This window comes from Coenobita brevimanus, chromosome 71, assembly GCF_032717465.1.
Source record: "Coenobita brevimanus isolate Jiangsu-jjx chromosome 71, ASM3271746v2, whole genome shotgun sequence".
Classification (NCBI taxonomy): Eukaryota; Metazoa; Arthropoda; class Malacostraca; order Decapoda; family Coenobitidae; genus Coenobita; species Coenobita brevimanus.
This window is the reverse complement of record NC_137024.1, coordinates 40,796,261-40,907,794: the sequence shown is the minus strand read 5'-3', so window position 1 is coordinate 40,907,794 and position 111,534 is coordinate 40,796,261. Positions and strand designations below refer to the sequence as shown.

Genomic DNA, 111,534 nt, shown 5'->3' with positions numbered 1-111,534 from the left:
CCAAACCTAAGTCAGCTAATTCCATCACTGTGCAGGGAGGTGTGGCTTGTGTGTGACGTCAGTTGGCTTAAGTAACAGAAAATGTATAAAAGGCAGACTCAATCATTTATAACAAGGGAAAACGAAGCAGGGGAAGAAGTGCTTCCCTCACCCCTACACCTTCCATTACGTCCCCACACCTTCCCTCACACATTTCAGTCCTTTCCCTCACTGCACCGAACCGGAAAAAAAAAAAAAAAAGTCATGTTCTGAGTAGTGGAGCAAACACCTATCGTCCATCATGGTCAGGAGTCAACTGAGCTGGTGTTTCGTCACTTTCGTGCCAGAGCGAGTCGACGTCACTCCGATGCTCCGCCCCCTGCCCGAGCTTGGAGCCGTTTTAGAAGGAAGTGAACCAACTTGGTGTTAGTAGACATTCAAACTTTCCAGTATGTGTTCAGCCTTGCACGCCAAATGATTCACGTAAATATCTATATATCTATTGAAATACCAGCACCGGGAAAACCAGCACCAAGGGAGGTGCGGAAAGGGACCGAGCCAAACTAAATACAACTAAATAAGGTGGTATTTCAGTTCAGTTCATTTCCTCCCGTAAGTACAGTATGGCTTTTTTTTTTTTTTTTTTTGAGAGATTAATTGGTCATCTTATTTTCCGTTAATAGCCTACATGGAGTGGAAGGTTTCATTTACCAGAAAACTGGATGAGAACTCCGCAGAGCACCCAATCCAAACCTAAGTCTGCTAATACCAAGTCGGTTCACTTTCCATCAGGGCGCAGGGAGGCGTGGCTTGTGTGTGACGTCAGTTGGCTTAAGTAACAGAAAATGTATAAAAGGCAGACTCAAACATTTATAACAAGGGAAAACGAAGCAGGGGAAGTGCTTCCCACACACCCCTACACCTTCCATCACACCCCCACACCTTCCCTCACACATTTCAGTCCCTTCCCTCACTGCACCGAACCGAAAAAAAAAGTCATGTTCTAAGTAGTGGAGCAAACATCCACCCTCCATCATGGTCAGGAGTCAACTGAGCTGGTGTTTCGTCACTTTCGTGCCAGAGCTAGTCGACGTCACTCTGATGCTCTGCCCCCTGTGCGAGCTTGGAGCCGTTTTAGAGGAAAGTGAACCGACTTGGTATTAGTAGACTTAGATCCAAACTTTCCAGTATGTGCTCAGCCTTGCATGCCAAATGATTCACATAAATATCTATTAAAATACCAGCACCAAGGGAGGTGCGGAAAGGGCCCGAGCCAAACGGGCATACGTCCCCTGTCACCAGATGCCCCTCTTCCCCTCAACGGAGCCTGAGGGAAGTACGTCACCCCGCCACACTACTCTCTGGCCAGACCAGCACCCGCCAGGATCGGGGTGGGACTTATTCCTTAACAGCCCCGGGTAGAATCACGACAACAGCCACTGTACTCATCGGGGAGAGGGCGGCCACTGTACTACTCTCATCTATCAACCCATGCAGGACTGCGGCAGCATCCACTGTACCCGCCGGGGAGGGAACAGCCACTGTCCTTCCTTCACCTGCTGTCCCAGGGCAAGGCAGAACCACGGCGGTGTCCACTGTACCCGTCGGGGAGGGAACGGCCACTGTCCTTCCCTCTTCTGTCACCCCCACAGGGAGTAGAACTGCGGCAGCATCCACTGTACCTGTTGGGGAGGGAACAGCCACTGTCCTTCCCTCGTCTGCTATCCCCACCGGGAGCAGGACCTCGGCGATGTCCACTGTACTCGCTGGGGAGGGGACGGCCACTGTCCTCCCAGGCACAAGCAGAACTGCAGCGCCGCCCACTGTGCCCGTCAGGGAGGGAACAGCCACTGTCCTTCCCTCATCTGCCACCTCCACAGGGAGCAGGACAGCAGAGATATCCACTGTACTCGCTGGGGAGAGGATGGCCACTGTCCTCCTCTCACCCGCTGTCCCATAGTCCAGTGGAACTGTGGCGGTGCCCACTGTGCCTGTTGGGGAGGGAACGGCCACTGTCCTTCCCTCGTCCGCTACCCCTGCGACGCCCCTCAAGGGTAACATCCCTTGCTCGCCTCACCTCTCCAGAAGCCGAGTGGGATGCCCCTCTCACTCTGCCCACAGAGCTAGCCCCCTAGCGGAGTTGCAGCTGGAGAGGATCTGAAGCAGCCCCACAGTGAGCCTGGGGATATGCTCACTGCAGCCAGTGCCCCTATGTCACCCCTCACTGCCAGACTCCCAGAGAAAGAGATGCCACAGGCAGCCCCTAACAGCCTCTTAATCCAAGGCGAAGCCGCAGTCCCCAGCCACCCAGAGGCACCCCCAGGTCTCCCAGATGAGACCTTCCCAGCCCAACCGACAAACAGTCCTCCTCCAAGAGCAGATACAGGAAAGCACGCCTGCTCACTTTATTCAACCCCAGTCCTGAGGGCTGACGCAACCATCGAGGCCCCACCAAGGAAAGGCCTCCCTCTACACCGCCCAGCAGCCCACACCGGATGACCCGGCCCCTGACGGGGGTCCCATGCCTCTTGTGAGAGAACATGCCTGATGGAACCCCTCCCACACCTGGACGACACCTGCAGCTGCCCAGTCACCTGTAGCCCAACTCGGGTCCCGTGTATTATTAGCGTGTCTAGTCTGTACGTTGTATTGCGTCCAGCACTGTATATCAATGTGGTAGTATACGTGTAAGATTGGTTGCCTTGAGTTTTCATGTCCTGTTCCTCTAGTTGCATGCTCTAGACCCGGACTCGAAGGGAACCCAAGATCAGTCGCTCGTGCTCAGAGAGCAAGGAGTTGAGCTCTGAGCTCGTAGCATAACACTCTCTATAAACAGATGCCTCAGTCCCGTAAGGGATGGCCACAAACAAATCGCCTCCATGTCGCCCTGTCCCCTGCCATTTTGCTGCCCTCCTCCCAGCTCACACACCCTCTCTCATATACTTCATCCCACCATCTCTTCCCCGGTCTCCCCTTCCCTCACCCCCCACTCACATACATTCCTCGTTAGTCTCTTGCTGCCCATCCTCTCCACATGGCCAACCCCTAACGCTTTCTATCATATCTACACCACAACACTCCTTCGCTTACTTATTTGTCAGTCTGCCTCTTGATGTAACTCCAGTCCAGATGCTTCTATCAGGTAACTTATTTCCACTGCTCTCACTCTTGATGTGTCCTCCCAACAGACTCCAAGCTTCGCTTCCATGAGTTAAAGTTGGTAGCACAATACTATCATGCAGCAACTTTTTTACTGCCATGCTCACTTCCCTGTTTCTTATCACTTTTCAAAGAACCAGCAACCTTTCTTCCATGTTGTACTCATTCAAGCACATGCTTCTCCAAACTTCCATCCTTATTCTTCCCACTACCCAAGATGTACTTAAATGCACATACATTATCCATTTCCTTACTATCCAGCCTAACTGTGCATTCAGTGACTTCATTTCTCTCGAAGACACTACATGCGCATTGTTATGCAGCGTAGTCTGGTCTCCAACTTGTCGGGTCCTGGTACGGTGCAACCTTGGGTTCTTTGTTCTCGACTGGGTCAGAGTACACAGACAAGGAAGGGAAGTCCAAACACCGACTGGTCAAAGGCACACGTATATATTAACAATAACAAATTATACACTACAGTCTGTGACCAAACCTAAATGATACAGAATATTAATGACACAGAAGACTATACCTTACTAAAATGCCCGCCGTGCCCGCCGCAGGACCTCCCACCACACCACCCCCCACACCACCACCGAGCCGCCACCCCACCACCACCCCGGGAGGACACACCGATGAGGTTAGTGACCCCGGGCAAGAGGGTCATCAGGGCATCACGGCCCTGAGCCCCTATTCCCCGCAAGTGCCCCAACCCCAGGTGATCAGGGGAACCGAACTACTGTGCGGGCGGGGTAGTGATCGTCAGACCAGGGGTGGGACTGAAAAGAATTCAGTCCCAGGTAACACCGTATTGACGGTCTTGTTACACCCTCTAGGGCAGGAGGCCCAAGGGCAGGAGGCCCAAGGCTACGGCCTAAAGAAAGAGAAAGTGACAGACATAGGCTACGGCCTAACAGAGTGTGCAAAGGGGAAGGTGACCCCAGGCTCCGGCCTTAACACACTGAGGAGAGAGAGTTGCCTGTGTGCATCCCTCTCCAGTTGCTCTTCGGCTACGGCCAGAATACGGTCCAGGGTAGAGAGACCCTGCTACCGTACGTGTAGCGCTACCCAATTACGGAAGCGGCGTCCCGGGGTCGGTACCTTGCCGCAACGGACGGGCGAACCAGTTCACCCGTTAGTCGTCTTCCGTACGGGCAGACACTCGGCTCCGGCCGGGGCACGTACCAGGGTGGAGAATTCCCTGCAGGTAGGATCTGTCCGTATTGGAGAGAGTGTGGCTTCTGAGCCCCTCACTCCGGCTTGTCCCTTACTGCGGGAGGACCACCACGCCGGCGGTACCTTGCCACGGCGAAAGGGCGACCTCGATCACCCTATAGGTGTCCCCCGTACGCTGGGCAAGTTCACGGCTACAGCCAAGGTGCACAATAGGTGAAGGAGAGCCCCGGCTCAGGCCTATAGACACACTCAAAGACCACGAAGAGCGTGAGTCTCCCTTTAGCCTCTTTCCCTTCGGGGAGCCCTTCGTCGCCATCCGGGCTTATAGGCCCGGAGGAGGCACTAGAGTGGTGGCAAGGCCCGATAACGGACCTACTGCCCACACCCGGGAGTTCTTTGACCCTGCCGGAGCCCTGCAGGAGACGCTGCCGCAGGCCAGCCCTGACGGCGCCTCTCCCCCTGAGCACCTGCAGTCCCAGGACGCCCAGGACCGCCGCCGCAGTCTACAACGAAGGCGATCCAGGCTCCCTCACTCCCCGGAGGCAGAGGAAGCAGGCCCGACTGCTCCGGCTGTTCGGCCCTAGTCCCGAGGGCCACCGATCAGGTCGAGGCCCCCAGACCACAGGGCCTCCCTGCACCCCACCGGCGCGGCCCTAATATAGGAGCCGCCCCTCAGGTCGAGGCCCCAGACAGGTGAGCCTCCCTGACAGTAAGTGAAACAGTGATCTATCAAACCCAGGAAACAAGGGTAAGACGGTGACAGTGACAGTGATCCAGAGTACAGTGACAGTGCTTACACGGAAAATATATTAAACAGTGGCCTAACAGAAACTCGTGCCATCGGGGTAAGAAGTGTATATTGATAAATAATTCAGTCCCTCCCCGCATCAAGGAACCAGGGAGTTTTCTGTGAGTCTAGAGGTAGGTGCGCGGGCGAGTCGAAAGATAAGTGTACGTGTCCCCGTGACCAGGTGACAGTGTCTAGTGTCGCTATCCGCACCCTACCTCTATTATGGTAATATCCTCGAAACAGACTCCCAGTCTCAGTGATCTTAAAGTGAACAGCCCCAGTTTATTATTATCTTGAAGTGACATAATAATTCCATACAATTAATTCAAATGAACAACCCCAGTTGCATAATTACCCTCCAGGTGACATTAAAGGATACCCGCGATCTCCCTGTGCCATAGTGTTAATATATATATGATCATTCTGTGAAGCCGAGTGTAATCCTGTATCTCTGTTCCTCTATATGCTAAATATCATTGTATGTACACTGTTATGAGTAGGACCTAAGTAATAGATGTGATACGATATACTGCCTATTTTTATGTCCTGTTCCTTTGTTAGTGCATTACATCCGGTCTAGCAAAAGGACCCCGTTCCAGTAGCTCGTGTTTTTACGACGAGAAGTCGCCTTAAAAACACAGCATTACACTTACACTAAATATCTCCACCTAGTTCATACAGAGTTTCGAACAACACACACAGAGATATGCCTCTACTTATACAGAATAATCCCACATAGCAATACATATACAGTATATCTCGTACAATATACCAGGTGTGTCCCGTTCCCGTATGTATAACACGCCCAATATAGTCTTCTTCAATATACACAGCGCATGACAGGGATGGAAGTATATTCTCATTTCAGTACACATTCTCGTGACAGACGGCACCTTATGCTAGTTAAATAGTTAATAACACATCCGCATGACATGGACAAGATCCCAGCTACCTTATGTTACGCCCGCGACACGGGACGGAAAAATATACCACTTATTACCTACTCGCTTGACAGGGACGGAGGGGACTATTGTCACACAGTATCTATACGTAGGCCAGTCACAGAGAGTATACCCTGAATGTATGCACTCGGGGTGTACAGAATAAGACTAACCAGGGGGGATATATGGTAATTACAGGGGAAGGGTCATGACACTGATTCTTGGAGGGAGTTCGTCTGGTATTGCACTGGGGGGGAAGGTCACACTGGGGAACAGCCGGGGCCTCTAACCTTGTACCAATATTAACAGTCAACGTGGGTTTCCCCTGGGATAGCTATTTCACTTGTCCAAGCAAGAGGGGGGGGGGAGGCAGTAGCACTGGGGACACTAGGGAGGGTCTGTTTCACTTGGGATTGTATCTTTACATTACCAGGGGACAAAACAATAACCTCAGAGTCTTTCTACTCACGGGTACAGGCGGAGAGGGGTGCTAGGGCACGCTGGGGAGGAGGGCCCTATAGTGGCAGCCGCAGATGGTGGCCCGGCGTAGGAGGCGGGCCGTCAGGAATGCAACCTCGGTGTAGGTCGTCATCGGGATCGTCATGGGTCCTACAGGAACTGCTGGGCCGGGTGGTGGGTGGCCCCTTCTCTGTAGGGGCCCTGGGTGAAGTGCGGCCCTCGGGGCTGGGGCTGATTTGGGCCAGGAGGCGCGCAGCACGGCGCCGGCCCTTTGTCATGGTTGGAATCCTGGGGGCAGACCTGGCTAGGCCTGGGCCGAGGGTCGGCTGCAGGTTGGGCAGTGCCCTTGTGGGGCCGCAGTCCCATCCAGCAGGGGCGGCCATCAGGGGCTGGCTGCAGCCACCTATGCCAGGAGGAGTCTTGCAGCTACAATGGGCAGTGGAGGTGCTCCGCCTGCTCTGGGGACTATGGCCTCTCCTGGGGGAGAAAGTCATCAGGGGTGGTCTGCGGCCGCTCTCTTTGGGGGAGTCCGGCAGCGTCTGTCGGTGTGGAGGGTGGAGCCGCAGCGACAGGGCACCTGGCCTCGGGACCATCTCACTCTGGCTGGTCTGTGACTGGGTACCTGCGGGGGAGCAGTTACCACTCTCCGGGGGAGAGGGGCGGGGAGAGGGGTGCCTCGCTCCGCCACAGGAGGGGCAGGCTGAGCAAGAGGCGTCACCCTCAGTAGGAACTCTGAGGGTCGCAGAGGGGGAGTGACCAGTGGCCTGCTCCCTGGCTTGGTGGGCCTGACGATCCCTGCCGGAACTCCGGACTGGAACGTGAAAGAGACCCAGTGAGTGCTCCTTCAGCCAGACAGACCCAGTGGGCACTGCCTAAGTTACTACTAGGCACAAAGGTGGAAGGAGGTCCTGGGTAGGCTCCTTCAGGTGCCGCTGACCCTGGGGACGGTGGGAAGGGGAGGCCCAGTGGGCTCTCCTGGCTACTGCCACAGCTCCGGTGGAGTCTGTCCTTCTGCCGTCGGGACTGGGGCATCTGTCCCGGGGACGACAGAAGGGGGAGGCCCGGTGGGCTTTCCTGGCTAACGCCGCAGCTCCAGTGGAGTCTGTCCTCCGGCCGTCATGGCTGGGGCAGCTTGGGAGATGACCGGTGGTCTGTCCCGCATAGGTAGCACTGGTGAAGTCTACCCCTGGGCCTGCCTCCCTCCTAAGGAGATCCAGCGAAGGTCATCTATGAGATGTGCCAATGTGCTGGCCCCTGAAGGTGGGTGGCAGAGGGTGGAGAACCGGTGGTCACTCCACCCTCAGTAGATCCGGTGGATGCTACTGTGCTACTGCTCCCTTGGGGTATAGCAAGACTGGAGACTCCAGTGGAGTCCTCTCCTCTTGTGAAGGCCGATACGGTGGATACAGCATCTGAGGGCTTGCTTGGGACTTCAGGGTTGTAAGTCCCACCCCGATTCTGGTGAGTGCTTCTTCCACCGGAGTGTAGTGCACTCAGACTGCTTACTGCCCTGTGGTCTGGTTGCGAGGAAGAGGGGCATCGGGTCATTGGGGAGATATGTCGCTCCTGCTCAGAAGGCTCAGCAGGTGAAAGAGCCTCCCCGTCATCTCCTTGTGGGGTGGGGGTCACCTTCCTGTACCCTCCTCCTGGGGTGGTGGTGTCTGGCTCGCTCCACTGAGCAGGTATTTCATGCATTACAAGGTATAATACCTAAGGGACTATAGTTTTACTGATGCAACCAAGTTGAACAAGTACAGTAGAGGCCCGCGGGGACCGTTACCCACTGGTCCGTTGGTAGTGGTCCTCGAGTAGCCTATACCTAAAACCTGGGGTGGTGTCATATTGTGCAAAATTTCGTGATAGATTTCTAAATACTGACAGGTAGATAGTTACAAATACAGACAGATATAGATATAGCTAGTTATTGATGTATAACATACCTGGTCTAGGTGAAGGTCTATCACTATGATTTCGTGTTCCTAGGTAAACTACTGGCATTGCCCCCCTCGATTGTTCCCCCCCCTCATGGGAGGTGAAGTCCCACCTTGTCTAAAACTTGGTCTAGGTGGAAGTCTACCACTGGAAAAAAAAAAAAAAAAAATCCTAGACATAAAGCTAAGGCTGTGTATACTGGCACTGACCTGGAGTTCTGGGGGCTTTCCCCTTGTGGGAGGTGGCCCTTGGGTGTTCCAACCCACATGATACCTGGTTCTGGTGAAGGTCCACCACTATACAAATTTCATTTGCCTAGGCATTCCTGGTTGTTAGAAAACACATTCTTTGTGAACCTCTTCTTTCTCTTCCATCCTGGAGATGTGCTTTGCCAACTCTGTGGGGTGGGGAAAAAAGTGCAGTGTTTCCATGCATACCATCAATCCAATTCCATCCTTTAATCATTTCCTTTGCTAGGCTCAGCCTCCCTACCTCACTTATTCATTTATTTGCCATCCACACTTAGAACAGAAAAGATACTTGTCGCTTCCCAATGCTTAAAGAAAAAAAAAATAAAAAATCCTGTTTTTAAAGGGAACTTCTTGAACCGGGCATTTGGGAGATGCTCAAAGACTAGTTTGATTCTCTCTGCACATGAGCATTTGAAACCAATGCTTGAATGTAGTAGCAGCAATCCTTCAAGGAAGACCAAAAATAAGTCAGGCAGCCCTATTTAGGAGTACAGTACATAGAATGCACAGGTAACAGAAGGCCTAGTGGCCCATGACGAGGTTTTCTGTTGGAGAAAATACAAATTCTACTGAAATGCCCATTCTCACAGGAAGCCAAGGGAGGGATGTCACAACACCCACTCCAGGAAGGACCCACGGCCCCACACCCACCCCAGGAGGAGACCACGGGGAGGCGCATAAGGAGAGCGCAAGGCCCGAGCGAGATGGGCATAGGTGCCCCACGACCCTGGATCCTTCTTCCCCTCAACATGGCCACCAGCAGGAACGCAGTCCTGACCAACTGCATCAAAGCTGGGCCAGCCCTTGCTAGGATCGGGGTGGGAGACGTCTTAGCACAGTTCCAAGCAGCACCGCGGTGATGGCCATTGTACGCACCGGGGAAGGGACGGTCACTGTACGCACCGGGGAAGGGACGGCCACTGTACGCCCTTCTGCTGTTACCCCCTGCAGCCCCCCGGGTGACGGCCACAGTATGCACCAGGCAGGAAGTGACAGCCACTGCACGCACCGGAAAGGAAGGGACAGCCACTGTACATCCTTCATCTGCCACCTCCTTAGGGAGCAGCCCTGTGGTTACAGCCACTGTACGCACTTTGGCTGTTGTCTTTAGGGCCAGTGGACCCACGGTGATGGCCACTGTACACACCGTGCAGGAAGGGACGGCCACTGTACGCCCTTCGTCCACAGCCCTGATCGAGACTACCCCTGTGGAGGAAGTCCCTGTCTCGGCCCACCACCCATCCAAAGGCTGCGTGGGACACTTCTCTCTCTCTCCTCACAGGTGCAGTCCCCCAGAGGAGTTGCAGCTAGAGGAGTCGTGGCGAGGGCCCATTACGAGCCCGGGGATCCATGCCCTGCAGCCCACCTCTGGATGATGCCCTCCGCTGGTGGACTCCACGAGGAAGGGATGCTGCAGGTAGCTCCTGACGGCAGTCTGACCCTGTGAAGACCTCAGCCCCCAGACACCCAGGGGCACCCTTAGTACTCCTGGGCGTGACCTCCCTAGCCCCACTCGCAGACAGCACTTCTCCAGGAGCAGGCGGAGGCAAGCACGCATGTTGGCCATGTTCAGCCCCAGTCCAAAGGGCCACCTTCCTGGTCGAGGCCCCGCCAGGAAAGGGCCTCCCTCCACGCCGACCAGCAGCTTCGTCCAGACGACATCATCCCTGGCAGTAGTCCTGTGCCTCCTAAGTGAAGGTACACCTGAAGGGTACTACATGTACCGCCCCCTGCCTATCGGCTCGCACTCGCAAAGCTCATAGGACCTAACCTGGGGTTCTCTTCTTTATTAAATTTTGAAAATGCCAAGTTTCGTCCTATATTGAGGACACTGGGCACAAATGGGTTAAGAATTGTTTTATAACATACATATTCCAGATAAGAAAACTGCAAGCCATCACAAAAGAATCTAAATACTCCTTACAGTAAAGCTCAGTTTTTAACTGAAGTATATTCAAAATTTCTGACAGGATTAACAGGACTGAGCTGTTCTTTCCTTGAAGATTAATTATCCTGATATCATTTGTGCTAGCACTTCTTTTGTTTCCCTGAATAATTATAATCTTTATTTTACCATCATTTAAATTTTCTCCAGGCTATCTATATCTTAATATCACACCCCAGAGATTTCATTAGCTCCCTAGTATCTTTATACAGTGTACAGTACAGTAATTTCATAATTTGTTATTTCCACATCACGCTATGTATCATCTGAATTGCATTGATAGGTAACACTATGGGATCCAAGCAGATTTGAGACTACTGGTGTAGACTGTGGAAAGAAGTGAGCTCAAACCTGATTCCTGAAGCACTCCAAACTGCAAAGAAACTGGATCTAACATGGCTTCTTCAACCACCACAGCTGAGACCAAATAGTGGTGAAGAAGTGAAAGTGCATAATCAAGGTTGCTAAAAGATGAGAGATTAAGCAGCAGTTGACGATCAACTGTACACACATCAAAGGCAGCAGCGAGATCCAAAAAGACTAAGCGTGAAGATTTTCCAGTGAAGATATGTAATAGTCATTATCATCTTTACATAAGTCAGTTTCAATTCAGTGATACTTCCATAAACAAATTGAACCAGTGGAATTACCCATTAAGAAGTAACTGCTGTAGAATATCATGCTCTATGATCTATAGAAATCATAAATTTGACCTGGATGATAATTAGACATCTTTAGCATTCCAACTATATTCTTTCTATAGGCACACAGTAAAGCTTGATTTAAGAATCCATAAAATTACCCTCTGCAAAACCTGTATTAATATTTTTCAAATAAAAGCTGCAGTATATATATAAGCAAATCATGTCCTGGACACATTTACAAGACCTAGAATTTTTTTAAATTGACATTTTTCACCTCTACAGAATGAAATGATGAGTGTATTATTAGTAATACAGATTGATGTTTACAGGTGAGAGCAAAGTCCTCGCAAGTCTCGTCAAATAGTGGCATTTTCTTTTTTGAGAAGCACATACCTCAGCAGCCACAGGGACAGTCACTGGATGGTTTGAACCATATGAGAGCCCAATTCTTTAAGATTTGTTTTGATAGGTTTCATCACACCTAGGAGGTGCATGTGGCATGTGACACGCACCAAGTGCAGCATGTCGAAAATCTGTCTGGCAGTTTGTCGTAAAGGCATGAAACTTGGTAGGCAGATAACCATCATTATACTCTACGCATCCTCGGGGTGTAAGGTGACATTTCAATGCTTTCGGATTTAAATGACCACTCATACCTCGCCAACAAAGGGGCGTTTTACCAGTGTAATTTGGCTGAAATCTCTTTATATGCAACAACGTCATTAAGGACATTTCTTATACAAAATATTTTTGAAAAATTAACCCTATCTGATGATCACCCTATCTCTTACCCCCAACCCATGCCTACATCAATCTGCCTCTCACATCTATCCCTTCAACCCTCTCACATCTACCCTCCAGGTTCCCAGTCACATCATTCTGGTGACTACAACCCTCTCACTTCACTGTTGTACTGGGGAAATTTCATCATCTAAATGGTTTCCTGTACACCAGGAAACTATTTACTACGCTGGGTGGTAACCACATAACCAAATTTTGGCGCCTGGTGGTTTAGTGGGTAAATATTGTGCTCCAGTCGGATTAAGCCGGTGAAGGTTCATATCCAAGGGGTGGTTGGGGTTTATTGCTCACATAATGCCACTCAGGGATGAGTGAGGTTGGTCACTCTCATCTTAAATGTCAGGACCAACTGCCTAGCCCCGGGCTGCTATGCTCCTCATGGGACAACGTAGGATTGGATGATGGATGGATGGATGGATGAATTTCCTGACCAATAAGCAAATACATCATGCCTCCTCACTCACCATGCTTACACCAACACTGCTGATGCTCACACAACTCACAGGACAGCTGCTATATTCCCAGGTGTGGTGCTGTAAATGACTTCTAGAGTTGGATGTTGTTGACAAGCCTGTCATGATCCCTAACAGTGTGATGCCTGTAGCATGTGAGAGATATTCATGGGCACACATCTGCATAAAAAAAAAAAAAAAAAAGAAAGTTTCCCTTGTATAGCGTTATATTACTTTTTCTCTTGTTTGTATATACATCTTTACTGCACCTGTCGGAAATACCAAGTTGCGTCTCTGAATTTATTGTCAGTCTTTTTTGTTTCCTCCCTTTTCACTCAGACCTTGTATCGGCTTGGCTGGTCTTGTAGCCTAATGAGCATATGCCAAAGGTTACACAGTTTATTTAGTGTTCTCTACCAGTACCTTGCTCGTAACCCATTTTTCACTGACCGTATATATTAACCTTAGCCTACCATGCCTCCTCCTACCTTCCACATACCGGCTTCATCACCTTTTCTACTTCCATTCTCTTCATGTGACCACACGATTTAAGCACATTCGCTTTCATCCTGTATCTACAGTATCGAAGCACATTATCATTCACCCTATATCAACAGTATATAAGCACATTCTATTTTGCCCTATATCAACAGTATCTAAGCACATTCTCTATCACCCAATACCAACAGTATCTAAGCACATTCTCTTTCACCCTATATCAACAGTGGCTACCTAAGCACATTCTCTTTCACCCTGTATTAAGAGTACCATAATTCCTTAGAAGGATAACTTCTCTTTCATATTCATAATTTGTTGTTTATTAGCTAGTTTTTATTACCTCACACCACTTTAGGGTGGGAAAGGAGATCTAGATGATTCTTTACTAATATCTTTAAACATTCTTACTCTCAGTGTATCCTCACCTTTTTTCATTAGCTCCTTGCATCCATTCCAACCACTTCACTTTTTTCTTGCACTGCTTTTTGAACATTCATATCCTATGAAGCTGTTCCTTTCATAATAGAGCTGGTACCCTTGCAATATCACATACTCATTTGCATTCCAAACAAAGTACTCTTTGTATGCACTCCATCAACCTTCTGATCCATTTCCTCACAGTTCTCATATGCTCTGCCATTGTTTTTCTGCACATTCATAATTTTCTTTCAGTGCTCCACTGACCTGTTATCCTTTATGCTCCTAGCAGTTTCAACTTATGTATCAGAACCCTATGATCATATAAACCTCTGCAATGTCTTCTTTCAACTCTTGAATCAGTAACACTCCCAGACATCCATCTTGTTGGAATCAAAAATCAGTTTGCTTCCTTTAACTTCTCATGTGTCTCTGTGCCATGTACGGTACTGTGTATTCACTACTTGAATTGTGAATAATGGATGCATTACTATCTCCTGACATCTCACAATCAGTATCCATTGCTGTTTTCACCTTGTACTTCAGAACAACCCACTACATCAATTACAGGACCACTACCAACTCTTCTCTTCAGATCTCCATCACAAACACTGTAATCCCCTTGGCATATGCTTGGTCACTTATATGCAGCTGCTATCAATATACATACCACACCTTCTGACTCATCAACTTTGCTTCCTCTCATCTTTGTGTCACATCACCTTCCTTCATAGGGGTGCTGGTGATGCATGGGTTAACACATCTGACTTGCAACTGGAAAAACTTGAATTTGATTCTTGGGCCAGCCTAACTCGTGGACAAAATTTCTTTGTCATCATGACCTTGTTCACTAAGCAGTACAGCAGGAGACCTGGATATAACATCGACCACTGCAGGGAAGGACTGGAATACAGTAAAACCTCAATATAACGAACTTCAGTTAGAGAAAGAACAGAGGAATTAGTTGGAGAAGAACAGGGAGGCTTTAGGAAGGGAAGAGGTTGTGTAGATCAGATATTCATTCTTAGATCTTTAGTGGAAAAGTTTCTAGAGAAGGGAAAGAAGTTGTATGCGGCTTTCATGGATTTGGAGAAAGCATATGACAGGGTGGATAGACAAGGATTGTGGAAAGTATTAAGAATATATGGAGTAGATGGGAAGTTGTTGAATGCTGTGAAGAGTATGTATGATGGTGCTAAGGCTGCAGTGTGTGTGGATGGTGAACCGAGTGAATTTTTCTCTTTGAAGGTTGGGTTGAAACAGGGATGTGTCATGTCTCCATGGTTGTTCAATCTGTACATGGATGGGGTAATAAAACAGGTACAAGGTAGGGTAGTGGATGTTGGAGTGGCCCTGGTGAGAGAGGGTAGTGTTTGGAAACTCCCTGTACTGTTGTTTGCAGATGATACTGTGTTGTTGAGTGAAGATGAAGGAGAGCTGCAAGGCTTGGTGGATGAGTTTGGGAGAGTGTGTAAGAAACGGAATCTAAAGCTGAATGTAGGGAAGAGTAAAGTGATGGTCTTTGAGAGAGGTGAAGTCAGTGAATGTACAGCGAGGTTGGATGGTGAGGAATTGGAAAATGTGAGTATGTTTAAGTACTTGGGTAATGTGATGAGTAAGGATGGAGGTTTGGAGGGTGAAGTGCTTGAAAGGGTACAGCAGGGAAGAAAGGTTGCTGGTTCCTTGAAAGCAGTGTAAGAAGCAGGGAAGTGAGCGTGGAAGTGAAAAAGTTACTACATGACAGTACTGTGATACCAACTCTAACTTATGGAAGTGAAGCTTGGACGTTGCTGGAAGGACACAAGTCAAGAGTGAGAGCAGTGGAAATGAGTTATTTAAGAGGAGCCTGTGGACTCACATGGAGAGACAGGCTGACAAATGATGATATAAAGGAGCGTTGTGGTGTGGATGTGGATGTGATAGGAAGCATTAGGAGGAATACACTGAGGTGGTTTGGCCATGTGGAGAGGATGGAGGGTGAAAGACTGACGAAGAGAGTGTATGTGAGTGAGGTGGAGGGGAGGAGAGGGAGGGGGAGGCCGAGGATGAGATGGAGGGATGAGGTGGAGAGGTATTTAAGAGAGGGGGGTGTGAGTTGGGAGCAGGGCAGTGAAATAGCGGGGGACAGGGCGACGTGGAGGCAATTTGTTTGTGGCCACCCCGAACGGGATTGAGGCGTCTGGAATAGTTAGAGAATAAATCGGAATTCGCTTTTATCAGAACTGAGGAGTCAGCCTGACTAAATTCATATTCTGTATATCAGAAAAAATCCAAACTGCTCAACCACTTCAGCTGTGTTCACCACGATAAGGTGAATAAAAGACACGTTTATCAGTGTACAGTACAGTACTGTATTATTATATATATTATACCATTTGATTACTGTACTGAATGTATAATACAGTACAGTACTGTACTGCAATGGTAGTAAAAACAGTTTAAAAAATGTTCATGCGATCCGTACTAATGTCTGATATATCGAAGAAAGTCCGGGTTAGCAGGGGAAGCCCAGATGTTGCCTTTATTAGAATCTCACTTTTTTTCGAATGGCTTGGGCCCCAGTTAGTCCGGTATAGTAAGGTTTTACTCTACAGTATAGCAAAAAATTATTTTCTGCTTTACTATCATATAGCTGACTCAATAACCTTTCTTACTCTTCTTCCTTCCTTAAACACTTCAGCTACCCATACTTCTGATTCTTTTACAATGGTAAACAAAACTTAAATGAATCTTAAATTCTCTTTATTGTAATCTAATTCTTGTAGTAGAAATTTTTGTTTGAAAGATCAAAATACTGCCTCTGAAATAATAAAATATACTGCATTTAGTTTGAGAGTCAATACCTGTGGCATACTTTGTCGTCAAAAAACATACACATTACCGTTCCTCCTGTCTCCTTCGTCAACTCTATATGCCTGCATCTCTCTACACACAAACACTTACAACACTACCATAAAATAAACTATGTTAGTGACAAGTTAAGTAAACAATACACGGCACTATAAAACTGTTCAACTGATACATCAAAATTCACACATAGTTATGCACAACAACTGATTATTAACCTACTGAAATTTCTTACCAATATTATCACTACAAAAGCATCACCAGTGCTATTTTAAAGCTTTAAATATTTTTGACATTGCACCGGACATTCATATATTAATATATACTGTATCCATCCATCCGACATTGCACCGGACATTACATATATTAATATATACTGTATCCATCCATCATCCAATCTATATTACAATTACAAATTGTTTGATAATACAGACTGTCTGGACATGCTATGCCTCACCCTACCCTGGGGTGGGAAAGGAGGTCCGGATGATGATGATGATGATGATAACGACTAAAAAATGGTAGTATCTAGTCAAAACTGATGATGGCAATATCTCCCTGCATGTGATTTTGTGTCTTGTTAGGATGTACCCAAACAAGTCAACAAGGCATTTCAAAGAGGTCACTTCAGTTACTGGAAGCAATGCCAAGGAAACAACTATACTTTAAGTATAAAGGACTTACTTTTGTACCTGTATACAGTAATGCACAATTTGTGTTGAGGGAACAGGTGGTGACACCATAAGTTTAGAAAAAAATATAATGCAAGACACACTCCACTGGGTGGAGCTGGGCCAAGGCTACAAATTGCACATAATGCATTCTGATGTTTTTTCCTTTATAATTTTAATCCTAATACTGTGATGTATTTCACACATCCCATGCACTTTCAAAAAGCAATTCAGTTATGTGAACTTCCACTAATCTAGCCAGTGATCAAACTAATTGTACACTCGGAATTTCTCAAATTATTAAATCAGTATTTTCCCACTTCACTGTTTTCGGTAATCCAAGCCACTATAGTATTCTTGTTACTGAGTGCAATTTTTTAAATCAGTCCCTCAATTTTTTTATATCAATCCCTAAAAACTCTGCAAGTACTACAACCCAGCCTGCCACAAACAATAAAAACACATTAAGGCAGGAGTGTCTTGGAGTGTCCATTAGTCGTCTTGTTAAGTGGGGAAGAAGAGTCTGTTGTCGAGAGCTGTGCACTTCCTTTGTCAGCATCTTCAACATAATCATCAAAGGATGAAGACTTGTCCTGGCGACACTGTTTTATGCGCTGGGTAATGTAGGCCACAGTGAGGGGGATTGGTGTCATGGTTGCCACAGCAACAGGGATGACCATAGTAATGTCTCCTAATGGAGCATACTCCTTCAGGGCCAACTGGAGGAGGGAAGAACAAATTACATCAAAGAGGAGTTTAACCTTCGAAGATGCTAATCAAAACCTAGTGCTGTACCTCAAGGATACTTTTACTATACCAGCTTTAAACACACTAATCACTCAAAATATAGCAGTGTGGTAATCTCAGCATGACATTACCCAGTACCACCCTTCTGGGCCACAACTGGCTGGATCACCTAAACCCACTAGGCCATCAGGCATCCTCCTGGTTATGAGGTTACATCAAAATGTAATTAAAATGGTTTTCTGGGCTCAAAGAAACCAATGACTTGTCACTACACATAGAGCCACCTGAAGGTAGTACGACATCAGGTAGGTGGATAGTCATGTAAACTAGGGGGTGGTAGGTGGGGACACTCACCATCCACTCACTTGATGTAGTGCTGCTTTGGGTGTCTGCCCTGTCCTCTTGTCCTTCCCTCCTCTTCTTTTGTTCTTTCCTTCATTCTTTCCACTTCCTTTTGCCTACGGGTGACTTTACACTCCCGTGTCTGTCTTTCCTTCATTCTTTCCCCTTCCCTGTGCCTATGGGTGACTACACTGAGCGACATGCCTGTACACCATGAAACCATTTACTATGCTGGGTGGTAACCATTTAACCAAATTATAGGACCTGATGGTTAAGTAGGTAATTAAGGCGCTCCAATCGGATTGGGCCTGTATAGGTTAATATTCAAGGGATGGTTGGGGTTTATTGCTTGCATAATGCCACTCAGGGATGAGTGTGGCTGGTCACTCTCATCTTAAATGTCAGGACCAACTTGCCTAACCTCGGGCTCCTCTACTCCTCATGGGGCAGCATAGGATTGGATAATGGATGGATGGAAGGATGAAAGTGGGAATACAAATTTGTTATATTATGGGAAGAAACTAAATTAAATACAGTACAAACATAACTTTTCAATTCTACAGTTTTAAGAAACTGATCTTTAGGAGGTCAAGTGCAAAAGCAGTGTTTCAAAAGCTTTCTGCATTAGATAATATGGACCCAGTTCAAGGATCAGCCCACTCTGACTAAGGAAGCTGAGAGGCTCTTCTCTCTTCTCCAAGGGTCTGCCCTGCATTAGATAATATGGGCCCATTTCAAGGATCAGCCCACTCTGACTAGGGAAGCTGAGAGGCTTTTCTCTCTTCTCCAAGGGTCTGCCCTGCATTAGACAATATGGGCCCAGTTCAAGGATCAGCCCACTCTGACTAAGGAAGCTGAGAGGCTCTTCTCTCTTCTCCAAGGGTCTGCCCTGCATTAGATAATATGGGCCCAGTTCAAGGATCAGCCCACTCTGCTTAAGGAAGCTGAGAGGCTCTTCTCTCTTCTCCAAGGGTCTGCCTTTGTCAACAAGGATTTCCAAATCTTGTGATGGGCATCAATAACAGCCTGAGACAGTTTACCACAAGATAAGTACTTTTCACATCTTTCTCCACACTGACTTATAACAAAGGCCTTTATCAAGAAGTCTTTATACACATAACAAGTGATAAATACAAGACTAGTTAGGATATAGCAGGAGACAGTTGAGAAATCTCAAGACAGTCTTGAAAGTACCCTATTATGAATGACCTACTAACCATCACCATCATCTAATCCTGTGTTGCACCGTGAGGAGCATAGGAGCCAGGGGCTGGGCAAGTTGGTTCTAACATTTAAGATGAGAGTGACCAGCCTCACTCACCACTGAGTGGCATTACATGTGCAACAAACCCCAACCACCATTTGGATATAAACTGACACAGGCTTAATCCGGTTGCGGCACCTTAACCCCTAAATACCACAATTCGATCTGGCTATCTGCCACTGGAGCCACAATTTGGGGGTGTTTTTTTGACACTCACCAAGGGGAAAATCATTATGTTCTGGCTAAAGAGGAAGAATTTACACACCTGACAGCACAATTGGCACCCCCCTAGGCCTAATGGTTACTGCGCAATTTAGGGTCAAAGTTGGAAAAAAAAAAAAAAAAAAAAAAAAAAAAAAAAAGTTACCCCCCAAAATTTTCGAAAGCCCCATAGTTTTGATAACTAATTATTTCTATTACTGAAATAGGTCATTGCAATATCATATGTCACACCAAGCCCAAGAACAGGTGTTTTGGGGTGTGGGGAGATTACTTGCTTTTGGGGAGATAAAGTACCCTGTGGGGAGAAGGTTGTAAATATGGAGGTTGGATAAAATCATCTTTTCTCATCAAAGTAGAGCACTTTAGTTTGTTCTTGACCAACTACTACGAAAAAAGATGTGTATGTACGTGTGGGGAGATAAAATTTGATCGGGGAGAAGGCCCACAATGAGTACATTGAATCTTGGGAGATCATTTACGGTAACAACCAATTTGGCTAGTCGAAACAAACAAAATCTATGTGATTTTGCATATCAACCATGCAAGCAGGTGCGGGGAGATAATTCACGTATGAGGAGTAATCCTACAGTGCCTCATAGTGCTTCAGAAACCTTCAGAAACAAGGGCCTGAGACAATAGATGTATCGAGGTGGAGGGGTGGTGGTAGGGGGCTGGGGCTGGGTGGTGGTGGGGGGGCTGGGGCTCAGATGCCTGTGGTTGCACATGTTTGCATGTATAGAATAGTATACAGAGAAGCATTTATTATGTTCAGGTACGAAAAGGCACAGGAAAAAAAAACATCAAGGCAATACATATAAGGCATGTGTACATGCGTTGGGGGTGGAGGGAGTGGGGGAGGGGAGGCATGGGGGGGGGAGAGCAAGCCAAGCTGCGTGCTCACTATCACACAATGGTTTATTGGGGGTAGAAGGGTAGTATGGGGCTGAAAGGAGGGAGGGGGTAGAGTAGGTAGAGGTATACAAGGTAGGGGGGGAAGGTGGGGGGGGCTGGAGGGGGATGGAATGGGCCTCGAGGTTGGGGGAGGGTTAAACTTTGACTAACAATCCTATTGGGGCGTACAGAGGGGTGGGAGGGTCTTCAGAGAGGGTTATTACGTGACAGATGACGAAACATTCAGGCAATGGATGGGCCGAGAGGGGGGGTGATCCCCCTGCCCCCAGAGTGGCCAGATCATCCAACCCGAGGCTGGAGAGGTTAGTTCTCATTGGCTTCAAGAGATATACATCACAATTGGGGCAGAGCAATGTGCAGGCAGTTTTTTACAAGGCGCGCTATATTGATGTGATTTGGCTGAGAGGGATGAAGTGGTCAACAGGTACACTGACATGCTTCAGTATTTAGGGGTTAATTACCCATTACACCACCAGGTGCCATTGTTTGGTTATATAGTTACCACCTGGCATAGTAAATGGTTTCCTGGTGAACAGGAAACCATTTGGCTTGTCACTCAGTGTAGAGTTACCCGTAGACAAAAGGAAAAAGAAAGAAGGATATAAGAGGAAGGAAGGAAGGGAGGAAAGGGTAGCCCCCTAAGAAACACTATATCTATACAATCTTAAAATTATAAATACATCAAGCCTGGGCAACTTGACCTACAGAAATAATGCCCTTGTTTATAATTTAGCTTTCTAATAAGAGAGCAAATTATAAATACAATCTGGCCAGTCACACTAAACTATGAAATTAATGTCTGTTGTTTCTAAATTTAGCTTTAATTAGAAATGGAGGGGAAAAATCTCCCCAGCTAACCTTCAGTATGCCAATAGAGAGTCCGGTGTTCTGGATGCCAGTCTCAATACTGATGGCAATGATCTCTTCAATGGGTCGACGAGCCAGTATTGCTACTGCACCACCAAACATGAATCCCAGCCATGGGAGTAGTATGCCCGACAAAGCAACCTGCAACAAGTCAATTTTAATGTTTATAATCATTAACCCAATCTGATAACTTATTTCTTATTAACCCACTGCGTGTCAGCCGACTTGGGACATTCACAGCACCCCAATGCCAGCCAATTTTGCCCCCCCCCCCCTAGATATGTTAGGAATGATGAGAAAACATGGAGAACAACCATACAAGAGCTCACAGAAGCCTAAAAGGTCGATTTTGTGGTCAATTCTCTCAGCAAGTGGCTGAAATGTTCAGAGTAATGCCCGTAGACTTCGTCGGCCGCCACCAACACCCAGCAAGATGAGATAATCTTCGTTTTCTTCATAGGTAAGTATCCCAAATAACCCAGGGACACTCTTGGAAGGTATATAGATGACATGGGAACTGTCCCCAAGCATAATTATTTGTGGAGGCACATTACAACATTCGAGGGAGAGTCAATTTTCCAATAATGTTCGTATCATTGGATTTTCTAGTTTTCACATAAGTGCTTGCCCATACATATATATTTTACATCTGCATCTTTTTCTTGGCAAAACGAATTATTCTTCCACATTGTACTCAATATGTGTGTGTTTTCTCGAACACACAAGGCACATTACACAAGTTATACAGGCAGGTCCCGATCTTAAGAGCTTTTTTTTTTTTTTTTTTTTTTTTTTTTTTGGTGTGTGTCTGACACTGGCCATAGGCTTTACAGCCTGCTCCCAAGGCCCAGTAGTCCTCCTACATACCATACACCTCTACATGTCACCACTTCAGCGCTAACACCCACCGTCCATACTGAATACATGCTAGGGCTGTCTCATACAGGACTGGTGTACTGGTATTAGCGGGGGCATTTTTACGACACGTCAGCGGGTCTTCTGGTAGATCAGTAAAGTCTACCTATCTATCTATTGCCAGACGCCTCAATCCCGTTCGGGGTGGCCACAAACAAATCGCCTCCAAGTCGCCCTCTCCCCCGCCATTTCACTGCCCTGCTCCCAACTCACACCCCCCTCTCTCATTCACCTTTCCACACCATCCCTCCATCTCATCCTCGGCCTCCTCCTCCCTCTTCCCCCCCTCCACCTCACTCACATACACTCTCTTCGTCAGTCTTTCACCCTCCATCCTCTCCACATGGCCAAACCACCTCAGTGTGTTCCTCCTAACGCTTCCTATCACATCCACATCTATACCACAACGCTCCTTTATATCCTCATTTGTCAGTCTGTCTCTCCATGTGACTCCACAGGCTCCTCTTAAATAACTCATTTCCACTGCTCTCACTCTTGACTTGTGTCCTTCCAACAATGTCTAAGCTTCACTTCCATACATTAAGAGTTGGTATCACAATACTGTCATGTAGTAACTTTTTCACTTCCATGCTCACTTCCCTGTTTCTTATCACTACTTTCAAAGAATCAGCAACCTTTCTTCCCTGCTGTACCCTTTCAAGCACTTCACCCTCCAAACCTCCATCCTTACTCATCACACTACCCAAGTACTTAAATGTACTCACATTTTCCAATTCCTCACCATTCAACCTCGCTGTACATTCACTGACTTCACCTCTCTCAAAGACCATCACTTTACTCTTCCCTACATTCACCTTTAGATTCCGTTTCTTACACACTCTCCCAAACTCATCCACCAAGCCTTGCAGCTCTCCTTCGTCTTCACTCAACAACACAGTATCATCTGCACACAACAGTACAGGGGGTTTCCAAACACTATCCTCTCTCACCAGGGTCACTCCAACATCCACTACCCTACCTTGTACCTCTTTTATTACCCCATCCATGTACAGATTGAACAACCATGGAGACATGACACATCCCTGTTTCAACCTAACTTTCAAAGAGAAAAATTAACTTAGTTCACCATCCACATGCACTGCAGCCTTCGCACCATCATACATACTCTTCACAGCATTCAACAACTTCCCATCTACTCCATATATTCTTAACACTTTCCACAATCCTTGTCTATCCACCCTGTCATATGCTTTCTCCAAATCCATGAAAGCCGCATACAACTTCTTTCCCTTCTCTAGAAACTTTTCCACTAAAGATCTAAGAATGAATATCTGATTTATACAACCTCTTCCCTTTCTAGAGCCTCCCTGTTCTTCTCCAACTAATTTCTCTGATCTTTCTCTAACTCTGTCAATAAGTATCCTACCAAACACTTTTCCTATTACACTAAGAAGACAAATGCCCCTATGATTACCACACACTTCTTTTTCCCCTTTTCCTTTGGACAAGGGAATAATTATACCTGACTTCCAATCCTTCGGGACTCTACCTTCCTCCCAGGCCAATCTGCACATCTTCCACATCCATTCTACTACACTCTCTCCCCCATGCTTCAGCATTTCACCACACACTCCATCAATTCCTGGGGCTTTCCCCAATTTAACTTTCTTCATTGCTTCCACAACTTCTATTCTACTGATTTCTTCCTGTCTTCTCACCTTCCTCCTTCTCCCAGCCATTCCCCAGCCACTTATACTCGCATTACTTCCATCCTCTATGCTCAACAATTCCTTAAAGTGTTCTCTCCATCTGCTCACTTTTTCTCCCATCTCCACTAGTAATCTACCATTTTTATCTTTCACTCCCCTGCTAACTTCACATCCACCCTGTCTTACTCTTTTCACCTCTTTCCAGAACATTTTCTTACAGTCCCTCCACTTTACACTCAAATTCCTTCCAAATTCCTCATCCACTCTCTTCTTACTCTCTCTTACTAACCTTTTCACCTCTCTCTTTCTTTCTACATATAACTCTCTCTTCTGCCTCTCAACTTCTTCCACGCCCCTATTTCTCATCCATTCATTGTATGCATTCTTCTTTTGTGCCACAGCCTGTCTCACCTCTTCAGTCCACCACGCTGTTCCTTGCACCTCCCTCCATCTTCTCTTCCTTCCACACACCACATCACATGCTGCACATATTTCTTCTGTAAATATCCTACACACACCTTCCACGTCTCCCATCTGCTCCAATTCATATTTGCCCAATCGTTCCTCCACTTCTCTCTTATACTCTGCCTTTTTCTCATCCTCTTGTAACCTTTCCACTCTCCTTGTAACTACTCCTTCCTCTCGTCTTTCCCTTCTTCTATTCCTCCATCTTACTTGAATCCTAATTCTGGCCACCACCAAGTAGTGGTCAGAAAGCCCACTCCCCCAGCCTCTATAACCTCTTGCATCCATTACACATCTTTGCATCCTTTCATCCACACACACACATAATCAATCATTGCCTTCCTTTCATTCAGTTCACCACCCACACTTCTCATCACTTGCCATGTATACTTGTGGATCATTTTATGCCTGAAGAGGGTATTGGCTATCACCAACCCCCTCCCAGCACAAATGTCCACTAATGCACTCCCATTCTCATCTATCTCAGCAGGCACACCCCACTCACCAACTATTCCATCCACCTTCACATTCCCAACTTTACCATTCATATCACCGATCAAAAACACTCTCTCATTCCTTCCAAACTTTTCCATGCACACTTCTACATTTGTCCAGAACTCTTCTCTCACTCTTCTAGCACGATCTTGCGTTGGCGCATACACACACACAATTGCCCACATTTGTAATCTAACTTTCAACTTTACCCACACAATCCTTGACCCAACTGATCCATACTGTCTTATGCTCTTCTTCCATCTTTTACTCACAACTATACATACTCCTTCCTTTGCCGTCTCATTCTCACCTACTCCTGCACATATACCCCGTCCATACTCCCATTCTGTCACACTTTCTCCCCTCCATTTTGTTTCAGTTATTCCACATACATCCACTGTTCCCTGCCCCAGCGGGGATTTGAACCTGGGTCCGGTAGGACTGCAGGCCACCTCTCTACCGACTGAGCAATTGGGAGCAAGGCCTCCAAACAACCTTCCCCAAACCACCAAAACTGACTTTCTGATCATTTTAAGCTGAAATAAGGGGTTAATACAAGAGGGAAACAGACATGAAATATGAAAACACAATTAATAGAAGCACAATAACGTAAATTATAGGTAAAATAAGAATGGGGTGAACAACCAGCCAAGTAACCTCCACTGACCACCAACACCTGTGACAGACAATTTTAAGCAGGAATAAAGGGTTAATACACATGAAATACAAAAAAACAGCATTAGAAAATGGACAGCTGCAGCGCGACCCTCGTCTCAATTCTCGTAAGGTGGGATTTGGGGAATTTTACTTGCTCATTAACCCCTTAAACGCGGATCGTCTCGTTTGCGACGCTCGGCAAAAAGGACATAACGGCGGAACGTCGCATTTGCGATTCTAGTAAATTTTGAATAACCGCGGGCAAGCAGGCTCCAGCTGGTATTGTCTATCAGTACCACCACCCTTTAGCTACAATTAGCATACTTTACCTTTGTACTACTGACCTCAGCTGTTGCCAAGTATCACGTTTTTTCCCCCAGTCCCCCCCCCCCAAGGCCCGGCCAGCCTGGCTGTGATACATGGCAGCTCTCTGAGTGCTCAGAACTGTAAATCTGCGCTCTCCTCTCACAAGCAGTTTATGCTAATAGGAAACGCTTGTTTCCCCAGTTGTAACACTAGCTTTTTTTCTCACGGTTTGCCCCTGTTTAGCGTCAGTTTACCGCAGGCTTTCAAAGTGACATTATGGCGAGTTCTAGCTCTTCCGAGTCAGTGCAAGCGGCCGACAGGAACGAGAATAAAGTGGCGGGCGTAAGGCAGAATAAAAAGCGTGCCGTGGTGATCTTTTGGGAAGTAATATGATTGAAAATAATGCAGTATACATGTTTTTAGCTGTGAAAATGGAAATGTTTGTTGAGTGACGGGAAGACCGCCTCCGCACTGCATGTCGGCCGTACGCTCCGTTGATTTTAGCTTTATTTTCAGTGCTTATTGTACAAATACGGATTCCAAACTACCTTTACGTTGTAGTATAAAGTTTACTGTGACAGAATGAGGCTGTGGTAGAGGGGAAACCGGGTTGCTGGAGGTGTGAAAGTGAAGATTTGGTTACCCAACTTTGCAAGTCTCCACAAGTCCTTGGGTAGTCCACGAAGGCTCAACACTTGTCTCTGGAGAAAGCTGAATGTAAGTACTATCTGCCATACCAAGTATAATGTTCTAGGGTTAATCTCTGATTTTTGGCTAATATTTTCCTACAGGTACTCAGACCGCGATACAACCCCGCCACTCGGGTAGGGGGGGGTCGACTGTTCACGGCCACGTTTAAGGGGTTAAACAGGCGGCGGTGCAAATTTCAAGACCTCGTATTAGCGAATTCTCGTTAACCAGGACTTGACTGTATATGAAGTACTCACACTGCACTTATTATTATGAAATCACCTACACTAATGCCAACGGCCATACCACATTGAGTACACCGCTTCCCGTCCGATCAGCGAAATTAAGCAACGTTGGATCTGGTTAGTACTTGGATGGGTGACTGCCTGGGAACACCAGATGCTGTTGGCATAACGTTCTCCCTACGTGTCAAGTGGGGTTGGTGGAGGATTAGTGCCCCTCCCTATAAAACAATTAACTCTAAGCCCTTGGCCACCCCATTTGGGATACATGGCGTCTGACAATGGATGAAAAAAAAAAAAAAACTACACTAATTTATAAATACATTACAGTTACTTACTAAGTAATTTACACTAATTTATATATACATAACAGTAACACTCATAGGCGTCTTTTTTCACACATAGCACAGGTTTCTAACACTCAGACATGGAGGAGCGTGTGATATTCCTCAAAGCATGGAATTAGGCACAACCCCACGTCACACTCCACACACTGGTACCTGGTGTCCTTCCACTGGGTCCGCCATGCTGTGCTGTGCTGACAGATGTGGCACCTGTGATAGGGACTCTTTTTTGTGCCTTGTGCAGTGATAAGTTTAGGGATGTGGCGTTCGGTGAAGCGCAGGGGATTATCACCACAGTGTGGATGTTGGTGAGGCCCACGATCACGTCCATGGGTGCCAATCAGCTCCCTACACAGCTCTCTGATGAACTCCTTGAAGGTCTCGCTGGTTCCCATGGTGCTGGCATGGAGGAGGTGGGCGTTCAGTATTGTTATATCCAAAGGATGGAAGAAAAGGATATTGTACCACTTCATCGTGGGCCTGGCACAGTCCACACTTGAAATCATGGCAACAGACTGGTCCACTTGCTGCATGTTGATATGACAATCAATTACTGCCTCCGCCTTCCAACTGTGAACCCATTTCTTGCCGCGGTAGTCCACGATCTCAGTGAGGTACATCAGGGGGCGGTGAACTGTAGTTAACTGATTCACCTCTTGGTTGTGGTGCCAGGTGGTGGCGAGGATATTGTTCGCCCGGTAAAACTCCACCTCCTTCCGTTGCAGCTTCTGGCCCACCTGTACCATGTGCCGCCAAGTTTTCTTTACTGTCCCGCAGATACCTGTCTCCTGCTGGTGCAAGTACCGAGCAAGAATCGGGCTTGTGTATCAGTTGTTTAGGTACAGAACGTGCCCACGATGAAGGTATTTCTCCACCATCGTCTTCACCATGGCCCCTGACAGTCCGACTGTTCTACTTTTCATAATGTCCGTCAGTGCACCTGTGTACAGGACTATGTCCTGCACATACCCGGTCTTGCAGTCACACATGATGAAAATCTCGAACCCAAAGCAGTGTCTTGCTTGGGATATTTTGCCTGAAGGCGATGTTTCCCATTCATTACACGAGACTCTCGTCTATGACCAGGTCTCTGTAGGGATAGAAAGAGGCAGAGAACTGCACCATCAAGTGATGAAATACAAGCCTAATTCTCCTCATCCTGTCAGTGTTCCCAATGTTGCTGGGGTCCTCATTGTAGAAAAAATGAAGGTGGCTCAGCATGTACTGGAACCTACTCCGCCCCATAACTCTTCTGATGCAGGACATCGACATAACGGGGTTGACAGTCCAGTGCAATAGCCAATTATTTTTCTTCATTACTCCCACCAGAAGAACCAAGGCCAAAAAGAGGTACAATTCATCACTCATTATGTCTGCATCGAAGAGTCGGCTGTGGAGTTTCTGTGGGGTTGTGCCATGGCAGAAGGTGTCGGAGAGGAGAACGATTCTCAATATTAACTCCCTCGTACAAAAAATTCTTGAAAAAATCAGTTCTCCTTGAGGTGGGTCAGCTCCAGCACAGTACAACCTGCCATATCACCGCCTGTGAAGAGATGAATGATGGGAACGAAATTGTTCCCATCTTCCCACTCCCACATGACTTCATCACCTCCTTCGGTTTCACCCTGGTCACCGATGTGGTCGCCTCCATTGCCGTCATCAGGATGGGGAGGAAATTCGGTGGTTGGCTGGGGAGAAGGTTGGGTAACAGAACTTGCCTGCTCACCTTCCCCATGACTCGCACTTTTCTTCCCCCTGCCTTTTCCCTTCACTTTTACTTTATCTTTTGCTCCTTTTCCCGTCATTTGTGGCTGTGGGGAGGAAGCATGGGGAGGGTGTGGAGAGACAGCTCGGGGAGGTTCAGGTGTGGTGGAGGTTCTGGGTTGGGGAAAGGCAGCTGAGCATGGGGCTGGAGGTGGCAGGCATTGTCACACACCACGTGAATAGAACAAGGCACTGCTCACCTTGTGCTTTTTACAGTTCTTCCCCATTCCTCTGGGTTTTCTTGGGCAATCCTACCCACAAAGGGAGCTGATGTTCACCTGAGGGGTCGGCCTCGCATTCCTATCACTGGAGGAATCGTCCATGGAGCAAGAGCGGCATGGCGAGGTGGGAAATGGTGGTGCAAGTGAGATACTGCCATGAAGACAGCCATATACCTCGCCTTTCTTGGGAATCGAATCTCGTCCTGATTCCAATTCAGGTTGGATGTACTCTCAATCAGCAACATCATCATCAATGGGAGAATCACTTTCTCCATCACGGGATGTTCAGAAGCTCGTCAATCTCGTGATGGGGAATACCGCGATGCGCCATGGTGCTCACTCACTCACTCACAAAGAGGGACTAAGTTGGCGAGGCCCTGCGTGGGAGGAGGGACGCGGAGATAGCTCATAATGGGTATTAGGCCTAGACAGGCACGGGAGTATCCTAAGCAAATATCTCACGCCAAAACTGAATTTCTGAATTTTGGCAAATATTTCAAAACAATAACATATTATATGTTAATGGCATTTTGTACACATGCAGGGTCAGACATATATATATACATCGCTGGCACAAGACAGGTTAAAATCTTGCTATGATATCGTAATCTGTTTCTTACAGCAGACCCTCACCATAACAGACTACAGTATTGGGGGGGAAACCTGATTCAATAAGGCCAACAGTCCATTACATCTTATGGTCCCCACCCCCGGGGTGGGATTTCAGGCACTTGTCTGAAAATAAATGAGTCGGATAGCATACTCTAGTACTGAAAATGAAAACTACAGTATATCCATGTTACTCTAACCTGGCCCACTGTTTTGCTGCTTATTTCACATATCTGTCATAGCACTTGTTCACGACTGATACAGTATTACTATACAGTATAGTACTCTGTTATAACTCTGCGATCATGATAGGGAGATGGCAAGTTCAGGCCAGGTTGGTAAAAAAAAAAAAAAAAAAAAAAAAAAAAAAAAAAAAAAAGGGGGGGGGGGAGATACATGTATTGCAACTCACTGCACCCCATTTAATGAATACTGTTAGAGCCAAAAAAAAGTTTGGTTGCTTTTGCAGTGTTCGTTAAATCTGATATCCACTATAACGAGGTCCATTACAGTGACAGTCTACAGTAATAATCTTGCTATGATACGACAACATTATTTGCTAAATGACAGATTTTCAAAGGATTATACATAAACATCAATAACTTCTTCAGAACAAAAGATCTTTTCAAGGATTAATAAAATAACTTAGAGGTAGAGAGACTGAAAAAGTTAACCTCTTCACTAAGGGTCTCATCGAAGCTGTAAGAAACCCATAAGCTGCCCGATTCAATCCAAAGATGCCATCATCATGAAGAAGTTATTGCACAGCCTTCCAAGAGGAAGCCAATACATACTGCATTTGTATTTACAAAAAATGTAAAATTGTGATTGTACCGTACAGTCACAAACTGGTATATGATCGTCTGGTATGCGACTGATTGCTATAATGATCAACAGAACTCCAGTTTCAGGTTAATAATAGCAAAAACCATGAACATGATTTTTGCAACAGCCACAAAGGATGATCCCACAGGGATGCATAGCACCAGTGCAAGTCAACAGTCATATACTTGACACAAGATGGCCACCCTGCATCCATGCTCGCTGAAACATCATTGCTATTACAAAATAACCATACAAGTGCATGACAAATAGTAAAGCATACAACATTAAGTGGAGAGAGAATTTTTTTTTGTGAAATACTGAAACCTGTTACTTGGAATAACATCACACTGCTTTCCCATCACCTCAGGACATCACTTTCCTGCTGCCTCATCACAATGCTCTCCACCTACCACACCACTAAGCTCTCTCTTTGCATCATCGCTTTACCCCCCCATCGTTCATCACCTCCTCTTGATGACCTGGAATGATCACCCAGGCCTTCCAGCTGTCCCCCAACCTCAAGGGGGACCCTTGGTAATTTTTTTTTTTTTTTTTTTTTTATGTGTCCGACTTCTGGGCATAGGCTTCACAGCCTGCTCTCAAGGCCCAGTAGTCCTCCTACATACCATACACCTCTCTACATGTCACCACTTCGGCGCTAACACCCACCGTCCATATTGAATACATGCTAGGGCTGTCTCATACAGGACTGGTGTATTGGTATTAGCGGGGGTACTTTTATGACATGTCGGCGGGTTATCTGGTAGATAAGGAAAGTCTGCTTTTATGAAATTCAAATCCTTAAACTGTTCCCTGCCCCAGCCGGGATTCGAACCTGGGTCCATCAGGACTGCAGGCCGCCTCTCTACCGATTCAGCCACCGCCTCCCCCAAATGACCTGGACTGGCCTATAACATATGGTATTTACAGTATTTCAGGTGGGTGGCAAATATATATACTGTACAGATAGTCCTCAATTTACGACCAATTCACACTGACGACGAAGGTCCCATAGAACCTTCACAAGTACAATACTTTCGAGTTGCAACCAACAGAAGTCGCAGTCGTAAGCAACAAGCCAGCCAGCATTCCCAAGGCTCGCCCACATAACAAACTGACTGCCGTATGAATACCATAATGGTACTGAATATCAAATATATACAGTATTACTTTACAGCTACAATAAAGGGCTGTGATATCGATATATGAATGTGCTATTTATTGTTGTATGTTACTGTTTCTCTTTAGCTACTGCAAAAATACATATATCACACTGTATGACAGTTTCCTACCAAGGACAAACTCATTTTATCTTGAACCCAAGCCTACAGCCTGTTTACTTTTGCGATGCTAAAGGACCACGTGGACCTTGATTGTGATGTGTGCAGTTTAATGATAGTCATGGTTGGTTTTTTCATTTGCTTAGTTTTTGAAAGCTCCAACATGCTTGCATGTGTTGGCCCCTTGGTCACTTAATGGCGGTTCTCCATGCTGCTCAACCTCAGGCATCTTCCCTATTCAGTCCCTATCTCTGAGGTCACACTCAATGACCTCGTCCCAGGTCTTTTTCGGTCTACCTCTCACAACCTTATCCCCAACATGAACACTTCTCACTTTCTGCACCCAATTATCATCCCACCTCCTCTCCACATCCCAAAACCATCTCCGTCTACCTCTCCTCATCACAACACCAATACACTCCAGTCCCATCTTACCCCTCAACTCTTCCATCGTAAACCTAGCCCTCCCCAGGCCTCGCATTCAGGGATGCAATGCACATCCACCTAATCATTGTCATTTCTGTATGTTTGGGCCTGTGACCTGTGAATATCCTCTTCCTTTACTGCCCAGGTTTCACTACCATACAGCATGCAGCATGACACTCCTAACACATGCTGCATACAAAGATGCCTTAGCATGAAGGGAGACCCCTCTCACTGTCAGGAGAGGCAACAACTCCCAGAACTTCTTTCAACCACTCCTCACTCTAGCCACAGGGCTAGCTCCAGCCCCATCTCCAGCACATGACATGTCTCCCAAATAACTCTTTCCACACACTTGAGAGAATCACCAGCAAGTTCAATCCTTTCAAACCTGACAATCTCCACCTGCTCTCCCAGACACACCAGACACATAAAATCAGCATTATCTTGCAGTCTATCTCAAATACCACTGCATCTTTTATGCACCCACTTATCACAGACACTGCACAAGATGGAATTACTTCCAATGCCCTTGTGACAAATTGCACATGGCCACTCTCCCTCTCCTTTGAATGTACTGCCTCCAGCCCTAGATACACATCAATTATGTTTGATCTGCATTTACTCTTAAGCCCTTGTGCCCTATACCATCTCTCCATTTTCTAAATTTTGTGGTATTACACACGAACACACACACACATACAGTATGCTGTATATATATATATATATATCACACACACATACAGCATACTGTACACATATATATATGTATATATATATATATATATATATATATATATATATACTGTATATAAAACCAAGAAAACCATGCAAAAAAAACACCGAAAACCAAAAAACACCCGACGTATACACCACCGTATGAACAGTACCCTTCCTAATTTTGGCACTGATTTCAAGTCAATCTGTCACATTTAGACATCAAAACACACATAGGAATAGCCAAAATAATGTTAAGCACCAAGAAAACCATGGGAAAAAAAAAAAAAAAAAAAAAAAAAAAAAAAAAAAATATACAAGACTGTATGTACAGTACCCCTCCTAATTTTGGCACGGTTATCAGGTCAATCTCCCATGTTTAGACATCAAAACACACAAAGGAATATCTAAAGTAAAGCTAAACACCAAGAAAAAAAAAAAAAAAAAAAAAAAAAAAAAAAAAAAAAGGGGAAAACCAAAAAAACACCCGACCTATGCATGACTGCATGTACAGTACCCCTCCTAATTTTGGCACTGTTCTCATGTCAATCTGCCATATTTAGACATCAAAACAAACACAAAAATATCCAATGTAAAAAAACACACACACACACACACGACTTATACACGACTGTATGTACAGTACCCCCTCCTAATTTTGGGACTGTTATCAGGTCAGTGTGCCACTTTTAAACATCAAAACAGACACAGGATTATCCATATTAATGCTAAACATCACGAAAACAATGCATAAACAATAAAAGTCTACAAAAAAAACTGATGACAGTTTGAAAATCTGTTGTCTGTGATGAGTGCTTCTGGAGTTTAAATAAAAATTCCACGACCAAATATCCCACCATAAATCGGTTATATTGGTATAAATTGTATACCATCATCTTTGCTAGTGTTTAAACTATAAGATAAGCTGATAAAAACACATAAATTGACAAGAGTACAATACTCAAGCAACGATATAGTGTTCACAGGTAAAACTTACCTTCATATAACTTCCAACCATCCTAGTTCAAAATTCTGCCACCATGTTACATGAGTTAAGTATATGTCTAGATGTAGAATTTCATGACCATTCTCGTGGTCACCTCAGAATTTTCATATGACCAACAGTAGTCGAATAAATTGCAAAAAACTTTGAACACTCACAAGTCAATGCTATCACCACGGAAGAGGGTAAGAACTGAGGGAGTGAGGGGGGAGCTGGGAGGGTATGGAGGAGGGGAGGGAGAGGCAAGGCTGTGGCCAGGATTCTCCCCTTTCTGTCAACAGGCGGATGGGCATCTTTGTCATGCATTTACTCGTGGCTTGTAGTCTGTTAGACTCCAAGTGGCCATGTGGAAACACAACGCACCGTGACCGGGGAACTTTTGACCTTCAGCAAAGAGGCAGACCGCCACTGTCGCCGAACATGTACTTGTGGCTTGTGGTCTGTGTTCGATGGAGATGGCAGCTCAGAAAGACTTAGCCCCTGTGGCCGCACAATATCAGACATTCGGTGGGGAATGTGCACAGACATTTTGACACCGCTTGCAGGTTACAGTCGTATTATTCGGGTGCTGGAGGTTCGTTGAGAGTGATAGGATGGGCACATGATTTTGACCAATCAGTACAGGGGCAGAAGGACATTTCAGCTCTGGTTGTGGGTTACAGACTTCTTCCCACTCATGGCTCGAGCCCAGCGGCCGCGATACGGAATGTTTGGACATGTCGGCTGGCCAGCCAAAGTTCCCGGGCACTTTTGCATCCGGATAATAGTAAGTAAATTCGGATATTGGTTTAACAGGGCCAAGGTCCAGTGTCCGGATACTGAACAAATTTCGATAACTGAGGGATCACTGTAAATATACAGTAATCCCTGTAATAACTGGACGCCCAATTTCCGGACACCCCAACGTCCGGACATTTTGGGCCCAGGCCTTTGGAACCCAAAAATAGCCAAAAAATGTAAAAAAGAAAAAATCATTCAAAATTTTTTCGACCATTCTTTGAACTTGGCGCGTGATGCCAAACAGCTGTGTTTTTGCGCGTAGTAGAGCGGCCCCCTCCTCCCCTCCCCAGTTCCTGCCTAACTACCGTCGTGACTAGAAGTTCGTTGCAATGGCTGCTGCATGTGCTTGTTTTTAGTGAATAAACATGTGAATAAACTGCAATACCTCGCTGCTAGACCACATGGGAATTTACAGAGTTGTGCAGTGTAAAGAAATTAGAATTCAGAGTGCAAAGGATTAGGTGCAGACAACAACATTGGCCTGCTGCAACTGACGTGGCGCAAGTAAGAACAGAATGTGCAGTGTTAAACAGTTATACACAATGCAAAGGATTAAGTGCGGCACAACACTGGATTACTGTACGTGCTTCAAGAGCATTTTCACCACTGCCAGAGCCTTAGAGGAGGCGGGTTAATCTTTGTAACGGCCACGGATGCGTTGTAAGTACCCTGTACACTGCCAAATATTTTCCATACTCACTTCTAATTCCTCATTCTCTGGTTCCTTTTCATTTACTTCATGCTTTCTGTTCCTTATTTGTGTGAATAGGGTCTTAAATAGGTGCTATGCATGTCTGGTAGGGAGTTATATAGGTGGTTTTCTGACTTGGCTGGGTTAGGGTCCAAAAGTACCTTTCCAGGAGACATTTTCCCAATTTCCAGACAAACCCAATTTCCGGACATGCCTTTGGCTCTATTAGATCAGATATTAGAGGGATTACTATATACAGTTTTTTCTTCCATAAAGTCACGGTGAGTGGTGACGCTGCTGGGGCCGATGTGAAGGAAGCTGAGACATTCTTGAAGTAAATGAATAAAATTATTCAGGCGGAAGGATATTTGCCTGATTTAATGGATGGATACAAATTATTAGCTTTAAAAGTATTTGGACATCTGTAACTTCACAAAGTGTACTGTACCTCTGACTTCAGACAGTACTGTATTGTATATACACTTTCAACTTCAGACCAAACAGACTTACAGTGGATCTGTCAGAACACAACCCCATCGTACATCAAAGACTAACTGTACATATTTTTAAAAATCTCCAGTGTATCCCCACTGAGCCTATGTTAACCTGTTAAACTGCCAACTGTGGCATTAAGATTTGAGGGGACCTCTGTGGTGAAGGGGAGGTGGGGGAATGTAATTTAATTTGGGTGCAACGGATATCTAATGTTATGGTGCCATAACATCAACCATGGCACTAATCTGGAGGAAAAAAAAAAAAAAAATCATTTCATTGGAAACCAATTTTAGGGTTATAAGATGAAAATATTTTTCTATGATAAGGTAAACCAGATGCCCTTAATTTACTTACAAACGAACAACTGGCCAGAATTCATGCCAAAACAAAGTGCAAAAACTATGATTTATGGCTCAACTTCCATGATTTATGTAGCAGTAGAACACTGGGCATTCTGGAATGTAACTCGCAGTTCTCAGGTTAAGATGACATTCATTTATGATTCACCAGTATAAATGCGACTGGTTCTTACTTGACATAACCCAACCATAAACTGATTTATCTATCTATCTATTGCCAGAGGCGGTGGCTCAATCGATAGAGAGTTGGCCTGCAGTCCTAACGGACCCGGGTTCAAATCCCGCTGGTGCAGGGAACAGTTTAAGGATTTGTATTTCATAAAATCAGACTTTACTGTTCTACCAGAAGACCCGCCGACATGTCGTAAAAATACCCTCGTTAATACCAATACACAAGTCCTGTGTGAGACAGCCCTAGCATGTATTCAGTATGGAAGGTGGGTTTTAGCGCTGAAGTGGTGACATGTAGAGGTGTGCGGTACGTAGGAGGACTACTGGGCCTTGAAAGCAGGCTGTGAAGCCTATGCCCAAAGTTGGTCACACACACACACACACACACACACACACACACACACACACACACACAAAAGACACCATAATCCCATAAGGGGTGGCCACTTGACTTTGAGTTATTTGTTTTACGGGGAGGGACACTAACCCTCTACCAACCCACTTGTTGACACATAGGGAGCAAGTATGGGTTGGTTATATGGTTACCATCCAGCATTGTAAATGGTTTCTTGGCTTACAGGAAACCATTTGGCTTGTCACTCAATGTAAAGCCACCTGTAAAGGAAAGAAGAGCAATAAGAAGCGACAGGAAAGATGGGAGATATAGGAAGAGAGGAGGGCAGGCACAGAAAATGAATGATAAAGGCTATGGAAGAAGCAGGCAGCACTACATCAAGTGAGTGGATGATGGTTGCCACCACCTACAGTACCCTTGCGTCCAGCATGGTAATATTGTCATGCATGGGTCACGTGTTGGACCAAAAACGTGTTGGACTAACAATAGAGCTTATGGGGAAAAATGAATTATGTCAGCAACCCTAGGAAAAGTCACCCTTAACACCTACCATATACCTATACATATATTAGTACTATTGTAATTATAATAAATGGTACTGTGCTATGAATGATAACTAACCTTTTAGGATAGTGTTGGTGGGCTTGCTGGGAATGGAAGGTGGTATCCAAGGCTGTAGGTAGTCCTACTGGGTCCCCGGAGGATGGCTGCTGGCGTCACTAGCGGGTAATGGCTGTTGATCCTCCTCAACCTCCCTCATAAATCCTTCGAAATCACACTCAGAATCACTATCTTCGTCCACAGCCATGGAAGGTCCTGCTTCTGCCTGTCCTAGCACTCTAATCCTCAGCAAAGTGCATGCTTCTCACACTGTTGCCAGAGCCCCGTCTTGTGACTGTGGAAAGTGATCACTGTCGCTGACTCGGTAGAGAATAAGGAGAAGCAACTTTGTTTATAAACTGGTACGCACGCTGATGAGAAGGGTTTCAAAACGATTGATATTTATTCTAAAATATTAATATGTATTCAGTGTCAGGCTAAATGTTCAATGCTGTAGTACGATATATTCTCTGTCGAGTCGACTGGGTTTTGGTCACACTGTTTTGCCCGTCGTATCCTCGGCAGGAATCCATCCAGATGAATTCCAAATGCCCGTGGTATCATCGGCAATTTTACCACGTTACCATTCCGATTTACCATCGTATCCTCGGCAAACCTGGTATGAAGTGCCGTATGATAGCCTTCGGCTGCCAGGATCTTGTCTTAGTTTTTTATTACGATCCTCACGTTGGCGTCATTCATGTCGCAGGCCTTGGCAATGTCAACTTTCCTCTCCCCTTTCTTCTTCCTCTCGATGCTTTCTAGCTTGGTGGCCTAAGGGAGGTGCCGACGCTTCTTGGGGTTCTCAGAAGGCTTCCTAGGCATCGTGAGCAGGGTAAAATGCAGTAACAAGGGCAGAAAATGCAGCAAGAAAAGAGCACCTTCCAGTGCAATTATGCGACTGAGTGGCGCTGTGGCGGGAGAAATTTAAACAAAACATCACGTGACACCAGAAGCGTTTTTAATTAGGTGGCATCACGATCACGTCACGATAGTGGGCGGGGAAGGCTACTTGATCAGAAGTTTTCACTGGCTATCATCATCATGGGAATGTCCAGTATGACCGTGTTGGACCGGAGGTGATCGTGCTATAGTGAACTCTGCGGATTTTGCCCACTTCTCGGAGCTCTGTGCGTGTTATGCTAACACACTCGTGTTGCAGTAATTAAATCGTATTAAATAATACTAATTAATTGCTCTCCGTGTTGGACCCGAATCGTGCTGGACTAATGTGTGTTGGACGTGAGGGTACCATACCACCAAAACCGATTCATGATTCGTGACTGCATATATTCTCTGAGAATGTTGAAGTTAATGTATTTATTTGTTGTTGTTGTTGTGGCGGCAGCAGTGGTGGTGGTGGTGGTTTGTGTGTGTGTGTGTGTGTGTGTGTGTGTGTGTGTGTGTGTGTGTGTGTGTGTGTGTGTGTGTGTGTGTGTGTGTGTGTGTGTGTGTGTGTGTTTACCTAACTGTACAGTATTTACCTAATTGTGATATACAGGAAATGAGCTATGCTCATGGAGTCCCGTCTCTGTTTCTCAATAAGTCAAATTTAGCTTTAAACTTGTTTAAGTTTTTAGACTGGACGATCTCTTTGTCCAGGCTATTCCACAGGTCTATACATCTATAAGGAAAACTATATTTATTGATATCCTACAAGCAGCTTGGTTTCTTCAGTTTCATTCTGTGTCCTCTTGTTGCTCTCTTATCCCATAAAAACAACTTCTTTGACAATTTTATCTCCTCCCACCATGGTCCTGAACACTGCAATCATGACGCCTCTCTTTCTCCTTTCTTCTAAGGAAGGCATATCCAGGTTTTCCGGCCTCTCTATGTATGACAGATCTGCCAGACTAGGGACCATTTTGGCTGCTGTTCTTTGTATTCTCTCAATCTTGTCTATATCTTTCTTTTTGTTGTTGGGACCACACTACTGCTGCATATTCTAACCTGGGGTGAATAATGGCCACTATCAATTTTTTCATCATCTCCTCATCTATATAATGAAAAGCTACTCTTATATTAGTCAGGAGTTTAAACGTCTCTCTAATGCCTTGTTAATGTGTTTTTCAGGTGACAAACTGTCCTGGACCAGCACTCCCAAATCTTTCTCTTCTCTCGCTTTTGTGATTGGTTCATTACCTACAAAAAATTCAGTGATGGCCTCTTGGTACTTTTACCCATTTCCAATATTTTACATTTCTTTGCATTAAATTTCATTTCCCACATCTGGCTCCAATCATGTATCCTATCCAGATCCTCCTCTCTCTGTGTGTGTGTGTGTGTGTGTGTGTGTTTTTCTGCCAGTACAGAAAACCGTGCTATCTTCTTACCTTCCAGCTGAAGAAAGCAAAGATGTATAAGTTTGCATAGACACCAAAGGTCATAATGAAGATGATGAAAATGATGGAGATGGGCTTGAGAAGGCGCTTGAGGACTACAGCAATTCTAGGTGACTTCCACTTTATCAGCAGACCAATACCGAGTGGCACCACCAGCCCCACCACCAGCATGGCAATGTTGCGGTATGGCAGCCGGGAGTAGTGACCATCTGGCAGTTAATGAAGGAACAGCTTGGTTTACATAGAGGCTAGTTATGCTGCAGATGAAATGTTAACTCTATAGTATCATGACATCCTTTTAGGCATATTCCTGCTATTACTTAAAGCTTTATTCAGCTTAACAGAGTCCAACAATAGCAGTGGGGTTAAAGTAGGCTATATCTGTTCCCCTGTTCTCTCCAATTTGAAAGATTTATCTTATGAATAAAAGAATCTGGAAATAAAAAGAAAATAATATGCTGTCATTATACAGTAACAAAGGAACTAACAAATAATGCACAATGAACCATCCAAGGGAAAAAGCAAACAGAGCTACTCTAAAAAATATACATTGTATATCATCACTAATAAATGGATAGTAATTGGGGGTGCTCACCGTCCACTCAGTCAATGTAGTGCTGCTCTCAGGTGCCTGCCCTTTCCTTTCTTCTTTCCTTACTTCCTCTAATGTCTATCTATCTTTTATTCCTTTCTCTTCCTTCTGTCTAAGGTGACTCTACACTAACTGACAAGCTAAGTGGTTTCCTGTACATCAGGAAACCATTTATTATGTTGGATGGTAACCATATAAACAAATTTTGGTGCCTGGTGGTTTAGTGGGTAATTAAGGTGCTACAAATAGACTGAGCCAGTGCAGGTTTATATCCTTGGGGTGGTTGGGGTTTATTTCTTACATAATGCCACTCAGGGATAAGTGTGGCTGGTCACTCTCATCTTAACTGTCTGGACCAACTTGCCTAGCCCCGGGCTCCTACGCTTCTCAAGAGGGCAATGGTGGATTAGATGATGAAGAAATGAATGAATTAATAAAAACTACAACTCTCCTACATATTTTCCACATTTTCAAACCATTCCAACCTACATGTATATATCTTTTTGTTTACTCCTTAATTAAGGTATTCCTGTCATCATGACATGACTCTACCGTACTAATCTTAGAAGTCAATAAGAATAAAACAAACAAGCATGTACAACACCACTAAAAATTATATGAATGAGACAAATCAAACCAGAGGGGTTACAATAACCTTTGCTGAACCAGTGAAGTCTTTCCTAAGTTGACTAAAATCATCCAAAGATGGCAAGTGTAAAAACTACTTCAATGGAATGAAGGAGTTTAGACTGCCAGTACTAATGTGTTCCACTAATTCTGCACACACTGTTTTTCCTGGTAAAGGGATTGCAATGATGATTATGAACCCAATTTATTTGTACATCAATCCTGGACAGTTTTGTTGGATAATCTTTACCCTACTTCTTTTATTCTGTAAATTACTAAGCCCACAACTCTTCTGTTTACAAATACTTTCATTTACTGTGCTATTAGTTTGTAGTTCATTAAAATACAATGAATCAAAGAAGTAGCCTGATTTACAGGTGCTTGTTGTGAGACCATCACATGAACAACACTAACTCTTATAAGCATTTATGTGTGAACTTTTTAACTCTGCTGCCAAATCAACACTTTCAAAGCTTTTATGTGTTACTAGGTTTTTTCCAATAGTATTAAGACAAATTAAGGTCAATTAGGCATCAATACCTGTACTGTGACAGTACAGTATTTAAAATTTCACTTATCAAAACCATGAAATTAGAATATTATATATACCCAGATTTTGATAAATGACTGGCCGGCATTCCAGTGAGCAGCCTATCCCCCACTGTCTACCAATCATTCATCAAAATTCTAAGGATATAATATGTTACTGTAATTCTGAAGTTTTCATAAGTTACATTTTAAATAGTTACTGTCATAACACTGACATATCATTTACCTTATAATACTGTACTGGAGAAAATAAGAAACTCATACAAGTTATGCCCAAAAGTGTTGGTTTGGCTGCAGGGTTAAAATGTTCATGCATATCTGGGCAACGTGATAAGCTTTCTAAGACCTCATCTTTACATATTAATCTATACACCCACTCTTATACTGTATAAATTTAATTTTGTCTGGACCAATTTGCCTAGCTCCAGGCTCCTACACTCCTCTTCGGGCAACATAGGATTGGATGATGGAAGGATGGATGGATGAATTTTTCTAGTCAGAAATGGTTACTGTAACCCTTATAAAGAAAATTACTTGATATATATCATTACTAAAGAACAAGTTTGGACACAGCTGCAACAGCCAATCAGCTGCCTGCTTCCAACAGCTTAAAGCTCTTCCACTCTCGGTGAAGATTAAACAGACTTTTGGCTTTAGATGTGGTAATGGCACAAAGGATGTAGAGAAGAACACACTGCCCACCTCTCATCTTATTCTTTATCTGTAATATCCATTCTATATGCACTCCCCATGCAGGTCTCCCAAATCATACTGTAATCCCATCATTTTGATGGCATATTTTTCTACTTTCATCCTGTTAATTACAGCTGACCTTGTTCAGCTCAGGACAGACCTTTTGAACTGGGAAGGTTAAGTATAACCTCATCACCTCCTTCACTACATAGATGCACTCCTAAACTGAACAAACTCATTTGAAGGTGGCAATAACGAAACACAAAATATGTCACTGGATCAAAAGGGTTACAGTAACTTTTATATATATTATAATCACTTAAAAACTCTCAGTCTGAGAGGTCTTTCCTAAGCTGAATACTGTACTGTAATACCATTTGGCACAAACAAGATGAACCCATCAAGTATGACAGCATATTTTATTTTATTCCTGCTACCAACAGATTACTTTATTCAACTTGGCATAGACCTCTACGTGTGATGGGGTTAATAAAGACTATATCAACCTCCTCCAGTTTTTAAATTTTCTCCAAAGCTGAAAAAAAAAAGTCAGATGGTTGCTTATAGAAACAGAGAGAGAGAGAGAGAGAGAGAGAAAGAGAATCACCAGACAACAGGATTGAAAAGATTAGTTGTGATTACAAGGAAAGAGTTAATGTTCAGCATAAAATGCTCAAGATGACACTCCAGTATAGTGATCACCAACAATTACTAAGAAATACTGTTTCCTTTCCAAGATGCAATCCTACAGATTTTGTTAGTTACATCTCTTTTTGACTATTTCTTCCTATCCCAGATCTAAAGCATAGTGAATGCTAACCCTGGAATATTGTGCGTGCAAGGGCATACACCCAGAGAGGTAGAGCTGCAAAGGCCCCAACAGTGGAGACAAAGGTCATTGTAACAGACAGGTCAAGTGAGCCTCCCAGCAAATAAGTCCACATGTTGGATCCTCCACCACCTGGAGAACAACCCGTCAGGAACAGTCCTAGCCACATCTCAGGGGTGTCATGGAACAATCCATAACCTATACCATACGACACCTGTAAGAAGTCACATGTCAAATCATAAAAGTACTAATCTGGAAGAGCAATGCGTTATGAGAAAAACAATGATTTACGATAACATAATAATCTAAAAAAAATAAATGCATGTACCACATAAGCTCAAAAGTATTTAACACTTATCCTCCAGGTAGTGTACAACATTGTATATCTGCTCAGTGAAACACTGAAACACTTCACCTGTTTTCAAGCTAACAACTACATGAAAATACATCAGACACAGGGACAGTGCACATATATGTATTTACTACTTAATGTACATTATACACATGAATGCACATAAAAAATTATGAATGGAATTACTGGGCTTTGAATGCAAAGGGACTGGAAGTTAATACCACACTAGTAATACAATTGTCATGCTTTGTTGGTATTAGGAGAGAAATGTCGTGGTAAAAGGTGCATGGCCTTGTGCAGTGCATAAAAACGGAGCTGGGAGTAATACTATTCTGTATACTACTTACAAATGGGTTCATTGATGTTGTGGTGTTGGAAGTAGACTGCAAAATGTGAAAAATATTCAGTGTGCAGTATGCAAGGGTGTTCAGGCTGTTGATGATAGAAAAGGCAGTGCTGGTTTGCATGATGGCTGCTTGGAATACGTGGAGAGTTATGCTACATGGGAGACATATGGGTACACTACTGAGTGCAGGAAGGGGAGCAAAGGCAAGTTCTACTGACAGAATGCGAAGTTGATGGAAGTTCAAGGAATTGTTACCTCGCCTGATTATGAAGGGGCTCTCTTTCTGTGCAAAAGGGCAAGGTGCTTTGCAAAACATGTTAGAAGTGTGATGCAGTATACTAGTGAGGCTTGGTCTGCAGAAAAAGAGGTTACACGCAGACTGCACAGCATTGAAATGAAAATGTTGAGCTGAATGAGTAGGGCATCACTTAAATACTGTATAGAGTTGAGACTAGCGTGCTACAAGAGATTTGGCAAAAGAGATTCTAGAGGCCTGATGCAAACCGGTAGGTAAAAATGGTTTAGACATGCTGACAGAAATGGGGAGGGTGATTAGCCAAGGAAGGTCCCACTAATGATTGTGGAGGGAAGAATGCCCAGGGGCAGACCATGGAAGATTTGGGATGGAGTCCTTTGTGGGGACTTTTGGAATAAGGGTTTGTGAAGGGAAATGGCTCAAGAACATAAGACTGTATAGGGAGATCTGGATTGAGGTGAAAAGACCTACATATGCCAGCATGGTTCATGGTCTTAAATGTAACATAACAAGTGGCTGGAGTTGAAGCATGAAGAGTTCTGATGCAAGAAATAAGGAATATACCGAAAATATGAAATGTGTATTCAGTGAAGAAAAAGAAAATTTTTTCATTCATTCATCATCCAATAAAATGAATAAAGATAAAACTATGATGATGATTTGGTGTTGACTGCAGACAATGAAAGGGAGGTGGAGGAATGACTTTGGAAATGGAGAGACGGCATGGGGCACAAAGGCTTAAGAGTAAATGCAGAAAAGACAAAAGTGATGGTATCAAGGGCTGGTGGGAGTATTGTCAAAGAAGAGAGAGAGTGGCCATGTGTGATTTGCCACAAGGGTGTGGGAAGTAATTCATCCTTGTGCAGTGTTTGTGATAAGTGGGTGCTATAATTTATATGAGTAATGTGCACTCTCAGCTTGAATACTGCTCACCCTTGTGGAGTGGATGTGGAGAGGCTGCATTAAATCAACCAGACAAAATTCAGAACAAAGCTGCTGGAATTATTAATAACCCTGCTATTATAAATAATCTACCTCCCCTACTAGTAAGAAGGAATGTTGCCTCCCTTGCATAATTTTACAGATATTTTTATGGCAAATGCTCAGACGAAGTTGCATCCATTGTGCCACCTCTCCATGTCTTCCCTCATGCTACACAGAGGCATCTGGTAGCGCTCATGACTGGAACGTCACTCAGACATATTGCAGACCTTCTGCCCATCAGAATTCTTTCATTCGCCGAACTGCATCTCTCTGAACTCGATTCCCCAGAGTTGTTTCCCTCCAAACTTCAACCTACAGCTGTTCAAATCCAACTGTTACAGATATTTTATGAATGGAGGACACCAATAATCTGGTGTATGGATTACTATTTCAACTTATTTGTTTTCCCTTCCTCTGTTCTGTTATTTAATAGAGAGAGAGAGAGAGAGAGAATGTACTGGTACTAGAGGTAGACTGCGAGATGATGATGATCTGTGTGCGGTGTGTCAGGGACAGCATGTGAAGATTGTCAGGCATGAAAGGATTGAACTTGCTGGTGAGTGGTCTCTTGAGTGTGTGGATGAGTTCTGTTATTTGGGAGAAATGTTAAGTGCTGGAGGTGAGGCTGGAGCTATAGCTCTGTGGCTAGAGTGAGGTGTGGTTGGATGAAGTTCAGGGAGCTGTTGCCTCTCCTGACACTGAGAGGGCTCTCACTCCGCGCTAAGGTACTTTTGTATGCAGCACGTGTTAGGAGCGTAATCCTGTATGGTGGTGAGACCTGGGCGGTAAAGGAAGAGGATACTTGCAGGCTCAAAAATAGAGAAATGACAATGATTAGGTGGATGTGCAGTGCGTTCCCGTGTGTGAGGCCTGGGGGGGCTAGGTTTATGAGGGAAGAGTTGAGAAGTAGGATGGAGCTGGAGTGTACTGGTATTGTGATGAGGAGAGAGAGATTGAGAAGGTTTGGGCATGTGGAGAGGATGGGGGATGATAATTGGATGCAGAAAGTAAGAAGCGTTAACGTTAGGGCCAACGTTGCGAGAGGTAGACTGAAAAAGACCTGGGATGAAGTAATTGAGCATGATCTCAGGGATAAGGGACTGAAAAAGGAAGCTGCCAGAGATCAAGCAGCATGGACTGCCATCATTAGGTGACCAAGGCCAACACATGCATGCATGTTGGAGCCTTTAAAAACAAAATGAAACAAAATGATATTTGTAAGAAAAACTAGGGTCAACTACCATGAAAAGTGGAAAATTAAATTGCAGAGTGAGATAAAATGACAGGGAAGGGCTTCACAATTCTTAGCAATAATAATATAAGAAGTTTCAGGTACACTCATACCCCTCCCCCTCTGGTACCTAATGAAGTACAAAGCTAGTTGTAACATAAGTGATGGGCAGTGGGCTTATTATTGTAAGAGAAAGATGTAAGGCTCCACCCCCCCCTCCCTCTCCTCCATTCAAGCCTCCCACAGGAAAGAAAACATGGGTAGCACTCTTTCCTATTCCCAACATGTACAGTACATGACTCGGAAGGTAGGCCACTGTAATTTCATGCAATAAGGAATGCTGGTTTCATTCTGTGCACTCACAACACAATAGATTAAACATTCCAGACCGTGAAGGGGAAAATGCAGGACTTAAAAGACAGCTCAAGGAATAATATAAATGGTGGTTAATCTATGGGGATTGGTGGAAGAAATGAGGATAACTGTGAAGAAGCAGGGGATGACTGTGGATACGACTTTGCTAAAGGTTACTTGTGGTTGTGGTGGTGCCTCTTGGGGTGGCAGTTATGTCATGAGCCTGGTTTGTCAGAAAGTGTAGGCTATATAGGATATTACTGTGAGGATGATGAAGGATGCAGTAATGTGTAAGCACGGGCTAAACAACCCTCAACATTTTCTTGGTCCTCTTTCTTGTTTTTACCCAAAACCACTGCATTATACAGTACATGTTCGATTTAACATACGTCAATTTAACCGAAGACCGAGATAGTGGAAGAATTTTTTTCCAGTTTTTTTTTTCTCCATTTAAAGGAAAAAAAATTGAGTATACAGTAGTCCCTCATTTCTCCGGATGCTCATTATCCAGATGTGTTCAGTATCCGGATGCTGGACCTTGGCTCTATTAACCTCTAATTGCCGGCTGACATGTATAGCAGTCATGATTTTGGGAGTGGAGCAACACCGGTTGACATGTACAGCTGTTGGCATCTTCCCACTACCCTTTGAACTTTAATTTATCCTTACTCATCGACGAGACCACCTAGAGATGTGGGGATACTTTCATTTGAAAGAGGAAGAGTTGGTGATTCTTAAGTATCTTTAATTTTTTCTTTAGCTGTTATAATTTGGCAGATATTAAGGTTTAAAGTAAGAGTATTTTTTCCCTCACGGATATCCCCCGTAGAGAGGAGCGAGCAACATCAGAAAACCCCCGGCGTGTAGGGGTTAAACCATTATCCAAATTTACTTGCTATTATCCAGACATTAAAGTGCCAGAGAACTTTGGCTGGCCAGCCGTCATGTCCAAACATTCGGTATCGTCGCTGCTGGGCTCAAACCATGAGCGGGAAGTAAACCGCAACCCACAAACAGAGCTAAAAAGTCCATCTGGTCCTGTACTGAATGGTCAAAGTTGCACGCTCATCCGGCCACTCCCAGTGGGCCTCCAGCACCCAAGCAATACAACTGTAACATGCAAGCAGTGTCAAAATGTCCGTACACATCCTCACCAAAAGTCCAGTATTGCACGGCCACCTGGCTAACTCTTTCCTAACTGCCACTGAGATCATAACGTGGACTGCCAGCCACGAGTACATGTTTGGTGACAGCAGCCATCCACCTCTCTACCGAATGCTGAATGTCGCGCGGCCACCGGGCTAAGTCTTGCCCAACCGCCACCACCATCAAACACAGGCCACAAGCCATGAGTACATGTTCGGTAAAAGCGGCCGTCCGCCTCTCTACTGAACGTCGAAAGTCGTGTGGCTATCAGGAGACACACACACACACACACACACACACACACACACACAGCCAGAGCGAACAGACATGTCTCGACCACCTCTCAGCCACCGCTGCAAACCTTAAGTAGTTTTCAGGAATTAGTTTGTCCTATCTCCTTTGGTCTAGTCTTGTTTAAAGTATTGTAAGTTAATATAGACTACCAAAAATACAGAGTTGTTGTCAGTGAGTATGCATGAATGTTTATAGTATTTTCGGTAACAGCTGTTTATTATTGTAACCAACCTCAAACATGGCTGACAAAGTAAACATCAGGAGACTTGAATTTCCAGGATTTAACAGTGAAAAAATGTCATGGATTTGGTTAAAACATTGATTATGAGGATTAGTGAACTAGAAAAGAAAGCGGAGGACTTAGTATTTAAAAACATGCCTGAAAATACCAAGAATACCATACAGAGTCTGATCCAGGCCAATGAGACAGCAAACCAGGAGATAGAGAAATTGCAGTGAGAAAATATTGAATTAAGGAGAACACTAGAAGAGAGCAGTAACAAAATGGAGAAGGTGAGTAGTGTGTTAGAAGAGCAAAAGACAAAGTGGGCACATGTACAGCACCCTACTCGTATCTCTGACCGCCTTGGAGAGAGCTCCAACATACTTGACCTCTTCCTTACAACTAATCCTTCTACTTACCCTGTTAATCTTTTCTCTCTGTTGGGCTCCTCCGATCACAACCTTATCACCTTAACCTGTCCTATCGCTCCGGTATGGCCTGCGGACCCTCCAAAGAAATATCGTCTGTGGCACTTTGGAGCTGCGGACTGGGAGACCCTCAGGCAGTATTTCTTTGATTTCCCCTGGAATGATTATTGCTTCCATGGCCGGGAGCCATCTGAGTGTGCCTCATTACGGAGGTTATTCTCTCAGGCATGAGAGCATACATTCCTTTCTCATATCCTTTGACTAATGCAAGAAAGCCTTGGTTTAATCATGCTTGTTCTAATGCTGTCCACAACAAGGAGAGGGCCTATAAAAGGTACCGGAACCAACCCACCCCTGAATCACATCTTTTTTATGTTTCTGCCCAGAATCGTGCTAAGTCTGTAGTAGTAGTAGTTGTTCCCTAGGCAGTCTGGCCGAACAGCCCCGAGTCCCTTAGGAAGGCCATGGCCGAGACCGGGCTTTCCCACAGAGCTCTCAAAGAGTGTATGTTGTGTTGTTGGCGTGGGTGATTGTGTGCAATGCAGTCTTCCATAATGTGCTTAATAGAATGGGGTGCTGTGTTGCATCCTGGACAGGCATCACCGACGGAGTCATCCAGCCTCTTCTGGTAGCTTAAGAGGGCTGGATGGTGCCCACATCTCAGCCTGGCCAGGCGGACCCTGTCCTCACGAGGAAGATAGGATTCAGAAGGATGAATGTCAGGAGGCCGTGCATGCAGCTGTGTGTTGTCTTTAAGTGACTGAATGGAGTGGCGAGTGATCTGAGTGTGAATATGCTTCTTGAAGCTGGTCTGAGGTGGGCGAGATGACAGTATTTGTGTATGGTATCGTGTGTTGGGTGTTGTTTTGATTGGTGTGGGTGGATGTGCTGCCATGTACTGCAGTGGATGCTGTAGGTTTGTGGAGGCTGCAGCAAGAAACTGGGTGCCTCTCATGTCTAGGTGATCCTTGACTTTGAGGACTTTGGTTTCTTGATGTAGGTGGTCTGTGGGTGTAGTATCTGTGCAGCCTGTGATTATTTTTAAGGCCTTGTTCTGTATGGTCTGTAGAGTGTTGTAGTGTGTTTTGGTCCAACATGCTTGCATGTGTCGGCCTTGGTCACCTAATGGCGGCTCTCCACGCTGCACGATCCATTGCAGCTTCCCTGTTCAGTCCCTTAACCCTGAGGTCACACTTAACGACCTTCACTATGCTAAAAATAATTTAATCTGTACCAAATGCTCTCAACTCTCCAACTCGAATTCTTCCCGCTCCTTCTGAGATGTTGACAGAAAATTCTTTGGATGGAACAATTATAATATTTGGAGGAAGGATACAGAAAGCAAGTTTGGGGGAGGTATAATGATTTTAACCCATAATGACCTAAGAGCAAAACATGTAGACACTGAAAATACCATGGCTGAACTTTTGGGAGTTGAAATAGAGGACAGTGTGTGGCGAAAAAAACATGAAATATTATGTTATATGCCTCCCAAAACGAGGGCATGGACAAAAGTAGATTACGAAAAGTTGATAAGAGAATCCATTATTAAACTAAAGATGATAACTGAACGAAGAAATAGAATAATAATAATGAGAGATTTCAATTGTAGAGAAGTTGACTGGGAACGTATGGATGCTGGGAGCAATGAGGAATCATGGGGAAATAAATTAACGGAACTGGTGATGGAAAACATGTTAACCCATGTAATTAAAGAAAATACATGAATTAGGGGTGATGACGAACCAACAAGGCTCGACTTAGTATTCACAAAGGACCCAAATGATATGAGGAACATAACCTACCAATGCCCCAATGGTAAAAGTGATCATCTGGTATTTGGGGCGTGGTGGGAGTAAGGGAAGGAGAAAGAGATGAAAAACACAGAGAAAATAGATACAATTATGGGAAGGCAGACTTTGCTTCCTTGAGGAACTTTTTCCAAAATGTAGATTGGAGTAAAATGAATATAATTACAAATGTTGATGAGAAATCTGAGTTTCTGATAGAAATGTATAAAACAGGCGTTAGTAAATATGTTCCAAAATTTTCCGCAGCTATGGGAAGGAAGAAAGAATGGTTTAACAACAGATGTAGAATGGCACATGAGGCAAGAAAATGAGCATGGAATAAAGTGAGAAGAAGGTATAGTGAAAGGGCTTGGGAGGAGTACAAGCAGGTAAGAAATGAATATGTAAGAGTGTGGAAAGAAGAGAGGAAATATGAAAAAGATATTGTAACTAAATGTAAATAAGAGCCAAAATTTTTTTATAGGTTTGTAAATGGTAAAATGAAAGTTAAGGACATTTTCGTTTTCGTTTTTAAAGGCTCCAACATGCTTGCATGTGTCGGCCTTGGTCACCTAATGGCGGCTCTCCATGCTGCACGATCCATTGCAGCTTCCCTGTTCAGTCCCTTAACCCCTTCTTTACCGAAAATGTGTTTTGATGTACCCCCGTACATCGCCAGTAAACACCCGTGAGACACCGGAACCTCGACCGTTGTACGCTGGTACACACTCTAATGAATGGCAGCTTATGGGCCTCAGGGGAGCCCAGTAAGGCTGTTTCTGAGGACCTCGGGTTAGCAACAGCTCTGTGTTTTGACAACAAAGACTGTGACGAAGTTCTGATGAATTCTGACATCAAAAGATACGTCATGACTGAGTTGCGGTGGCACCAATGGCTTGCCCACTCATCTGTGATGTAACCTTTTTTAGACCAATCATTATTTTATTTTTAATTTCTACTACGGATATCGTACTATATTTTCTGCTGACATATGGCAAAGTTTACACCCCTTGGCGTGCCTGAGAGAGTCGGTTACCACGCACTTGACCACGAGAGAGGGTGTACAAGATATTTTTCTCTCATGGCGTCTCTGGCAGATTCCGATAGTGACGAGTATATTCCTCATGAGGATACTTATTTAGATGTATCAGATGATGATGCAGCAGTGTCTGATGTGTCAGTAGATGACTGTGATCCTGAAAATGATAGCAAAGTTGATGTGAGTGAGGAGGAGGAGGAAATTAGTAGCGAGCTTAGTGACGCTGCACTCTAGGCAACAAGTGGGTCAAGGTCGCCATCACCATCACGTGTGTCCACACAGTTCATGCTCAGCTTACAAGGTAAATAAATAAGCCATCAATCTGTGCAGGACACTTTTTTCAAGCCAGTTTGTACAGTAGTTGCCTGGGTAACAGTACTTTAGCATAAGATATGTAAACTTATATACCGTAATGATTTATTTTATGATATTTTTTTATTACCAACATCATGCTGGGTTTATGTGATCATCAGTATAAAAACAAATAAAAAAGAGTGAATGGTTTCGACGTGGCAAAAAATATACACTACTCCTCACACTACGGGAGGGGGAGCTATCAGGTCGGTATGGGGGGTAAACGTAATGTTTACACTAGGGGGAGGGGTCGGTAAAGAAGGGGTTAACCCTGAGGTCACACTTAATGACTTCGTCCCATGTCTTTCTCGGTCTACCCCTCATAACCCCACCCCCAATATTAACACTTCTCACCTTCCTCACCCAATTATCATCCCCCATCCTCTCCACATGTCCAAACCACCTCAATCTACCTCTCCTCATCACAACACCAATACACTTCAGTCCCATCCTACCTCTCAACTCTTCCATCGTAAACCCAGCCCCTCCAAGCCCTGGACGCAGGGACACACTGCACATCCACCTAATCATTGTCATTTCTGTACGTCTGAGCCGGCGAATATCTTCCTCCTTCACTGCCCAGGTCTCACTACCATACAGCACTACACACCTAACACATGCTGCATACAAAGACCCCTTAGCACGTAGGGAGAGTCCTCTCAATGTCAGGAGAGGCAAGAGCTCCCTGAACTTCTTCCAACCACTTCTCACCCTAGCCACAGAGCTAGCTCCAGCCCTACCTCCAGCACACAACATGTCTCCCAGATAACAAAACGCTTCCACACACTCAAGAGATTCACCAGCAAGTTCAATCCTTTCACGTCTGACAATTTCCACCTGCTCACCCCGACACGCCGTACACAAAAAATCAGCATTATCTCGCAGTCTACCTCTGATACCACTACATTTCTTATGCACCCATTTATCACAAACACCGCACAAGATGGAATTACTTCCCACGCCCTTGTGGCAAACTGCACATGGCCATTCTCCTTCGTCTTTGACAGTACCGCCACCAATCCTAGATATCATCACTTTTGTTTTATCTGCATTTACCCTTAAGCCCTTGTGCCCCATACCATCTCTCCACTTCCTAAACCTTTCCTCCGCCTCCCTTTCGTTCTCTGCAATCAACACCAAATCATCAGCATACAACAACACCCACGGGAGTCCGTTTCTAAAGTCACGTGAAAGGGCTTCAAGTACCATGATAAACAACATGGGACTCAAGACTGACCCCTGATGCACACCAACATTCACGGAAAACTCATCACTCAAATCTCCATTCACTCTTACCTGGGTGTGAGCACCCACATACATAGCCATAACCACCCTAACCAGCCACTCCTCCAAGCCAAGTTTTCTCACTGCCCACTTCACCACCTCTCTAGGGACTCTGTCAAAGGCCTTTTCCAAATCAACAAAAACAAAATAAAGATCCCTTCTCCTACCAATATATTTTTCCTGAAGCTGTCGAACAATGAATATAGCATCAGTGGTCCCCCTACCTGGCATAAACCCAAACTGCATCTCATCAATATTCACTCTTTCTCTAATCATACCTTCTAAAACTCTCTCCATTACCTTCATTATCTGATTTTCTAAAAGCTTTATACCTCTATAATTTCCTCTTTCCAGGGCATCACCCTTCCCTTTATACACATTTACAATTACACTCTTCAGCCAATCATCTGGGACAACACACTCATAAATAATCCTATTTATCAGGTCAGTGACTAACCTCACCCCTATATCGCCTGAGGCCTTCGACATTTCGGCAGTCAACCCAGACACACCTGCTGCCTTCCTCACCTTCATCCTGTCTATTGCCTCACTCACAGTAGCAGTATCAATTAAAGGGCAAGGGCCAGACACTGGATTTGCTGGCTCCAAACCTTCCCTGTATAAACGGACCCACGTTCGAATCCCGGCTGGGGCAGGGAACAGTTTAAGGATTTGAATTTCATTAAATCAGGCTTTACTGATCTACCAGAAGACCCGCCAACATATCGTAAAAATACCCCCGCTAATACCAATACACCAGTCCTGTATGAGACAGCCCTAGCATGTATTCAATATGGACGGTGGGTGTTAGCGCCGAAGTGGTGACATGTAGAGGTGTATGGTATGTAGGAGGACTGCTGGGCCTTGATAGCAGGCTGTGAAGCCTATGCCCAGAGTCGGACACATAAAAAAAAAAATATATACGATTGAGGGATGGAGATGAAACTTACAAAAAAGACGAAGAATTGTGTGAAATAATGAATAACAAACTGCAGTCAGTATTTGTGTTGGAAGAGGAATTTAGGGAACCTGAAATAGAACCCAGGATAACGGGAATGGCAGAAATTACTGTTGATGTGAATGAGGTGCTGCAGCTGATGAGGGATTTGGATGTAAGAAAAGCAATGGGACCAGATGGTGTGGCTGGATGGATCCTGAAGGAATGTGCTGAGCAGTTAATGTGGCCTGTTTATGTCATCATCAAGACTTTGCTGGAAAATGGACAGTTACCTAAAGATTGGAAAAGGGCAAGTATTGTGCCAATCTTCACGGGAGGAGATAGGGAAGAGCCACTCAATTATAGACCTGTATCACTTACTAGTACTGTTTGTAAAATTTATAAGAAAATTATTAGAAAAAGATGGATAAAGTATTTAGAAGAAAATGAAGTGATAACACCAAAACAATTTGGTTTTGAGGAAGAAAGATCATGTGTTACTAACCTATTTCTACAGCAGGGTAACAGATGTCATAAAAGAGAGAGAGGGATGGGGTGATTGTGTCTATCTTGATCTCAAGAAAGCATTTGACAGGATGCCTTATAGGAGACTGCTGTGGAAGTTGAAGACCTTTGGAGGAGTGCATGGGAAACTATTAAAGTGGATGGAAGTTTACTTGACAGAAAGGCAGATAAGAACAGTTATAAGAGACAAGGTTTCACAGTGGAGAAACGTGACTAATGGAGTACCCCAGGGTTCTGTTTTAGTCCAATAATGTTTCTGATATATGTAAATGATTTACCAGAGGGTTTAAATACTTACATGGGTATGTTCGCAGATGATGCTAAAATCATGAAACATATTAAATGTACTGATAATTGTAAAAACCTGCAAGAGGACTTGGACAAACTCCACAGATGGAACCAGACTTGGAAAATGGATTTTAATGCCAAGTGTCATGTATTAGAACTGGGAATGAGTGAAAAAAGACCGCACTGGATACAGAAAATGGGCAGTGAGATAATTTGTAAAAGGAAAGATAAGAAAGACTTGGGAGTGATTATTCAGGATGACTTGTCACCATAAAAGCTTATGAACAAAATCACTGGAGGAACTTGTGGATTACTGACCAACATGAGAGTGGCTTTTAACTATATGTACGAGGAAATGCTGAGGGAGTTGATAGTGACCATGATAAGACCAAGACTGGAGTATGCAGCTGTGGTATGGTCACCTCATTTGAAGAAGCATATTGATAAACTAGAGAGGGTTCAACGGATGGCAACGAAATGAAACCACGCTTAAGGGAACTCACCTACAAGGAGAGATTGGAAAATCTGAAGTTACCAACACTGCGTGAGAGAAAGGAAAGAAGTGACGATCACGATATTTAGAAATGTAAGAGACTTGGAAAGGGTGGATAGAGAGGATCTATTTGTGTTGGATGGTGGAAGAACAAGAGGTCATGACTTCAAGTTGAGGAAAGGTAGATGCCTTAACGATCTTAAAAGGTCCAGTTTCCCGAACAGAAGCATAAGTATTTGGAATGACTCAGACGAAGAGGTGGTGCTATCAAAGAACATTCATGTGTTTAAAACTAGATTAGATGAATGTAGATACGGAGACAGGACAACACGAACTTAGCTCAATTCCTGTATACTATAAATAGGTAAATACAAACAGATAAATACACATACACACACACACACACACAAAGAGAGAGAGAGATTCCTTCCAACGATATCATTACAGTATCAGTACAGCAATTTCTGTACCAGTGCATATGACAGTACTGTACACAGTAAAGTACTGTATGTGTGTATGTACAGTACTGTACAGTACAATACACTTCCATTCAGTATGGGTATTCATTTCAATACCACATTCAGCCACCTTAGCCAAGCAGCCCTAATGGGATAGGTTAGGTATAGATGACCTATGTAATATTGCCTGAGAAACACACTGAGCCTATTTTCGAGAAAATCCTATGGTTATTTTTGAAATGACAAGGCTAGCATTGTTCCTGGCTGAGGGGTACTGGTGGCCACCACGCGTGTAACACAGACCACATGCCACAAGTAAATGTACGGTAAAACCACCCATCTGCCTCTACACCGAATAGCAGTAGTCCCCCGGCCTCCAGGATTAGTGCGAAACCTCCAACCACGCACACCTGTCTGCTTCCCTACCGAATGGTCAGAGTCACCTGGCAGGCCGCATTAGTCATGCACTGCCTGAGGTAGTGATATAATGGTCATCTGCTGTTGCCATCACATACTAATCCCTGCCAGGGCAAACGGAAGTGAACCTTATATACAGATATCAGTTTGCCGCATTTTGCTTCCTCTGAGCGTGAAAGCAACCATTGGTTGCAATATGGCAGCGCTGTACTGTTTGCCAGCTAACACAAGCCCGCACCTCTGTTCCCACCTTTGATTCCCTAGTGAGTGGTAGCGCTTGCAACAATGGCTGTGAATGTAGTTGCGTTTGTGGTGGTTCCCTACCTTCTTCAGGTTGTGGCCCTCCTCTGCTGTATTCTCGTGTGTGTGGTGATGGCCACACCACCACCTGAAAAACAGTAAGAGGAAGGTTCAGACTCTGGAGAAGAAATTTGAGATATTGGGGAAGACTGATGTGGGCTGGACCACAGGACGAATTTTTCACGAGTATGATCTAGCCCATCCAACACTGTTCGATATCAAGAAGTCACGTGATAAGCTTATACAGTACAGACAGAACTTTGCTGAAAGCACACATCGGGGCGACAAGGAGGTAACGGCCCAGGCCTGGCACGCCGTTATCGACCAGTCGACATTGATGTGGTCTTGTCAGCAACGTGGTGCCGGTGTGCTAGTGCGTGGGACCAAGGTGAAGGCTGCTGCCAAGTTTTCATGCCTGCGCAACATGCAGGACTTCAAGGCATCCGAGGGATGGCTCTTTCGCCTCAAGCTTCACCAAGGATTTACTGGCCATATGGCATATGGTGAGGCCTCGGATGCAGCAGTGGAGGAAGTAGACCCGTTTCACCAGGAAGCGCAGCGCCTGCTCAAGGACAAGGGCCTTGCCCTTGGTCAAGTCTATAACGCTGATGACACTGGTCTGTTCTACCGCTCCTTGCCCACCAACACCCTAGCTGAGGAAAGGGAGAAGACTCTGCTTGGTCGGAAGTTGTCCAAACAACGTGTCTCTGTTTTGCGCTGTGCCAATGCTAACGGGATGCACCGCCTCAAACCCATTGTTGTTGGGCGTGCAAAACAACCATGCTGTCTCCGTGGGTTGTGTGGTACCATTCTGTGAAGACCTGGTTAACCGCTAAGATCTTCAGCGATTGGTTCCACAGACGTTTCGTCAATGAGGTTATCCGTTATCAAATGGAGGTCCTTGGTATTGCTCATGACAAGGTGAAGGCACTCCTGCTACTGGACAATGTCCCCGCGCATCCGTCTGAGAAGGATTTGGTTGCTTTTGATGGACAGATTAGGTGCATGTATCTGCCACCTAATACAACTGCTGATTCAACCAATGGACCAGGGTGTTATTGTGAATGCCAAGAGACCGTACCGACAGAGGTTCCTGAATGATGTGATGGTGGTGCTGGAGGACAAGGACACGGTCGAGGACACACATGCGAAGCAGACCTTGCAGAATCTTCGGCATTACAACCTGAAGTCTGCAGTGTTCAACTGGGCGAATGCATGAAGGAAGTCTCCATAAAACCCTCGAAAGCGGTTGGTCTTGTCTCCTGCAGTGAATTGAAACCGAGCACGACTTTGAGGGGGTTTGACGTGGATGATTTCCACAGTCGCCTTAAAGCAGCAAAAGAGCAGGTGGACGTTGGTGTCATGAGGGAGTGGCTGGACGAAGACAGCGGCGATCCTGGTTACCAGATCATGTCTGATGAAGAGATCGCCGCTGCTGCCTCTGCAGGCACGGACGAGGACAGCGGGACTGACGAGGACAAGGATGAGGACTGTGACAAGCAGCCCTCCACAACTCCTTCAATCCCCTTTCTGTGTCCTCCGTGGTTACCTAGAGGGGGTGCTGGAGTATGCTGAGCACCCACACTGTGACAGGGAGTTGGTGCTGCTCCGCCTTGTGATGAAGGTGCAGGGAGTCGAGGACACTGTCATCCTCCGGCAGAATCGTCAGTTTTATTGTCAGACCAGGATCAACTCGTTCTTCACGCCTACAACCCCCATGAGTGCTAGCCCATTCTCACCACCACCACCAGCTCATTTCCCGCCTTCACCATCGGACCTGCAAACAAACACGTCGACAGCCGCTGAGTCTCCGTTGGATGTAAGTTTGTGGCTGTCTTCGGAGTCTCCTGAGGTGGGTATGCCATCATCACCACTCCACACATCACCGGTCATCACCCACCTCCGGCAGCTTGGGGATGACGAGGAGGAGGAGTTTGTTGACCTTTGTTAGGCGCTACTGTTTGCCACTAGACCACACAGGACAACTCTACATCTGCTGGAGGTGTGCGGGTTAAGAAGCCTGTTGGCGTTGCAATGGGTGGTAAGTACCCCAACCGAATGTTTTTCGGCAGATAACTTAGGTTTCTTTCATAGTTCCCTTGGTGCTAAAATTTATTTTGGATAATCCTATATATGTTTTGATGTCACAATATGGCAGAATGTCCCAAAAACAGTGCCAAAAATAGGAAGGGTACTGTACATACAGTAGTATAAGGGTAGAGTTTTTTTTTTTTTTTTTTTTTTTTTTTTTTGAAAATTATTTTGGATAATCTAATGTATGTGTTCATGTCAAAATATGCATGAATGACTGGAAAACAGTGCCAAAATATGAAGGGCTACTGTACATATGGCAGTGTTTAGGTAGCGTGTTTTTTGGTTATCAATTTTTTTTTTTTTTTTTTCATGGTTTTCTTGTTGAAAATTATTTTGGATAATCCTATGAATATTTTGATGTCAAAATGTGGCAGAATGATCTGAAAACACTACCAAAATAAGGAGGGTTACTGTACATACGGTAGTGTACAGGTAAGGTGTTTTTTGGTTTTCAGTGTTTTTTCGTTATGGTTTTCTTGGTGTTCACCATTACTTCTGATACTCCTGTGTGTGTTTTGATGTCTAAATAGGCCAAAATGACTGGAATATGCTGCCAAATTAAGCATAGGTACTGTACAAATAAGTTAGGTGGGACCAACTGCCTAGCCCCGGGCTCCTACGCTCCTCATGGGGCAATGTATGGTCTGTCTATTTTATGAAGCGAGTTTAGGCGTTGTCCCTCTTGGGATTTTCCTCGGCCACCTCTCTGCCAAACGTGTGCACCTCTCTGTCTCATGTCAGCTATTTACTACTTCTAAATGAAGTTTATTTACAGTATATATATATTTAATTCTCTAATAAGGCTATATAGTGTTATAAATGTCTCTTTTCTTTTAATAATGACAATGACTTTTTATAAATACCACATCATTTGGCAACGTTGCTTTCCAAAGTTGCCACGCTTGTAAGGGTAGAGTGACCGTGTTAATCCAGGTCATTTCCACTCTGGCCGCCACCCGAGATGGATGCTCTTACTCCTGCTACTCGCTCTCGTGTTCTCCACAGTAGAGAAAAAGAACTTATTTACAACGTATATAAGTATTTTTTAGAAAAGAAGGCAAACAGAGTACCTATAATTGTTCCCTCAAAAGCTGTTGATTAGGCCTTCTGGGGAAAACCTTTATAAACAGAACGCGCCTTGACTTTTACCTCAAAGGTGGTGTGGAAAAAAAAGTCGAAATTATAAAGAACAAATAAAACATCGTACTTTATGGAAAGTATCACATTCATAAGAAAAACATAATGTTGACAGACAGACAGTAACGAAAGAGAAAGAGGAGGGAAAGGGAATGGAGATACAGGGGATAGGCAGACAGCGAGGGAGGGAGGTTGGAGAGGCCGGAGATATGGGAGAAAAGGCAAGATGGAGGGAGGGAGGGAGTGAATGTGGTGGAAATTGAATAGGAGGCTAACAAGACACTCAAGATGCTTTTTCTCAACCTAAAAGGTGGTGTGGAATATAAATCAAAATCATAAACCACAAATAAAACATGATACTTTAACGAGAAAATCAGCCATAAAAAATAAAGTTAAAAATAAGGAGACAGTCAGTCAAGAGGCTTTTCCTCAAATTCTAATAATTCATAAAACCGTAGACTTTATATAGAAATCTACAAAAAGTGCAATTTCTATATGCAGAGACAGACAGACAAACAGAAAGGAGAGAGAGTGGTGTGCTGGGAGGGAGAGTTGTCATTTACACCTTGTTTCTAATCCGATTAAGTTGCCTAGTAAAAATATGGCAACACTGTGGGATGGGACTCCCCAAGAGGGACATCGCCCAAACGCTCTTTATAAAATAGATGGACCATAGGATTGCATGATGGATGGATGAATATAGGTTGGAGGTGGGTACAGGTAGGGTCTGGGTATGATAGGGGAATAGTGTTCATTATCCAGATGTTGTCACTACCCGGACATGCCTTTGGCTCTACTATGTCCGGATAAATGAGGGATTACTGTATATATGAGGAAGTGTGTGTGTGTGTGTGTGTGTGTGTGTGTGTGTGTGTGTGTGTGTGTGTGTGTGTGTGTGTGTTCTTATCTTACCTAACTGTTCTTACTTAACTGTATCTTTACAGGAATGACTCAAGCTTGTATGGTCCAATGTATTAAACTATTTTTATTATACATATCCTTAAATTTAAGAATAGTTTTTGCACACACAATTTCATTCAGTCGTGCATTCTGCTGATCAATTGCCCTATTCGGGAAAAAGACGTCCTTATGTCTTCATCACCTTTCTTTTTATGCATGTTTTTGCAGTGTCCTCTTGCTGATGCTTCCCCATAGGTTATATACATGTCTATTTTCTTTCCTCATAATGATTTATATAGCACAATCATGTCTCCTCTTTTCCTTCTCTCTTGTAATGTTGGTAGGTTCAGTTTTTCTAGTCTTTATTCATAGCTTAGATCCCTTAAGCTTGGTACACATCTTGAAGCAGCCCTCTGTATGTTTTCAGTCTTATCTATGTGCTTTTAGAGATGTGGATTTCACACTACTGATGCATACTCTAGGGTTGGGCTAATGAATGATGTGATTACCTTTCTCACCAAGTCTTCATTTATATATGTGAATGCTATTCTCATATTAGCAAACAGTGTGTGTGTGTGTGTGTGTGTGTGTGTGTGCGCGCGCGCGCCAACACCAAGTTAATCCTATCACATCGGGTGGCATGTACAGTGGACCCTTTTATCTGCGGAATTTGCATCCGCGGATTTCAGTTTCCGTGGATCAATCTTATTTTAATACTGTCCAATACACGGTAACTTAATTTGAAATTGGCGCACAACTCGCACTTCTTTTGTTGCTTCAGTTAGCATGCCCGCACCCACGGGCATTCCCGCCATTCCGCCACTTATTGTAAACACCAATCAGTTCATTACTTACGTCGTCATCGCCCTTCTTGTGTTTACAACTCTACATTATTTCATTGTGTAAGTGAAAAGTGGCTCCCAGGAAACAAGTAAAGGATAAAAGCAATCCTTCTAAGCCAAAGAGAGAGCATAAGGTGTTATCTGGCGTCCTGTCAGAAGGGTCAGACTAGACTCACACCTTACCTACAGTGCTGCCACACATCTCGTCGCCTCACCACATTGGCACTGTAGGAACTGCACTACAATCATCGTCATCATCATACAGCAATCGTCATCATTGTACGAAGGTTATGAAAAGAACACACAGTCTTTTGGTGAGTGTTAATGTGTACTTGTAATATTTTAAAGTATGTTTTTATTTTTTCAGGGATGTGCTTAGCTTATGTGGAAAAAATATGCCATTTTGTGATGATGAGTATCCACGGAATTTGCCTTCCGCGGGGGTCTCTCAAACCTAACCCCCTCGGATAACTAGGGTCTACTGTACTATGGAAATGTCCGTAGCCATCAGGTGGCACATACAGTGCTCCCTTAATGTCCACGCATGTTAGGTAACATAGCCACCCACATGTTATAAATCCGCAGATATCTGCTGCCCCCCATAAAAACACCCCTGGACCCCCCTTAACCCTTTGGCTGCAGCGACTGTGATGACAACGTATTAACTGTGGTCTTTGTGGAGAAATAGGAAAAAAATTGTGTTTTCAGCTCATGTTTTAACTCACTTATAATTAACCTTGAGCTAAAAATTTTTGTCAGACAAATATCAATCATTCTACTATCGTTTGTAACAAACTGCATATCTGTAGGCACTCCACGCACGGAGAATGATTTGAGAGAATACAAGGTATGTTTTGACCTGACCAACGCAGGAAATAGCCCAGAGAGGTGGAAATTTCCACCAAACCACAAGATTTTTTCCATATAAAATAGGGTTACAGCCACATTGCCTCATCACAGTAATCATCTTCATTTTCATCATCCAATCCTACGTTGACCCATGAGGAGTGTAGGAGCTCTGGGCTAAGGAAGTTGGTCCTGACATTTAAGATGAGAAAGACCAGCCTCACTCATCCCTGAGTGGCATTACGTGAACAATGAACCCCAACCACCCCTTGGATATAAACCTTCACGGCTCAATCCGATTGGAGTGCCATAATTACCCATTAAACCACCAGGCGCCAAAATTTTGTTATACGCTTACCACCCAGTATACTAAATGGTTTCCTGGTGTACTGGAAACCATTTGGCTTGTCATTCAGAGTATAGTTACCCATAGGCAGAAGGAAGAGAAAAGAATGAAGGAAAGAAAGACAGAAGAGGGAGTGTAAAGTCACTCGCAAGCAGAAGGACATTGAAAGAACGAAGGAAAGAAAGACAGAAGAGGATGGAAGGAAAGAAGGATGGAGTAGGGGAAAGGGCAGAAACCAGAGAGCAGCACTACATCGACTGAATGGATGGTGAGCGTCCCCGTCTACCACAAATCACAGTAATTGCAATAATAATAAAATAAAACTTCTTGCCAGTCTCCTATGATTTTGTTGAAATATTCCAGTGTTTACGTTAGACTTTACCGAAACAGTAACGATGTGAGGAAAATCATTACAAACTTTATCAAACTTCATGAATGACTTTTATTACCACTTACTTTTATAAAGCTTACTGATACAATGTCATGAGCCATTTCATAGCATAGCTGCACAATTTGCAACCGCAAAAATGTTCGATAACCAATGCGCTTAGCAGCATGACTTCTCTGATTATCGCAAAAATATCACTAAATCACTTGTACTTTATCATAAATTCACAATATAAAATAACACTTTCAGCCACTCTCATATGATTTCAGTGCGATTTGGGTGAGTATTGCTTCGTATTATTTATCAGAGAGAGAGAGAGAGAGAGAGAGAGAGAGAGAGAGAGAGAGAGAGGAGGGGGAGGGCAGCAAACAGGTTTAGACCAGCTCATCGAGGGGGACGAGCAAGAGAGAGAGAGAGAGAGAGAGAGACAGCAAACCAGTTTAGACCAGCTCATAGAGAGAGAGAGAGAGAGACAGCAAACCAGTTTAGACCAGCTCATAGAGAGAGAGAGAGAGAGAGAGAGAGAGAGACAGAGAGAGAGGGGGGGGGCGGGAGGACAGCAAACCAGTTTAGACCAGCTCATCGAGAGAGAGAGAGAGAGAGAGAGAGAGAGAGAGAGAGAGAGAGAGAGAGAGAGAGAGAGAGAGAGAGAGAGAGAGAGAGAGAGAGAGAGAGAGAGAGAGAGAGAGAGAGAGAGAGAGGGTCAAACTGGTTTAGACCTGCTCATCGAGGGTACTGTACTTGGAAGAAAGATGTACTCCCAGCCAGCCTGTCCTAAATTTTCCCCTGATTAATTAATGGCATTAATAAATGAAGTGGCCAAAAGGAAAAATGTTATATTTGATTCACTGGATAATGCCATCACTAAAACAGCCATGTACTGTGCCTGGGATAATGTTACATTTGCAGTGAACAGTGTCAGCAGAGTTCAGTGAGATAAAATGCTTTAGTGAATCCGGCCCCAGTACTGTATCCACCTGTGGATATTTAAAACTGTTTATGTTATATCCACCCACGGATATTTAAAACCATGTACAGTATGTCAAAAACGCGAGTTAATGGATGCCTATACATGTTCTGGACTTTTTATATTTGCACACCAGTACTGGGGCCCAAATAGTGATTCAGTAACAGGAGGTGGCATGACTGAGGAGTTGCCATCATGGGAGAACTATTTTGTTGTCTATTGTTTGTGTCTTGTACCAGAAGTATGTTGAGGCATGTGGTACGAGATGTTTCACTGCCGCTGCAGCTTACTTGGATCTGATGGAAGCAATATCTGATGACTCAGACGCTGTCAGATGAAAGTGTGGGGGGGGAAAAAAAAAAAAAAAAAAAAAAAAAAAAAAAAAAGCAGGCATTGAGTTTATCATTATAACGAATAGCATACGTCTGGCAGTGGAGAAGCTCCAACACCACAGGTTTTGACAGCTCACCACATAGGTAATGATTATTATTATTATTTTTTTTTTTTACATCATGTCAAGACATCATTTTACTCAAGAAATTATGGTCTATTTTTTGGTGTGGAATATTTCATCACAACTGCTCTCAGGTGACTGCCCTTTCCTCTCCTCCTTCCTCTTCTGTCTTTCTTTCCTTCATTTCTTCCTCTTCCTTCTGTCTGTGGGTGACTCTACACTGAGTGACAAGCCAAATGGTTTCCTGTACACCAAGAAACCATTTACTACGCTGGGTGGTATGCATATGACCAGACTATAGCGCCTGGTGGTTTAGTGGGTATGGTAATTAGGGCCCTCCAGCCGGACTGAGCCTGTGTAGATTTAAATCCATGGGGTGGCTGAGGTTTATTGTTCACGTAATGCCACTCAGGGATGAGTGACTGGTCACTCTCATCTTAAATGTCAGGACCAATTTGCCTAGCCCTGGGCTCCTTTGCTCCTCATGGGGCAACACTGGATTGGATGGTGATGATGATGAACAATTATATTTATATATCTCAAAACCCCCATGTGTGGGATATCCAGGGAAAAAAAAAAAAAAAAGTGGAAGAATTAACACTGAAAGGATTGTCATGATTACACTACAACACTGACCATCAAGAAAAACATATAACTATGGAAACACATACCACAGCTAAATATTATACACTAAACAGTACATGAAAACTCAGGCATATAATACCAAAGGCATGAAGAGATACTGTGAAAGAAGTCCAATGGTTGGTGCAATGGGGCGGCGCAGGGTCTCTTTGATGATGTGCAGATCAATGGCACACCCCATGTTGATGTAAGCTATGACCACCATCGCAATGACCACATGAATGAAGATCTTATCTAGTACACGATGACCTCGTTGCACCTACAAGGAAAGAAACTAATTAGCAACCAAATATACAAGACTAGGGGAAATACTGTGCATTATAAAAGTTTCCCTTTTGCTCTCCTTTTTAATGCTCCACTTTAACAACAATGCTTTCCTCTCCTCCTTACTCGACAGTGTAAAACACACAGACACACACAAACACACAAGGATCCCACTAAACAGATACCTCTTCCAACAATAATGGAACAGAGTTACACCTGCACAACAGTATACTAAGTATAAAGTTTGCTTAGGTTTAGGATAACGATGCTTCATTTTTAAAATGGCAAGGGAGCTAAAGATATGGATAATGGGTGTCATGAGATCTGTGGACTGATCCCACATGTAATCAGCACATTAAGATATAATGTCTCAAACAGTTAAGTGTTCAATATAATAATACAACATCTGTGTCTATGTTAGTTCATTAATAGGTTCATAATTTTCTGGATCTTCTTTGATAATGAAAAACTGAAGGACCAGTGATGAAACATGACTCCCTGCTGCAATAATTTATTAGCGCACAGATGAGGCAACTGTCACGCAATGCAGTGGAGCAAGCAATCAAGATGTTTCTGTAATAAAGAAGTAAATACAAATTCATTCTTCTCCAATTCTTCTAATGCTGGATATCAAAGAGTCATACTTTAAATTTCCCTACCTCAGATGACAATGACTGACGAACAATAAAGATGTAAAAATTAATAAAGCAGATGTGGTGAGAAAGCAGTGTGTCTGCAGTGCACATTAACCCTCTCATTCTAAAGGGTCTCTCCTCTGCTAAATAAAATTATATGGGATTAATCATAATACTGTACAAAGTACAATACATCCTCAGGCTGATGGGGTTAATGTCTAACCCTTCCGCTCTGAAGGGTTTCTCCTCTGCAAAATAAAATCATATAGTAGTAGCCACAATCATATACAAAATGCACCTACAGGAAGAATGGTTAACCCTTAGATCTCTTGAACAATTCCCAATACATATTTGTGGCCTAACAGTGAATTTATACTATGCATTTCTCAGTCATCCAATTTTAATCCTTTCTTCTCACAGACAGACCCTCACCGTCAGGGCTATCAGAGAATAAAGTAGTTTGCAATATGACTAGATTCTGCTAGAACATGCTGAATCATTGACATAAGGCCATAAGCTGTCATATCACAAAGGGATTCATTTAGGTGTATTTTTTAACCTATTTTATATTAGGGGGTATCCTTCTATAGAATGAAAATTTCTGGCTACCACTGTTTTATAGCCACTGACCTGCTCACCTTCCCTCTGCTGGGGGCCAGAATGAAATCTTGGGTACAATCATCCCATGTATATCACGTACTTTGCTATCACAGGTTTCGTTATCACAGTAAAATTAAAATCTGTACTCCTTCTGTTATAGAGCATTTTTTGGCCCAAAAGCTCATTTTCATGCATGTGAACATGGCCAATCCTTAGACTTCTAAACAGTACCCTCCCCCAGGCCGGCAGCAGCAAGATTTTGTCATTGTTTAGCCAGAGCACTCACTCCTTCTGTTGACCACTTAAACCATCACCACAACACAATGCAGCCCTGGCAAATCATGGACTTCTTTTGCCAGCATCAAGAACAATAACAGCCACCTGTACCCCCGGTAGCCGACAATTATGATTCAGTGTCTGTGATTTCTGATGACTGAGTGATTTGAAAGTAAAGTCCTACTCAAGGAGTTGATTGCAGGTGGTGGACAACTAACTCTCCACCCCCTAGCCTTGGAATCCCTTACCTCAACCCCACCTCGTCTCTCCAAGATACAGGTACATATCCTTGTGCCCTTTTCATCACTTTCTATTAACCTAAACATGCCTATGCATGTTTTGGGGACTTACTATAACATTATGTATTTATGTACAGTAATAGGTTTACACTGTAAAAAAGGAAAGGGGAAAATGGGGTTGGATCTTAAGTGCCTGAGTTCTGGGCCTTCATTACTGCAAGTTTTCGTTATCACACGTAATGTGTGGCATCAATTATGCATGACAATCAAAGGATGACTATATATCCATTATCTGGGAATCTAGTGACATATTAATTCATCCTTCCCACCCACTAACTTTATGCAATTTAGGACAGACCTTCAGTAATAGGGGGGTTAATGAAGGCTATACCCAACTCTTCAAGATAGAAAAATCTCTTGACCTGAATAAAATCATCTGAGGTAGCAATAACAGAATAGAAAATACCTCACTGGAGTGAAGTGGTTAATTAATAAGTAATCAATATACCCTCTTACCTTTACTGGGACAGGAGGGCTGACCATGAGCTCATTGTCATTTGTGCCATCACTGAGCACAAGTCGCACTCTTGTAAAGCCCAAAAAGCGCCCAGTCAAGTTGAACATTCCCGTCTTGGCCCCACTCTCAGGCTCCTCAACTAATGAAGACATTGGGAGCTTGTCTGGGGCTAACCCAATGTGGTCTAAGTGGTCTGCATTCTCATCCTACCAGCATGATAATCAATATCTTTAAACATCAGTCAAAATTATCAATACACATAGTAATTCTTCACTTAGCAACATTCAATTAACCAATTTCACACTAAAGCTGTCATCTAATTCATGGACACTTCACAAAACATGCAGGTTGTTCATTACTTCTCGAGGCATTTAAGTTGTGCACTGATGGGTCTCTACAGTTAACAATATAACATCTTAATATATTCATAATTACTGCTTGCAAATTCTTACAATTAAAACATACAGAGGTACACTTTATCACAATATTGAATAGATTCTGACACTATTTTGCATTCTCTAATATGATTCTTGAATTATGTCATACAATAAACTTTCCTGCTAGAACACCACTACCATGTTCAGCATTTCTGGTGAAGATGGCAGTCTGAAAGAATGCAATTACAGTATAAAGTAAGGAATTACTGAACAATACACATAGCTAATGTACAGTACTGGTACAATACAGCTAATGCTTGCACTGACCGATTCTCTGTTGCTGGCAAATCTTCTTGTGCTTTACCCACACCTTCCTCAGACAAAAAGATAACAATGGTTTAACAAGCATTTAAAATGTTTTTACATCATTTAACTTACCTTTTACTTGGAAATCTACAAAAACGACACTCTAACAAAGCATAATATTCACTCCCTGTTTGTTCATGTTCATGTTGGCAGAAGAAAGCCTTATTGGTACCAATAATTTCACTTAAGTATGCTCATAGCCCTCCCAATACAGGAAAGGTCACTACTATTTATGCTGTGGGGGGGAAAAAAAAAAAAAAAAAAAAAAAAAAAAAGCCAGCCAAAACTCCATTTTTCCTCTTTCTGGGTCCCAGTAATATGGAAGTATTATACCAAATGCCCCACTCAAGATGTCAAACACTTGTTCTTTCCCCTATCATCTCATCCCCATCAAAGCACGACATCTGAACACATTTAGTGTTAAGGCTTTGAATCATGAGTCAAGACAGGTCTTTGGAAAGCCAATCACATGGACAGAGGCACATAATGTATCTAGGGTGCACTTGTCCTGACTCCTGGGAGTGACAAGAAGCTTCAGAAAGAGTTAATTATTTTGCTAAAGGAAGTGATTATAACATCTCTCTCCTCCAACTTCTGGCTCCACTGATATAAATCCTTTACTCTTACTGCACTGTGTATAATAGCTAATGGTTACAGAGGTTTTTGCCTCCTTTCATAAAGTGATTCCAAAATTCCTACACGAGATAAATAGCTTTTTGCAAGGATTTCCCCCAACCCCCTTCATCTTATCATCAACTAATCCTGTGTTGCCCCATGAGGAGTGTAGGGTCAGGGGTTAGGCAAGCTGGTCCTGACATTTAAGATGAGAGTGACCAGCTTCACTCACCCCCGAGTGGCATTACACGAGCAATGAACCCCAACAACCCCTTGGATATAAACCAACACAGGCTCAATTCAGCTGGAGTGCTTTAATTACCCACTAAACCACCAGGTGCCATAGTTCGTTATATGTTTACACCCAGTGTAGGAAATGGTTTCCTGGTATACACGAAACCATTTGGCTTGACACTCAGTGAAGAGTCACCTGCAGACAGAAGAGGAAAGAAAGAAGGAAAGAGGGAAGGAAGAGAGGAAAGGACAGTCACCTGAGAGCAGCACTACATCGAGTGAGTGGATGGTGAGCACCCCCACTACTCCCAAACAATTTCTCACCTTTATGAGTATCTCCCCGGCCACCTGTGGTGGAAGGTCATCTAAGTAGAAGGTGATTTGTTTCTCCATTCCCTCCTGCACATCCAACATCTCTGCTGGGGTGTCATTAACAAGAAGGCGCACCTTCAGAGCTGCCACCTCAGATGCAGCTGCCACCATCGTTCCAAGTCCAGCCATCCACACACACACCACCACTGCTCCATATGTCAGCACCAGGTGTACTGGGTACAATGGACACATGGTTCTATATATCAACCTGAAAGGGAAAATAAAATAACTGTGAAATGTGTCAAGGATTGTGTGGGTAAAGTTGAAAGTTGGAATACAAATGTGGGCGATTTTGTGTGTGTATGCGCCAACGCAAGATCGTGCTAGAAGAGTGAGAGAAGAGTTCTGGACAAATGTAGAAGTGTGCATGGGAAAGTTCGGAAGGAATGAGTGTTTTTGATCGGTGATATGAATGGTAAAGTTGGGAATGTGAAGGTGGATGGAACAGTTGGTGAGTGGGGTGTGCCTGCTGAGATAGATGAGAATGGGAGTGCGTTAGTGGACATTTGTGCTGGGAGGGGGTTGGTGATAGCCAATACCCTCTTCAGGCATAAAATGATCCACAGGTATACATGGCGAGTGATGAGAAGGGTGGGTGGTGAACTGAATGAAAGGAAGGCAATGATTGATTATGTGTGTGTGGATGAAAGGATGCGAAGATGTGTAATGGATGCAAGAGTTTATAGAGGTTGGGGGAGTGGACTTTCTGACCACTACTTGGTGGTGGCCAGAATTAGGATTCAAGTAAGATGGAGGAACAGAAGAAGGGAAAGACGAGAGGAAGGAGTAGTTGCAAGGAGAGTGGAAAGGTTACAGGAGGATGAGAAAAAGGCAGAGTATAAGAGAGAAGTGGAGGAACGATTGGGCAAATATGAATTGGAGCAGATGGGAGACGTGGAAGGTGTGTGTAGGATATTTACAGAAGAAATATGTGCAGCATGTGATGTGGTGTGTGGAAGGAAGAGAAGACGGAGGGGGGTGCAAGGAACAATGTGGTGGACTGAAGAGGTGAGACAGGCTGTGGCACAAAAGAAGAAAGCATACAATGAATGGATGAGAAATAGGGGCGTGGAAGAAGTCGAGAGGCGGAAGAGAGAGTTATATGTAGAAAGAGAGAGGTGAAAAGGTTAGTAAGAGAGAGTAATAAGAGAGTGGATGAGGAATTTGGAAGGAATTTGAGTGTAAAGTGGAGGGACTGTAAGAAAATGTCCTGGAAAGAGGTGAAAAGAGTAAGACAGGGTGGAAGTGAAGTTAGCAGGGGAGTGAAAGATAAAAATGGTAGATTACTACTGGAGAAGGGAGAAAAAGTGAGCAGATGGAGAGAACACTTTAAGGAATTGTTGAACATAGAGGATGGAAGTAATGCGAGTATAAGTGGCTGGGGAATGGCTGGGAGAAGGAGGGAGGTGAGAAGACAGGAAGAAATCAGTAGGATAGAAGTTGTGGAAGCAATGAAGAAAGTTAAATCGGGGAAAGCCCCAGGAATTGATGGAGTGTGTGGTGAAATGATGAAGCATGGGGGAGAGATAGTAGGAGAATGGATGTGGAAGATGTGCAGATTGGCCTGGGAGGAAGGTAGAGTCCCGGAGGATTGGAAGTCAGGTATAATTATTCCCTTGTACAAAGGAAAAGGGGAAAAAGAAGTGTGTGGTAATCATAGGGGCATTTGTCTTCTTAGTATAATAGGTAAAGTGTATGGTAGGATGCTTAATGACAGAGCTAGAGAAAGAACAAAGACTTTAGTTGGAGAAGAACAGGGAGGCTTTAGGAAGGGAAGAGGTTGTGTAGATCAGATATTCATTCTTAGATCTTTAGTGGAAAAGTTTCTAGAGAAGGGAAAGAAGTTGTGTGCGGCCTTTCATGGATTTGGAGAAAGCATATGACAGGGTGGATAGACAAGTATTGTGAAAAGTGTTAAGAATATATGGAGTAGATGGGAAGTTGTTGAATGCTGTGAAGAGTATGTACGATGGTGCAAAGGCTGCAGTGCGTGTGGATGGTGAACTAAGTGAATTTTTCTCTTTGAAAGTTGGGTTGAAACAGGGATGTGTCATGTCTCCATGGTTGTTCAATCTGTACATGGATGGGGTAATAAAAGAGGTACAAGGTAGGGTAGTGGATGTTGGAGTGGCCCTGGTAAGAGAGGATAGTGTTGTTTGCAGATGATACTGTGTTGTTGAGTGAAGACGAAGGAGAGCTGCAAGGCTTGGTGGATGAGTCTGGGAGAGTGTGTAAGAAACGGAATCTAAAGGTGAATGTAGGGAAGAGTAAAGTGATGGTCTTTGAGAGAGGTGAAGTCAGCGAATGGACAGCGAGGTTGGATGGTGAGGAATTGGAAAATGTGAGTACGTTTAAGTACTTGGGTAGTGTGATGAGTAAGGATGGAGGTTTGGAGGGTGAAGTGCTTGAAAGGGTACAGCAGGGAAGAAAGGTTGCTGGTTCTTTGAAAGCAGTGATACGAAACAGGGAAGTGAGCATGGAAGTGAAAAAGTTACTACATGACAGTATTGTGATACCAACTCTTAACATATGGAAGTGAAGCTTGGACATTGTTGGAAGGACACAAGTCAAGAGTGAGAGCAGTGGAAATGAGTTATTTAAGAGGAGCCTGTGGAGTCACGTGGAGAGACAGGCTGACGAATGAGGATATAAAGGAGCATTGTGGTGTGAATGTGGATGTGATAGGAAGCGTTATGAGGAACACACTGAGGTGGTTTGGCCATGTGGAGAGGATGGAGGGTGAAAGACTGACAAAGAGAGTGTATGTGAGTGAGGTGGAGGGGGGAAGAGGGAGGGGGAGGGGGAGGCCGAGGATGAGATGGAGGGATGGGGTGGAGAGGTATATGAGAGAGGGGGGTGAGTTGGGAGCAGGGCAGTGAAATGGCGGGGGACAGGGCGACTTGGAGGCGATTTGTTTGTGGCCACCCCAAACGGGATTGAGGTATCTGGCAATAGACAGATAGATAGACAGAAATGTGTAAGATTAAGCAATGTGTATAATACAGTGCTCGTCAGAAGTATGGAGCGCCCTGCGTCCCTCCTGAGAAACAAACCTTTCAACATTGAAAAAACATATAAATAATGCATTTTATTTACCTTTAGTGCATCGTAGGGTAGCCTTTACGTTTCTTCACGGACCTGAGACGTCTTGGAAGTGAAAGGGCGAGGCTCCTGAGGTGCTGGAGCGGTATTTTGTCCCAGGAGTCACGAATGGCGGCTTCCAGCTTAGGTAGAGAGCTCACGTCCTTCCCTTGGAGACTCTTCTTTACGAGGTACCAGAGGTTTTCAATCGGGTTGAGGTCTGGGCTATTTCCTGGCCAGTCTGTCATGAATGATACCTCGCAGTCACGAAGCCAATTGGTGACCGATTTGGCCTTGTGAGCAGGTGCACCGTCCTGCTGAAACACTCGTGCACCTGTTAGCTCGAAGGAGTCTGGTAAATGATCACACAGAAGCTCCAGGTAAACATCCTGATTCACTCTGAGGTTCTTGGGAAGTACAACAAGCTTCCCCAAACCCTTCCCTGAAAAACAACCCCATACTATGAGTGAATCAGGATGTTTAACTGTGCTTTCTACATACCGTGGGTCAAGTGGGTCACTACCTTTGCATGCTCCTCTGTTACAGGTAACACTAAACGTTGCCTCATCAGACCACAACACTGACAACCATTGCTCCTCACCCCAATTTAGATATTTATTAGCAAAGGCAAGCCTACGAATTCTCTGGCTGCTAGAGAGAAGAGGCTTTTTCACAGGCCTGTGACTTGTGTAACCAAGCTCATGCACCCTACGAGACACTGTTCTCACTGACACCTCACCAAACACTTCTGGGTTGCTCTCCTTAATTTTCCTTGCACTCACACGAGGATTAAACTCCACTGCACGTTTTAAAACATTAACAGACCTTGGGGAAGTTTTCCTAGGCCTACCAGACCTCGGTTTCTTTGTGGGAACTTCACCACTGTTTTCCTCCCGAAACCGCGCACACCAACGACGCACTGTCGATCGTGCCACACCAACCAATTCACTAATTTCCTTTGTCTGGTGGCCTGCCTCCTTTAGAGCAATGATCTGGGATATGATTTCACTCGATAGTTCACGGGTAGGTGCCATAACAAAGTTTTGAAGGCCAAAACACTGCGGGACACTCGGTAAAAAATGGCGCAATTTGAGAGGGACACTCGGCGGAGTTCCTCTCTCTCAGGCAGCCCGTGGGTGACTGAGGCGGAACCAACCAGCGCGTCAGAAGGCCCCAGGCTACCGTGACGTCATGCTCGGAGCTCAAACTTGTGGCTCAATTCTTACCCCTAAAAATGGGTGATTCTTTTTGGGCCATAAGTATTGCGCGCCCGGCGGACAACGCTGAATACTTCTGACGAGCACTGTACACAGTTAAGTATCGGATAAAAAATTTCACAAAACTGAACACCATGCAGAAGAAACCTGATGGGGGAGAACAAAAATTCTTTAACGATACGTACAGAAAACAGATAAATCCATGACTCTGTACTCAAAAATGAATACCATCTGCTACAAAACAGTAAAATATCAGTCTGAGCATTTATTAATGATCTCACTCAATAAGTCATAACCTTGTTTGCAGCTCAGACTGTGTATGGTTCACCCATGAAAGGTCTGAGAATGGAGGAAAAAAAAAAAATCTACAAATACATACAGTACAGTATGTATATAACATGGTGACCATCATCCACTCACTAGATGTAGTGCTGCCTGCTTCTTCATTCACCTTTATCATTCTTTTTCTGTGCCTGCCCTGCTCTCTTGCTATTTCTCCCATCCTTCCTGTCACTTTTTATTACCACTCTTTCCTTTCCCTGCAGCTCCACACTGTGACAAACCTAATGGTTTCCTGTAACCAAGAAAACTATTTACAATGCTAAAGTAGGTGGCAACCAAATAATCAAATAACAGGGTGATGTGGAGCCTACTATGGTGCCGCTGCTAACTGGGTGAAGATGCAAATGCAGTGTCCATCCAGGAACCAAACTTTCACATTCTTCCCCATGCCTCACTAGGGTGATGTGCTGTCCACTGAATAGGAACACAGGTTCGCTGCACGGAACAGACCTAAAGAGGCAGCTGCTTGCCAGAAGTTGACGAGCCTGCTGAGCCTGACTCAACAACAACTTACACTATACCATAAAATTATAACAAATAAGTGAATCAAATCATACTAGTATATTTCGATGCTTTCTTGATTTGAAATGTCGCATTAATTGAAGTTTGAGGATACTGTTTATGAAATGACAGGATTCACTCTTACACCTTGTGATACAAAACACCAACTTAAAAAAATAATAATAAATATTTGGGAGGGCAGTTTTTTAGGTGTAATGTCATTTTCACTTCAATACCTGATACATGTGCAGGAAAATGTACAAAAAATATCTATCTATCTATTGCCAGATGCCATAATCCTGTAAAGGGTGGCCAGTTGACTTTTGAGTTACAGTATTTGTTTTATGGAGAGGGGCACTAACCCTCCAACAACCCACTTGTTGACATGTAGGGAGTACATATGATTTGGTTATATGGTTACCACCCAGCACTGTAAATGGTTTCTTGGCTTATAGGGAAACCATTTGGCTTGTCACTCAATGTAAAGCCACCTGTACGGGAAAGAAAAGCAATAAAAAGCAATAAGAAGTGACAGGAAAGATGGGAGAAATATGAAGAGAGGAGGGCAGGCACAGAAAAAGACTGATAATGGCTAAGGAAGAAGTAGACAGCAATACATCAAGTGAGTGAATGATGGTTGCCACCACCTACCACAATAAAAGAAATCACAAATGTTAAAACAACTGAGAATGAACCAGAATAACAAAAGCATACTTGAAGAACTATGGCATTCATTAGACAGTACTGTACTGTAGTGTGATTAACCTAAGAATTCATAAAGTTTTTAAGTAACTATGAGTGTTGAAACACCAACAGAAATATCTTATGCATGACAGTGGAAGTCCGATAACAAATGTAAAACTGATGCATTGCTCATTAGTATATAGTATTTGCCAACCAACTCTCCCAAAAATACAAATCAAACTTGCATACAGGTATTGTTATCACTGATGTTGCAATATACATATGCATTCTAATTTCACTATAACTGAAGTTGTATTGTGATGTATGCAATACAGTATATATCTTGTTAAAAATGTTAATTCTGTTTTTAGTTAATGTACTGTATGTACAGTCTGTATGTATACCGGGTTTACAGTATATATAAATATATAGATGGTGTATATATATATATATATATATATATATATATATTATATATAAATACACACACACACACAATATATGGAGAACAGACAGAAATTTAAAAAAAGGAGGAGGAATTATAATATTAACTAAGAAAAATCTAAAAGTCAAGGAAATAAACCTAGATATACCATCACAAGTAGAACTGATTGCAGTAGAGATCGACACATCTGAAGGTAAAGTAATTGTAGCCAATTTGTATATGCCACCCAGATCAAACACATGGGAAAGAGACGAATATGAGGACCTGGCAGAGATTACAATTCAGAGTATAAGATCCTTGCTACATAAAATGGAAGAGAAATCGGAAAGAATTATACTAACTGGGGATTTCAATACAAATATAAACTGGAATGCTCTAGATATAAATAGCCAAGAAAGCTGTTGGGACCAAAAGCTCCTGGATCTCGTACAAGAGTTTTTCTTAACGCAACATGTGAGGGAAACCACTAGAAAAAGAGGACTTGATGTACCTTCAGTGCTAGATCTAATATTTACTAGGCAAGAAAATGACATTGACAGTTTAATATATCACCCTCCACTCGGCAAAAGCGATCATGCAGTACTAAATTATAACTTCAGGATAGCATATGACATAGTAAACACAAATGACAGTTACAAAAAGAGACTAAACTATAAAAAGGGAAATTATCAAGACCTAAAGAAGTATTTCTTAGAAGTTGATTGGGAAAATGTGCTTAGAGGACAAGATTTAAATGCTGAATATAAAAAATTTTGTGAATTTTATGAAATAGGAGTCCAGAAGTACATCCCACAGCACAGAGAAGCAGATAAGAAAATACAGAAATGGTTCAATACAGAATGTAAAAAATCAAAAGAAAGAAGAGATTTGTTGTGGAATAGATACAGAAGACACAATAGTGAAAGGGCATATAATAATTACAAACAGGCAAGAAACGACTATACAAGAATAAGAAGGGAAGCCCAAAAACAGTTTGAGGAGGATATAATAAATAAAAGTAGTGATCAACCAAAGCTGTTTTACAGCTATATCAGAAGCAAAACCAAAGTAAAAGATATAATACAATCCATCACGGACGAGGGAATCACTTATACACAAGAGAAAGATATTTGTGAAGCACTAAATAAGAATTTCCAATTAGTTTTTACAGAAGAAAAAAATTTTGAGAGGGAATATGTGGAACACGCATGTCCACACATACTACCAGATATACAAATAGCAGAAAAAGTAATACAAGAGGAGTTAAGTAGATTAGACAGAGGAAAAGCAAGTGGTCCTGATGAAATTTCATGTTGGGTGTTACGAGAATGTGCAAAGGAGTTAAGTAAACCATTATTTTTAATTTTCAAGAAATCCTTGAGTCGAGGGAAACTACCTGATATTTGGAAAAAAGCAAATATAGTCCCCTTATTCAAGAAAGGAAATAGACAAAATCCTCTCAACTACCGACCAGTATCACTGACCAGTGTTGTAAGCAAGGTATTAGAAAAACTTATAAGAAAAGCTTGGGTAAATCATCTAGAAGAACAAAGTATGATAACAGAAAGACAGTTTGGTTTCAGAAAAGGAAAATCATGTGTTACTAATCTGTTGAGCTACTATGACAGAGTAACAAACACAATACAGGAAAGGGAAGGATGGGTGGACAGTATCTATTTAGATTTCAAGAAAGCTTTTGACACAGTACCACACCAAAGACTTTTATGGAAGCTGTACCATCAAGGAGGAAATGGAGGCAAACTGTTTTGTTGGATGCAAGACTTTCTCATAAAAAGAGAAATGAGGACAGTACTAAGAGGAAACTGCTCATCATGGTAAGAAGTGACTAGTGGAGTACCACAGGGATCAGTGCTGGAACCAATCATGTTTCTAGTGTACATAAATGATATAAACAGTAACACTGGAAATGAGAGCTATCTGAATATGTTTGCAGATGATGCAAAAATACAAAGGAGAATTACTAGCACAGACTCTTGTAGGGAGCTACAAGAAGAATTAAATAAACTTCATGAATGGAGTAGTACATGGCAAATGGAATTCAATGTGGACAAGTGTCATGTAATCAAGTTTGGTAAAAGTGGAAAAAGACCTGATTGGGATTATAAGTTAGGAAATAAAACCCTATACACATCAGAAAGAGAGAAAGACCTAGGTGTGATTATCAATAACAGACTATCTCCGGCTGACCACATCAGCAAGAAGGTACGGAACATGTATACACTGCTTGCAAATATGAGAATAGCATTCACATACATAAATGAAGACATGCTAAGAAGGATAATAACATCATTCATTAGACCAACCCTGGAATATGCATCAATAGTCTGGAGTCCTCATCTCAAAAAGCATATAGACAAGATTGAAAAAGTTCAAAGGGCCGCTACAAGATGGATACCAAGCTTAAGGGACCTAAGCTACGAAGAAAGACTAAATAAACTGAATCTACCAACACTACAGGAGAGAAGGAAAAGAGGTGACATGATAATGCTATATAAGTGCATATCAGGAAAGGAGAAAATAGACATATATGATTACTTAACATATGGAGAAGCATCAGCAAGAGGACACTGCAAAAAACTGCATAAGGAGAGGTGATAAAGATGTAAGGAAATTCAGTTTCCCAAACAGAGCAATTGATCATTGGAATGCACTACCGAATGAAATAGTGTGTGCCAAAACAATTCACAAATTTAAGGATATGTACAATAAATATGGTCTAAGACACGGGACAATACGAGCTTGACTCATTCCTGTAAAGATACAATTAGGTAAGAACATAAAATTCAAACTCACTGGATATGTATTACAACTTTTACAAATAATTTCCCAAAAATATTTGACTAGTGTGTACAGTATATACATATAATATATATACCAGTATATGTGTGTGTGTGTAATTCACCGGGTCGGTCAGGATCACTTGATGGTCGTGATCGTCAGCTTTTACCCTCCCGGAAGGGAGCTGATGGCTCATATAGTCCGATCTAAGGGCAAGGCTGTGACCTTCACACAAGCACACACCCATCCCCTTGCTCAAGGGGGACAGTAACTACCCACTTTGTCAGTGAAACTTTTCGCAACCTGAGCGAGGCACGAACTCCCGTCCACCAGTTGGCAAGCGAGAACGTTACCACTGCACCAGCAAGTGTGTGTGTGTGTGTGTGTGTGTATCTATCTATCTATCTATATATATTGTTATATTTATAAGCACTTCTCACCCTACAAACAATCTCTACCTGACAGCCTAAGCCACTCAGTAGAGATACATAGGCTGTGTCGTCCCCACTTCGGTCAGGATAGGCCGGTCCTGAGGGACAATCAAACGGCTGATGATGATGATGATGATGATATATATATTTTATGTGTCCAACTCTGGGAATAGGCCCATTCTCAAGGCCCAGTAGTCCTCTTACACTGCATAAGGTCCACCAAGTATATACAGTACTTGGTTAGATCTTTTGATTTTGACCACATGTTCTCAGTAGCAGTATCACTACAGGTATTTAACGAGCTATGACTTTATTGGGGAATAAGAGGCCCAGAGCCATATATAGCAAGGGATATAATTACAGTACTAAGAGGAGTTCATTAGAGCTGGATTCAATTAAGCGTACAAGAAGGCAGGGGCGCAATATCAGAGGACTGGGATTCAAATAAGACTGAGAAAACAGCAGTGTGATTCCAAATCCACAGGGGAATAATGGGTTGAAACTTTACATATGTCCATATTATAACAAATGAGTTTTACTTCAGATCAAATAAGAGCAACTGTTAGACACTGTAATTAAACACAAGCAAGACTTCTCATACAGACGGGATTACAAAAGACCAGAGTGGTACTCAATCTCCTTTAGCCATTTGTCAGAAGGCATCTTTTCTACTTTTCCTTTATTCAGGCTACTACCAGGCAATTCTATTTTGAGCAGAACTTTCTGACAGAATGGGTTATTCCATATGCTAAAGCTGGTGCTAAAGAATGCCACAGTCAAGGTAGGACCCCAAGATGTTGCATTCAAGGTTAGAGTAGGTATCTACTAGGCTTGGGTTGAAAAACACTCACCTGTTATGGCTGTCATACTGATGAGATTATAATGCTGATAAATGTACACATTTCCATTTAAAAAAAAAAAGAAAAAAAAAAAAATTACCAGTATTGGACATGAAAATCATTCTAAGACATCAATGCAGAAGTTAAAAACTGTACATCCTAAACACTTTTAACCTCTATATTCCTAGCAACTAACGGAAATTGGTCAAATTAGTGAAATAACTTCATATTGTACCAGTCTTACCTCTTTACCCTTCGGGAATAGTTCATCTCCTGTACATTTCTTGCATAACAATGGGGTCATGAAGTACCCTACTCTGCACATGAAATAACCAAATACATGCATCATCCCCGTGTAATTTAATTTTAAGAAACAACCATTCACAATATTCTAACCTGGGAAGTCTTATAAGTTACCGGTAGCAGGACGGAGTGCACGCACCAGCATCCCTCTTCGGTTCTCCAGTATCATCTGCTACGACTACTGAATATATGGCTGAAGATAATTGTTAATCCTAATGTTTATGAAATACAATGTTAACTACTGCCCATGCAAGGAAAAAAAATCCGAAAGCAAAAGTATCTTAAGCACACCGACAGCACACGCGGGGAAGTGCTTGAGTGGAGGCCTGAAGTGAATGAGCGCTTCTTTGTACTACTCAAAAGTCAATGCATGACTCACACTTGAAACTAAGTAGATGAGGGAGACCGGAGATAATGGGAAGGAGTGGGTTTTATCATGCGGATGGGCACGTAGCCCCTGCGTGGATCGACGTGACGTCAAGTGTAAACAAACACCGGACGTCTGACCGCACTTTTACTGTCTTGTGCCCCTGTCACTTTCATGAAGTTTCTAATCATTAGCATCTTCAATCCCATAATGTATTTGGCCTTATTAATACTAGCCCTTTAATATGAGAGCGATTACCTTACCTTAAAATTAAAAAGGAAAAACAAATCGTAACATGGTAGAGTTTACTGTACATACGGCACAGTTTCTTCCTGTACTTCTGTAAATTCACAAAGACATACACTAATACAATACCGGGTATTAGTTCGGAATTACACCGAACTAACGGACTCCGAATTGAGGATACTGACCACTTTTATCCAACACTCGTCGAAAGGGATTTTATGTAAATACAATGGAGGGGAGACTGGCTCCTATCTCCAAATTTCGACTTTCTACCCCAACCGTATTTCGTTTTCATCCTAAGCTATCCCATAAAGGGTGGCCACAAACAAATGGCCCTCCATGTTACCGTCCCCCGCCATTTCGCTGCCCTCCTCCCAACTCACACCCCATCTCTCATATTCCTCTCCTTTCCATCCCTTCAGCTTACTCTCGGCCTCACCCTCCCTCTACCTCACTCACACTCTCCTCGTTAGTCTCGCTCTCTATCCTCTCCACATAGCCAAACCACCTCAATGTGATTCTCCTAATGCTTTCTATCACATCCACATCCATACACTAGGCTCCTTCACTTCCTCATTTGTCAGCCTGTCTCTCCATGTATGTACCTCCCCAAGCTCCTCTCACATAACTCATTTCCATTGCTCACACTGGTATCCTTCCAACAAGGTCCAAGTTTCGCTTCATACGTTAGAATTGATATCGCAATATTATCATGCAGCGATTTTTTACTTTCTTACTCATTTCCCTATTTCCTATCACTGCTTTCAAAGAACCAGCAACCTTTTTTCTATGATGCACCCTTTCAAGCACCTCATCCTAAGCAGTCGTAAGAAAAAAAAAAAAAAAAATGGTGACCTATGTGAAGTTTATAAGTGAGATGGTGTAGGCTTCTACAGCAAAAGAAGCGGGTTTACTTTTAGCATGAGTTCAGAATAAGAACGACTGCATTAGCGCTCAAGTACAGTACTTATTAAGGCACCAGATTGAGTCCTGTATAAGGTGCGCGCGCGCGCACACCCACCCACCCACTCACACACACATACATTTGTATCTACTCGTATCTTTTCTTAATTGTCTATATCTATCTATAACACACATCAATATCTACTCGTACCTTTTTTTATTTACCTGCCTATAACACACATCTATAATTATCTACTCGTATCTTTTATTTATCTGCCTATCTATAACACACCTATATCAACTCGTATTTTTTTCTATAACATCTTTATTTACTTGTATCTTTTTTATCTATCTATAACACGTCTATTTCTACTCGTATCTTTTTATCTATCTATCCATAACACAGTGTGTGTGTGTGTGTGTGTGTGTGTGTGTGTGTGTGTTAAGGCTTGTTATTTCTCAGCAATTTGCAACCGGGAAGACAGCTTATAAATTAAAAAAGAATAAACCTAGTTGCACGATGTGGGAAAAAGCATAAAAGCCGCACCTCTATTTACTGAAGGGGTATGAGGCAAGACCCACCACCTTGCACACTGCATGCTCTAAATTTTTAACCACTGACAGTGTTTAACTGCGTTTTGTTGAAGGAGGTGTGTCGCAGGACCCACCACATCCTTTTGTTGTGTATGTACTTTATATACCCTTCCAGCAATTTCAATAAATCAATCAAGAAGAAACATGAGAGAGACAGAGAGAGAGAGAAACCCAACACATCGACTCAGTTATCTCTCCATCCATTCCATACACAGGCGACTAAAAGGGACTGGAGTATATTATCACATTCACTCTACTAATCATTACTACATAGAGAAGCTGTAAAAACTCTGCAGCTCAAGAAATTATACCCTACAGGGTTTAAATACTCCCCTTCCTACTGGCATTAAGGTTATAACTGCTTGCTTATATCAATCTCTGTTTAGTTCTCGGAGAGAACGAGTTTGAAGGCTTTTAGCCTTCTCTCCTTTGCGCAAAAGAAATCTACATAGTTATTTATTAACAGCGTGAGCCTCCATTATGCTAGCGATGTCTAAATTCCTGCGGCACTCTGCCAGACAAGACATACCGTACGTAGACTATAGGCCTACATAAGTATACTCGGTACCTTAGTCAAGCTTCTGTACTACTCTACCAGGCTCGTGATGATTTTTGGAGCTATAAACGATGGAATGGCGTGCTAACATTTATCGTTATGTGATGACTTTATCAATATCCTTGCGTGGCCAATACCTATCGGAAAAGGGTGGTCCCGCAGTAGCACGAGGCCGAGTCGAAACAAGGACACAATTTCTCTTAGAAAGACACACTTTCTCTTGTCATTTATTATATTATTGTGGTCTGCTTCGCCCTTTGCTTGCCCTTCTCATAAGTGAACAACTAAATTATTATCCCTTGGTGATATTCCTATTAGTCTTCCACTTTCACCACTTTCTCCGGATTCTAGTCAGAGCGCCCTGAAGAGGACAGTGTTATACAGTATGTGTTCATAAATGTTTGGAACGAAATTTAATCAAAATAATGATGCTATGTTTAAATGTAGTTTTTTTGTCATGTTCACCCTAAGCTAAGGATTACTATGATTACATTTAAACATTAACCATGTAAATACCTTACCTTATTCCAATTCTTGCAGAAGGAAATGTCGCAAGAAAATCATCTACATGTGCTTATTTATTTTTCTATATGCAAATGATACATCGTATAGGCTAATCTGTCCCTGTTTCACAGGAATTCGGTCACAACCCTAAATTTTAAAATTCATTTTAACTGCTATAGAGGTGACCAGAAAAGCATTTTTTTTTTCTTTAAATACGAGTGACCAGCCTTTCGTACTGAAGAAGTTTACTGATGCTGTACCTAACCCCTCCAGTTCGAAAAGTCCGTCCAAATTAAATCTGAATGAAATCATCATATGGTAAGAATAAAATGGGAAAAAAGACATCCCGGGCTCCAAAAAATTATAGTATTTATTTATTTACTTATTTTTCACAGCATATGGAGAGACAAGGAACTGACTGTCAGAGAGAATGTAAAGAAGGTTGTGGCTTTAGTGACAACATAAATACAGAAAAGACCAAGTGTCAGAACCAACGTTGAAAATGAAGCAATCGTAACGTCTCTGCAGGCAAAGTGACGACTGTTAAGAGGAAATGTTAAAAATAATGAGCAGAAAACGTGTGAAAATCCCAGTGGCTCACACGTATTATATGTGAAATAAAAGCAGGAAGGGGATGTTACCACGCACTGATCTGATGACTTCGATCACTTAATATTAACCTGGCAAACATCAGACTATTCATTAACTCAGTAGTGAGATTATATTCCCAAGGTTAGAACACGAGTTCAATATTCAACTACTGTATAATTACGAACAAGAGTAAATTAGTCCATGTTTCACTGTCTAGTGCGAGCGGAAGTAATAAGAATGAGACATCCTCTCCCATTCTTAAGAGATGCGGGGTGGGTAGCAATGTGGCGTATTATGTGACTTTGGAGATTCGGAATACTTCTTCGTTAGCGATTTTTAAAAAGTTATTTCGTAATACCGTTTCCATAGCGATGACTGCACATTATTACCTCATTATCCTCTTGTATGTTACTGATGCAAAATTTTTCAATATATATATATATTTTTTAAACTGTATACAAAGTAGATACATACACAAGAATGCTATGGCTGCAAAAACAAGCAGTTCAGGAAGGGTGCTACAGTCTCCCATCTTGGCGAAAATACGGCGCTACACATCAAAGAAGAGTACGAAAAACGAAAGAGAAGCATGAACAACAGTTAAAGGAGAGTGTGACCTTCGAGACTGAGACTGAGGCTGGTGTGGTTGTTGAGTGAGCCGCTCAAGGGCGAATCTACACAGGTCTACTCAACCAAAAGGCTCGTGAGTCAGTTATCATGCTTCGCACTACAGGAATACTTACCATGAATTAAAATCACTAAATGGAAAAAAAAAAAATACCGCCAAATGATTATACTGTGTTCATCTGTTCAATCTTTTCCATTAATTTTACTTCACGACTGACTGACGTACGAGTTGGGAATTTCCACCACCATGATCTCACCCCGCTGAGCTCTGGGGCCATATTCATAAAGGATTTTAGCCAATTTCTACGATTAGCTGGTCTCCATAGCAACTTATATTCTCTCTCCCTCTCTCTCTCTGATATGAATGTGATGTGCTTGGTTGTTGTTGTTGTTGTTGTTGAAAGATTCCCTGCACATATAGTGCAGGCCGGGCCATACATTAGCCCGGTCAGTGGTGTATGGGCTGATTAATAAACAGTAAGTGGGGAGAACAGGACCTGGGGATTGCCCAGCGCACACGTCCTGTCTCCTGACTGGCTTTGTGGTGTGTGATGTGCTTGGTTTTTTCGTTTAAAGATTCCCTGCACATATAGTGCAGGCCGGGCCATACATTAGCCCGGTCACTGGTGTATGGGCTGATTAAAAAAGAGTAAGTGGGGAGGACAGGACCTGGGGAATGCCCAGCACACACGTCCTGTCTCCTGACTGGCTTTGTGGTGTGTGTGTGTGTGTGCTTGGTTCGTTCGTTCGTTCGTTCAAAGATTTCCTGCAACTTTATTGCAGGCCGGGCCATACATTAGCCCGGTCAGTGGGGTATGGGCTGATTAAAAAATAGTAAGTGGGGAGGACAGGACCTAGGGATTGCCTAGCACACACGTCCTGTCTCCTGGCGGGCTTTGTGGTGTGTGTGTGTGCTTGGTTGTTGTTGTTGTTGTTGAAAGATTCCCTGCACATATAGTGCAGGCCGGGCCTTACATTAGCCCGGTCAGTGGTGTATGGGTTGGTTAAAAAACAGTAAGTGGGGAGAACAGGACCTAGGGATTGCCTAGCACACACGTCCTGTCTCCTGGCGGGCTTTGTGGTGTGTGTGTGTGCTTGGTTTTTGTTGTTGAAAGATTCCCTGCACATATAGTGCAGGCCGGGCCTTACATTAGCCCGGTCAGTGGTGTATGGGCTTGTTAAAAAATAGTAAGTGGGGAGAACAGGACCTAGGGATTGCCTAGCACACACGTCCTGTCTCCTGGCGGGCTTTGTGGTGTGTGTGTGTGTGTGCTTGGTAACAGTTTGGGCCATATATTACGCGGCACTGATGACCTGGTAGCACCTCTTTCTTAGCAATTTATTACGCCTAAACACCTTAATTTCCTCTTATGATATTTATACATTTGTAGTATCGGCATAGTTTCCTTTAGAAACGTAGACTGGATAAAACGAACTGGAAGGTAAAATAAATCGCTGAAGAAAAGAGGTTACGAAATCTCCGAAACGGGTAGAAATATGCTCCCATCACTGGAGCTATAAGTATAAACAAGCAGACTTAACTCAGGCTGAAGAGTTTAGTAAAATAAATCGCTGAGGAGAAAATGTTACAAAATCGACGCGACCAAAAATACAGCTTGAGAGACGCTAAAGGTATAAACAAGCAAATTTATACACAATTTAGGTCAAAAAATTATATGAACGCGGAGCCTATGGACTCGTGGAGCATCGTACATAAATTTATTTGTTAAGGAAATATGGTCAGTGATAATTCTAGTTTACTAAGCTGATATTACTGCGACGTTATTTCATTTATCTTGCGGCGTTGTAGATAACGTGGGAGTTGCAAATCAGAGGAGGTTCACATTCACAAAGATTACGATGAACTCCCTCTTGTAACTAACATCAAGATTTCCAGAAAGAACACAAAATGGGAGGTTTATACTGTCTTCTTCCCTTGTCCTTTCAGTACATAAATAAATGAATAAATAAATGATAATTTTCCTCTCGTCACTATTTTTGCAGAAGGGACAAGAGCTATGGAAAGACGCTGTCCTTGCCCTTTCAGCAGGTAACAAATTAGTCACGACATGGATGCGATCACAAACAAGTCTAAGAACCCCAAACCCCAGGTGTGGAATCAATCCAGGAATTCGTGGAACACTGTAATTTAATGGAAAGTCCAGTCTACGCATTATTCAGGTTTGCAGTTGTTGGTCACACATCCCTTTGATTATTATGCTATCGAAAAGACAAAGACAAGTTTTTATGTCCTTCCCGAAGTTATCATCATCCTCATGACCAATGTTTCCCACCTAAAAATGGCGTGAGGTAGGATCCAGAAAATAGGGAAAGAAAAAACACAGCAGAGGAACAGTGAGCCCAACAAAAAACAAAATTAAGATCCGTTAAGTTCGAGATGCCTGGACACTTCATAAGCTACTCAGATGACGCATTTTATATTCTGTACCAGACGACTTTATTAACTTTTGGAGAGATTTTTCGAACGGTGGAGTTAGATACAGTATAGTTTTCATCCCCCTTCATTACTAGAAGTTTTCCCTAAGACTATTAAATATAACTAATGGTAGGATGATAAGAATAAAAACTGAAGGGATTAAAAGACATGTGGTCGTATGCTTAAGAAACCATCCCATCTAATCGTGCATGAAAGACCAAGAGTAACTGTCAGGAAATGCACTGGACAGAAAAGAGGGAAGGATGCGTGTAGACAGACTAGCGCTGCGTGCCTACCATAAAGGAAAAGGAGCGTAGGTAAAGGGTAAAGATGAGAAGCGCCCAGTGGAACGACGATAATAAAAGAGAAATGAGAGAGAGAGAGAGAGAGAGAGAGAGAGAGAGAGAGAGAGAGAGAGAGAATGTATGTAGTAAAACCTTCCCCCAGAAGAGCCTTGTACTCCACATTGAGTAAAGCCCATTACTCGGTTCAGCACAAGACAATACGGGGCACGGGGTCTGCTCATCACGTCCAACATCGGAGAAACCGATAACTCACGAGGAGTCATGTTATCTTTCCTTGAGTGTACGTTCGTTCGTTCAAAGATTTCCTGCACATAAAGTGCAGGCCGGGCCATACATTAGCCCGGTCAGTGGGGTATGGGCTGGTTAAAAAATAGTAAGTGGGGAGGACTGGACCTGGGGATTGCCCAGCACACACGTCCTGTCTCCTAGCTGGCTTTGTGGTGTGTGTGGTAGTCATATGTTGTTGCTGTTGTTGAAAGATTCCCTGCATACAAAGTGCAGGCCGGGCCATACATTAGCCCGGTCAGTGGTGTATGGGCTGATTAAAAAACAGAAAGTGGGGAGGACAGGACCTGGGGATTGCCCAGCACACACGTCCTGTCTCCTGACTGGCTTTGTGGTGTGTGTGTGTTCAGTGTACCTCACAAGGAAAAAAAAATACCAAGGGCCTGAAGATTATGAAGGAATGTGTGTGTGTGTGTGTGTGTGTGTGTGTGTGTGTGTGTGTGTGTGTGTGTGTGTGTGTCTAAGTAATGGCGCAGTAAATGGAAAACTGAGGTATACTAGTACAGACAGAAGCAACCAATTTTTAACCCCTTCAGTCCGATGACGTATTATGCCGATTTATTCTTGCTATCTCTAGACGATTATGTTCACCATATGATCCACTTTCGAATTGGAAGGACATAGCATTCATTACCTCCTTTACTAACAGAGGTCCGTTCAGGGATTGCATAGAATTATCTGAAGACACCAAGAACAAAATCTGAAAATGTTATTGGAATGAATTTAAGGGAAAAAAAAAAAAAAAATGGACTCAGCTTCCCCAGAGAAATAACTAACAATGTAGAAGATAAATCATGCCACAGTGACGCGATTTACGGACGTGATGGACTCCACAGTGCAAGAGGCGGGTGAAGGGTGGAATTATCAGCCTACGAGTAGAAACGACCACTTAGGTCACCTGTGAAAGTACCGTATAAATAAAACAATTATGATGACAAAACTATAGGGAACACCACTGTTGACAAATTAAAAAAAAAAAAAAAAACAGTGGCCGTTTATAAAAGTAGCCACTGAACGAAAAGAAAGGAAACTACCCCTTTACTCCGGTGATTCATCTTTTTATTCTTGTTACTGCCTGAAAAATTTTGCTAGTCTCTAATAGTGAAAGAGTTGAGTCTATATCTTACCTCTCCAGTTCCAGAGCCTTCTTAAACCTGAAAGTATAACAGCCTGAAAGTTGCAAAAAATAAACTAAAAGATGTAAAAGATTTTTTTATTCGATCTTCAGTAGTGACGGAATTCAATAAGGCTATAGCTCTCCTCTTCTCCAAGCCTGAAAACAAAACCGTCTAGAAGATTCGGCTGAAGGCTCAATGCATAAGTTTTACCGAAACGAAAGAAAAACGACCGGAAATATGAAACGAACGTAACAAGACAGCCTGTGGAAAACCCCTCCTGGGAATCCATACTGACAGTGTGACTATACTCCTTTTACTCTAACTTGGCCTGAAACTACCATACCTCTCGATTTTGAATGTTATTTATAATACTAGATTAACACTAGGATATGGTACTAGTCACAAAGAGGTGCCAAGGAAAATATTCACAACTGCACCTTCGTCTTATTCTACCACATGAGCGATGAGAAATATGCTCCAAAAGTACGGAAATCTGGGCCAAGGTATGGTGAAAAGAGTAGTTAATGGGGGAACTACTCATCAACCTCACAAAGCCTCTGATTTTGTACCTCACTATCCCCTGTCGCCACGCCATTCTTTTCCGAATAAAATATATTGTATATATATCATACAATTTTTGATGCACTGCTCCCTTCCAGGAACCCTACAACAGGATACAAAGTCAAAACGTCTCTAGCCTGCATGTCCTTGTATGAGAAATAATTAACTATTGTTCTTTTTCACCCATTTTATGTCCTTCCTTTTCACTAATGTTACGCGCTATTCTTCCCACACGATAACATGATATTCCACTTTCACCGTAGCCCTTGACCCCATCGATACAACAACGAATTATGTACTTATTATTATTTTTTTATTAGCTTACAAGACATTCTGAAATTGGAGTGGCTAGATCAGTGGTTCTTATACCCAAAGAGAGTAAATCTCATGACTTTTTTTATGGGTAATACACCTCCATCAATGTTGCATGGCTTAATAGTCTGAACATATAGCAACAAGCAAAACACAAACTAAAAAAAAAATCGGTATGTCAATAATTTATTAGTAATCAACGTTCTCGTCTAGTTTTGGTTAGCACTATAAATGACCCAACATGCACACAGCACAAGAAATCAACTGTCGGCAAAGCTCTTTCTGAGATGCGTTTCGGTATATATTCTTCAATGTGAAGCCTTATATCATAAGGTTAGTATGTATCAAGAACATCGAAAACTGTCGACAAAAAAGACGCGATTGTAGGTACGGTAGCCTATCACATCAACGCCGATAAGTACTCTCCACAGTAAAAAAAAAAATAAAATAAAATAAATAAAACATTAATTCCATGTTCACTACAAAACGTTAGTGAAGTGCTATAACTATGATATCGTATGTTATACATAATTAGGTTCTTTATGAAACTGAAAAGGGCTGAGAACCGATAAGAAAACAGTAAAAGATGTACGGTAATTCAAAGATGGTGACAACTATTGCGACAGTACTGTATATGTTTAAACAGTACATATCCATGATACTATACAAAACTCGTTGCTCCTATACCAAAATACAACAGGTCCTATGTAGTGTTATATCCACATCGTACACAATATTAGTGAGTTTTCTGTGACTACGAGGCAGAATATGGATAAAAATTTCAACCACCAAACTCATGTTCGTCAAAAAGGGCGTATCTGCTGTTGAACCCATCTTGATCATACTGAATGATGAAAAATATGACTGAATTTCATTTTTTTTTTTTAATTTTCTGCCCCCTTCTCTGGATTCCTTCCACTTACCTAATATACAAGTATTATAAGAAACCTGAACCAATATTCTCAAACGTATGATGAACTCCCATTAATTTTGTTGTTGTTGTTATTATTATTATTATCATTATTATTATTATTATTATTATTATTATTATTACTGATAGGTGGGGGCGCTCACCATCCATTCACTCGAAATAGTGCTGCTCTCGGGTGACTACCCTTTCTTCATTCCTGCCTATTTTCCTTCTGTCCTCTTGTTTTTCTTTCCTTCATTCGTTCTTCTTCCTTAAACCTTCGGGTGACTCTACATTCCCTCTTCCGTCTTTTTTTCCTTCATTCATTCCTCTTCCTGCTGCCTATGAATCACCCTACCCTGAGTGACAAGCCAAATGGTTTCCTTTACACCAGGAAACTATTTATTACGCTAGGTGGTAACCACATAACCAAATTAGGGCGCCTAGTGGTTTAGTGGGTAATTAAGGCGCTCCAATTGGACTGAGCCTGTGCAAGTTTATGTCCAATGGTTGAGGTTTACTGCTCACGTAATGCCATTCAGGGATGTGTGAGGCTGGTCACTCCCATCTTTAATGTCAGGACCAACATGCCTAGTCCCGGGCTCATACGCTCCTCATGGGGCAGCACAGGATTAGATGATGATGATGATTATTATTATTATTATCATTATTATTATTATTATCATTGGTACTATTATTATTCAGGTAAGACAATGAGGGCCTTAAATCTTTAAATGTTTTAATTCTTTCAGCAAAAACAATTTTCAGTTCATCACCATCATCATCCCGATCGAAATTCCTTGCACATGCAACGATGAGGTGAGGTAAGGACACCAAGAAAATTTTTTGTTGCGAGAAGGAAATTATAATGAACTATTTTCCAGATTTACAGAATAACAAGGAATGGAGTGTGCACATGCTTCCCATGTTCAGTGTTCTTTCTGCAAATAAAAATCTGAATTCGTAAGTCAGAACATGAGCCTGTATTTATTAACTCTCCTAAACTTAAACTGCGTATGAGACATTCTGTTTACAATTTTATCTTCATCCACAGAGCTGCAAATCACTTCACATTCAGATTAACGTTAGAATGAATAACTAAGTGAATGCATACGAGGAACAAAACAGTCTGTGAAACTGTTACGGAGACTTGTTTATGGTAGCAGTAACAGTATTCCCCGTCTGTCTGGCCGAGCAGACCCATGAACTTGTTTTACGGTAAATTGGCTAGAATCTTTATAGAACCCCTGATGGCAACCGTAGGTTAACCAAGGGAAACAGACACTAGAGAGGATGCTGCGTTACGATTGGTTGGTGGGCTATGAGGAGACATGCATCTGCCAAACCACCGAAATCTATGCACAGGTGTGGCAACAACAGTGGCCAAACACGCTGATTTCCTTTAACTGTTGGGATTTCTCTCGACTGAATAAAACGGCAAATATATAAAGTAATAATTATCAATCTGATTGATGTGAGTCCTCTCGACTGAATAACACATACATCGGGAATTATCCCTCTGACTGTTTGGAGTTCTCGACTGAATAAAATAACAAACATAAGTAAGTTATTTCTTTTACTGTATTTCCCTTGACCATCAAAAACAGACTGCTTGCCTAAATAAAATTCTTATCTGTACCAGCAGCACAGAAAAGGTTACCAGAGATACTTAATGTAACTTTTATGAGGAAATAATATGATGCCTTTAACTGCTGATTTTTCTGAAGAACAAAAATCTTCAAGTGTTAGCCTGGATAAACTATCGAAGTCCAACAGCCACAGCAAAAGTGTTTATGCAATGACGTACAGTAACATATAGCCTAACTGATTATATTTTCGCTACCACTACAAATTTTACTTAGTTTGGGAGGCTACTTTGCCAATTAGTAAACCTCCTGAATTGAGTATAATCGTCGTGGTAGGCCTATCAACGAAAAAAAAAAAAAGTCTAGTTGATCTGCTGCATGCATATGCTGACAATGATAACAAAACCTAAATTTACCAGTAGGCTACTCAATCAACCCTCCAGTCTTTTAAACGCCACGTGTCCAGGCATCTCGAACTAATCTTGAGCATTTTATTAACTCGGGAAAAACCGTTTGCACTGAAGGGGTTAGAAAGTGTCCATAATTCTGCATCTAACCTTATCTACTGTACTTATACGCTGATGACTCCATCCGTCACCTTTCCATTCGTTTTCCGGCAGCATCCATGTTAGCAATTACTTCAACAAACAAGGGATAAGGCTATGGCACAACTAATGTCTGACTTGGCTCGTATCTCTGACTGGGTTAAATGTAATCCTGTTGTGTTAATGCATAAAAAACTCGGTTCTTACATTATCAACCCTACAAAGTCTTCCACAGAAGTACCCGCTAATGTTTAATATCCAGCTCAATTCTGCATCTTCTTTAAACATATTTGGGGTTTCATTCTCTTGGGATTTATCTTGGAAAGATCATATATTACATCTCTTGAAAAATCTGCTTCCAAGGAAGTAGGTGTGCTAAACAGACTCCGTACCTTCTTCACCCAAGCACAGTTGTTGACATTATAAACGGGTTTTATTCGTCCCTGTGTAGAGTACAACTCTCATGTGTGGGGAGGGTCCCCACATACAGCTCTCCTCACCCAGGTGGAGTCAAAGGCTTTTCGTATCATTAACTCTCCTTCTCTTACTGGTTACCTTCAGCCCCTGTCTTTTCGCCGCACTGTTGCATCTTTATCTCTTCTATCGCTAATTCAGTGGTCACTCCTCCTCTGAACTGTCTGCTTGCATCCCTCCATCACTATGACAGGTGGGTAGCACCCGCCAGGCAACCAATTCTCATCCCTTTTCTGTCCAACTCTCTAATCCAAGGGTTAACCGTTACCCTCAGTACTTCATGTAAGCAATAGGTCGACTATGGAACTGTCTCCCTCTGTACGTATTTCGTAATTCCCACATCCTATGATGCAGTCTTTCAAACGCAGTGTGTCCAGGCATCTCAAATTGGGCGGATCTTGGTTTTGGCTCTTTGTTGTTTTTGTTTTTTCTTGGGGGAAAGTTTACAGATTCCTGGCCTTTGGTTCCTTCATCCTTGCATTAAAAAAAAAAAAAAAAAAAAAAAAAAAAAAACGGATTTCCCCCTACAGTCTACACCAGTGCTCTTCAACCTTTTTTGGCGTCGTCCACCCCTAGTATTGAATTGGTAAAAGCTGTCCACCCCAATCGGTTAACTGTATAATCCCATGATCGTAACCTTACATATTTAATTTTTTATACTCTTGAATATACAAATACGTAGGCAAGTAAAAGCAATATACAAATATATATTTAATGATCACACTTTGTGATAAATCTGAAGGGGAAAGACAGAGAAGTTAAATTTTGTATAAATTTCATTGTACAGTGTATGCATTTCGAGATAAAGCTGGATTAAGTGCTCGTGAGCCACAGAAAAATCAACATACGGGCTATCTTTGACTACACATAAGTAAATTCTCCACTTTTATTATATTATTTATTTCTTCTTTTTTATTCTGTCCATATACGGTAGTGGTCTGGTCCACCCTCTGTCCACCCAAAGAAAGCTGTCCACCCCATACCGAATTTCGTCCACCCTAAGGTGGACCGTCCACCCAGGTTGAATAGCACTGGTCTACACTGAATAAAATCGCCGGGATAACACTAACTCCTTCAAACCCGATTCCTCTTTTCATGTTGAATCAAGTCGCCTGGTCAGCCTAATAATAATAATAATAATAATAATGTCAATGGACTGTTGAGGTTAGGGCATTCTTGTCGAATCCACCACTTGAGAATCGATACCGGTGTACATTTGTTTGGTATCAAAGGCATCACCGATAATGGTAACTGGAATAACGGTTTGTTATCGATCTTGTAACAAAGTTATGTAATCTTATGCATACAGTACAGTATTGAAACAGGTCAGACAGTAGTACTATGCATATACACTTCAACTTTAACCATCACTATCCATCGTACTATCCCGGTACTCTTCAATTTATTTAGACGTAAAACTGCCATCCCTCCATCTTGAATGCTCTGCTGAACTAGAGAAATAAGGTGTTGGTCAGGATGTATTTATGTACTGGTTGTAGTGCCGTAGTACTGTCTTCTGCCTAAAGCTACGTAAAACTGGCTGCAAAAGGACGAAGATTTCCGCATAGTTAAAGTAAATGAACTGTAGTTACAAAGCACTCCAAAAACAAACTCGATACGGCCTACCCGTCGTATTGCGTCTGACGGTCTGACCTACGAGTATTTAACTGTACAGTACTTGAATCTATTATATAAGCAAGACTGGGGCTACATTCCCGTGCAAAGTGTGTTAAAAACTAGCTTCGCCCATCTTAGACAAACTTTCACTTTATGACGCTCATCTGATTAAAAAAAAAAAAAAAAAATCGCGCAAATGAGTTTTCTACCAATTTAATTCATACAGTGAGAAGCTGTATGTTAGACTGACGATCGCCAGAGTATGAGTTATACTGTACCTGCCAATGGGATATATTCCAACCATGTATATTCCAGCGTAGATTCTCTTCCAACCAAACTTTCTCTCATTTACACCTCACTCTAAAACCAAACTTTCATTTACATTCACTTCTCATAATCAAACTTTCATTTGCAACCACTTCCGTCACAACTAAACTTTCTCTTATTTGCAACCACTTCTCACTCACACCGAAACCTCTCCCTCAAAACCACTTGCTCACGGCGAAATAATCCAAGAACTAGAAAGTACAGGCCTAGGCTATAGAGATGACAATATAAAAATAAATACTCTATTTTACGCAGATGATGGCCTACAATTTTCGCAATCAATGACAGAAGCCAAGGCAAACATACGAAGATTAATAAATAGGCAAGGATTGTGGGCTTGAAATAAATAAAGCAAAAAGCAAATTTATTATATTCAATATGGATCGGCAACCAGAAAAAATTGAAGATATAGAAGTAGTTACATCTATTACATACCTGGGAGAAGAAATAACAAACTCAAAAGACTGTTTCAAAAAACACAGGCAAAACATGATAAACAAAGCCCATAAACTAGCCAATACAAGCTACTCAGTGACAGCAAAAAGTTGCAACAAGCTACTCATAGGTAAGACATTCTGGAAGAGCCTTGCATTACCTAGCATCCTGTATGGAGCGAGTGTAATAGCATATAGGCAAGAAGAAATAAACAAGCTACAAAGAATTGAAAACTCGGTATACAGATCTATTCTAGGGGCAGTAAAATATACAGCAGAAACAGGGTTAAGAGGAGAGATAGGAGCATCCCTAATGAAAACTAAAATGATGAAAATGAAACTAAATTACATGCAGAGCATCATGAAAAGAGAAAACAGTCTGGTTTACGAAATAACAGAAATAATAAAAGGAGGTAAGGAGAACAGGTGGATGAAAGAATGTAAGAAAGACCTAAAAGAACTGAACATAAATTTTGACAAGTTAAAAAACATCAGCAAAGATGAAATAACAAGACTACATGAATGGGACACAAAAGTGTGGAAAACAGAAATGGGAACAAAAAGTACACTAAGAATATACAGAAAATGGAAGACAGAAATGGGTGGGGAAGATATGAAATATGACAACACACCAGCCTCTATCACTTTCTTCAAGTGCCGCACCAATACATTGAATTTAAATGACAGAAAAAGGCACTCACAAGAATAAACAAAATGTATAATGTGTGGCAACGAGAATGAAGATTTAGAACACTTCATATTAGATTGTCAGGCATACAGGGAAGAAAGAAAAACAACCAGAACTACAACAACCGTACGTAGAAAACAAAGACGATATATTAGGACAACTATTATCTAAAACGGAAGATTTTGAAAGAATAAAACAATTCACACATATGTGCTGGAAAAAGAGAGAGAGAAAAATCAAAGAGCTCAGCAACGAATAAACTGTAAAAACTATAAGAGGGGCCGTTGAAAAGGCTATCCCTCTACCAATCACCGCATCGCAAGTCACCTTAGTAGCACTGACTCAGACACAGACGACCACAGTTTTCCTCACAGCCTTAATCCTCAAGATCCGATTATCTCCAAATTGCTTATCCTGCTGAGTCACTGGAACCTGCCCATTAACCATGGTACTCATTAACCCTCTCGTAATCGGCACAACTGTGTTGTTCCAGATAACCCCTGACTATTTTATTCACCTCAGTAAGTTTCTGAGTGTTAATGACCATATGTATGGACTGATTGCTACACGTCAGCCATACCGTCATTACCGTAAATCAACACTAACTATACCTTTGTACTCACGATACCTTAATATACAATTATGTGGTTGTAGCCCCTCTTTTAACCCCCTCAGTCCAATAACGCATTCTGTATTTTATCCTTGTTACCATCAAACACGCTCACTCATGAGATAATCTTCTAGCTCAAGGGGTTATATGTAGCCTTTTTTAATAGACTCTTCACTACTAAATATCTTTTCGAAATTGAATAAAATCATTTGGATAGCAAAAATATAAAAATGTGCCATAGGACTGAGCACTTTAAAATATATGCTTAATCCCACTAATGTCCCAAACATCCTACTAAGTTACTAAGTGTTCCAAATCAAAATTACACCCAGCCACGACTCAGCCTTCCACACTTGCGTATACTGTACACTCTCACACTTTAACTGTCATTTGTGACTAAAATATGGAATGGATTATAGATACAGGCGATGGAGTTAGAGTGAGGGGGCATGGGCTGATATGGACGGGTGTGAGATCTGGCCGAGAGTTAAATTCTAATTTGAAATGGACTACAGTAACTGCGGACTTATTACTGAAGAAACCGGGATAAGGTTCCACCGTAGTGTGGAAACATGTCGGTAAGTCTGCTCACACTATCATGGAAATTATTCGACTTTCTCAGCACCTATCCTAATTTTAATTCCTTCAGTCCGGTGACGTGGTCTGTCGGTTTACTTTTGCTACCTCCACACAACTTTATACAGCTTTGAGATACCGTCTAAGAGAAGGGGATAATGAAGACTAGCCTACATTCAGCTCCTTCAGTTCGAAAAGCCTAAGGCGAAAAAAAAAAAATCGTCTGGAAAAGAATAACATAAACACAGCAACGTCATCTTCAATATATTTTCCCTATCTCAATTAGCTTTAATTCAGTTTACGATATGCCTTCACTAATTCCTCCACTATTACGATATCTTCTTAAGCAAGTACAAACGCAATTAAACACCTCAACATACCGGAGTTAAAAGGTTTGATTTGCGATGCAACAAGAACACCTTTGGTTAATCCCTTCAGTCCGATGATGTATTTTTTTACACTTGCTATTTCCAGTCGTTTCATTCAACTTAGATTTTTCGAGATAGAGTTTGCCTTCCATAACTTCCTTAGTACGAGAAGCCTTTCATAAGCTGAATAAAACAGTCTGGTAGCAGGAAGAATACAATTATGTCATCGGACTGCATGTTAAGAATCAGACAATACCCGCTAAAATCAGACTGGCATTTTCAGTATTAAAAATGCATGTAACACCGAAGACAAATAACAGTATGAACCTATTTGTGTTCGCCCTTCTCAACAGTGATGCTGAAATGCGGTGAAAGGCAGACTTGAGTGTTGTACAGTACTTACAACCTAACCTCCGAACTCGTATGACATCCACTAATTAAAAATACGTTTGCGGCGGGGGAGGGGAGGGCGAAGGTTATTTACGCAAATGGAGATTTCGTTCCACATCTTACAGTAGGTCTGGGACACGTAGATTACAGTATAAAGAATTCCTCCAGGTCTTGAATCTCTTTCACGGGTAGCCTACTGTTGGACGTCGGTATTTCCAGATATCAGTCGATTTTAGTCAAAATGTGCAAACTTTTAACATTGAATGGGTTAAACAAGTAAAAAAAAAAAATAATAAATACTGAACAGTTACAGGATCATACGAGTTATAATATGAGGTGTCGTTAGAGTCTACGGAAGTGAAGCACCTTGCGAAAAAAAAAAAAGTGTGACCGACTGCATGGGCCGCTCTAAGAGTTGCTCCCGAATGTAAAAACATAAAGTAGCCTACCGTACTTTGAGTCTAACTGCGATAATGAATGCGTATTATTTACCCAGTACATTTACAACGTTGTACAACACCCTATGAAGCATGTGCAAGATTGTCAGCCCTCCATACAAAACACTACACTGGAACACGTCCATGCAGCCCATGGCACTTTTAGTCCCAGTGGTGATTTTCATTTGGCCTAAAACTGTCATCTCTCCATCTTGAATTCTAAATTGTAACAACAGATTAACACTATTTCCAGGCGATTTTATTCAGCTTAGGGGGCTTACCAGAGGTTAAATATAGTTCTCAGTAGCCCTTTCACTACCTGAGGTTGCCCGTAAATTGAGTAATACTGAGTCCTGGTAGCCTGACAAATAATAATAATAATAATACTGTAGAGTGAAAGGGTTAAGAATCAACCAAAGACCGGAATTTCGTCCAGCAAATTCAACCAATGAATGGTTACTCATGTGCAGACGCATATCGGTACTCTTTCTTAATTTTGTTGAGACAAGCCCCACCCGCTGATTTATTACCGAATCAATAGCTCTGCATACTTCAACAAGAAGTTCTTGAATATATTTTAATGCTTACAATTTGGGTTGCAAGCACTGACACTTCCCTTTTATTCACTGGTTTTATCCAGCACCAACAGTTAATACTTCCACTGTAATAATACATGAGACAGTTGCGGCACTTCTTTTTTCGAGTCGTAACGACAAATATTACGTTTTCTGTCTCCTGCAGCCCACTGCGTCCCTTGACGCTGCCGCAGATTTAATATAGTGGAACTCCCGCAGCTTATTATACCAAACTATATTACAATAATGTAAAAAAAAAAAAAAATACTGTATCAGAGTTTCTTACGTTAAATCACCAGATTTGACAAGGCAGGAACGAACAGTAACCTCGACTCTCCCCTCCTGTTAGAGCACTTCATATTACAACTCCCAACAAGGCCACACCCCAACTACACACAACCCTTCATGATGCAGCACTTGACTTCAACTTTCAAAACCTGTTCCCAGCAGCCACTTCTTTTTCGCTTAATTGCAATTTTTCAAGTAAATGACTTACCGGTACCGGCCGTTTTGACGTAACCTACATTTACAGAAGAAACTGCAATGTGAATTAATGGTTGCACAACCTATGCAAAAATCTCACATTTCAACACTGCCGATATATTGTAATTACCTCACTATCATGCTACCTACCAGCCCAAACCTAATAAGTAATGCTGGTGTATATGGAAATCGACGCTTAAAATGCCTATACATGCACAGCCATGGTGTAAGTGGAAGTAACCTTGTACTCGGGCAAGGCGCCACACCCATGAAGTAAAGAATGGCAGGAGTGAAAGCCTGATGCGAGAGCGAGAGTTGTCTCCCCTAGTCACAATGAGTAGACAATACCAGAATATTCTCAAATTTTAAGAAAAACTTTAACAGTAACGATACATATTATCCAACAATTTGTTAGCCACATGAAAAAAAATTAATGTTAATATAAAATGTTCACATTACAGTTATAATGCAAAATAACACACACACACACACACACACTAGGAGAAAGTTTGACGGGACGTCTGGAAAGTCTGTTACTGTCACTATCATCTTCAAACACTAACAACCACTAACCTATTATACTATATGCCGTTTACGTCATGAACACCTTTATCACGGCCATGAAGTGACGGCATTCGCACCTTGCAGCTAATTTCCCCCGGGAAGTATCACATTTTCTATATTTCCATATGCAATTACGGCACGAAAAATCTTGCTATACAGATTATTACGACTGAATTACGTTAATACTTACACACTCCGCTTAATGGCTCTTATTTAATATGTTCAGCTGCAAGCTACTAAGAGAGATTTGAACGTACGTCCTCTTCTAACCTTTGCTCCGGCTGAACTGCCGACTGTGCAGTGCCGTCCGGCCCGTCCCCGACTCCAGTCCCCCAGTCCCCATCCCCTTTCCCAAGCCAAGGCTCAGCCGCCGCGCGGCAGTATGCTGCGGCATCAGAGGATCCACCTTGGCGTTTTCAGTGCTTTCCAGCAATCTCTCTCTCTCTCTCTCTCCATGACAACTTCACTTTGAAACCGCTTACTGCATCACACGTAAGAGTATTGCAGGTAGGTCATGCCATACGAATAAGATAAATCTGCAAACTGCATGATCCGTGCTTTTTATTCAGCTGAAATCTGAATATTTCACTCCATGTTCCTGCAATACTCTTTTCCATCCTGATGCATGTTAAATGAAATGTTTATTGTTGTAAAAGTATACAAAGTGCATAATTATACATCAAAAGGTGGTGGGTCTTTTTTTTTTTTTTTTTTTTTTTTTTTTTACGTGTCCGACTCTGGGCAAAGGCTTCAGGGCTTATTTCTCGGGGGAAGTGACCCATTCCGAGGCCCAGTAGCCCTCCTACAGCTCCACATGTCACCACTTCGGCGCTAACACCCACCATCCATATTGAATACATCCTAGGGCTGTCTCATACAGGATTGGTGTATTGGTATTAGCGGGGGTATTTTTACGACATGTCGGCGGGTCATCTGGTAGATCAGGAAAGTCTGCTTTTTTAAAAGAAATTGAAATCCTTAAACTGTTCCCTGCCCCAGCCGGGATTCGATCCTGGGTCCATTAGAACCGCAGGCTGCCTCTCTACCGATTCAAACACCTTCAACAATTACGAGCAATATAGTACAATGAATATATATATATATATATATATATATATATATATATATATATATATATATATATATATATATATATATATATATATATATATATACAGGGTGAACCAAAAGTTACTTTACCATAATATTATTTGATTAACACAGTTATATTCCAACTAAAACAACTATATTTCAGCTTCCAAATTAGTTTGGATGCAAGACGGTGCACCTCCTCACTATGGCAGGGATGTGCGAGAATTTCTCGGTAACACTTTCGACACATGGGTTGGAAGAAGGGGTACTGTTGTGGCCTCCAAGGTCACCTGACTTAATGCCATGTGACTTCACAGTTTTAATGGGACAGCTACGTACTGTAAGTGTAAATTTTGGCAGAATCGTTCACTTTCTGATACAAGCACCAAATTTAGCACACGGACTCATCAACGGTTAGTTGATATAGAAATAACGTTAGCCACTTGAAAAGCAACCTGTAATGGTAAGTATATGAGTGAATGTAATGCACCACCAGGGCACACTGGTGACATTTACTGCTGTGAAACTCAGCATGGAGTTCAGTGTCAGCTTCTGTAAGTAATAGTTAAGTGACACAAAAGATATCTAAAATGCAGCAGGACATCAAAACAGACCGCAACGAGCCACCAGAAGGAGCCCACGGAGGAGTATACACGGCGCGAATGAGCTCCGGGCGGAAACGGCTTAAGTCCACCCTGGCCGCGCGCCCCTATGACACGGAACTCGCCCGTCGCTACCATAGCAGGATTACAAGACGACCTGCCGGGCGAGCTGCCCACAGATCAGGCCAGGGTGGAACTGTTTCTCCAGTTCCTAACAGGACCCCTGAGACAGCCGATAGCCGCTCACCCTCCTACAGGAGACGGCCGGAAGCCACTCTGGAGGAAACTTGGAGACGGCCTCAAGCCACTCTCGCCTTCGTCAGTAGACAGCCTGAAACCGCTCAGAAGGTGCCCCTCGGAGAGACGGCCAGCAGCCGCTCGCCCTGCTACAGGAGACGGCCTGAAGCCGCTCTGGAGGAAAAGAGGAGATGGCCTGAAGCCGCTCTGGAGGAAAAGAGGAGATGGCCTGAAGCCACTCCCGCCTTCATCAGGAGACGGCCTGAAGCCGCTCGGAAGGTGCCCCTCAGAGAGATGGCCTGCAGCCGCTCACCCTCTTACAGGAGATGGCCTGAAGCCGCTCAGGAGGCCAATCAGGAGATGGCAGGTAGCTGCTCCCACCTTCGTCAGGAGACGGCCGGAAGCTGCTCTGAATGTGCTCCTGGAGAGACGGCCAGTAGCCGCTCACCCTCCTACAGGAGATGGCCTGAAGCCGCTCCGGAGGTCAATCAGGAGACGGCTGGAAGCCACTCTGAAGGTGTCCCCGGAAAGACGGCCTGTAGCCGCTCTACCCTCCTGCAGGAGGCGGCCAGTAGCTGCTCCGAAGGTGTCCCGAGACAGCCACGGCCAGTAGCCGGGCCCTACAGCCAGTGACGGCCTGAAACCATTCCTTCATCAGGTGCTGAGCCCGGTCCACCTACCCACGACTTGGAGGGAGCCCCCAGCCTGGAGGAGTGTTGGAAAGTAAAATGCGTGGCTTACAACATAGTGCCCCCGAGATGGAAGCAGGGAAGGAATACCATAGTGCCCCCGACAACGAGGCGAGTGGTATACAGCCCAGTGTGCCCGGGAACGTACCGACACCCCCACCCGGACCCCATGGAGTAGCCGCCACCAGTCGAAGGGATACACAGCAACGACATATGTCACCCCGGGCCGTGCGCCCCTATGTCACCCAGCTGTCGCGCCGTCACCATCGTAGGAGAAAGACACTACCTTCAGGGAGTGGGATTGCTGAATCAGCTAGGGGTGAAGTTGCTCTCATAACTCCAGACAGCGCCCCTCAGGAGACGGCCTACTGCCGCTCCGAAGGTGCTGCCCTGGAGACGGCCTACTGCCGCTCCGAAGGTGCTGCCCTGGAGACGGCCTACTGCCACTCCGAAGGTACTGTCCTGGAGACGGCCTACTGCCGCTCCGAAGGTGCTGCCCTGGAGATGGCCTACTGCTGCTCCCGCCTTCGTCAAACGGCCAATTGCCGCGCCGAAGACGTTGCCCCTGAGACAGCCTACTGCCGCTCCTCCCTCCTGCAGAAGGAGATGGCCTACTGCTGCTCCCGCCTTCGTCGGACAGCCCACTGCTGCTCCGAAGGTGCTGCCCCTGAGATGGCCAATTGCCGCTCCTCCCTCCTGAAGCAGGAGACGGCCTACTGCCGCTACCGCCTTCGTCAGACGGCCTACTGCCGCTCCGAAGGTGTACAGAGGTGTGCTGACTCCCCCACTCAGGCCACGGCCAATTGCCGGGCCCTGGTACCTGATAGTCATGCCCCTGGGCAGCCACGGCCAATTGCCGGGCCCCACGGACAAAAGGAGGTACTGAGGGAGTCATCGCCCCGGCAGGAGACGAGCCCGGACCTCCCGTACCAGAGCATCCCAGCCAGGCCTCACAGCCTCCCCTGGCCTCCGCTCCCTACGCCTGGCTCTGGAGCAGACTCACCTGACGGACCCCAGTGTAAGCCAGTGCCGCAGTCCTTCTCCGTCGGCGCCCCTAGACTCTGGGGACTGCAGTCCTCAGCCTCTCCAGACCCTCCCCAGGACGCCCGGGCGTGATCTCCCTACGCCCCCAAGACGGCGTAAGACGCCCACCTCCGGCCGAGACTTACACCAGAGGTTTCTGGAGCTGTTCGGCCCCAGTCCTGAGGGCCACACCCCTGAGCCCAGCCCGGAGACTGCAGGCCCCTTCGCCACCTGTAGCCCCGGATGCGAGAGGACGCCCCTCCGAGTTGTCCCGTGCTCTCTCGGCACGCCTCCCCTTGGCGGTGCCCCTACCCCGGCAGAATTGACGCCGGCGTGTTTTTCCCCCGCCCCCCACGATGAGTGACTCATGATAAGTGTGGTGATGCCCCAATAATAAGTGAAAGTGATTTAGGTTAAGTGTGACGTTGCCCTAGAAAACAGGTTACAGTGATATAGTGACTAAATGTATGTTCAGTAGCAGGGAGAGTGAAATCACGGGCGAGTGAGTAAGGATGAGAACAGTGAGTGAATCCCGAGAACTCTGACTCATCTGTGACGCCCTCATAAGAAACCTGTAAGAACTCTTCCCCTGAAGAAGACTCTGTAGTGAAAGTATACATATGCCCCTTGCTGTCAGAAAACCATAGAAAGTGAGAATAATATCCGTCCCTTTGTATTACCGTAAATACAGTGAATATCCAGTGTCCCGCTATTCCCTCTCTCCCTACAACATCTCCTCCCCATAACTAACGTAATATAAACGAGTGATAGATCAAATGTCAAAACCCTTTTTCTATCAAGTGATACTAAGAGTAAATTAGAAAGACGTATCCTTTCCCAATATTACTATAACTCTGTTCCGGCTCGTCACGAGTCCTTCCCCCCCCCCCGTGTGAACTCCCCCTCCCGCGCTCTCACGCGCGCCCGTGTTCCCTGTACACCTGTTCACTAGACTTTCTGTATTGGCAACCGTATTGGTTAAGTCAGTATCCTAAGTAAGGTTTTATTTCTGTGTCACTATTCGTGTTGTAATATCTATTTTGTCCTGTGTCTGGCTGTGGGAATATACGTGTAAAAGGTTATTGCCTAGAGTTTTTGTGACCCTGCCTCTCTTTCATTGCACTAAGCTCCGGTCACGAAAGAGGACCCCGCTACACGTTAGGTGTTTTAGGACCGAGGAGTCGGGCCTTTTTCACCTAGCATTACAGAAAGGCCCTGTGACCACCACCGGGCTCTTCTCCCTACGGCCGGTGGAGAAGCCCCTGATGGCCCCCGATGCTGGCTGACGCCCCAGCTCACTCCTGACGACGTCCCCGACCTGCGAGGACCGCAGCCTCCCGACCACCCCTCAGACTCCCGGGCAGGACCTCCCTGCACCCAGACGCCGGAGATCTTCATCCTCCGTCAGGCGCTTGACTCAGAAATTCAGGTGACTGTTCGGCCCCAGCCCAGAGGGCCGGACTCCCACCCCGAGCCCAGAAGCCTCAGGCCACTACGCGCCAGCAGCCCCGGACAAGAGAGGACGCCCCTACGCACTGTCCCCCGCCCCCGGGACCTAGCCGCCCCTGGCGGATCCCAGCCCCGTCAGTAGGGAAGCTGAGACTCGTCCACTGCCCCTGCGCCTGACTGACACGTTCGACCTGACAGTGAGTGAAAATGAACACACGCAGCATACAATGTTGGAGTGACAGAGTAAAGTGGGCTGGTGGTTAGAGCATAAAAGAAAGTGGTGGAAAAGATAGTGCAATAGTAAGACAGTGAAGGACGGGCTTATCATAGTGTACAGTGCCGCCGTAAGACAGTGAAGATCATACATGGGCCCCTGAGTTGAAGTTCCAGTTCCGCCAGCTCGACCCGGGTACATAGTAATGTAAAAGTGATCTACGGGCCAAAGTACAGTGAACACTCTATGCAACAGTGACGGCACGTCTCGATAAGGTCACGCTTAGGCCCAGTGTAAAATATTAACGCTACCCTGGGAAATCGAGACAACCACCACCACCGGCCTAGGAAATCTAAACTCCCCCACCAACATAAGTGTCTAGCTCAAGTGTTGTTCCCCCTAACCAATCTGGTCCTGTACAGTATCCTGCGTGATACTATTATTCCATATCTGCAGCCCAAGGATTATAATTGTCCAGCTTGTTTGTATTTGTGACATCTGCTCGTTCCTGTGTAAGATTTAGTAATACACATGTAAGGTGTTGCCTTGAGTTTTTGTGTCCTGCCTCTCTCTTATTTGTCTAAGCTCCGGTCCAAAAAGAGAACCCAGCTACTCACTAGGTGCTCTAGGGACGGGAGGCCGACCCTAAAACATCTAGCATTACAATATCTAATCAGCCCCCATATCAGGTAGATATCCACAACTGAACTGACAGGATGTGCCAGCGAGGGAGAGCCGAGCCATGGATGTTATTGCTCATCTGGATGGTGTACTGTACAGCTCGCACGGGACTTAATGACATTGGATGAACGATGGGGCTAGGTGTAGGGGAATTTAATGCATGAACCTGGTTGTATTCCATGCAAAAGAAAGTGTTTATAATTATGGTGGTAAAAGGATAAACCCTCGGCCTTTTAACTGTTTATTACCATATATTCTTGAATATGGCTGACATTGGAGAATCTTCGTTCAAGGGGCCAACAGTTTGGAATAAGTGCTGTCTTTGTAACTGGGCAAAAAGGAAGATCTTATATGTCCACAATTTCATATGGTACAGAACAGGATGGCTATACAATTGCAAAAAATGTCCCTCAGTTCGAAGCAATAAATGCTTTACCAATCATGTTTGACCCTGTTAGATCAGACAAGGGTGAATTGAAGCAACCTTGAGGAGGTGCGAGGGAAAATATCAAAGTTGTAGGCTCATTTTTAACAATACAAGGCAGGAAAGGGTAAGAAAAAGTACAGCAACAACTGAAACAAGCGGAGAACGATAAACAAAAGTGCCGAGAACAAAGTCAAATGTTTCAGAATTCTTCTTTGCGCGAAACAGTAACCTGTTTCATCGCTTAGACAAACCATGACAGTGCAACTGAACAGCAGACTGAATGAGTGTGCTCGAAAACCTGGGTGATGGAAGACTGCTGGCGAAGCTGAGTAATGTTGTGCCCCTGGAATTCAAGTATCATCCTGTTTGTCTGGTGGCTTAATTTGCACAACAGAGAGGGCTCATTTCAGGAAACGAGCTCAGAAAAACGAAAATGAAACACCGCATGACCACGAAATCATAGATACAGCATTTTCTGAACTAGCTACATATATAAATGAACAAAATCTGTCGGTGGGGGTACTGATCCAGTAATATTCAAGCTCGCAGAGTTGACTACACTGTATAAACAGCGACTTGAGCAAATTGGGACTGAAGGGCCAAAATGTCAACTCTTCCGGGCTCAAGGACAAATTAATGACACAAGTCCATGAACTTGCTCATCACAAGGAGCGAGATGTACTCCTTGCCATTCATAAAGATGTTGGTTTTGTTTTAGGTAATGCTGGTGACTACACTAAAGAGATAGTTCTTGCTAAAGCTGAAAAGATCGTACGCAGGCGCATGAGCGGTCACTAGTCCAAATTTGATAAAAGTTTACAAACATGATGTCTTGATATTAGTCCCTACAATGCTTCGCCAGTTTATCTGCATGACTGAGCATGGAGAAGACATTATATCACTGCTGCAATTCGGTGCATCCTAAACAGCTATTGCTGCGACCCAGTATAACCGTCATGCTAGGGTCAAAGAAGCAGCAGCATGTCACAGGCATTCAAAATGCCGAGAAACACCCTTTCCTGTTTATGCTGGTTTGTATGTCTTTGCAAAGGCCAGAAACATCTCACTGAAATGTTGCATGACAACAGCCTTAGTATTCATGACTGGTAGCTAGAAATATCAGCATAACTAGGGGATGCTGTGATCACCAGGTAGGATTATGTTCAAGATAGTGTAGTATGCCCTCCAGTCTTAAGGAAAGGGTTATTCACAACAGCTGCCATGGACAACCCTGACCATAATCCAACCTCCACGATAGCACAGTCATCGTTCCATGAGACAAGCATTTCCGTTTTCCAACATCCCAGCCCAAATAACAAAGGTCACTTAAAAACAAAACCAGGGTTTATCGAGTCATCCACCAATATTCCTCCAGCATACTTCACTAAAAAGAATCCTAGACCTCCTGTTACTGTGTCTCCAGATGTCTCCTTATTACTTACTTTATTCAAACCAGTCTTGACACATGAATATGAATAGCTTGAAAAGGTGAGAGTCAATGATGAAGTGAATGACTCTGTGCATGTGACATGGTCCTCCTACCATGCATCAAAAATGAGAAATTCACAATCTGAAGTAAGCATCACATCACTGATACCTCTACTTTGACATGAAGCTCATTCTGTGGCTAAAACAGAACATGTGATGACAAAAATTAAGGAAACACTGGATTTGCTTATTCCAGGACAAGTACCTGTCACAACTGCAGACCAGCCAATTCATGAAACCGCTAAGCAGATTCAGTGGCAGTGACCACAGTGGACCTAAATACAGAAGGGCTGAGAAATATAACAAAAGATGAACTAATCAGGAAAATATATGATGGGGACACAAAAAGATGGCAAAAAGATATGGAAGATAAATCAAGCTGTTATAAAAAAAATGGAAAAAATAAATAGGTGGAGTAGAAGAAATTTATGACAATACACCAGTCTCCATAATCCTGTTTAAATGCAGATCAAATATACTAAATTTAGGGAATGGAAACAAGTTCACGGGAGTGTCTAATGTGAAACGCAGAAATGGAAGGCTTGGAATATTTTTTATTAGATTGTGCAGGATATACGGCAGAAATGAATAGAAATACTTATTGCTGTAAAAGGTACAAAACGCTAATACAACAAAAGAAGGAGGTGGGTGTCATGCTGCGTATTCAGGGTTCAACTTATTGATCACAGAACAGAGGCATGGACTTGGGTTCTTTTGTTCAGAACCGGGCAAGAGCATGCAACAATGGAACAGGGCTCAAACACAGGCTAATCAGTCTCACACGTATATTACCTTACAAATGTACAATGCAGTACACAATACTTATGGCACAGTACAACGCTTACTGACACAGAAAGGTTGGGCACAGACTAGATCCTAGACAGGTGCAGGTGGCGGCCAGGTGTGGGAGGTGGGCCGTCTGGGGTGCGCTCTCGGGAGAGGTGCTCATCTCGGGCTGTGTGGTAGGGAATCCGGCATGGGCTGTAGGGCAGCGTTGAGCGTGGCCCTCTCCTGGTGGGGTCCTTAGGCATGTGGTGGCCCTCGGGATTGGGGCCAAACATGGCTAGTAGGCGTGCAGCTCAGTGCCTGCCCTTGGAAGTGGTGGGGGTCCTGCTGGAGGGTTCGGGCTGGTCCTGGCCCAGGGTCGTTGGGGTGCCCCTCGAGGGTCGAGGGCTGTGGTCTCATCAGGATGGGTAGGCAGTCTGGGGCTGCCTGCGGCCGCTCGCTCCCGGGGAGTCCGACAGCGGCTGAGGTTGTCAAGGAGATGGCCGCAGGGACAGGACACCCAGACTAACGACGGGTCCGCTCTAGGCGTCCTCCACCAGGAACTCTGTAGGGCAGCAAACTCCACCCCTAGTGGTGCAGGGGGAGTGCGAGCGGCATCTCGCTTGGCCTCTGGAGAGGCTGGCCGTGCCAGGGATGCCGTCCTTGGAGGGAGCCTCTGGGGTAGTGGAAGGGGGAAGACCGGTGGTCATTCCCTCAGTTTGGCAAGTCTGGTGGACGTTGCCGAAAATCCACTCTGAGGCAGTGGAAGAAGGAGGTCCGGTGGACACTCCCTCCACCTGGCAAGTCCGGTGGACATTACCAAGGTTCCCTTCCAGGGTAGTGGAGGAAGAAAGTCCAGTGGACGTTCCTCCCACCTGGCAAGTCTGATGGACGTTACCAGGGTTCCACTTGTCCCGGGGGCAGCACGCTGAGGAAGTCCAGTGGACGTTCCTTCACCTGTGGTAAGTCCAGTGGACGTTATCAAGGTCCTGCTGCCGGGGGTGAAAGTTGCAGCTGAGGGGAATCCGGTGGAAGTCCCCTCTGTGGCAGGTCTGGTGGACGCTACCAAGGCTCTACTCTCTTCCCTGGAATGACAGGTGGGGGAAGTCCAGTGAATATTACTCTGACGGCAAGTCCAGTGGACGTTACCGTGCCCTTGCTCCCGGTGGTGGGTGGCAGAAGAGGGAGATCCGGTGGACACTCCCTCTACAGCAAGTCCGGTGGACGTTACTGTGCCGCTGCTCCCCTTGGGGTGTGTAGGTCCGCGAAGACATTGTCATTCTGTATGTCTGAGCCTGCGAATATCCTCTTCCTTTACTGCCCAGTCTCACTACCATGCAGCATAACACTCCTAACACATGCTGCATACAAAGATCCCTTAGCATGGAGGGAGAGCCCTCTCAGTGTCAGGAGAGGCAACAGCTCCCGGAACTTCCAACCACTCCTCACTTTTGCCACAGCTAGCCCCAGCCCCACCTCCAGCACACAGGGACGCCCACAGAAGTATTTGTGGAGAAGGCACATGTTGTAAGGGGGCAATGTTTTCACGATTGGGGGTGGCGAACAATGCGAGCCTATTCAGCTTTTTTTTTTTTTTTTTTTTTTTTTTTTTTGATAACTCAAAGTGCATTTTGAAGCTATCTATGGAGGTAAATTTGGGTGTAAGATAAAAGTTTACTTTGCAGATACATGTATTATATCTGAAATTTACATTATCCATGTAGCTGAATGATACAATAAATTATTTTTTAGTCACTGTACTCAAGGTTTCTATACTTTATTTGGTAACTACATATACATGCACAAATCAGTAGGCCAAGTTATAATGACAACATTATGGCCAACTGCTCGTCAGTGAAAAATTCTCGAACTCTGTATAGGAGTCCCAGTTTTTTAGAGGCTTCTTTGGCAATGGATCTAACAGTGGGTGTCCAGCTTAGGTTAGTATTTAGTGTCACACCAAGAATGTCAATAACTGGGGGAGTGGGAATATTTACATTATTAAAAATTATGTGGGAGTCGGAAGGATGCTGTCGGTTTGAAAACTGATTTGAAAACTCTCATGAATAGGACATAGCATATTTAACAATGAATAATGAACTACAGGCCATGAGAAGCAAATTATGACATAAATCTTTATCTAGGTAAAACTTATACAGGTGTCGTTATTCAAAAATACCATTTTTTCTAATGCCACCAACACATATAGGCTTAGGCAGTCTAATCATAATAAGCCTAAGTGTGGAGCCTGTAGTGTGGCACCGAAAATCCGAAATGGCAGTTATCCCAAACGTTCAAAGAATATTTATGTCTTTTAATACTTTGGTATTTCACTATGGTTTTGTTTCCCTACCTTAAGCAACTGGCTATCCATCCAGGCTTAGGTTTTAAAGCTATGCATCCCTTAGCCAAATGAACTGGTTAAATTAACGGCTGCTGCAATTCCTCAATACGTAGAAATGTAATTATGGATTCTTATGGAGCCTGCAGGCATACAAAATGCAAAAACAAATTCCTACGAGATATATTACATGATATAAAACAAAGAAATAAATTACCCCCTCCTTCCCTTCTCCGATTGTAAACAATGAACGTTCTCTAGCATTCGAAAGGCATAAAAT

The 111,534-nt window shown here is 43.6% G+C and overlaps 1 protein-coding gene and 1 non-coding gene across 3 annotated transcripts; one reads left to right on the top strand and one right to left on the bottom strand.

Moving 5' to 3' along the window:
- Positions 1-16,169: 16,169 nt before the first annotated feature.
- Positions 16,170-100,519, bottom strand: LOC145406651 (hepatic sodium/bile acid cotransporter-like). 2 transcript variants are annotated; one of them, XM_080277735.1, is made up of 8 exons: positions 100,437-100,519; positions 69,588-69,843; positions 67,671-67,877; positions 65,223-65,399; positions 43,017-43,239; positions 39,727-39,944; positions 21,308-21,457; positions 16,170-17,681 (listed from the first exon to the last, which is right to left on the bottom strand). In XM_080277735.1, exons 2-8 carry the CDS (start codon positions 69,825-69,827, stop codon positions 17,427-17,429), a joined length of 1,470 nt encoding a protein of 489 aa, XP_080133861.1. In that variant the 5' UTR covers positions 69,828-69,843; positions 100,437-100,519; the 3' UTR covers positions 16,170-17,426. The 2 variants fall into 2 exon arrangements, with proteins under 2 accessions (XP_080133861.1, XP_080133862.1); XM_080277736.1 differs by having other exon boundaries at positions 100,441-100,457.
- LOC145406999 (5S ribosomal RNA) lies at positions 26,807-26,925 on the top strand. The gene has a single exon (XR_013898663.1). It is a non-coding gene; the product is annotated as a 5S ribosomal RNA (ribosomal RNA).
- Positions 100,520-111,534: the final 11,015 nt, after the last annotated feature.

Bases quoted from the DNA above. Each gene is read 5' to 3' on its own strand.
- LOC145406651 (XM_080277735.1), bottom strand. From the start codon at position 69,827: ATGTGTCCATTGTACCCAGTACACCTGGTGCTGACATATGGAGCAGTG. The intron at 67,878-69,587 runs GTGAGAAATTGT...TCATGCTGGTAG, and splicing joins CCGGGGAGATACTCATAAAG to GATGAGAATGCAGACCACTT. The intron at 21,458-39,726 runs GTAAGAAGATAG...GACTTGTTGCAG, and splicing joins TTGCTTTCTTCAGCTGGAAG to GTTGCTTTGTCGGGCATACT.